The sequence below is a fragment of the Ischnura elegans genome, chromosome 7 (genome assembly GCF_921293095.1).
Source record: "Ischnura elegans chromosome 7, ioIscEleg1.1, whole genome shotgun sequence".
Taxonomy (NCBI): Eukaryota; Metazoa; Arthropoda; class Insecta; order Odonata; family Coenagrionidae; genus Ischnura; species Ischnura elegans.
In genome coordinates this window covers 106861553-107005731 of record NC_060252.1, presented here as the reverse complement: position 1 = coordinate 107005731, position 144179 = coordinate 106861553, and the positions used below count along the sequence as shown (strand labels likewise).

At 40.5% G+C, this 144179-nt stretch overlaps 1 protein-coding gene across 1 annotated transcript; it reads right to left on the bottom strand.

Moving 5' to 3' along the window:
- Positions 1-86452: 86452 nt before the first annotated feature.
- Positions 86453-140900, bottom strand: LOC124162540. Its single transcript, XM_046539115.1, has 2 exons — positions 138950-140900; positions 86453-87539 (listed from the first exon to the last, which is right to left on the bottom strand). The coding sequence occupies exon 1, from the start codon at positions 140162-140164 to the stop codon at positions 138971-138973; it is 1194 nt and encodes a 397-aa protein (XP_046395071.1). The 5' UTR covers positions 140165-140900; the 3' UTR covers positions 86453-87539; positions 138950-138970.
- Positions 140901-144179: the final 3279 nt, after the last annotated feature.

Genomic DNA, 144179 nt, shown 5'->3' with positions numbered 1-144179 from the left:
AGGTGAATAAAATTTCCTACCTTACCAGATTCCCTTGGGAAAGCGACCAGAATCGGTCAACTTTGGAAACGTTGGGGCCACTCGAACATAGACGCAGGGACATAGCACAAATAGTTTTTAACTACCATTTATCGTAATATGTTTAGTATTTGATTAGATAGGCATTGATTAAACTCATGGACTGATATATTTTCCATATAAATGTTAGCCATTATGCACTGATTCTTGGATCAATTTTCTCTTATGCAAGCAGAAGTTTTCAGGGTCAAATCCGATCTTTAATGCTAACATCCTTTTTAAAACCCGACGTATTTTCCCTAAAACACATAATCTTTTTTTACTAATACTAAGAATAATTATTTGAAAGGTATAGATCTGCTGAATCTTAGTAAAATAAGGCATTGCAATATTTCCACTGAGTTTTGTTATTACACAACGCGTTCAATAAGAACTTCCACCATATCGCGCCCAACATCATACATTTAGTATTCTTTATCATTAACATGCTAAGCTTTTCCCCTTAACAGAACGCATCGCTCCTGCTCGGCCGGTCTATTTTTAGTTCGCATTACTCCTCAAAAATTTACGCCATCATCTTGAAATATCTTGCTATTTTTAGGGTATGCAGATATTTATTGATGTATTGTGGATATTTAAATTTATTTTTACCAGATGCATTTTTTTATTTTTGAGAGAAAGGAATGCGTTGTGAATCCTTACTAAGGATCCGTGAAATTTTAAGAAGATAGTTAATTTAAAGTGAGTAATAGGCCACCAAAAAGAAACACAAAGTACGATTTGTGTACGAAAGCGGGAGTTTGGATTCCATCCATACGTCACCTGGCCACCACTAAAAGGAGAGTTGCATTGTGGACCAGAACACGCGTTCCAATTTTCTGGCAGTCTCCCATTCAATATCTTCCAACTTTTTTTCCCCATGAGTGCCTAACAAATTGAGAATCCGGTGGGCGATACCATTTCGTTCCCGCATTATTCACGCTACCGAGTCAATTTTTATTTACGGAACTTCAGTACTTGAATGCGACAAAACGAAATTATCTGCAATGTATACTTCCCGCCATCCGATAATTGTGAGATTTTACCAAATTAATGGCTTTTCTTACCGTTTATTCCATGATGGTCGAGGCTCTTAACCTAATACCTGCATTGCTCCACGGGTATCGTTTTAAATACTTCTTTTGTCTTCTGCTATTCTTAGAACTTCGCATTACTCACACGACCTATCCATTTGATCTTCATCGCTCCTCTACTGCACCGAATTTTGACAACCTTGATAAATCCGCAGCTGTCGTCGTCCATTCCTCACTAACATCATCTACAATGTAAACTAAGGTCTTCTATAAAGTACTTTTATTCGCGACATGTTTCACCTCATTGCGGTATTATCATAATCACAGTGGTGATAAAATTAATTCAAAGTTTCTGAATATGTAACTCACGAAAACTCGTCATCCTTTTTTTCCGAAATTCAACTCCTACTTTGCAAAGCCATTTGCGAAATTAAAATACCATTCACATTGGAATACTTTTCCTGTGTGGTTCAGCCCGTTTTCGGTATTCCTATCCGTAAGCTTCATGTCCCTTGTATTACGGACTATATTCTCTATCGCCTCCTCCTCAAGGTCTCAGTTCACAAATTCCGGTACACAATGTATGAATCTTTAAAATTACTGTTTATATAAGAACCTTGGGTGGGTCAATAAATTGAAAGAAGGACATTACGTGGTTCCCCATGATCACAACATTCACACACTAATGAGCTTAGCAGCAAATTTTTTCCGTCAATATACATGTTAATGGATATTCTCAAGAAAATAAGTGCAGATTGGAGGGGTAGGCGACTGATTCGTAATCCGTATATGGCACAGACTGCGCAAGTGAGGGTAGTGGACGGAGAATCTGGGTGGGCAAGAATGGGACGAGGAGTGGGACAAGGCTGTCCTCTATCGCCGCTGCTCTTTAACGTGTACGCTGAAGAGATGGTAAGGGAAGCTTGGGATGAGTTAGAAGCTGGAATAAAAGTGGGAGGAATGATGTTCAAATCAGTGAGATTCGCGGATGATCAGGCGTTGATTAGCAAGTCAGCGAAGGGGCTTCAGGCTCTAGTGTATGCGTTATACGAGCGGTGCGAGGAGTGTGGGATGAGGATTAATCACAAGAAAACTAAGGCCATGCGGTTTTGTAAAGCATCACGAGCGAGGAATGTGAGACTTAAGATAAAGGTGGGTGGTGAAAAACTTGAGCAGGTTGAGCAGTTCAAATATTTAGTCAGTACGTTAGAGGAAAACGGATACAGTAGTAAGGTCATAAGGCAGAGAATTGCATTAGCAAAGGAGGCGTTCATGAACAGGAAGGAGCTTCTGAGAGGATCGTTATGTAAGAGTTTTAAGAAAAGGTCAGTGAAGAGTTTGATCTGGAGTGTAGCTCTCTACGGTGGAGAAACGTGGACATTGAGGAAAGAAGACGAGAGAAGGTTGGAGGCATTCGAGATGTGGGAATGGAGAAGAATGGAGAGGGTGAAATGGACGGAGAGGAAAAGGAACGACGAAGTGTTGGACATGGTGGGTGAGGAGAGGCAGCTTTTAGATGTGATACGGAGGAGACAGAAGATATGGATGGAGTTAGAGCTTAGCGGAGAGGGGATGTTGAAAATGGTGTTAGAAGGTAGAATGTTTGGGAAACGAGGGAGGGGAAGGAAAATAATAGGATTTTTAGGTAGATTGAAAGGGAGTAGGCTTTACAGTGAACTGAAGAAGGCAGCGCTGGAAGGAAAGGGAGGCTCCCAAATCACTTCTTTAATACTCCATGGAAACCTACCTCAATCGGTAGAATACTATGATTAAAAAATACATGCATGTATTTGACATATTTACTGTCGAAAAGTTTGCAAGCAGTGTTCAAGCAAAGAAATGTTAAATGAAAAGGAATTTGAAATAAAACTAAAGATATTTTATGAACAAATAAATTCATTAGAAAAGAAAAGAATGAGAGGCCAGTATGAATTTGGATCAAGGGCTAGTGGTGCGGTGAATCTCAACTCTTTATTAAGTTAATTCATTGGGCGACAGTGGGGACATGTTGAGAATGACTGCAGAATATATCACAGAGGTTATTTGAGCGCTTGCTCATTTCTGCTTGCTCAAATTCATCCATTTATAGGCTCTAAGGAAGGAATTCCACTAGTGAATTTGAGTCACTCATATGATAGTTTTCTCATAAATATTTTTATTCGAAGAAAATATTATTATTTAAAAATTTTGGAGTATTTTATCGCGAGAGGATACGTTTTAATTGGTCTAGTCGATATAAGTGACACCATAAAAAATGCAATTCATTTATTACATTACAATCATATTTTAGACGATTTTAATCCATTGTAAACAACAAACAATCGGATTTGATCCTGAGAAATTCTGCTTGCATAAGAGCAAATTTATCCAGGAATCAATGCCGAATGACTAACATTTATATGGAAAATATGTCAGTCCATGAGTTTAATCAATGCCTATCTAAGCATATAATAAACATATTACGATAAATGGTAATTCACTTGAATTCAATTTAATTTGGATTTTAATCCAGATCTTTGCCCTCTATTAAAATTATGACTATCGCAATGAGAGTGCTAAGGATGGCTTTAAAGGAGCCCTTGAGGCGATTAAGAATTTTGCTAGTATTTCACTTTCAAATAGGAGAGTTTGCCACTAAAAATGTGTTCCTCCGTCACTTTAAGCGAAGGAAAAGTGCATGATAGCCTAAAAGTTTTCCTTGTCCTTATTTTTATTTTCTTGACGAGGAAATTTAAAAGCAGTTGACATAGAGAGTAAGTTCAAATGCGTCGCGTAAAACGGCGTATAATGTAAACATGTGTTTACTGATCAGCTAAGCATCAAAAGAAAGTAATTCGCAAATCATTACCTATGAGTAGCAAGAAGTATAATTGTATCTCCTGATTTTCACTCAGGCATGCCACCAATTCATCATATCCGGAAGGACATTTCTAATAATGGCTCCATGCGTAATAATGGCGTCACTGGCAGAATGTCTGACTTTTGATGACTAGAGATGAGAAATCTGTAATCCGCTGGAATGATATTTCGCCTGCAAGTTCCTTCGTTAGGCGTACACATCTTAAGACATGTTGCTACAGATGTAGGTTTATCTGTTCCGGCAGCAATTACAAAAATCTCTTTCCGTTGAAAATTTAACATTGCCCTCTTATAGCATTATTTTTATTTTTCCCCTTTCTTGTATATTTCACTATAATTTTGCGCTTCTACTGTCTGTAAAGTATGCTTTTTCACAAATAAATATAGTTACCATACTATTGATGACTGGAGATGGGGAAATTGTAATTCGTTCAAATGATATTTTTTCTGCAAATTCCTTCCTTTGGCGTTCACATCTTAAAACTTGTTGCTACAGCTGAAGGTTTTTCTGTTTCCACAACAATTACAAAAATCTCTTTCCGTTGAAAATTGAACATTATAGCATAGCATTTTGATTTTTCCTCTTTCGTGTTTATTTCACTACAATTTTGCGCTTCTACTGTGTGTAAAATATATTTTTAAATAAATAAAAAGTAGTAAATTTTCGATCGTTTTATTTACCGCCAAGGCTAATGTAGCCAACTTGATTTCCAACGGATTTTCAGATTTGTTTCAAAAGAGGGAGGCTTTATTTTTTTCATCGGTGGGCCCCAACATCTGCTGCCCCACAATGATTTCAACGAACGTCCAACAAGTGCGCGAGCCAACCATCTGTTGTGCCTCCCCGGATGGCCGTCCGTGGATTTGAGAGTGCAAGGTGCAACGAAAACCCTCCCTATGTTATCCTCAAGGTGCTGCTCCCCACTGGCCAAGGGCAGATCCCACGACCGTCTACGTGTCGTGCCATATGTGCCACCCTCCCATGTCCATCACCGCAAACTCCACTCACGCTAAGCGACCAAATCGAAATGATTCAGAAAACTTGGTATTTACTAACTTTTTTACAAAATTGAGAGCATATTTAATTAACAATAGGGTGGTTTCCTATTATTTTTTATTGCCTAATTCGAAAGATTATTACTCGTGGCGTACGTATTTTACGCTCTTAGATTTTCGAATGACGATATCTAGTTTTCGCGATTAAATGAAAAGTGAAAATTTTCAAGCGCGCGAAAACGCGACGGCTTAGTAGGAATTATGGGAAAAGTCCGTGTGACGTATTTCTGGTTCCCGCTGCTGCCCTGTGTGGTGACCCTGAGGCGAGGCTTGAGCGCTGATACGACGCAGGATGCTAGCAGGTAGCAGCGTACCCTGGTAGCAGGTATGACTTGGCTTAAATATGGATTATTACTACCTTATCAAACGAGGCAAACTTTCTGGCCTTAGCCAGTTTTAATAAGTGATTGTTAAGAGATGTTTCCCTGAGCTCTGTGCCTCATGCTGTGCTCATTGGTAATATCAGACGATGTAAAACTCCTATCCTCTCGTGTAGAAACTAGGTCCCTGTGATGTCACGTGGAGTGGCATCGCATGGGCGCCAATCTGGCCTTTTTCAAATGAGATTAAAATTGACCTTTGCCATTCGTCTAATCCGGTATTTCTAAAACCAAATAATTTGTATATTATGAATACACTAATGGTGGGTAACGAATCGCAATCTTGGTATGACTTGGCTTAAATATGGATTATTACTACCTTATCAAACGAGGCAAACTTTCTGGCCTTAGCCAGTTTTAATAAGTGATTGTTAAGAGATGTTTCCCTGAGCTCTGTGCCTCATGCTGTGCTCATTGGTAATATCAGACGATGTAAAACTCCTATCCTCTCGTGTAGAAACTAGGTCCCTGTGATGTCACGTGGAGTGGCATCGCATGGGCGCCAATCTGGCCTTTTTCAAATGAGATTAAAATTGACCTTTGCCATTCGTCTAATCCGGTATTTCTAAAACCAAATAATTTGTATATTATGAAGACACTAATGGTGGGTAACGAATCGCAATCAATGCCTTTCGTTTTCTTTGATGAAGGAAACTACCTTATTGGCATAAATGTAATAATTGCCTGCTTAGAAATAAGAAAATAGTTAACAAGAACACCAGTTCATATTTTAATCGGAAGTTTTACTTCATATGCGGCTTCAATACCTTAAAATTGCAATATTTCAGGGACGCTGAATGCAGTCTGATAAATATTTTGCTGGGATATATATTCTTAGCTAATATTTTCAAGCCACTCAATATCGTCCAATAAAACAAATAGGCTACATCGATTAGATTTATTATAAATTACTCAATTCCCGACCACTTTTCCAACAGAGCAGGATTTCAAATCATTGATCCATAAGTCATTGTTTCCAATTCCCCAAACATTTTATAGTAACTAAGAGCCAACTATCGAAGTAGAAAACCTATTCCATTGATAATCTGAGGCAAATACATTATTTTTAGGGAAACAAGTCGTTGTCAACGCAGAATTATTAGCGCAGTCAATATCATGAGTTGAAAACTCTTAGAAATATTTAGAAATATAATAACAATATTTCCAAACCGTTGAAAACATTTTGCAGTACTAGGAAGAACTTCATTATCACAAATAAATTACAACTCAAATTTAACCATTGATTCCTAACTAAATAATATAAGACTCAATTTTTGAATACTCAATTAGGAAGCACATTTTTAGATAAATTTTATATCATTGAATATGGAATATTTATACCATCAATCATAACATGAATCAAAGACATTTAATGTAACGTACGGGTCATCTGGAAAATTTGGGAGCTGGAATTAAGTTCATTAGTGAAAAAGTCATATTTTATCCTCCAGCAGCATAAACTACTTATGTCAAATTTAGCAGAAAATATGTTCTGTACTGTGATACGTTTCTTCGTTTATCTGCTGAAAAGTGAATACAGATATGAGTCTCATCTTACTGATAGGTGTCAACATTTTTCGTAAAACGCCTCCAGCAATTCAGTTCTTCAAACCTAATTTCGATACTCATTAATTATATTTTAATTGCGATACACCGTTAGCGGATCGATAAATACATTTTGGCCGCATTGTTCCTTGCAACGGATAACTGTCCCCACACCGAACATGGAGAGAGAAGCTCGCTTTGCTTGTTAGTCGCGAGCACTCCCATTGCGTGATCGCCATCGTAAACACGAAGCCTTCCAACGACCGTTGGCGAAATGACGCCGCGACGAGACACGAGAGCTCCAAGGCATAAACGCAGGCGGAGATGATGGCGAACATCGGGGTGGGAGATGTGCTTTGGGGAAACGGACAGGACAGGGGGGTGGATGAGGGGTTCTAATCGCAGCGGCGGTCAAACATGTAACGAGCCCCTTGCGAGCGGAGGGAGGTTGGCTGGATGTGTCGGTGGCGATCGAGTTGGGGGAGAAGAGGGTGCGATAGTCATCGTGGGAAGATGGGCTGACAACTGGACAGTTGCGGGAGGACCTCTCGGAGACTTTTGAACACGAAGAAGGCTTATCTGTTTCCACAGCAATTATGCGAACCTCAGACCGTTGAGACTTAAAAACTCACCTCCACGTTGAAACATAAATGAAGTGAAACATAAAAGTTACATAAATGAAGATAGGGCAGGTAACCAGGAGTTGTCGCTGTGTTTTCAATAATTAAGTTTCAGAGTTTGTTGCACAAAGGACTGGAGGGAGCTGTGAGGGATTTCAAATTTAACCAAGAGAGCATAAGGCATGAGCAACTATGAAGCCCTCAAAATCGATCTGCATAGCGTGAGAATAACTTCTTTGTGGGCGAGAAACTATTTTCAGTTTTACGCCCTAAGACATAGCAGAGTAGACATCTATCCAGGCGTAACAATTACTTCGGCAAGTTAATTCAAGCCTACCGAAAACGATTAGGATAATTTAAAAGTCTTATTCTCAAGCATCAGGCTGAATTGGCACTGATAAATTTTAAAAAAAAGGTCAACTTTTGCAAGCGAAATTCATTGCCATGAATGTTGAAATAAGTTTCAATAAATGACTAGCCCTTGAAATACTTTCCAGCTTCTTGTTTATGTCATTAGGGTCAAATTCTTGCGCCAAAGTTCCCTCAGTAAATTTCTCACAATGGGAAAAAGAAGGAACTTTTTGTCATTACCTTTTCATTGTTTTAATCATTTGAATAAAATGATTGATTGGGCTAAGTAACCGTTCGCTGCTAATTTCATTCTGACATGTATTTCAAATATAATACAGAAATATTTGCCCCATTGTTTTCCATTACTAACAAAATTAAGGATAAAAGATTTGTAACGTAGGTTTCAAAGTATTTTGTTTTGGTCGTGAGAAGCAAATTAAGATACTTAAATTGATGTTCATGAGTGTTCCAGAATGGCCAAGATATTGTGCATAGCTGGAGTTATTTAAATGAAGATAGGGCAGGTAACCAGGAGTTGTCGCCGTGTTTTCAATAAGGAAGTTTCAGAGTTTGTTGCACAAAGAACTAGAGGAAGGTAGGAGACAGCCATGAAAAACCAATTTCACACCGAAATTCCTTGGCTTGAGATAGTAATAAACCTCCCGTTCATTATTTTCCGCGTTACGAAGCTATACAAGAGGTCAAACGCCATGGGGTACCCTAGGGGACAAGAAGCGAGGGAATCAATCGAAAAAGGGTGCATAGAGAAAGGCTGTATACCCTTGAAGCGAGACAAAAGAGGTATCAGGCAGAAAGATAAAAGGCTTTTCATGAGGGAAAAAGGAAAATGGATAGCGAGCGGTTGGATTAGGGTGGAGATTGAAAAAATACCGAAGAAATTCAGTTTGCCAACCGTGTAAAATGGATGTGCGATGATTTTTCCCCGCTTCAAAAAGAGGGTAGTCGATTCTCAGGAGGACCTCACTCCGCCACCCATTTTATCCCTTCACGAGCACATTCACCAAGTCTTTATCGTTTCACAGAGAGGGAGCCTAATAACTAAAATATGAGTTTTACTAGAATAATGTATTTTGTACCATTAACAAAATACCAAATACATCAAAATCAAAGTGCAACGATAGACGCACGTTTCATTTTTTATCCAAATTCCATCGATTAAGCATTCTTGTCAATTGAAGCAACAAGTGATGGATAAAGTTGATGAACGATACGATTCTTGTCCGTAATTCTTCGTTAAATCTTTTGCGGGTACTCGTCGTGTTAGTTAAAAACTTTTGGGCAATGCCGCCGCGCCAATTTTTGGGTGGCCACAACCGATTTTGGGTTTCCCAACCGATGCTGGTTGGGGCTACCAGAAAATTGACGCGGCGACGTAGCCCATACGATTTTATTCAACATTCCTGTCTGTGTCAGAAATTTAGCGCAATATTGTTAAATGATGAAGAAAACGCCATTCAGGTCTCATTTTTTTCCATAAATTTCGAGTTATTGAGGAACTTCCTTCGAAATATGCAAAGTTCGTCGAAAAAGTAGCATAAAAGAGGATATTAAACTTCAAGTCCCGTCACATGGTCAGGTCTTCTTGATTCTCACTCTTGGTTAAAATGTATGGTATATTCACGATTTTTATTGACAAAAGAAAAAGCGAAGCCTAATTGGTGGTGATAGTAGAACTCATTTATATACCTGTTCGTAGGTATTAATAATGTGAGAAGAAAATGTTTTAAAATTAAGAAATTGTTTACATGGTAATACATACCTACATAAGTGCCAGCCGACAAAACCATCATAACCGTATTTTTTATGAAATAATGTAATGCTACTTGTTACATTTTTATAAAACCTTCTTTTCTTTCTCGTGGTGACCACCCACAACAATATAGAGGCCAGTCTGCGCGTCGATGTTCCCCTATTCCCGCACGCATATTATTCCATAAAACAGTTGAGGGTAGAGAATGCGCAGAAAATCGCGCGGGACAAGAGAGTAAATTGAAAAAAAAGGGTCACGTTATAATCACGTGTGAGAGGGCCCCTGAAAAGGGTTCCCCTTTTCCCCCCACGATTTTTTTTCGCCCGAACCTCACGTGGGAGGCTCGGGATAGGATAACAGACAAAAGACAGCCCTTTTTCTATTGTGCGTCGTCGCTTTGCTTCCGGATTATAGTTCCAGGTGTAATATGACGAGGAGGATTGGCCGGAGAGGGGAGAAGAGAGACCTTTATATGCACACGTATCGAAGGGGGGAGGAATTGAATTCTGAGTTGAAGGGGGATGGGGTGAAAGGGGTGGGTATGGGTTGGCGTGGATTCGTGAAAAGGTCGAGAGGCGAGAAGAGCGGTGTGTGATATGAGGTGTTGGCCAGCGAGGAAGTCCCCCACCCTCTTCTCGACCTCCGTCCACTCTCATTTTCACTGCCTCAATAAAAGAGCGTGGTGCCACACATTGGGCAGCGCACTTGGCTGCTGGTCGGAGGGGTCTGGAGTTCAAGCCCCGATTTGACAATCAGTTCATTTTTACCAAATGAACTCTTATGTATTATTGAGGTTACAGGTTAACCCATTAGTGCATAGCGTCTGATATATCGGACACTCGTAAGATATAATTTTTTCTGGGCTCCAGTTAAATTGCACCACATTTTGACACTATATTAAGTTCAAATGGATGTCTGTCTTCACCGCCCTGCTAATATTTTAGCTGGCTCCTTGAATTTATCGACTTGAGAAGCATTTATGTGAGACAAGGCATTGAAAGAATTTTCAGTCACCCACACGGGGTAAGTAAATTATTTTTTATTGTAATATTTTGCTCAATATGTTGATAATTTTTATCTCATTCTAAAGGTTGATCTTCTTATTTTCTATATTATCAAGCTTTTCTATATTATTTCAACATGCAATAAACACTGGAAAATGACCGTCTGATGGGCTGTATTATTTAAACTATTGGTTGTAAAAATTTTAGAATTGCAGATATAAGTTAAAATGAAACTTATTACGCAGAATAATTACTTTCTAGATGAATATTCGGCAAAAATAACTTTATGCACTAATGGGTTAGGACAAGTTTGATGCATGATTATTCTCAATTTTAATCAACAGATGGAGGGTGCCATGGTAGCTTCATGGCTTCCAAATTTGTTTCCAATGATTTCTAGGCCATTGCTGTTCTCATAAGTATTTAGTCGTCACGTAATAGTAGTAGTAGTTTTGGCGTTACGGGTGCGTCGACAGCTAAGGTCATTAGTACCACGCGCAATCGAATTCCGACATAAGAATAGACTATAATATAATATAGTACTATAATTTCAGTTCAGTGCGGCACTGTTGACATTATTAATGTACACGTCAAGCCAATCAAATCGAATTCACAAGACAAGTTTTCTTAACGAATTCTATGACACGGCATAGGCGGCCAGGGTCATCGCCCAGAATACATTCTAGGTTGCCCCTGACGCCTGTCCTGTCTCGCGTGAGCTGATACTCTTCACACTCCGTCAAGAGGTGTCTCACAGTCAGAAGGCAGTCACGTAATAGCTATGTGCCCTAGTACCCACACCGTGAAGATGTCTTCCAGGTGTCTCGAGAAACACAAGAATGTCCACGGGACAGAAACGGACTCTCTACGTATCCTGTTGCCTCGGAGGATCACCTAAGGAAACGTTCGATATTAATTTTAAATAATTACTTCGCAATTTACCCCATAAAATTTTTTAAGCGTGAATTTTGCTCCGTCCTTTGCTGTCTGGATGAGCGAGTGGCCCACGGTCCGTATGTATCTGTTAGTATGCGTGACGTTTTTTAGACGGTGTGGTGTGCATGTGGGAGTCAAAATGCATGCTGCATGCTGGTGATTGATCACCCCCTGCCAAACACCCTACATCTACATAATACCCCGCAAGCCGCCTGAGAGTCGTTAGGCGGGGGGTGTTAGGACAACGGCCGTCTACGCATAAAAAAATGAAGTGCCCTACGAAGTTGGGACTAGCATTTATTAAAGTCCTTTATGGTTCGGGGGAAAAACGAATTCTCATATCTATCCGTTCGGCAAAATATCTCTCTTAATTTATCTCTTCTACCGGACCTGGAAATATAGTGTGGCTCTAATATTATATTGTCCGTGTCGCTCTTAAAGATATCCATTCTCAATTGTTCAAGCAATCTAAGCCTATCGCGCAGCCTCCGAGTCTCCAGCGGCTCCCAGCCTAATTAGCTTAACATCTGCGTGACACTGTCTGTACGCCCGTAGTAGTTTTTGACGACACGCGCAGCCTTCCTTTGCATTTTATTCAGTTCGCGGATTAAGTCTTTCTGCACCGGATCCCATACGCTCGCTGCATATTCAAGGTGCGGTCGGACGAGTGCGAAATAGCACCTTTCTTTCACTTTCTCATCCGAAAATCTTCCCACATTACGCTGGACGAATCATAATTTCTTCAGGGCCTTGCCACAGATATTCCTTATATGTGTTCCCCACGAGAGGTTCGAGGTTATCGTAACCCCCAAGTACTTCACTTCGTCTGTTGTTTTTATGTTAATACCATCCACTGCATAAACATGGTTATAGTTGGACGAATACCGCAAGAAATATACCGTCATGCATTTGCACAGATTAAGTTCGAGTCCCCACTCGAGGCTCCACAAATAAACATTGTTTAAATCCGATTATAGAATTTCATAGTCAGTGTGATCACTAATTTCGCGATAGATGACAGCGTCGTCAGCAAATGAACGTATTTTACTGCTAATGCGGGAGCAAAGATCATTAATGTATATAATGAACAACATTTTGAAGACTCACCCAAAGAAAAAGAAGTGGCGCGGGGAACGACCCTGCCCCCTTAACCCGGTAAAAGAGAAATTCACTCACCTGCAATCTATTCCGAGGTGAGCTCTAATTTTCATTACCACCAATCCAAACTGACCTTTGTATTGAAAAACTGAGAAAGTATATCCCCCTTGCTGGCTCCAAAGATCATATACACAATGTAGCCCGCTTGGAGGACGAAAGGTCATGAAGGTAATGCAGGTAGTAGCAACAGAGCACTAAGAGAACCAAAAAAATGCTTGAAGTTTCAGCCGTGACTAGGGTTACTGTATCTGCTTTTATTTTAGGAAATCATACTTGAATCTCCAGAGTGGGACGATATTTCGACGATTAGATATATAAATAGGCTTCAAATTAATCATTAAGCTTTCACTCCAAATTAACATTGCACCTACGTGAAGATGCCACAAAACGGTGTGACATCTCACACAGTTAGTGATTCAATCCGAAAGTTGGCATGGATAGGTGAGGGTAGAGCTCCGCAAGGCTAATCCACAGGCGTGAAAAAGTCACACCCAGAATAAGGGTTCCTTTATTTGGACCACTCCGCATTTCGAAAGATTTTGGTTGGAAATGCCGTTTCACCTGGGATTCGAACACGATACCCTGCGTTCGGTAGCCTGGTGTTCTATCCATTAGGCCAAAACACTTCTCATAAGTTATCTTGAGCATTAAATAACATTTTACCCTTCATAATAGGGTAAAATACGTTAATTAAAAGTAAATTTCGCCAAGGTGAACATATGAAGCTTAACCTTTTCGTGCCGAGCTCCTTCGCGGGAAGTTGCTTTTGGCTCTACGAAGGGTTTGAGATTTTCTTTTTCGCCCCGTACGGAGTTTTTTTTCCGGCTTGGGACTGACCAGGTAGTCGCTTCCTCCCCTTAATGACCTTTCCTAGCGGGTTCCTCGGCAACTGGGCAAATATAATCCTCGACCCTTTTCCCCGTAGGCAGCCCATCCCGGCGTACTTTTGCGGTCAGTTTTTTGTTGCCAGTGCAATTTTAATTTTTTAAATTGTTATTGTTGCACTAAATGTCAGTTCATCAATGTATTCCTTTCATTTTGCAATGCCTGTAGAACTTTTAAACGAAGTTCTACAGTTATTTTTAGGGTTTTCAGCAAAACGGCACTATATCATAGCCAAATGAGCTTTTCCGAGAAGAGTGAGGCTATCATCTTCCACGTACATATTTCAGTAGGAGAATACTTACACCAATGAGAGTACTTACAATATGAGAGTAATTATCTGGGTAGAGCAGTTCTTATTCCTGCAATGGTATGGAATGCTTCTCACAACATGTGTCTACGTAAAACATTCCCTATTGGTACATTAAATTTACGAATTTTTAGGATATGCATTAATCAGTATTTATAGCGAAATTTGTTTATAATACTTTGTACTCAAAGGTTGGTAAGAGGTTATTAAATATAGTCGCTGTAATTTTGGCTCACGACAAAGAACTGAGAGAATCAAATTTTATTACATTACAAGGGCTTTTTTTCAAATAAGTTAAATCGGATATTCTATCGAATTTCACCACAAATGTACACTTAGAATGTAGCTAACAGAGTAACGTATATTTTTAGATGTAAATCATTACAATATCGCTCCTATAAACTTGCTAGTAAGTTATAAAAATATCAATTAAGCATCTAACCTTAGTGTCTCAAATAATTATTCTAGGTGATGATCAACTCCGTTAATATAAACGCTAGAATTCCGTTTAAAATTTGGAACCAATCAGCAGAACATACAGAATGTAATAACTTGCATTGATTTTCAAAAAATGCAACATTTACGTTTTTAGTTATTCCACCTTATAAACAAATAAGTGACCATGGGCACCTTCCTTGAGTGGGACACTGAGAGCCGGAATGGGCTGAGGTAATCCCCACACGGACAATAGGAAAGGGTCGAACCTCTCGCGCCGAGGGACCCTAATGGCGGTTGGGACCCACTTGGCTTGACCACGAAACCGTGAAAACACGGCCTTTGGCCTTTTGCTTCGAAAAATTCAAGCCGTGAAAAGCCGGCCTTCCTTCTTTAGCATCAGAAAATTCAGGCCGTGAAATCACGCCCTCCGTAGGGAAGAGGTTAAAAAAGTCTTGCTTTAAAAATTCAAGCACTAAAATTTCCAGCCTACGGGTAGCCTTACTTTTCTTTTTTTTAAACAATACGTTAAGTTCACGTCTATGAAAACTAAAATGTATCAATATAATATTCTAATAGTACCTGCTTGGGTATTTGAGTCATTAAATAGCCATCGAGCTTCCTAAGGTTACATAAAACGTAAACAAGTGACAATTTTTCGGGTTGATTTTTTCGAGCATTTCTGAAATGTTGAAAACTGATCATAATGACTCCGATTCATATATTTATAATAATTAAACTCTAATAGCGTGCATGTTAAACAGTTTTAAAGACACGAGTTTTCATTTGCTTCGGAAAAAGCAAAGATAGCAAGCTAAAGATGTATAGTATACATTGTATACCCTAACAGTTGTTGCATTCTTCAAATGGGCGTGACGATACTTTGTCATAGATGACAATTACGGACTTATGAATATGATTTGCAGAAGTTTGGCGGATTCTGCATCATGGCCACGATTTTCGCTTGTTTTCCCTTCTCTCCCGCCGTCAATCACTGTGAGCGGTACGCCAGAAACTCCAGGCGTAAACAACTGAAACTGAAAAGGAATTTCATCGATGTTTTCTGATACAAATACATCATTGCTATACTTTTTAACGAACTCCATCTGGCCAACTAAAATTTTACTTCAATGCCCACAGAAAAGGCATTGCATACGTCTCGTAAAAATTGAAGTTATTTGTCACACAAAATTTGACCTATTCCTATATCTTTGGTACAAAGTACCTACACTATGAATCCCTATTAAATAGTTTACCCACCGATCGTGGGAAAAATAATTGGTACCCATGATTCGTTACTTTAAACCGCGTAGGGTTGATAGCTGCAGCGCTCGGAATAACACTTCAAGTCGTGACAGTGCGGTTAAAGGTCTGAAGCCGGTCGTACGATGACAATTTAAGGTCAGAAGCCTCACACGCGATGAGGCTCCAATGCGATGGCTTTCGCTAGTGGCGGGTACGCCCTCTGGGACTGTGGAATGAGAAAACAAACGAAGCCTGAGGTTGCGCACACTGGACTCGTCAGCGGGCCATCCCCCAGCCCGAATAGCGTCTAGGATGACTAGCGAATTTCTCTATTATGGGCGGGCGATCCCAGGAACACTCCCCAGTGGGTTACGTCAGTCAATCTGCGTTGAGAGCAATATTCCCAGCAAGAATTCGCTCTTTTTTTTCTAAACCGACCGCGGAACTAATCTTAAAAGAAACAGAACCACCACAATGCTCAATCTAAATTTCTTTGTGGAAGGTGGAAGGAGACAGACCACGCTCGACCACGGCGGCGCGTGGATTTTTCAGTAAGGCGAAGCAGAAAAAAATGAGGCTATCCCTGCATGATAGACCACCCTTCTCTTCCTCAGCCGCACTCGTTAATGCGAGCATCAGCTGCGATTACATTGGAGTTCCACTGGAAGTTGATTATTTCACTTTTATATACGCATTACTTAATTAAAAATTGCACTAACATTAGAAACGTATAATGTCAACCCCAAATTATTTTTATCCTAAGTCGATGAAGAAAAAACATAAGAGCAATGTTTGGTAACTTCATAAAAGTGATATTTCCTTCGTTTATCATAGGAATATACTCAATAATATGAATGCGTATATCGCAGAGGTTAGGACTCGCAGGGGTTGGTTGAGTGTCCCTCTTCGCCCAAGTGTTAAGAGGCTGCAATGTGGATATAGACGAGTAGGACGTTAACAGGAGTGAGGGCAATCGACTGCTGAAGAAGCGAAATGGGTGCTAATGGAGGAACCAGCATATCCCACCCCCCATTGCCAGGGAAGAAAGAAAGAAAGATAGCAGCCTCAAGAGGATGCTGCACTGACGGCTCGAGTGGTGTGACTTTCTGACGGACGCATGCCCTGACAAGAAGGTTACGACAAAAAGTTTGGTTACGACAAGAAGTGCAGCGTTTCCAGTATGTTACACGAGTTAGGATGGGAATCTTTACAGGAGCGTAGATCGAAATATAGGCTTAACTTACTTAGGAAATTCGAATAAGATATTTTCGCAGAACACGTGAATCATATCCTTCGTTTACCATTGTACTATAGTAGACGCGATCATAAGAATAAAATGAAAGATATAGACTGCAAAACAGAGAGATTTAAAATGTCATTTTTCCCTCGTACTATTAAGGATAGCAACGTTGTCTCAATTGATAGGATTAACGGCATCGCTCGCTAGGATCACTCATTGCATGTTTTTTCATAGGTCTAACCTTTCATGTATTTGCTCAAGGAATTACAAACCATTACCAATTTTTTTATGAATAAGCATGTATATTTTACCAGTGTGCGTAATACTTCTATGACCGTGAGGTGTGCATGTGGCGGTCCTCTTGCATCATGTTGGTGATTTGTCACTCCCTGCCAAACACCCTAGAGGTGGCTCGCAGGGTATTATGTAGATGCAGAAGGCATTTGGAGGAGATGACCGAGAGCGCATGTCCTTCACAGCATGAGGGACGGGAAAAAAGGGTGGAGAGAAACGCGCGTCAGCATTTGCACGCTATTGACGAAAGGTGCCACGGGTGCAGTTGCTTAACGTCCCAACCAACGGACAGAGTGTCTGCCGAGCTTGAAAACTTATTTTGCCTCCTCAAACCACACAAGTATTCTCCGGGAAATCTCCGCCACCCCAGGGACTTGAAACCGGATAGTGAAGCCAGCATTCTATCCACCACATCAATGTTATCCGCTCTCTGACGTTATCAGTTGTTTCCAACTTACGCAATCAAATTGAAAATTTCCTAGACATCAGGAGACCACCAACTTTCACATTTGAATAATACAATGAATTTATAATAAAGAGGTAATTTTGGTTTGAACACCCACTGAGAGGAAACAGTTGGTGTTTTTACTCACGTAACTTCCCACATTTTTCTTGGCCAAGGACTAGAAATTTGAACACTATGATTATCGATGGATTTACAATTTATCATACTCTAGGGTTATCAAAACGATTTTAATTACAATCTTATCTGGATATTAAATGAGAATTGTTAGCACTACGAGTAGGATTTTTACCCTGCGAAAATTTAACCGTAATTAGCTGCAAGGACACAAAGATACAACCATTACCACTTCCCCTGCTTACTTCCTCTCTACGAGTTAATCTGCCTAGTAATTAATGCGTTAATGTAGATTGTAGATAGAGTCATAATTTGTATTCTCTCATGGGTAAAATATTGAAAGTTCAGAGGCAGATTAATGTATTCCATAGTAAATTCTATTTACCGATCCAAATACTTCTAGTGTACTGTGTAAATTCTACAGAAGTAATTCCCTGGATGAAACAAAATACGAAGGAGGAATGATACGTCCTCTTAAGGGGACCTCGGCGAAATAACCGAAAAGTAAAAACGGCAATTGTATCCCTATCGTTGAAAGAAAACACTGCGTATTTAAAAAGGGAGCATAAATACCAAATAATATCCTAAAATATTCGAACGCACTTCGTCATAAACGCCGAGGGAGATATTGGAGAGAAACTTCGAAAGGTGTGTTGATATATTCCATGCTCCAAGTATAGCATACTATGGTCATACAAATATACCGGAGCAATCTTCGTAACAATAACGAGATACTCTTCAACTTTGCATCACAACCTGGATGAATCAACTATAAGGCTGATTCGGATAGGCGAGGATAGAGCTCACCCGAGACAAAGAAGACTGAGGCCTGCAAAACCAAATGCTCAGGGACATCGTCCTTATCGTGGGGTCCACTGGGACCCTATGCTCCCTAATTCCTCAATATAATGGCTAAAATGAGGAATTCATTGAAATGGCTATAACGATATATCTCTCCTTATTACTATAAACTGAAGCCACACTAGCGCCAATATTAAGTCACCAAATAGGACTGAATTAGATTTTCTCGGGTCAAACCGGGTGAGCGTGTATGTTTTCTTCGACGTTTCGATTCCCGACACGTCTCTCGTCATCAGGGATGCTAGTGCAATGACTGTGGCCTGAAATTTATGCTCGTATCATCGCAGTTGTGGCCTCTTCCCAAATAGCTACGGCATCAGCATCATTCCCTCATGACTAGGAACGTGTCGGACCACGAAAAGTTGGAGAAAATAAACCCTCAATCCGGTTGAGAACCCGAGAAAGCCTTATTCAGTGCATTCGGCGTGAAAGCGCCAGATCTTTCTTCTTCAGCAAAAGGGAAGTTTCGATGGACGGCAGCGTAAGCTCCGCCGAATAGGGTGCTAACAACGCTAGAGGTTCACATCTACATCTACATAATACCCTGCGAGCCACCTTTAGGGTGTCTGGCAGGGGGTGACAAATCACCAACATGCAGCATGCAAGAGGACCGCCACATGCACACCGCTTGGTCATAGAAATAATACGCACACTAGAAAAATATCAATGCTTATTCATAAAAAATTCTAATGGTTAGTAATTCCTAGAGCAAATACATGCAAGGTTAGAACTATGAAAAAACATGCAATGAGTGATCCTAGCGAGCGACGCCATTAATCCTATCAATTGAGACAACGTGGCTATCCTTAATAGTTCGAGGGGAGATTGACATTTTTAATCTCTCGGTTTTACAGTCTATTTCTTTTATTTTATTCTCATGATCGCGTCTACTATAGTACGATGGCAAACGAAGGATGTGATTCACGTCGTCTGAGAAAATATTATCTTCGAATTTCCTAAATAAGTTAAGCCTATACTTCGATCTACGCTCTGTAAAGATTCGCATCCTAACTCGTGTAACATACTGGAAACGCTTCACTTTTTGTCGTAACAACTCATTTCAAATCTGGCCGCCCTGCGCTGTACTCGATTGATTTCAGCTATTAGTCCGACCTCGTCCCACACGCTAGCAGCATATTCCAAGTGAGGCCTCACTAGAGTCAGTTTATCATCGCTAGGGACAGCCATCCGCCCGGACCACTCCCTGGCCTTCCTCAACTCCTTCTGTTAAGAGCGTATCCACTCTCTCCCCTCGCTAACACTTCCTTCCCTTCCCCAAATAAACTTTGACCCCCATCAACTGACGAAAAGGGCTTCTTCCTCCGCTGACGGCGTGGGTGGCGGCGAAATGTTTACGCCACACTCCTCTCCTGAGCCCTTGCGTGCGTATGCTTCGGGTTTATTATTCCAATGGACCTCTCCCACCAACTTAAAGGGTGCGTGTAGCACGTAGAATGAAGAGCAGTGTTGATGGAGTGTTTTTAACGACCCTATGTTGGAGTGTCGAGATCAAGTTTCTCCTCGTTTGAGAGACGAGGGCCGTCCCACTCCCGTGCTAAAGCAATCGAATTTATTATTGCGCGAAAAAGGCCTTTCCTAATGTAAAGCAAACTCACTTACTATGCCTTCCGAGGTGTTTTTTTAATGCTCCATCACTCCTGGGTGTTAATTTTTTTCATATTTCACAGCATAAAGGAGTTGGTTCTGTACATAGGATGCTTATTTCACATCTCCCCGATAAAATTGTTCGTAACACTTTGCGATATAGAGGAGAATAAGGGGAAATTCACTTTCAATCCTGATTTCTAAAGGATGCTGCCGGAAAAATGTACCAGTAGGTTTTTGTGATATTTGGTGTTTTCTAGGCGTATTCTACCGAAGAAGATTTTCGGGTTTACCACCGAATAGATTCTTCTATGCTCGGTATGTAGGCTTCTATGGTAGGTATGTGAAAGATCGTTACGATAGTCTTGTTAGTGTAACTGACCTCTTAGATAAACTCGGATGGGAATCTCTGTCGGACCGTAGATTGAAAAATAGACTAAACCTTTTAGATAAATTCAAGAGCAGTGTCTTTTCTAACGAAGTTAAGCCTATTTCACGGACGCCAACATACTACGGAAGATCTGATCATATAAATAAAATAAGATAGATAGACTGTAGAACAGACAGATTCAGAATGTCATTTTTTCCACATACAATAAGAGATTATAACGGCAGCGATGGAACTCATAGATAGATTGCATGACTTGTAGTGTAGCCAACTAACCTATGTAAAACTTATTGCATGTTTCTCAATTTTATTATTATTTCCTACAGCATATAGTAGTATAATTTGTTAGTATACGTGACGGTTTTTGTACCGTGTGGTGTGCATGTGGGAGTCCAAATGGATGCTGCATGCTGGTGAATGATCACCCTCTGCCAAACACCCAAGAGGTGGCTCGCAGGGTATTATGTAGATGTAGATGTAGTCACGTCAAAGGTAGCTAATGCTAGCGTCCAAACCTGGATAGGAGAAATTTTTTTAAAGATTAAAAGTAACCTTTAATGCCAATCGATGGAGTTCCACAATAATTTGCACATCAACATCAGGAATATACTTTGAGCATAATTAGAGAACTTCAAGAGGACTCCCGCTAGATCGGTATTCTTTTGTGACATAGCTCTTGTTTACAACGTACAATTACGTATTGATTTCTTCACGGCACATTGAGTAGTGCCTTGAAAATTTTTATCAATATCTCAAGCATGGAAATTTTACCGCAACGTTTTCTCAGAATTTTTTAAAATTTTAATTACAGTTAATAAGGTTCGAGTCTATATACCCTGATATTTCAATATCTGACCACAAACTGTTAAATACGACGTATTAAACATGAATATTAAGAGTAAGGGGTGCAGTTTTACAACCTGGTACTCCTTTGATTTATTTATAGTGTCCAAAGGCTTTCGTTCGGGATTTGTGACCAGATGCGGTAATAGGGTGGTTTCCTATTATTTTTTATTGCTTAAATCGAAATATTATTACTCCTGGAGTACACATGTCACGCTTTAAGAGTTTTAAATGACGATATCTATTTTTTGCGATTAAACGAAAAGTGAAAATTATCGAACGCGCGGAAACGCGACGGCTAAGTATGAATGCTGTGAAAAGCCCGTGTGACGTCATTCTGGTTCCCACTGTCGCCATATGAGGTGACCTTGGGCCGGGGGTATGTGCTTTGCTGCGATGCAGGATGCTAGCAGGTAGCTGAGTGCCCTGTTAGCAGGTAGCGCTTGCCTTAAATAAGGATTATTAATACCTTTTCAAACGAAGGAAACTTTCCAACCATAGGCAGTTTTAATATGTGATTATTAATACATGTTTCCCTGAGCTCTGTGCCTCATGCATGCATTGGTGATCTCAAGCCATGTAAAACTTCTATCCACTCGTATAGCATTTAGGCCCCTGTGACGTCACGTGGAGTGGCATCGCATGGGCGCCAATCTGGACTTTTTCAAATGCGGTTAAAATTGATCATTGCCATTCGTCTGAAATGGGCTTTCTAAAACCAAGTAATTTGTATATTATGAATACACTGATGGTGGGTAACGAATCGCAATCAATGCCTTTCGTTTTCTTTTATGAAGGAAACTACCCTATTCAGGCTGCACTTTATCCAGCCATTGCTATCACAGCACTCCTTAGCTCTTTATACTAGAGCTCTCTTCAGGTTATCGCTAGCTGTCTCGAGGTAACCATCTACAGTGGCTTTAATCTCTAAGATGGCTATTTGCACGGCCCATCAGTACTTTGAGGCTATATATCCATCGATAAAATGAATGCCAAAATGCTTAGGGAAGCAGCTGTCAAGTAAATTTAACCCATGAGACTTTCTTCGGGTTGTCCTTCGCATCGAGGACCTTGTACAGTATACTGGAGGAGGCGGGTAGGATGTCTTCGTCAGCAACTGGTCTTCCGTCTTTCAGTGGTGGATTTGCACTCGAAATCCACGGGTCAAGATCCCAAGCTTTCCTCTAAAAAAGCAGTCCGAAATATCTGGACATCATTCCCGGCTTTGGAAGTGAGTAGCCTTCCGTAGATCGGGCAGCCAAAGAATGCCATTTGTTTCTGCGTTGGAGGCATCGCGTGCCACGGAGTCGTAGCGCCGCCCGTTCACATCGAATATTCCCTTTCAAAATTGTTCGTAACGTCCATCGCTCGGGTTGAATGGCTGCTCACAATGGCTCAAAGAGGAGAAGAAACTCTCTCGCACCGGCGAGCACGTAATTCGATTTGTCTTGTAGCCCGTCTTCACAAATGTCACTTCCTGCCTCGCACGCACCCCCTGCCCTCGACCTCCACTGCACGGAAGCGACCCTCAATCCCGCCCTTCTTCATCACTTTCTCACCCCACCCTCTCCATTGCCTCCACCCCGTCAATCCGCGCATAGCACACTTCCATTCTCGTCTTCATACGCTCCCGAAACGACGGCAAAACGAATTCAGAGATAATGATCCTCTTCCTTTTCGGCTCGCGAGAAAAAAACAACTTAATTCGGATCGGGCCTCTTGACCACAGCGAATCGGTTCCTTGTTTTCCCCCTCCCAACGAAACCCATACCGTGGAAAACGATACCGGCCTCACCGACCACCTTTCTAATTGCGTACGAAAAAGGAACTACAGCGCATAGCACGTAGACGAGTCTATTTCTCATTCTAGAATACTAGAAGGGGACATACCGCTTCCTCTCAACTAGTCGATTTTTTTCTTTTTGGTACCGTATAAATTGCGCACGATGACCTCGAGAAAACAAAATCATTGAGGGAAATTTGTAAGGGAAGAACAGTAAAAGGAGTCCTAGAATTTACAGCAGGTAGTGAAGGAGGTATTTATTATTGTGAAAATTTTATTCGATAGGAAAATTAAATGTGGATCTGTGTAAAACCAATCATCGGATTGATAGCTCATGTTTAATGGTGATTTCTACTTTAAAAAACTTAGTCCTTCTTGAAATAATAGGTGTACCTAATGGAGCCCTGTCAGTATTTTCCTGTAACTCAAATTTAAAACATTTACATATGAGAAAATACCGAAGTAATATTTTCAAATATGAGACATGGACGTCCTCAGCGAGAGGCAGGAGGGAGCAGCGCCCCCCCCCCCCCCCCCCCCCTAAAAGCAAAAATCACAAATTTATTTAAGGAAAATACTATTTTTTTCAAGTAAATAATTCTAAAAACTAATAAAGAGGTGTTACAGTTTCCTTTAAAATGTTGATTTCATTCACCTTTTCCATGCTTAAATCTTACCTACAACTTGAACAACCATAGCTTGCCCCCCCCCCCCCTAGTTTTGATCCTGGGTACGCCCTTGGAGGCACATGAAAATGTTTAAAAGGGCCTTCTTAAACATAAAAGATTATGATTTACGTTTTAACAAAAACAGAAAATAGACATTTTGAAAAAATCCTTCCTACATAGAGGAATAAAGGAGTGGAACGACCTATCTGAAGTCATTTTTAAGATCTTTCCCGCAAATACGAAAATCTTTAGGAAGAAGTGTGCATCACTTATTGATTAATTACATAGTGGTTTAAAAGGGAGAGTGTGAAATTGGGTCTATGTTCATTTTTTAGTTGTATTATATTGGAATTAATATATTTAATCGATTGCTTGAAATTGGTTTGTTGGGACAATGTTAAATTTTTAGTACTATGAGATTAGAATTAATGTATTATTTTTTTACCATGGGCGTCTTTTCTGTTTCTAAACTTTGTATTAGATAGATACATTTGTTATTCAATTGGATATATCTAATGCTGCCACAAGGCAATGTGTAATGCAGCAATTTGTAAAAAAAAACAATAATAATAATACATTCTGTGTGTCGAAGGTGCATTAAAAGTAAAAAGTAACGAGCAGAACTTAACCAAAAATAACTCCTCTGTCGGGAGTGATGATGTGCGCTTAAGTGAAATAGTTACAGGCTTATATTTATGCTCTAAAAGTATAGCTATTGATATGAGTCTTCATAGGACACATCGCTCCCACACGACTCGTCCTTTTTGTTGAAGTATTGCAATGAAAACTTACGCCTCTACATTGTATGAGGTGAACCCTTACTAATTATATTAGCTAAATTTCTAATGTGAATTTAAGTCCTAAAAATTTGAGATAAACTGCACGAATGAAAGTTGACAAAAGTATAAACTTAATACCTACTCTGAAAATTTCTATATGAAGGCGTAATTTCAATGGAGCTCTCGTCTTTAAACGATCAGGATATGTTATTAAATTAATATAGTACATTAATCACCTATATCCTAAATTCAAAACTTCTATCCAGGCCTTATATCTCCCACTACTTCACGGGCTGTTGTGCTGAGTTAATTCGCGTAAAGTACAACATGTGAGGTTTCGCCAGAAATGTATACAATCGGACGCTGGTCACGGAAATAGGGGTGGCAATAACACCATGACTCCGGGAGTCTATCTCTACTTTTACTTACTTAACTCTTAACCCGTGACGTGCGGTCTGAGAGACCGCTGCGTTTCTAAAATTATGTATATTTTCATAGTTGCTATTTCAAAATACCTATAATCCTCGTGAGCGTTACCATTTTGTATAAAAAGGACATAGCACTCTTAAAATTTAACTTTCTTATTGTTTATTTCTGAAAATTTGCAACCGAATTTTAGTAGCGGTCTGTGAGACCTCACGTCACTAAATTGAAAAACCAATAAACGTAATGCTGGTGGAAATAATAAAAAAACTGTAAAAAAAACAATTCCTAGTGTTTTTTCAAGATTAATAATAATAATAATTAGTAATTTGTAAGGATGCATTTTTAGTTTCATAACGTGGATAATTAAGTATTTAATCACGAAAAGTACGATAGTAATAACAACTCAAGTGTTTTTGATATCTGTTTTTTGATCCTGTTTCAAATAACAATTTTCACTGAAAAAGTTGGTTCGTATTGGGAATGCATAATATTAAATATAAGTTTTACAATGGTTGAGAAGTCAAAGAAACATTAAAACTAAGCAATAAAAATGACTTTGCAACGTTTTATGAATTTTTGTTTTATTGCGGTCTCCCAAACCGCACGTCACTGGTAGTGTAACAAGAATGGTCACTGGTTAAGGGTTAAACACGTTTACCCACCTTCAAATACACTCGTACACTTTTATGGGAACTTAATTATTTAAAACGTTCATCTGACTCATTCCAGCGAATACAGGAGAAAAGCATTGAAATCATAACAACAGCTAGTGAGTGATTAATGCTTTGTTCCACGGTGGATAAAGGTGAGTAGACATTGGAAGAGTCTTTCTTATTGCGTGAAAAAAACCAGAAGGATTTTGTATTGACGGTCATTTGAATTAAAATACCATATTTGACTAACATATCACTTATTGATGCCATAAAGTATTGTAAAAATAATTAAAAGAGTCTTGGAAAGCCTTGCCTCATTCCTTTTGCTTTAATGACAACGGTCATAACTAGCAAATGACACGAGAATACTATTTTGATTATCAGGAGCGTAAGCTAATTGTAATGTAAATGAATATATAAAGTTTTTGTGGTGTAAAAAAAAACTGGATAAATTTAAAAAGGGGACACCTGAAATAAGGCTTTAATTGAGAACTGAGGAAAAACCCCCAGCTCTCTCAGTATCTTTCAGGGCCCTGGTAAATAGCTGGGGAGCCGCTCGAGCGAGGTAAATCACTGCCGGAATTTATTTACATTCCATAATTAAATTGGGCGTAATCGGAACGAAATGAGATAATTAACTCGCTTCTCAAGAAACGCTCTGAACTGACCACCCAGATGGACGTTGACGATTTATCTTCCACCGCTGTCTCGCACGAATTACAACAACATATTCAATTTGTTTCGATCATCAACGGGGGCAGGATTGTCAAAACGATTCTCCCACCCACCGCAAAAATATTAAGGTCGGTTTTAAGGGCTCACGGGAGGGCAGTGGTGGACAACTGGCCGGCCCTTAATCAAGCTGACGCCCGTGAATCCTGTCCCTTTTGCCATGGAAGGGGAGGGACGGGGGAAAATACTTTGGAAGCAGCACAAACCAAGCAGAGTATAAGAGTTTCCTTCCTCCTACTTCCCATTCACTTAACTACTTCCTCCCTTCCTTCCTAGGGAAGAGCATTTGTCCGGAATCAATGACGAGAGTACACCGTGACCATGCGACGAAATTTGTCATGATCACAACCGTCATTTAGAAAATATGTTTGCTTTATGTTTCCACATTCCCAAATATAAAACCTGTTTCGTCAAATCTGGTAAAATGCAGTCAACTAAAGAACAAATAGTAACTAAGGAACAAAAATAGACTTTCTTGGGGTAAAATTTCACAAAGACACGCACAATGTAGAAATTGAGTCAAAGCAAAGGATCCCTTCCACAGATAGAAAGGAGTCGTGATGACATTCCTTCAAGCTATATTCAGCTGGAGTGTGATCATATGAAAAGTAAGACGTAAAAGAAGATGCAGTAATGCTATTTTCAGGAAAAAAGTTACTTCAATACTATAGTAAGTACCTACTAATAAGGAGAGTCCTTTGTTTTTCATAAGCTCCAATTTTCGGTTTTCGGAGAGCGAATTCGTGGTTGCTTGAATTTATGAACGTGGGTGAACGTAGGAACGAACAAACACCATCCTAAATCATGGAAAAATCGTAATTAACGCCAACAATACATGAAATCGTGTGATATAGCAAAAAACATAATGCCGCAAACATTTGTTCGTCGAAAATCAAGAAGACCTACTTAGAAGGCAATTAAATTATTTTTTGACGGATAATAATGCAGAAATTCGAGTTGGTGAGAGAGGAGATTTCAACGATTGCAACGTTTCTTTTTTCACTCGAAGGGGACGCCCCCTGTCGAATCCCATTCCGCAGCTCAACTGCACCTGAATGTCACCGATAGACCTGTTCTCAATCCCCAGAAATCCCTGTGCTGAGACAAATATTAACAGGGTTGTGAGAGTGTGGTGTGCTGCTTCCGCCGTACCGAGAATCCCAATTACTCCACCCAACACGAGAGAAACTGATTTCCGATTGATTCTCAACGATGAATTGGTTTTCCACTTTTGATTTTTGGAAACATTGAAAATATGACGTGCCTTCAATACGAACTTTTCATTTATTGACCATATATTTTTAATGATACAAATTTTACTTTACGTTTGATGAATAATGTTAGCATATATTGTTACATAATCGAACAAATAAAAAAATTTTCTCCTTTAAATTAATTTTAGAAATTTCCATAATATTACCCACGTCTAGAAGAAATGTAAAATTTATAATAAACACGATTGGAATAAACTCATAACGAAATTATAATCATCGATAATTCACTATTATCTCCGCACAACTTTAACATTCAGTGTACCACATGAGAGTTTTATACTGATTCTCCATTCGTACAACATGAACTGATGTAATAATCTGATGTCATAAAAAATATAAAAAAGTGTAGTAATATTTTTCATTTATGGAATCTGTCGGATGGATGTTTCTCTAAAACAGCAGATTAAATAAAAACAATAATGCATTATTTTGAAGCGCTTACTTTATCAACGCAAGCAGTTTTAAATAATGGATTTTAGAATGAAATGAACGGATGTTCGACGGCCCTTTATCGAATAGCCCGGCCATAAGTAGGATACATGCATATATACATTTTCTAATACTGTACAGACTCCGAACAAAAGGACTCAGTTTCTAACAACACTGTTTCGTGGCAACGATATGACGCTAATGATATTAAGGTAGACTGATCTTGAAGCAGCATAGGACGAGAGGGAAACAGTAAGTAGTGTGGGAGTCAGATGCTTTATGGCCTGGTACCATATGAGCTCGTATCAAGCCATCGAAAAGAACACTGCTGTCGACGGTTTTATTTCAACTTCGCTGAGCCGTCTCCAGGCAGAAGGCGAACTTAAGTTGCGACTATTCTCCCATGACAATCCAACAAACGGCTAGCCATACCTGCAGCATTCCCATACACAAGAGTCACCATAAGGTGTCCTACGGAGGGAATATAGCACCTGTTTTCGTTACTTCCCCTGACGCTTGAAATCGGAACATCGCCGCCTGATGAAACTCACCATGGCAAACCATGTCTCTACTGATTTAAAAATATATAATTTACCCGTTATTTCCTTTGATGTGAACCAACCGTGAATGTTGAAACTCATTCTCGTTACTGACCTTCTGTTGCTTTTTCGATTCAAATGGGGCTTATTCGTCTTGGGATACGTAGTGGTTCAGTGTAAGCTCCAGCGTTGGCGTGCCGAGCGAGGGGTTCAAACATTGGATGGAACCTTCGGACACGCCGAAAGTGCGAAGCGGTCCCGGGATATAAATACTATCTCTCTAACCATTAATATTTTAAATAACACTAATACAGGGTGTTTATAAATGAACATCGGAGTATTCACGCTTTACAATATTTATTACACTAAACTTGCAGCTATAAATGATGCATCAAATAAAAGAGCAACTCAAACAGTTTTGTTTGTTGGCAACAATGTGAATGTGCACTCACTTTTCCTGCCGCCATCCGTTAGAAAGCGCTAGTAGCGAAGATGGCGACCATTGAACAGTAAGATTTTTGTCTTTTACAGTTTGCAAAGATGGAATCTGTAGTTGTTGTGCAACGTGTGTTCCATACAAAGTTCGGTTTTGATTTTCCAGGGGATAATAAAATCCGTGCCTCCACTGCAAGCTGACCATTCCAAATTAATGCAACATGCAACGAGAAGCAGCTGTCGCAACAATTACTCGAGAGACGTTTGGGAGGAACTCGCATTTCGTCTTGATGTGTGACATATAGAGCACATATTTAACATTAGTAGGCTATCGTAGAAAATTGCTTGAGTGGCTCTTTCATTTGCTGTACGATTTATAGCTGTAAGTTTAGTTTAATAAATGTTAAAAAACTTTAAAACCCCGATATTCATTTAGAAACATCCGGCATAATAAAATATAATAAATTAGGAACTGAAATTATTGCAGCTGTTCTCTTTAAAAAAAATGAGTTCTCGTCTTTTGACCTTGCGATACTTATTTTGTTTTTTCTCTATTCTCAATATGGCAAAGGCGTCCGAGTTGAATAGCATCAGGCATCAAGGGTAGTAATGTAGAGAGGACGATTTTGCGATATTCCCACAAAATCGAGAAATGTTTATCAATTGATAAGTAGGCGATAAGATAGGTGCATAATTATTTACTCGTAATTCAGAATTAACCTTGTCTTTATGAATTCCTTTGCCTTCAAATATTAAGGAAGTTGTACTAATTTACTCATGGGTAATGTTGATTATGATTAATTATATGATACTCAATGTATAGAGATATCTACGTGAAAATAGCACTTTCAATTTAATTTTATTGCATTTTCAATTACAGTTTATCGCATTTTGTAGCATCTATTTTTTTCATTATTTTCATAATGTATCATAAGTAGATGACAACAAAGTGTGGTGAAACACAGTTATTTGACAAAATACGGAATAGTTTAAATTATTATGGGGTTGAATAGTAATAAATTAACGAATCATCAATCAATTAATCTCTGCTGCATCTAATGCTAACTGGTGCCCATATTGTGTGGAGTGCAGTAATTCCAAACTCAGTTTTTTCTTGGCCGATGGCAAGAAATTTTTGCTTAAATCGCAGAGGCTACCGGGGTTCTCTCTCAACCTCTCTAGTAGCTGCTGATGAAAAAACATGTACCGATGTATGAAACAGTAAGGCCCTTGCGTCCATTGGTTTAGCGAGGGGGGCCCGGACCCAATTTCCCCTCAATAATAGAAAAACACAATTACTCTGCTTCATCATGAAAGACAAAAAAAGATTGAAAAGTGATGAATTTACAAAATATTTCTTTGAAAAATCAAGTTTTTTCAATTGTGAACATCGCATTTATCGCAAATGCGATTTTCACGTATCTCTATCAATGTATAAGTTAGATGCTCATGTTATCCGAATCATCGGTCTCCACATGCTCCTTGAGTGGCATTCATAGTAAAGACAGACTGGGGAATCATCGGGCGAGCGTCCAGACGTCAAGAAATCGTCACTACTCTTCCACTTCCGCATATTGTCCGCCACTTTTCAACGCAAGCCACACATAATTGAGACTGCGCGTTCTGAAAACAAAACACTTTCTTTGCGGTCGGGTCTCCCACTGCGCACGCGAGCACGCTTCGGACGGCACGAGATGGTCGAAAGAGATTTCCTGCGTGACCCCTTCGAGGTCTGGAAACAAAAACGGCACGTATTTATCGCGCGAAGCAGACTGACCGCAGCGGATAGCATATGGCCGAGAGAATGTGTGTGTGTGTTGTACGTTGAGCGGCTGAGATCAAATTTGCCATGCACCGCGTAACTCACAAACAGTCCGTTCCGCCGCCCTCCAATTACGCGCCCCCCTCTCCCCTTTACAAAAGATACCGAACTCCTTTTTTCCCGCCGAAGAGGATTTTCCGCTCGAGAAAATCTCAAACTGACCCCTGGCCTCTCGCCATCGCCCAACTTCCTTCCTTCACCACGTACGTCTAGCTAGGCCTCGTGAATTTTAAACTCGATTTTTCCGATAAGATACGTCGGCGAATCCTTTTCAATGACCGTCTCTTTAACCCTTACCTTTTTCAAACGCAGCATCCCTTCGTTCCTCTCGATCGGATCTCGCATTCAGTCCGTTTTGACAACGTATCGATCGATTAAAAAAACTTGCACGATATTTATGAAATTTTCAGAGCCTTGAGATTCGACATTTTTTAACATTTGCCTGAGTCTCAAGTATGAAAAAATGAAAATGAGATATACTACTCGTACTAAGGTAGAGTTTTAAAATTCAGATGCAGAAAATTTTTTTCTAAGGGCATACTTAATGCTCCCTGAAAATATCAAGATGATTGTTTGGTCGAGTAAACAGTGACCACAAGAGTCCGCTCTGGCGAGATTCATACTTCCTATCAGAGAGATTCCATCAAGTAACGAAGGAAATTGAATGCTCTTCTTCATCTGTTTAACATCTCGAAATCCTCTTCAATCGGCGTGTGACGGGAAGTGTAAGGAGAGCAGCCCTTGACCAGAACGAGGATTCATTTAAAAATTAGACATGCGCCTATTTGGTTTTGTTTTTTTTAGTAGCGCATGTACTACTCAATTTACCGTCATATCCATTTTGCTCCATTCTAATTCCCCTTTAAAATCTTTAATACATTACCGAATAATAAATGTCTCAATGGTAATGTATTTAGCTGTTTAATAAAGGGAAAGAAATGTTTAGATTCCCCTTCATAGAGAATTATTCTAACAATCCTCTTAAATGTGACATGCAATGACTGAATATTAGAAAAATATATGCCACCTCAATGAGTTATGCCATGTTTCAGTTTGGAATAGACTAAAGCACAATAAATGGGGTGAAATAGGGGACATAGATATCGTAATAGAAAGAAATTTCTTGCAATTAAAGTCATCTCCTATTTTAGCTTTGTAGTGTGGGATTTCCAATTAGCAGTATCAATTTTTTAATTCCTCATTTTTTCGACGGAAAAACGAATTCTTATGCCCATTATTTTTTATAAATATCTCTCTTCTTTTATGGTTCCTGTCGAACCTGCTAATATACTGCGGTTCTAGGATGACGGTCCCCTTGTCAGACAGATAAGTATTCGTCTTTATTTGCTCAAGCAAGCAATCGTTTAAATAGTAAATATTAATCAAATAATTAAACAATAACTGTTGAAAACTATCCGAGAGTCAATTATTTGAAAACAGGGCCCTACAATTACCGATGATGCAAACAGTAGTAGTATGCGACTGGAATTACTATTTAGAGGAGAACTTAAGTTTTTTTCATACTAAATTGCACCACTTGGAATGAATAAAACTTTCGCCTGATGGAATGCCCAACTTTTCCGGCCAAAAGCTCGTAATTTATTAAATCGTGTTTAAAAACGTATCCAGTAATTTTAATATGGTTAACGTGAGATTACTTTAGGGAAGGAAATCAATAAATTTCATTGTAAGCAATAAAACCATATTTCTCGTAATGGTGGCTGAACAAATGAAATACTTATTCACACCGAATTTTAGGCTACCAATCATAAGTCCGCGCGGGCAGACATTGAAGTCCTTATTGAAGTCCTCATTGAAGACGGTATTACTTCAGAAGCATAGACATTTTACACATTTTGCAATCATTACTATAATAGTACTTTGTGTAGTGGCGTATTGAGTGATGTAGCATCAAATGAGACTCCTTTACGGCAATCAGAAGTCCGCCCTTACAGACATAGATGCCCTTGCTTTAAATGATGATGATTTATGATATGAAATAACTGTAGATTTTCGGCTTCGTTTACTTTGAATGACGGCGGCCTACTAATCAAAATCCAGAAAGGATCAATAAATAAACTTTTCTTTAGAATCACCCCCTGTGCAGTGCGACTGCAACGCCATCGGCGACGGTCTGAACTAACCGAGGTGAATATTAAAATCTAATTTTAGACAGCCAACGTGACAGTCCCCTCCCATCCGCGAAATCCACTTTCGTGCGCATTTCGTGATGAAAGAGAGGACCATCTTCGTTGGGTTTCGACGCAGTCGTTTTGCAGCCATTGGACGCCCACCCAAATTGCTCCCTGCATCCATGACGGACGGCCGCGACTAATCTAGACCTCCCTCAGCGAGGAAACAGTTCCGGGGACCACGAACACAAAAAAATGGCAATAAATCAACAAATTTTCACAAGGCCACGACTGAATGACTTTGATTCTAAATATCTTTTCTGGATGACCTAAATTTTTAGGGGATAGAGGAAATGCCATAGTGGGGACTGTTACTACAGATAAATTTAAATACCACTGAAAGAAAGCCTTGATCAGATAAAGATATACCATCGGATTTTTCGCAGCTTCTTGCTTAAAGAAATGGTTTTATTGAGCCCGGTAACCTAGTAGATAAAATTACTGAAACAAAACTTATCAGACTGTATAATACGACTTCTCTCAAATTCAGTTGCTGTAGACTGAGCGGATTGCTATTCCTCAAGTCCGCCTGTTGACGCAAATGTTGACAGTATGACGACTCGGATCATAAAGCGTTAGTCCAGCGGTTAACGTATAGGGCTGTATGAATTGGGTAGTTTCCTTCGTCAAAGAAAACGAAAGGCATTGATTGCGATTCGTTACCCACCATTAGTGTATTCATAATATACAAATTATTTGATTTTACAAATCTCAGTTTGGACGAATGGCAATGGTCAATTTTAACGTAGTATTTGAAAAAGGCCAGATTAGCGCCCATTCAATGCCGCTCCACGTGACGTCACAGGGACCTAGTTTCAATACGAGTAGATAGGAGTTTTACATCGTCTGGGATTACCAATGCATGCATGAAGCACAGCTCAGAGAAACATGTCTTAATAATCACCTATTAAAACTGGCTAAAGTCGTAAAGTTTTCTTCGTTTGATAAGGTATTAATAATCCTTATTTAAGCCAAGCGCTACCTGCTAGCAGGGTACTCTGCTACCTGCTAGCAGCTTGCATCGCAGCGAAGCACATACCCTCGCCCCAAGGTCACCTCACTTGCGGCAGTGGGAACCAGAACGACGTCACACGGAGTTTTCCCAGCATTCATACTTAGCCGTCGCGTTTTCGCGCGCTTGAAAATTTTCAGTTTTTATTTAATCGCGAAGAATAGATATCGTCATTTAAAAATCTAAAAGCGTGAAATACGTACTGTAGGAGTAATAATCTTTCGATTTAGGCAATAAATATAATAGGAAACCTCCCTATTGGCAGGTGACCTTTGTCCAAGGGTCAAACCTCTGCCGCGAATACGAAAATTTCCAAAGACAATGATTAGCTTTTTGCAAGCACTACCCTCAGTTATCATTTACAACTAATCACCATTTCGTCGATTCGAAACAGTCGATATTTCCACATCTTTATACAACTAGTGTAATGCATCATAGGACCACTATTTACTGTGAATGATAAGATTAGCACCTGAAGAAAATTCTGGCAGAAAACGCTGCCTTCAGGCAATACGCCCGAGGGTACCTATTTGATAATGGTGTAATAGCCGAAACCGGTAATAAAATAGAGAAAAATTATAAACATGTAAATGAAACAAAATGTCTTTCATTATTATTAAGACCAAGTATTTTAAATATTTATAGAGGTTTGGGAAATTATTTCAGTAAAGTATTGTACACATTTAAAATAATTAAATTAAACAGCAGTACTCAGCAAGTTTGGTTTATATTTTATCTTACTTGACGCCATTGAAAGCTCCACCATGATTTTTAACGAAAAAGGCTAATATTTTTCTGCCTTATCAAGGTTTGCATTTTGTGAATGTTGGGTAGGACTAGCAATCTGGGGCAATAGTGTCTGGGGCACCATGCCACACGTCTTATTTCCCGGAGAATTCAATCTATGACAGATTGAATGGTCACTATCAAAAACATGTACGGCATCGAGTAAATGGGTTCAGGCTCAGAAAATATCACTGAGGAGGCCAAACATGGCCTTTCATCCGGAAGCCGCCAATAACTCTCCCGGTAACCATTCCAAGTTCGTGGAGCGATACCAACCCACGAAAAAACTATGGCCAGTATCGCGAATATAGGCTGATGTAGTCGTGAGGTTTCTCAAGTCGGCCACAATTAAAACTGAAACTCGGTATTTCAATCCCTGCCTTCTCCCTTTTCCCTGCGTAAAATAAGTGTGCCCTTACCACAACCAAATATGACTTTGTTTAAAAGATGTTTTTTGTACGTAGGACCAAAGGTTTTTAATTTGTTACCCCAGTCATGCTTTATTTCAAAGTCTTTGAAAAAGTTTTTGCAAAATGCACATTCTTGGCTTCTCACTAAAGAAAGTGTAGAACAAATATTGTTATAGAATATTGATGTAAATGAATTATAAATACTACTTTAGTTGTTTTTTTAATGTACGCACTTAATCTTTGTTAATAGTGATTACAAAGGTAACAACAAATGAGCTACACTATATGTAAAGCATAATGTATTATAATTTTGGATGGTAGCCTCAAACAGGTTATCCTTCGCGGCTACCTAAAAATACTCAATTTTGCTATTGTCATGTAATTTGTGTGTGGAGCAATAAAATTATTTATTATTATTATACGCATGCAAAGCATACGCACGCAATTATCGCTATTCACTGACGGTAGAGCGATGCGAAATTCACACCTGCATGAACTGTTATTAGGGCTGAAAACCGAAACTTACATTCATAATTATGTTAAAAATGGAATTTATATCGGTTCAATACTAGGGATTGTCGGATCGGAATTCCTAGGATCCAAACATCCGCGGATATTGTCCTTCATCGGATACATCGGATCCAAAGTCGCGGAAGACATCGGATCTGGATCCGAAATTTTGAATAATAGCTTCAGTGAATGCAACGCGCAATAAGGGTGGAAAGAGTTCCGATTCTATCTTCGAATGCGCCGTCGCATGCTATTCTTGTCCTACTCATGAACCGTTTTGTTTGAAAGCTCTCGCTGAAGTTACTTAGGAGAATTTCAGCCGTGGAAAATAAAAATAGCAAAATACGATTGGCACATAGTGTGACTCTTCCCAAGAGATTGAACAATCATCGGGGGAATCTCAGCGTCAGGAATTTGAAAATGCATTTGGATCCCAAAATATCCGATCCGAAAGATCCGGCTCTGATAATCAAGGATCCGATCCGAATCCGGATCCGATAAAAATCCTGCATCCGTCCATCCCTATTCAATTCTATTCCTCGCGAGTGCGAACTCAAATTGTAAAATTGAGATTGAACGGACCGCACTGGACCCATCACCGTCCTGCGGACATTTCTGGAAACCGATTAAAGGTCGCGATGTGGCGGCATAGATCAAGTTTCGGGCTGGGGCCTCCACTTACTCGGTCTAGTTCGTTTGCGCAGCGGGGAAAATCGGAAGAAAATCAAGAAGCGACGAACAGCCGCAGCTGCAGCCGCACTCAATTTGGGGTGAATTATAAGAGGACTACGCCCTCTCGAAGGACACAGCATGGAAAAACACTTGAAGCGTAAAAATTTCTACCCTGTCGCAATTATGTGCACTTTATAAGTGGCGGAGAGTAGAGGGGCGGCGAGCTAGGAATTGGAATTAGTGAACAAGGAGAAGAGGGTTTCAAGAGAAATCCAATGCACGCACGCGGCACGGAGAATAATGAAATTTGAAATAGCATTCGCCACAGTCATCGGCGAGGTCCCTTCCGGCAGTTGCGACTCTCAAAAGGGCACTGAAGCTACCCCCCCCCCCCCCCATGCAACAAAAACAGGAGTCTGTTCAAATGGACGAATGCGAAGTCCACCACTGGCGTAAATGTAACATCACCCTACCTTTAGAAATGGTTTCCAAATTAAGCCTTAACCGGTGACGTGCGGTCTGAGAGACCGCTGCGTTTCTAAAATTATGAATATTTTCAAAATTGCTATTTCAGAATATCTATAATCCTCGTGAGCGTCTTAATTTTGTATAATAAGGACGTAGCACTCTTAAAATTCAACGTTCTTATCATTTATTTCTGAAAATTTGCGAATGAATTTGATTAGCGGTCTGTGAGGCCTCAAGTCACTAAATTGGAAAAACCGATAAAATTAATGGTGGTGGTAATGATTCAAAAAGTTGTTAAAAACAATTTCTAGTGTTTTTTCAAGAATAATAATAATAATAATAGATAATTTTTAAGGAAGTGTTTTTAGTTGCATAACGTGGATAATTAAGGACTTCATTAAAAAAGTATGATAATAATAACTCAAGTGTTTTTATATCAGTTTTTTGATCCTGTTGCAAATTTTTACTGAAATTTGGACTAATTCTTACCAAAAACAATTTTTACTGAAAATTTTGGTTCGTACTTGGAATGCATAATATTATATATAAGTTTTATAATATTTGAGAAGTCGATGAATCTTGAAATTAAGCAATGACTTTGCAACGATTTATGAATTTTTTTTTATTACGGTCTCCAAGACCTCACGTCACTGGTAGTGTAACAACAATTGAATGTCACTGGTTAAGGGTTAAAGCCACGTATTTCGAATCTCACTCGCCTAACTGAATTCCCAACTTCAAATAAATTGAATGCAGTTGCGCTATGTCATACATCGGGCAGACCGGGAGAGCTGTGAAGTGCCGCATACAAGAATATAAAAGAGCGGTGAAAAATAAACAATTCCAGCAGTTGGCTGTGGCTGAGCATACTCGAGTGAACCTGGACACGACATCAATTGGGAAGAACAAAAGCCCTCGCCAGAGAATCCCGATATTTTCCGAGGATCATCCGAGAGGCGATTGAAATATCTAAACATCCTCATAATTTCAATCGAGAGGATAGCTACCAACTCCACAGTACGTGGAAGAGACTCTTCGCCCCATACCACTATGCTATTGGTCGCAAGGCGACCAATCAGCGAGAACATAACACTGGGCTGCCTATATAACGGCGGCAAAAACGCGGCATAAGCACTTCGACCTGATGATGCCTGCTGGAATGCAGGAGAAACTGTTGTCTCCAACACAACCACGACGCGGTGAAACCCGGAAAATGCAGCCTCCATTACCAGCGCACCGCGGAAGCCTTCGCACCAACTTCAAATAAAGCCAGTTGATTCCCTAAACCTTCCTCTCATTGAGTTTTAAATATGTACTTTTTAAAGTTTACCCAAGGTCTACTTCAGCATGTCTTCGGCTATAATTTCCAACCGTGGTATCTGTCGTGGTCAATTCTCCACTTCATAACATTTCTCAGGGCAGTTCTAGTCAATGTAGAAAAGTATAAACATTTAAAAATTTTAATTGGTTTCGTGATAATTTCATTGTGATTAATTCTTTATTATTTTATTTCCAAAGTATTAGTACGATGTAACTTTTTGTGCATGGAGCCACATGCATGAAAGTAGGACTGCATAATTCCATGATTTAATTGTATTTCTGTAGTAGTTTCTGATATTTATGAATCCATATGAAAATGACATCATTCATTTTTGGCATTTTTATTTTTCCGAGATATGTATGGGGATTTATTTTTATGATGTAAATGCGGATTTTATATTTTTGCGATAAATTGATAAAATGTTTTACCTATTTGCCATTTATTCTAGGAAAAAATGAAAGTCGTCTTTTTAATATATTAAGATGTATCCACCCAGAAACGTCTCCGTAACTATTATTCAGGAAAGTATAGGTGATTCTTTATCATGTTTTCTAGTTTCATAATTCTAATTGTTGCAAACGCAATGATAGCACTAACATTCTTTTATTTTCGAAAAATGGATTAAACATTATTTTATTAATTCTAAGGAAATACCAAAACTGTACTGGGAATTTATGCCGCTTTGTGAGTAGTTCACCGTTTATGAAAGTTGCTGCGTCCTAAATATTTTTTATTTGTAGTCCTGAGGATCCAACACAGTATATTCCGAAAACTTGCCTGGAATGAGTTATTTTCATGTGCTACAACACTCGCGATCCGGGCCGATGCTTGAATTTTACTCTCTTACTCATAATTTCAAACAAAAACATTTGAATTAGCATTCTTCCATTTATTAATCTCGATTTATTCATGGTTTACAATCTCCTTGATGGTTTGTCAAAGTCATTGGACTGGTAGTGATTTGAATTGTTTCAAAGTAGCATGAGTTCATTATGACCAATAAAATCAATTTAAACTTTTCCAAATATTGGCTACTGAATCATTGAATATCTTACGTTTTAATAATATCGTTTTGAATTTAAATTTTCTCCTATATGTGACGCAGAGCGATGAAACTTGTTTGACGAAAAAATTGTTCTGGAGGATCGTAAGTCGTTATCATGAATGAAAAATATTTCTACGAATTCACGCCGACTGTGTTGCTGAACACAAAGCATAATCAGTGATTATATTGGTGATAAAGAAGAGTCAACTCATATTCTAAAAATAAACTTACAACAGTCACTTCGTATCCTATGATGATCTAATGACTAGTTTCGTTGAAGAACTAAATAACAAGGAAGGCCGTCGAGGGTAGGCTTCGGGCTCATATGAAAATTCATTTAGTAGGTAGTATACATCTACATACTACTCCGCAAGCCGCCTAAAAAAAGGCGTATGGCAGGGGGTGGTAGGACACCAGCTGTCAACAAATAAAAAGCAAATGCTCAAAAATATTACGACTAGTATTTATGAAAATCCTTTATGGTTCGGGGGAAAAACGATTACGCGTATAAGTGAGAACACAAGTAAATACGGAATAATAGGCCGAAAGGAGAGTTGTGTGGAGACATGTGTCGGAGAAATCCAAGGAATAACGTTTAATTATGATTGCGATGCTCAAAAAACACAAAATTCTAACCACTAACACTCTGTATCCCAGTAAGGAAAATGGCAAACTGTTCAAGGGTTAAGAGGTCGCATTTGTCTTTTTTAATCCTTTTTGAAATCATACGCAATTGATTTTCGAAATTTCCAACCAAACCTTCGCATTTCTTCTGCTCATTCGGACACCCTCCTCAACTTCGCCTCAAATTCAAAATGTTTTCCTCCTAGAAAATACCGCCATGAAATGTTCCTTTTCTAGATACATCAGATTTTCATGAGGGACTACTGTAAACTCACTTAATATATCAACGTAAAAGCGTGAGTTTAAAACACGTTGCAAGTCACGAGAGATGTGAACTCAATGGAGAAGGGGTCTTGATATTCTTTGGGTCAGGGGTTGCGACTGTCGGTCGCTTCCTTAGGTTGATTGGTGGGGGCATTGCCGAAAGGGGCGTAATAGGGTAGTTTCCTTCACCATAGAAAACGAAAGGCATTGATTGCGATTCGTTACCCACCATTAGTGTATTCATAATATATAAATTATTTGGTTTCAGAAATACCGGTTTAGACGAATGGCAATGGTCAATTTTATCCTCATTTGAAAAAGGCCAGATTGGCGCCCATGCGATGCCACTCCACGTGACGTCACAGGGACCTAGTTTCTATACGAATAGATAGGAGTTTTACATCGTCTGAGATTACCAATGCATACCTGAGGCACAGAGCTCAGGGAAACATCTCTTAATAATCACCTATTAAAACTGGCTAATGTCGGAAAGTTTTCTTCGTTTGATAAGGTATTAATAATCCTTATTTAAGCCAAGCGCTACCAGCTAGCATGGTAATCTGCCACCTGCTAGCATCCTGCGTCATATCAGCGCTCAAAGCCTCGTCCCAATGTCACCTCACTTGCGGCAGCGGGAACCAGAACGACGTCACACGTAGTTTTCCCGGCATTCATACTTAGCCGTCGCGTTTCCGCGCGCTTGAAAATGTTCACTTTTCATTTAATCGCGAAAAATAGATATCGTCATTTAAAAATCTGAAAGCGTGAAATACGTGCTCTAGGAATAATAATCTTTCGATTTTGGAAATAAAAAACATAACAGGAAACCACCCTATTGCCGAGAGGGGTGCTATTGACAGTAGCAGTCAGCCGCCATATGGCACGCGCCTTCGCGACGGAACGCAGTCGCCCAAGGATATATAATGCAGCGGCAGAGAGTGAGAGAGAGGCCATCGAAATCACGATGGTCAGCTCCGTATGAGTCGAATTCTAAAATGATTACTTCCATCCCAGTTGAGCAAACAAAAATTTGAATATTGCCCGCCATGCGCGCTGCCGATTTTTTCTAAGTGCTTTTGATATTTAGTCGTAGTAAACCTGCTTATCAATTACCTCAAATTGGCCAACGCATTTGCATGCCGGGATTCTAACGGATTATCTATGGAAATATTGTTTCAATAATTATTTATTTGAAAAATAATCTCGAAGAGCTTATGACATAATAAGTAGTCATTATTATTAGCATGCGGCTCTCAGACAATAAAGGGTTGTTAACCGCTGATTTATTACACTGCTACCGTATTAATCTTTCCTTTACTTAAATGTTTTTCCCTTCAATCACTTTATATAATTTGCTACTCTTTTCCAATGAAAGTGGAGTTTCGATGGGGTCATTTTTTATTCGTCAAAGCGTCTGTTCAACCAAACATTTTCATTTTCATAAATCATAATAATGGCAATAGAATGCTACAATCATAATCCGCATTAAAACCCATTGACCGCATATTTACTTTATTTTATCTGTCTGTTCTCCAAAACCCAGGATTTTTTATTCGATCAGCGTTCTTGATGACAATAGCTTAAGCCATGGTCGGTATCATGGAATAAATTACTTGGCTTGCTTAACACATGATTGACTTCATATTTGGGTTTTAAAAAAGTGCACATCAATGGAATATTCCCCTAAATCTTACTTACTGCCACTCAAACATACTTAGAATTGCAGTTTTTCTACAAATTTGACGCAAATCATTTGTCTAGAAATTATTTTGGCCGAGAGAAACTATTTTTCTTCTTCATCTAGAGGGAATTATGCTTGAACCATTGCAACTAGCGTGAACATTTGATTTACTACGTGAGCGGAAAAAATTACCGTCTAGCAAAGAGGTTGTCTGGATGTGAAACCGGCTGAGGGTCGCGAATGCTTTCTAAAAGTCGTATTCGCTCCTAAATCACTACTTTGGAAGGTTTAGGACGCAATCGCTCGAGTTATCAAAGAACTGACACTAAGGTTTTATCTTAGCAAGGTCTATTAAATGTCAAACCAAATTGATTTTCAATTGAAAAAAACTCAATTTTTTGTGAGATGTACTTTTACCTTGGTCCACTTTTGTACACTCTCTTTGTATAAAGAAACACGAATTTCATTTCTTATTCTACAAAATTTTTAGTTTTTTCTTGTTACTTGTCACATAAAAGAAGAAAAAATATTTATTCGACATAAGTTTTTGCGTATTTCAGTAAGAATTGAAAGAGAAAAATTTTTGGTAAAGAAACGGGCGTAGATAAAAACTTATTTTACTGGTTTTTATAACTTTTTTTTAAGTTCACATCAAATTCAGTGAACATACAGCATCCTTGTAAAATTAAATATTCCTGTGCAACTCCTCGTTGTTTTTCGATTAATGAATGTTACGGTTTCACAATTCTGTTGGTTAATGTAATATGTTTTAATATAAACATAAAAACCCGTAAATAATGCAGTTTTTCAACAGATTTGACGCAAATCATTTCTCTAGAAATTATTTTGGCCGAGAGAAACTATTTTTCTTCTTCATCTAGAGGGAATTATGCTTGAACCATTGCAACTAGCGTGAATATTTGATTTATTGCTTGAGCGGAAAAAATTACCATCTAGCAAAGAGGTTGTCCGGATGTGAAACCGGCTGAGGGTCGCGGCGGGCCCTTGACGAAGACCCGAGACCCTTTTAAGGGTCAGCCGTGCGCAGCTCCCCTCTCCCGAGTCCCCTGCTATCCTCAAAACCCCATGCCCTGGTTCGGCCATAACTCAAGGCAGAGTGTTTGTGCCCGCGGACGCGCGTTAGAGATAGCCGGGGTCCTGAAGTCCGAAGGGGTGGATATCATGTTAGGCCACAAGCAGACGATCCTTGGCCGCGCACTAATCCAATGGTGATCGTACTATAGCTATAACTTAACTTGACCTCCATATTCCAAAACATCGCACGCCTCATATGAACAAATCATTCACAGTAACCGCCTCACGAATATGGAAATCTCTCCCAGCCCAAATAAGAAGCATTACATATATCAATAGATTTAAACATAGCACATATGGTTTTCTGAAAAATGCCTCATTGACCTCAAGTTGAATTTTTTTTTGTTTATATTCATGTTTAGCCTAATTCTTATTATTTTTTTATTAATACACCTGTGAATAAATGGTCAACTAAATTTTGAATTGTGCTAAATCACAGTGTTATCCTAATGTGTTGATTTCTATAAAAAAATTGTTTGTTTGACATAATTGTCATAACGAATTATCACCTTAAATTCTTGTAATTAGTCTGTTATATCTAAGTGCGATTATTTATTTTTTTGTTGAAAATATAGTTTCGCTGATTTTTTTTCATGCTCTTGGCGATCTGCACTGGTTGCATTTGTCTGTAATTCTATTTATTTACCTATTTTCTTCTATTTATCTACCAATTCTGGAAATGTAGAAAGCCGAACATTTATTTTCTCATGGGCCCCAGTGCCAACGAAAATAAACGACATTATTTTTATTATTATTATTATCATCATTCTCATTCTCATTATCATTACTATTATCATTATTATTATTATAAAGCACTAAATTTACAGTGTTGAGGGATTCAGAGCTAATATACTAGAAATCCTGCATCATCACTGGCATCCTACACTGGATCTCGGCGTTAGTGTCGGCTTGGTAATCATTCTTGCTCCCGGTAGGACCAAGAGCCCGTCCAACAATCTAGTTAGACCTTAATAAAGGTCGCATTGCGATCGCCCGTCATTCGTATCCATGAGTAAAATAAGCATTATCGTGACTTAATGCGTATTTATTAATTTAATTTGTGAGTAATCTTGACATCTGATGAAAACTTTCTCGGGATTCCCACCCGGTGTGGTATTGGGTTAATTCTCCCAACGTTTCAATGGCTAAGTCTGCCATCATATTCAGGGGTTTATTCTTAATGGTACCTTTTCACGGCACTAAAGTACCGTACAAGTACCGTAAAAAGTACCATTAAGAGTTAACCCCTGAAGACGATGGCAGACTCAGCCATTGAAACGTTGGGAGAATTAACCCAATACCACACCCGGTGGGAATCCCGAGAAATTTTTCATCAATCTATACGCCGGGAAAACCTAACTTTTTTAATCTTGACATCTCTTTCCAACCCCTTCGAATACTTCCCTTGGTAAATTAGCAACTAACTCAAGCAATCCAACTGGAAGTCCTAAGGATCGTGTGATATCCAGGCAAGGACGTTTCTGAGCACTAGTCCTGGAGATCCCCTCTTCACCAGCAGCCTTGGATTTGTGCATCGATCGAGTATTTTCAGGCCAAAGAGGAAATCCACCCATCTTTTTTCATAGCGTGCTAAATGTTTAAAACTTAAAATATCGCCTTAAAATTTTAGAGCACATAGATTTCCCAACATAATTTATAAATTCAGGCCATATTTTGTGGCAGCTTGTCACATTCAAACACAAACGATGGGATTACTACTTCCTTGAAACCCAGATCGATTCATGAATTCCACGACGAAACAAAGCGAAATTGTTTTTCATTGTGAACTCTTACCAATATTTGTCTGAATCTCATGCATTTAAGTTTCATCTTAGTATTTTTGAAAATTTTTCTATCTTGGGGTTCTGGACAATTTTGACAAAGGATTTAATTTTTTTAAACAAACCGTACGACACTAAAAAAAAGACGAAATTCGACCAGTTTGAACGGCAGTGGTGCGTCCTTTTAAGAGTCACCGCTCCTTCCCCGCCAAGTGTGTGCATACATTGTATATATCAGTGGTTGGGGTACGAGGAGAGAAATCGGGGAGAAGCACTATCTACTACGGTGGGATGTGTGCGCTATGATCCCGTCGTCCGCTTGCTGATCCAGTCGCACTACATCGGGGCCGGTCCAGTCCCTTTTAGCAGGCAAACCACTGAGGAAGATTGGGGGCAGGGAGCTTGCTTAAAGGTCCGAATCCGAAAAAAAAATAAAGAAGAGGAATGGGTGAGCAGAGTGAATTATGGGACGGGTTTTTGAGCGAGGGGAGTGTGTTGCAGCTCGGCGTGGCCCGTCGCGGATCGGACGTGAAGAATCGTCCTCAGGACAAACTTTACCAGTTTTATGATTTCCCTTTCGTTCTACCGACACCCCTTAACCCCCCCCCCTGATTTTCACGCACCCCTCTTTTTCTCTCCCACCCACCTCAGCTTCCCCTCCCCCTCGTTTGTGAATCAACAGTGGTTGACCCGCAACTCTGAAACGTTGAGCTGAGCCAAAACTCTCTAGCCCTGGCTTGACTCATCGAAATTCGTAATAGAACCAAGCAACAACGAATTCCAGCTTAGGATTTTTAATTCTAGACTAGAAGGGGTGAAGACTTTATTTTATAATAATAATAATAATAAATAATAATTTTATTACTCCACATACAAATTACATGACAATAGCAAAATAGAGTCATTTTATGTAGCCGCCAAGGATAACCTGTTTGAGGCTACCACCCAAAATAATAATGCATTATGCTTTACATATAGTGTAGCTCATTTTGTGTTACCTTGATAATCTATACTAACAAAGCTTAAGTGCGTACATGAAAAAAAAACAACTAAAGTAGTATTTATAATTCATTTACATCAATATTTTATACAATATTTGTTCTACACTTTCTTAAGTGAGAAGCCAAGAATGTGCATTTTGCAAAGATTTTTTATAAAAAATATATTCTATTGCATTCCGTTTTTAATAATTAATCCCGTTCACTCAGTGGATCAAAACCGATGGATGGTTTAGACAGGTGAGGGTAGAATTCACCACGGACTAAGCTTCAGGCGTCCAAAGAACATATTGCCAATCCCTTTCTCAGTACTGCATCTTACTTTGAGGATTTATTTCAGTAAGTCCAAAGGCTCCGCCGAGGATTCGAACCCGGGACACTCCAGTCGGCAGTCAAGCCTTTACAAACTAGGTTATCTCATTTACCTCTAATGAACAATGGAATTTAAAATGGGCAATCCGAAACTCTGCTATATATGAGCCTCCCGAACCGAAGCGAGGCTTGGCAATAAGCCAAGGGTAATCTCTAGCCATGCCTTCCCATTCATTAAATCCATATATCAATCAAGCAATAGCAAAGTTTTCGTAAGCGTATTCCTGCAATCTGTTTTTCATTCAAGTGGACAAGAGGTGATTGTGTTTAATTTTTATGAATGCCAATAATTGTTCTCAATACTTTAACTAATATAATATCTGCATCGGTTACTTAAAGCTCTGCAAAATTCGAACGAACGAATTCGAAATTCGAAGGATAATTACTCCTGGAGTACGCATTTCACACTTTTAGATTTTTAAATGACGATATCTATTTTTCGCGATCAAATCTAAAGTGAAAATTTTCAAGCGCGCGAAAACGCTAATGTGTGCTATGTAAGCGAAAATGCTATTGAAAATGGCTAAGTATGAATGCCGGTAAAAGCCCGTGTGACGTCGTTCTGGCTCCCGCTGACGCAAGTGAGGTGCCCTTGGGGCGAGGCTTTGAACGCTGATACGACGCAGGATGCTAGCAGGTAGCAGAGTACTCTGCTAGCAGGTAGCGCTTGGCTTAGATAAGGAATATTATTTCCCTATCAAACGAAGAAAACTTTCCGACCATAGGCAGATTCAATAGGTGATTTTTAAGAGATGTTTCCCTGAGCTCTGTGCCTCATGCATGTATTGATAACCTAAGACGATGTAAAACTCCTATCTACACGAATAGAAACTAGGTCCCTGTGACGTCACGCGGAAAGGCATCGCATGGGCGCCAATTTGGCCTTTTTCAAATGAGGTTTAAAATTGACCATTGCCATTCGCTTAAACTGGGATTTCTAAAACCAAATATTTTTTATATTATGAATACACTAGTGGTGGGTAACGAATCGCAATTAATGCCTTTCGTTTTCTTTGAGGAAGGAAACTACCCTATTCGCCATTGGTCACTCATATATAGGCCTCGAAGCAGCAAGCACAGTTACCAGCAAGAACAGAGGTTTCTTAAACTCTCCGTTTGAGCGGGGAGTCTTAAGGCATTCGCCGTTAGGCGTACCTTTTACGGGCAGGTGTGGTCCTTGATTGCCCAGGGAAATGAATCTTCTTATTTTATTTCACGACTCTCAAAAGTCCTTCGTACGTCGCTTAGGTCTCTAAGTCAGATGGGATGAGATAAGGATTTCTTTTGGAATAGAAACGGGACGCGGAGGCGCCATGTGATCATATCACTCGGCATCGACCCTCGCAAAGGCTAGGAGCATATATTACTGGGTGCGGTGATGCGCAGTCGGTTGTTTTTGGCAAAAGAATGACGGAGAGTGAACTAAGTATTTATGGGCTTCCTGTTCTCTTGTTGGGGGATACGTCCGATACGGTAACAAACGGAGTATATTTACATTTTATTCTGCAAAAATGAAAACACATAGTATCACTTGTTCCTTATCACCAACACTCAGGATTCCTTCGGCAATCAACAGTCAGCAAGGAAAGGAAGCTATGTTTCACTAAAACATTTTATTGCTCCTTTCCAAATACTTTTAAACATTTACCGCAGTCAAATTTAATCGCTTTGAAAAATGCATGGCTGTGGTGCTCGACTCCATACACAAACTCCTGGATTAACACAATCGTTTTGGAATTAGTTACTCACAATAAATCTTTTAAATCGTTTCTATTAAGAAATAGCCTAACACATTAATTTTAATCCACGCATTTATTAACTATCCAAGCATTAAAACATATTCCAGTGTACAGGATAATTTGACGGTGATTTAATTATAGAGTTCACCTTCACCATTTTGAAAAGCCAACAGCATCAGAGAATTATAACAAGCATCAAGCTCAAATAAAATAGCAGAACACAGCTTATAATCATTCAGAGACTTCAGTTAGTTTTGCCATGCAGCTAACAGAAGTTGACTTTCTAATTAAAATTTCTAGAAATTCAGCGTTATATCGCAATGGCACTAAAGCAAACTTTTAATAAGATACCAAGCATATTTCTCTGAAAATTTATTTTGCAGAAAAAAACCTGCTTACAAGGGTATGAAAAATGCGTAAAAACAGCAATACATAGAGACAAAGAGTGAGAAAAATACAAAAGTATGTGGTAGTTCCGCTTGAGTCAAACTAAAAATATATAGTATGCTCTAAACATAAAAAAGTGCCCAAAAACTCGCTAAAAAAGATACTAATTTTATTAAATTTATTTTAAAAAAACAGATTTTATAAAAATTGATTCATGAAATACGGTGTTAATGGTGACCAATAAATTTCAATAATATACGGTATTGTTTTCATGACACGTCATCCTCATAAGCCAACAATCCCAGGATTGGATTAACGCAGCTCTATATTCATTCATTTTTTTCACCACATTCCCCCCTCCTATCTGCTAGTCTTCTCATAGCGACGTATTCTTCTCTTTTTCAAGTCACGAATCTACAGTTGAAGAGTTTCCATGAAGCTCTTTCGCAAAAGACGTGAAGACTTCGGATTTTTTCGAGTAATTAACCTAGTAGAACCCTCGCATTGCAGTTCGCATTCATTTATTCGTTGTTGAGGGTTGTTCAGCGTAGCTTATTTTTGCTTCAAGGTCCTTCGATTTATTAGTAATCATAATGGACTTTTTGTACAAGTTGTATAGTTTCCTCTGTTTCCTATGGTCCCTTCTGACATCATTATTGTACCAATGTGGCTCTTTATTATTCACATTTAAAGTTTTGCGGAAAATGTTCTTTGATTCCTTTGCGTTAAGATCGTCTTTTCGTCGACGTTTGATCGAGAGTCGAGATTCCGTCTCGTGGAGATCGATGATATCTTTAATGATTTAACCTTTTGCCACTACCCATTCCATGTGTGATTCAACTCGTCTTTCTAGGCATAAATATTTCTAATAGTTATATGCGGAGTGTATGAGCCTGCAAAATAAACATAAAATCTAAGTTTAGGTATGTTTTTGGAATTTTCCTAAAATATTTGTTAAACTTAGTCATCTAGATTTGTGACATTTTTTAAAATTGACTTCGAGAGGAATTCGGTATAAAAAAATAAATCTCGGAATTGGAACTCTCGGTGAAGTCATCGAGATGTATGGCACCTAACAGTTTTGCAGGCAGTGAATCTGCTCATTATCATCATAAATCAACAACCTAAACATTGGTTTTATGCAGTCCTTCATTTCACTTTTCCATCCGCTAACCTTTTCATAGCGACGTATTTCTTGCCTTTTACATCCTTTATAACCCTTTGTCCTATGTAACTCATTCGGGGCCGTCCCTTGCCCTTCTTCCCTTCCACCTGTCCTCCTACGATTGTCTTAATCAGGCAAAGGTAATTGTGACTGAAAAATTGCTGGGGGTAAATTGTTGCTAGAGGTGAATCATGACAAGGAAAAGAGAAACGCTATTAAGAAGATGTTACTCATTTCAGTACTCCGGAAAACTTGTACTTCGAACTCAATGGAATGCGAGTGACCTAATGTCGTCCCACCTAAGTAGCCTGATGTGGCAATGTAGGAATGTAATCGCGCTAAGGGAGAACATATGTTTCAAACGCTTAAACGATACCACGCATACCGGAAGTAATCTTCTACATTCACGCCATGTGGTGGGTGAGTTTTGATCTGAGAAAGGAAAGGAATATGCATAAGTATCTAGATTAAAACTAGATAATATCATCGCATGTAGTACGTGAAAACCATCTGCTACCATTCGCAGAAAGACCGTTGACAAGGTCATTACTATGAGAGTCCGGGTTAATGACCGCGTGGAATCAACGTATTGGCGCCAAAAATCATAGCTCTACCTAAAAAAAACATGCGATACGGATGTCTGAGTAGCACTTTTTGATCTCGAGTCGAGTATCGAGTCGAGTTGAAAACTACTCGCAATATCGAGTCGAATCGAGTTGAGTAGGGACCAGGCAATATAACAATGCATGCTTCAATATGTTCTCATTTTTCCAATTCCATTATGAATTTTCTATTCTAAATGCTTAGCTTGATTTAAAAAGGACAGCATAATGAGGAACTTTGATGGTAATTGTGTCAGAATTAGGAGATGAATGGAAATGAATACGTCTTAAACAGTTCCATAGCCACAGTTGAAATGCATTAACCTCTGGTAATATGCCGACAATTTAAATAATATATTTATCCAAACTGCTCGGAAGACCCCTGAGTAAAAGCATTTGCAGAATTGTAATAAAGATTATGAATTTAAATTAAAAATTTAATATTTGATCCTCTCATATTCTCATGCAGAAAAACCAATTGCTTTATATGCTCAGGCAGTAGGTATGTAGGTTTTGACGTTTGTGTATATTTGATACTTACTAACTTAACCTTTGTTGCTGCTTTATTTCCTTGAACGATCCACTAATTGCAATTTTTGTGGCAAAAATTTCATATTCTGAGAGATGGGTGTGAATGGAAGGAACGCCAATAGTGTACTAGTAGCAGTATTTGAATTTAGAGTGCGTCGATGGCTTGGTCATTTCGCACCACTACTATATCATTTAATTCCAAAACTTACATAAAAAGGAAACCACTGTACATGTTGACTCCGTAAAATGAGTGAGCATAATTAAATTTTATTAAAAATACTTATTTCCTTAAGGCACCAAAATTTATGTTGGCAGGGTGGTCTCTTAGAAGGGATTCTAGGTCTCTCCCTAGATTAATTCGTCTCCGCACGTCGCGGAACTTATCACAATCTATCAGGATATATCTAATATTTAACGGGCACTTATAATCATCACATTGGGGAGGTTCTTTTTCTTTTCATTGAAAATATACGCAGGGGTCAAAGGGCAGCGCCCTATCCTCAACCGTGTGAGTACTACCTCCTATCCCGATTGCTGCGGGAAGAGGAGGGCCACGCTGCTATAACGCCCTTGATGTCACGGAGTTGGTTATTATTTAGAGTCCTCCACGACTCCCTCCACTGTTCCAGCGCCGCATTTCTGAGTTAAGCTCTCAGGTCCTCGTAGGGAACCAGCGTTGAGGCAAAACCTTCGTCACACAGAGCTTCCTTGGCCATAGCATCTGCTTTCTCATTCCCGGCTATCACTTCATGTCTCGGGACCCACAGAAAAAGGATATTAAAACCCTTTATCATAAGGGTCAACAGAAGGTAGTGTATTTCTTGTGTGATCGGGTGCACGGGTGAGAAGCCACAGATGGATTGCAGCGAGCTCATGGAGTCAGTGCATATGTCGAAGGAACCACCGTCGTCACCTAGGGCTTCTAGAGCTATCTTTCTAGCATAAAGCTCCGCCGTGTAAACACTACACATCGGATATAATTTCGCCCTGATGTCCCCGTGGAGAGGGGAGAAAGCTGCACATGCACAAGCAGAGTTACCCTTCGAACCGTCTGTGTAAACGGGGGTAAGGTTGGGGTGATTCCATCGAAACATAGCAAACAGACGCTGGTACTCCGAAGGAGTAGCGGAGGACTTCGATCGAGACCGTAAAAACATATTAACCACCGGAGTGGGGGTCATTCAAGGGGGTGTTCCGAGTACGAAACAGGACACACTTCTAGCAGCTTGAAATCGCACCCGAGAATAAAATCGTTAAAACGGACGCTTACTGGTCTGGTTGCTCTAGTCCTTCGGTTAAAAACATTTATAAAACGGGGTTTAAAAACTATGCTATAACATGGATGACTCGTCATTGCTAAAATTTTTGAGACATAACTAAAAAGCAGCCAGGTCCCACGGTAGCGTAGAGGGGGCTCACCTGCATCGGAATAGATGCTAGGGATCGGGCTGGTCCTAAACGCCCCAGTGCACAATCGCAGTGCTGCGTTGTGCACTGAGTTTAGTGCTCTCAAGTATGTCTCGCGAGCGGACGCATACACGAATGAGCCGTAATCCAATTTTGACCGCACCCATGTGCGGTAAAGTAAAATTAAGGTGGTGCGATCTGCTCCCCAATATGCGTGGCTTAAAAACTTTCAACGACTTAAGGTACGTTTTCATGAACGCGTTTCAGGCGAACCGACGCGAAAGCGAAATTTTCAGCCAATCAGAAGCCCGGATTTCTTCGTGTGATATCGCGTACGTTCGCCTAGCTTCGCGTCTTCCGAGATGAAATATGTTCAACTTTCGACGCGTGGGACGCGTAGAATCTCAAACATGGCCGACCAGCGAGGTTTCGTTGATGAAGTTATCATTTCGGAAATCCGGGTAATTTGGTAGAAATGATTTTGTTTTTATTATTTGTGATGGCGATAAAGTTTTAATTTTATTTACGCTCATTTTTCTGTTTATTTCTGCTTTACATTGCAATGTTATCCGTAAGCCGGTGCATCAAAGACAATGATTGAACAGCGTATTATCATGGATATTAAAGCTGTTAGGAGATGTTTGTGTATTTCGACACATAAAAACCTTAATTGGAGGTATTCCTGAGGCATAATCATTCGCGATCATGTTGAATGACGTGATTAAAGTCGTCATACTAGACGCAATCCATGCTAAGGATATCACCCAGCACGTTAAAATCACCTCTAGATCGATGTAAAAAGCGTACAAACAAAGTTTTCTTGCGCATATGCACTAGATATGGATATGGCAACCGATTTAGCCCAGTGGTTAGCGTCCAACACTACCATACGAAGGGCCCACGATCGACGCTGCTAGCAGGTGTATTTGTTTTTTACTTTTTTATGTATATTTTTGGTATAAACTTACGTTAAACTATTAATTTTATGATTTTAGATCATAAGAGTGTTTTATGGATTGAAAATATTTCACATGTGCACTCTACGTATGTTTTATTATCTTTTGATTTTGATAGTTTTTATCGAACTACTGTGGCCATTTTGGTATCAATTACCAAACCAGTTTGATATAATTTATCAAATTGGTTTGGTAATTGTTACTAAATTTTTCAATCAGCCATATGACGACCGAAAATTTTGATAAATTTCATCAGAATTCGATAGTTCTAACTAAACCATTTCTGGGGACATTCTTAAGTAATTAAAAAATGACTCGCGGTCGTTAAGCCTCATCTCTTGGAGGAGATGATGGTAGTCTCCCTGCCTTCTGCGTTCCTCAAATATTAGGCGAACCCGCCACCTTTTTCTTGCATATCGCCGTCTTCTTAGTAAAACAAGGCCCATTAAGGCATTAAACCTCCATTCCATTTGTACAGGATTCAATGGCAGTTCTGCATCCATTTCTTCCTTTCAAATATGTTCGCAGAAATACACTCCAACTCATATATCTGAAAGTTAGTTTGCAACAATCACACACGGTCGTGTCGTTTCTTTTTTTTATAATTTCTTCTTTGCCGTAGATGTCGCGCAAGCACATCCTACGCGCAGGTTCGCTTTCGCTTGCATGTGAACGGTTCACGCGAATACGTGACGCGTATTGTCGCGCGCGTGCGCCTCTGACGCGCCTATGAAAACGTACCTTTATACAGTTCACCTTCACGGAATTAATATGCTATCTCCAGTTGAGTCTGTGGTCGAGGGTCATCACCAGGAAACGGACAGATTCCACAAATGGGAGGTTTCTTCCACCAAGTGTAACGTAGGATTTACATGGACGCCGCGAGTACGATAAAAGTGAATGCATTTAGTTTTCTCCGAAGAGAAAAGGAAGCTATTTCTTAGGGTCCATTTGTGGAGTACGTTAAGAGTGTACTCATATGGGAAAAAACGCCTAAGAATGCATTCCTTTCCTTCAGTTATTATTATTATATTGTACAAGTTACAAGTTTGCTATTTGCCAGGTGGTAACAGTTTATACAAAATAAAAAGAAAAACAAAAATAATGCAAATGAGAAAATACATCACCAAAATGAAACTAGATAGTTAATATTGAAAATGCAATGATATTAATTTTCCAATATTAATCCTCTACACCTCTTATTGAAAATCCTTACGTTGTTAGGGTAGGGCTTAAACAGTTCTGCAGGGAGTCTATTCCATTCCGTAATCGTCTTGTTGGTGGAGTCGGAGTGTCCGTGTACACATGAAATATGGAAGTACCGTGTTCCATCCTTCATCCACAACAGCATGGCTTTGCTCAGCGATATCCACACGTGGAACACGCGACATGGAGGAAACAAATTTCTCGTCCCAATCCATAGGTCCTCGCGTATGGCGGGATCATTTCTATGCACTTTTGCCCGCTCAGTTAATGCCCTGTCGGATAACCAGGGACGCGGCTGGTCAAGGACGAAGATGATCCGACAGCTGGAAAAAAAATACAATGCGGCCTAGCTACATTATAATATAAATTATCTATCATCATATTAATTTTTTTACTGATGACTGTATTCCTTCATTTCCGTATCTATAACCTTATAAAGAGAGCCCTGGTCCAGAGGAAGAGGGGACCGGATTGTGGCCTCATCTGGGCCAGGTAAAAGAAATAAATTAAATCAAATCAAATGAGGTTCGATGTAAAAACTCAAGGTTATCCTTCTTCCAGGGAATTTAAAAAGGTCCCCAAGTCAGAGATGTGTGCTATGGAGAGGCATTCGCAAGCAGAAGTTTCACTTATTGATGAGTATTGGTTGTGGGGGCCGATTAGGGTGCGGGGGACGGCATTCAGGCACCCCTGCCCTATCTCGTCGGGTGAAATGCAGATGCGAGTTATCTCCATCGCTACTTATGATTGAGGGCTGTCCTTGCCGTTCCAGTTTCACATCGTCGTCCTTTGAGTGCACGCATCCACGTGGGGAGGGTGGGACGCAGGGTAATAGCACAATGCAGAGGAGGATGCCTCTGCATGCGTGCCCGATCATAATGGGAGCACCAGGGGTCTCTCTCTAGCACGTGCTCCGGGGGAAAAGGGGTCAAGGGGTCGGACGGTCGAGGCAGGGGTGCTCAGGAGGTGGGGGGCCTTGCGCGCACTTCTCACTCTGCAAGCTGAGGGACGAAGCAGAAACAGCAGCGTTTGCAGTTCTTTAGTTCTATATAAGTGATGTGCTATTCTATTATCTATAGTAATCAGTGGACTGTAATTGGAGTGTTACCTCCTCCTAAATGTGAAGCCAACCTCAAAGAATAATTGGTGATATATTCGAGGCAGATAGTATGCGTAAGGCGTCGAGAAAACATTTCTTGTTTTCCTGCCTCCTCAAGCCATTCCCAACGACTCTACAACGGTGCTGTAATTCTCCTCAAGTCGTGGATGAGCCAGTGCGCGCAGTGTCATTGTTTTTCTAGCGACTCACCTGTAACCTTAGCGTCTATAGTGTAATGAGTAAAATGAAATCAAATTAACCGATTCCGGGTTAGTTGCTGGAGCGGAGAAATACTCATGGTAGACACAACCAGTGGCGCAGTGAGGGGGAGTTTTGGGGGATAACCCCCTCCCCCCCCCAGAGCTCAGAGAAATTTTTAAGTTTAATCCATTTTACTTAATTGGATTAATATTACTTATAGAATAATGTAAAAAAGTAATAAAGTATCCGTCCAAAAGCCGTAAAACTCACCATTTTGAACCATTCATCTGTAAAAACAAATTATGGGGGAGGACCCCCGCCCCCCCCACTTCCTCTGGAGGGTATTCCATACCCCCAAACTCCCCAGAATTAGTTGCGCCTAGAATCCCCCCTAGACTTAATTCCTAGCTGCGCCCCTGGACACCACAAAGAAAGTTACGCGAACTTTTTCTTTCTGTCGAATGGTTTCGAGGAATATTGCGAAATTGCGTCATATGTCAACTAACTTCACCTTGAAAATTGCGAAGGAGTGAACAGTAATAAACAGTTCGGGGAACCGTATTTTGCTGTGTTTGCTGTTAACAATAGATTATAGCACCATAATGAACCTGGGATGTCCATAATTTCTCTGGACTCACGATGGCAATTCAAAAAGGAGAACACAATGTTAATTATTTATAACGACGGGTTTTCTTAGGCTTGAGAAGAACTCGAATAAGTTTATCTCTTTAAAATTCGCATGCTCTATAGTTGAAATTGTCCTTCACTAAAAATGGCGATTTCCTTACTTATCCTTTTGAGATGAGGTTTTGAAATAATTTTGGCCAGCACCATTTCACAGAAACCGCTAGACGGATATACTGAACGAAGGAAAACATGTGACAGCATTAGTAAGTAATCTTCTAGAGGCTATTACTAAGAAAATGTTATCTTTATTTTACTTGGAGTTGGCAAGAGTGAGTACCAGAGAGTATGATATTCCACATAGTTTATTAGCTTAAATTATATTACTGTAAAAAAAACTCTATCGTAACATTTATTTATGTAAAAATATTATATATCATTGTATTTTATATTTTTATCATGTTTTCCTTCATAGCCCTGATGATAGTTTAAAATAAACTGAAACTTTGGCTAAAACTTTTTTGCATCACACACATTTGACCTATACTCCGAGAACTATTTTACCATAATTTATATATAAATACAACCTTGGCCTGCCCCTCATTTCCATCGTCGCATGCAGCGAAGCCCGTCGCGTCCTCACGAAACCACTTTTTATAATCCGAATCCACTCGCTTCCATTTGCGACCCTCTCATCCACACCGTAGGAAGTTGCTCCTCATTGTGTCGTCGGCATTGGTTAGGACCAGGAATATATATATCCAAGTGCCTCTGCCCTTCCGAGCGGCCCAAACCACCCTATGGCATGAATTAGAGGGGCAAAAAGGACTTACCTACGCTCTCTTTCGAATACGAAGTACCCAAAAGATGCAAGGACCGGTGGAATAGTGAAGAAGGCCTTGCGCCCTTACCTTTTTCTGAACGCAAACGGTTCACGTGTGCTAGGAGCGGAATAGATTAAGGGCGTTGAGGGTTGAGTGAAGGGCGGATATGAGCGCCTCCCACAGGAATCGCACGCACAAGCCAAAGCAATGACTGAGCATACACATAAAATCTAGAGTTACCATCGCAAAACCGGTATTAGGACCCTCAAATCAGCAATGCAGCTGGCAGTGGAAATTTAAGGAGATTAATTCAAATGTACTCCCATCGCAGCGTCCCTGTGAAACGATTTACAAAACACTTACACTGAAAACTACTTTCCCTTCAGCGAATTGGCTGGAAAAAAATGCTACCTAGTTTGACCTGCCTCGTCCCATTGAGTGACTAAATTCAATCAATTTCTTGTTTTTTTAATTTATCAAAAATGTTCGTTTTTTCGTTCAGGCAAATCAACCAATGAAGAAGAAGTTGCTAAATTAACCTTAAATTCAGCGTACCAATAATTAATATCATTTCTAAGAAAATATTCATCATGAATATAAATGCATATTATTCTGATACGAGAAAGTATCTTTGACATCTGGAAATCAATAAAGGCAAAATGGAATGGCTAATGAAAAACGTACGCAGAATTTTCCTAAAATCTAGCATAGTGTACATGAGGCCCGCTATGAATTCGTTCAAAATTCTTAAATTTTTTAAACTTGTTTCACTTCTATAAAAGGTATCCATTTGACACAAAAATCCTGTTGATAAAAAATAGCATCGTAACGGTCAGTCGTTCGTCTTATCAAATTATATACTTCATTTTTACTAAAACCCCCTAATTAATGTAATACAGCTTATTCCATCCAAGTCAATTACCACAATTACAAAACAGAAATGGAGGGGAATTGAGCATTTCAAGGAAAATAGTTTCTTCTCGTTGGATTATAGTTCCCTGAATGCGTTTTATATTCCGTGTAAATAATTATTTTTTTTCTTATCTTGACCTTCTTTAATTAATGGTTAAATAGTTCTTGGAGTATAGGTCTAGTACATATGATGCAAAAAGTTTTAGCCAACGTTTCAGTTTATTTTAAACTATCATCAGGGCTATGAATGAAAACATCAGAACAATATAAAATACAATGATATACAATATTTTTACAAAAATAAATGCTACGATAGTTTTTTTTACAATAATGCAATTTTAAAAATATGTATGAATAAGAACAGAATACACAAAAAATTTTGACATACATTAGCTTTGCACATATTTACTGATATTACGTTACTAAGCTATTACCAAACCTAGTTACCATTAATTTTGATTAAATTTAATTAATTTTTTGATTAAGATTTTGATTTTTTTAATTTTTTCTGCGTAAATGTGCATTAGGTATTGAATCAACAATTCAGGCTAGCAACATAGGGATACGCGCTTTGCGACGGGAAGGGATTACAACGGTGGGAGGTATTAAACATAATGCACAGGGTGGGGCTGGGAGGGAAGGCCTGAGAGGAAAGAGTGGAATTTGGTGACGCGTGCCCCTGCCGTGGGGATGTGAGAGCGGCCCTGACTAGAATATCCGTCCTCTCCAATGACCCCGCTTCCTTTGAATAATCCCATCAAAGTGCAATTGGGGCGCAGCCGGAGACTTGAACAGGAGAGGGAGCGACTGGTCAGCGGGTGTGGAGGACGGGAGGGAAGGGGCGGATTTTGAACTGGGGGAGCCGCAGTGGCGTAGCCAGGAATTTCGTTCGGAGAGAGTCCAAAACCAGGGGGGGATATTTATGAAAAATTGGGCAATAAGTTATGGGTTTTAAACTAATTTCAACACTTTTCACAATCGAAAAAACTTCATTTAAAAAAAAATTACTTTGTAAATTCATGATTTTTCAATAATTTGTTTTCTTTTATTAAGGAAAATAATTGTGGTCCGGACCCCCTCCCCGGGCGATGCCACTAGGGAAGGGGGCGTTATTCACGGAGTAGGGGGGTGGAAGTTTGCCACAGAAAGAGAGGGATATTAGCAGTAATTTATTTTGAAATAAATACTTGCAGTTTTCCACGATTATAAAATGTTTCAATGTTAGCACATCATCTTAGAGGTACAAATGGCGAGTAATTATTACATTGTGTACAATGTGTACAAATCGTATAAAATTGAATGCACTACGCACCATTTGTACTTTGAAGATGTAGTAGAAATGAAACTTAGGTCGAAATAAATTTTATAATCGTGGAAAATTGCAAGCGTGTCTTTCATTACGGAAAATTTTCCACTCCATCACATTTGAATCTTCGGATTCATTGATCGCTCTGAACAAGTCTATACAAGCCAGCAAAAAAATGAATGAAACTTCAATATCAAGCTTCATATACGACATTTTCCTAGTTTCCAGCATTTCATACTCGATAATTTCTTCTTAAATATACTGCACCAATCCGAACACAACAAAGAGTAATAGATAAATTAATCGCTGCGTATACTACCAAGTGTACTTGTTACTACCAATATCGGCAGGATCTTGTGCGCCTCATCGTGACAATTATGGCTTATTTTTTACGGAAATTCGAATTCAATTCTGCAATTTTTATGAGTGCCCCGAACTCATTGAAGCTTCGCATAAACATGTTGTAAATGTATTGCAGCATAATTGGGGAGTGACGATTCAAAAGTTTTTAGTTAAAAAATAAAGTGCAATAAAAAATTAAATCACATTCATTTACCAGTATGATAATAGCATGCCAAAAATTGATATTAAAATCAAAAAATATTTTTCAAGTCGGCACACGACAGCAGTGGTTCCAACACAAAGTTAGAAAATAAAACTGATAGTTTCCGCTTTGGAAAAAGAAGTCAGTTTTCTGTATTAAAATTGGAATGAATACGAGTTCCATAACTCGATTGTTTCTGGCTTTACCTTGTGAAAATCCATTCTGAACAATAAAAAGTTATGAAAAAATAAAAAATAAATAATAAATATTCAATAACTCGTGTGAAAGGGTACCATAACTTTTTATTGTTCAGAGTTCCATAACACTGAAAATCAAAACTCTTCCCACCCTACACAGTAAATAATGGGAGAAACTACAACTAAAAGAAAAACAACGCTCCAAAATATTTGCAACCTTTGGTGCACCATTTTGTAATGAAAACGTCGGGTAACTATCAGCATTTTCGCAAATTCCCTAGAAAAATCAGTGAAAATAGAAACACCTTTTAGCAGTGTCAATGATTTTGCTTTTAATAAAAAATATAGTAATATTCAAAAAGTTTAAATTCGAAGAACGAGGATTAACTTTTGCAGCTATAACATGAAATATTTATTTTTGTAAATCATGCTGATTAGACCCAAAATGTGGTCGAAACAATGATGAAAAACATTAACTTTAGGTCAATATTGCCTCAACATCCTTGTCTTATAATATTCCTATCCTCACCTTAAAATATCTTGAAAATTGTAAGTGTGCAATGACCTAGAGTAATCCAAGCCATGTTTACACGAAGAATTTTCCCGTGCAAGAACGTAGGCGGACAAATGTTCGAATAGATGTCAGAACAAAATCAGAACGGGGGCAATTTCCTGGATATGCATTTGTGCATTTGCACAATATTCGGCGCTTATTTTAAAGTAGAATATGTTCACGCTTGAACCCGCGCTTGTTTATACAGGGTACGCCTCAACGAAATGAGAGATCGGGATAGTAAAATGCTGAAGCCAAAAGAGTAAATCTTTGTCTATATTTTTCCGGGAACCAACGGCAAAAATCATACATCCGAGGTAAAATTTCCGAATTACAGATACATTCGAATGTTTAATAAGGTCCACTATATATACTCTGAAAACTCCAATTTGAAAGAGGAAGGATTAATCTGCTATTGGTCAAGAGAAAAGATTGGTCGAGTCGGAGGCGCCCTCAAGTCGTCGGATTTCGTAACGGTAAAACGACAGTAAGTCCACATTTCCTAAATATCAGCACTTATATAAAAATTATACCTCATAATGACAGGACAAGTTCCTCTTTATGCTAGAGCAGGGGTTTCCAAAATACGTCCCGCGGGCCGGATCCAGCCCGCGCGATTCTCGCTCGTTTAACTCTGTGAGACGCCGCTAGGAGCATTGCAGCGCTGTACTACACGTTAAAGTCGCCTTCAACTGTTCGTAAATAAGAAATACGCCACCGGATACTTCAGTAGACGTTGGTATCGGATACTTCCGTCATCGGAAAATTTGCTATCCGACCCGCGGGGTGATTCGTAACTTGGAATGTTGTCCTCGCGGCCTAGTAAATTGGAGACCCCTGTGCTAGAGAATACTGAAAATTTTTAAAATCGCCATGCCCAAGCAATTTTTTTTCTATTCAAAAAGGTTTATTTACATACTGCAAGTTTTACATGGATATTTACAGAGTGAGGTAGAGTATTTATAAAACATATATTCTGTAGGTCCCAGTTATAGGAATATTTCCTCTTCAGGGCATGTCATAATTGTAATTATTTATACATTGTTTGTGAGCATGTAGCAGATATGGCAAAAATCAAAAATCTGGAACTCTTTTCTTCCTGGATGGCTATTGGTCCGACATTCGTCCGAGACGTGAGGGAAACCGGCAAAACCCCATGTAGACCGCCGTGTAATATTGGTGTTGTTGCTGGTGATGGTGATGTTCTCGCGGTGCTGTTAGTCGCTGTTATCTCGGTGTCCTTGGTTTGCTGGTGCGTCCGGTATTGGAGTCATGGCTGTAGTGCCGTAGTGTAAAATGATTATTGAGCCCAAGCAACGAAACGCGAGATTTAAATAGAATGCAGGTACGCTTTTCACCGCGATATGGAGCCTCCTTGATGACCTATCGGCACCCCGATTTCTGTTGGACCCGAGGCGGAAGAAAGATCAACACTGCCTTCCGCTCCAAAACCTTAGCTAAGGCTCTGGGCTGGAATGGCGGGTGGGGGGGGGGGTCAGACTGAAGGCTTAGGGAGAGAGAGAGACAGGTAAGCCATGGTAGGAGGGAGGAGAAGCACGAGCCGTTGGAAGGAAGAGAGAGTGGTGGAGAGAGGGGAAGGTGAGTGGCGTAGAACTGGCAGCCATTGAGTCGAAGGGGTTGACCACAATGGATCGCAGGGGAGGAGGGAACATCTGGCACCAGAACCCTCTTTCCTTACCCCCTCCTCCCCACCAGATATCCACACGCGGCGGCGTGGAGTCGTGTGCTATGACGCGCGCGCAAGATGTCTGAAAGCGTGCCGGAGCGTCGGACTGGCCCCGCGTCCGCGCGACCATTGTTGGAGCCGGGAGTGGAGGGTGGGGAGGGATCTAGGAACTTTCGCAGGTCCTTGGCGACGAAAACTTCGCGTCTCTACCAGTCCGGTGGACCAGAGGCGTCTCAATGAGGCTAATTCTCGATTTTCAGGCTTGCCTCATTTTCTAGCCATCCCCTCCTCCTTTCGAAAGCTAGACATCGCCCGAGCGATGAAATGTCATTCAAACCAGACTCAGACCAGGTTTTCTCTATGCTCGATTAACGATATTTTCTAGATAGCAGCAACGAAAAATGTCGATAGACTAACCGGGTGCTTGAGAGCACGTCTTAAGCTTATCGACGCCCGCCATAATGTTTTTCGGCATCGGTTGCTCATGACGTGGTGAAGTTTTAATTCTGCTACATAAAAGCGATAAGGGTATTTTACATGGAAAATTACAGGAACACTTTTTCAAATGGGGTGGAAAGCATTTAAATGTTTTGCAGTAATCGATGATTATAAAAAGTGGCAACAGAGACATTAGTTTTTGCGGGGAAGCAAACATTTTGTTTTGAAGTAGATTTTAGAAAGTTATTTATCTTGTGAAAATTGGAATGAAGATAATATTTACACATTCCAATTATGGTGCTTCGGTGCTATGGTGCTTTTACAATCGGTAGTTTCTTTCGGCTCGATTGATGGCTCTTCACTTTTTAGGTACGCTGCTAATCACTCTTAAGGAAAGATCATTTGTAATCGAGCGTCTAGTGAGGAGAAGACGACTTAGTAATGCTCACATTCCTAATTTTTGCCGGAAACTTGGAACTTGGAATCCATGGACAAATGGTAGGCTTTTTAGGCAAAAGAACAAAGCAGGTCTGTTGATTTTATACATATGTAACACCAAAAAATGGAAAAAAAAATATCTCCGTATTATCGACCACGGCATCAGCGTATACCTTGCTCTACAACATTGATCGTTATGTGTGTCCGTACGTGCGTAGACGAAAAACGTCGTGTGAACGCATACAAAAGCAAAAAGGTTTGCACCAAGAGTATTAACAAGTACGAATAGAATCCTTTCAGTTATTTTCTACCTTAGCGGTTCAAGGGTTGTGTCTACTCAGCAGAATTACCAACCACAGAATAGGGTAGTTTTCTTCATCAAAGAAAGCTAAAGGCATTGATTTCGTTTCGTTACCCACCATTAATGTATTCATAATGTACAAATTATTTGCTTTCAGAAATCCCAGTTTAGACGAATGGCAATGGTCAATTATGACCGCATTTGAAAAAGGCCAGATTGGCGCCCATGCGATTCCACTCCACGTGACGTCACAGGGACCTAGTTTCTATACGAGTAGATAGGAGTTTTACATCGTATGAGATTACCAATGCATGCATGAGGAACAGAGCTCAGGGAAACATGTCTTAATACTCACCTATTAAAACTGCCTATGGTCGGAAAGTTTCCTTCGTTTGATAGGGTAATAATAATCCTAATTCAAGCCAAGCGCTACCCGCTAGCAGGGTACTCTACTATCTACTAGCAGTCTGCATCGCATCAGTGCTCAAATCCTCGCACCAAGGTCACCTCACACGGCGACAGCCGGAACCAGAATGACGTTACACGGGCTTTTCCCAGCATTCCTACTTAGCTGTCGCGTTTTCGCGCTGTTGAAATTTTTCACTTTTAATTTAATAGCGAAAAATAGATATCGTCATTTAAAAATCTAAAAGCGTGAAATACGTACTCCAGGAGTAATAATCTTTCGATTTAGGCAATAAAAAAATAATAGGAAACCACCCTATTGTATGACGTGTCGTAACTAATGGCAACGAAATAAGGACGCAAAAGACCCGTCGGAAGCAACTAGAAGTAGCACTACGGGCTTTAGCAGCATGAGATGCACCTACGTACTAAGTTTGGTTGACAAACAGATATCCTCTTTTATACATATAGAAGATAATTAAATTACAGTGACTTTAAAAAATGAATGTTAAGTGTTTTGTTCGACAAATGTATAGGCATAGAGTAAGTATAAATAAAGGTAAGAGATAAAGGTACAATTCTTTCACCAAAAATAAATTTGTAGTTTAATCCAAATTTCATACGCAGCATATATGCATATATATCGTAGGATACGGAAGTTAGCAGGCGATTAATTTTAACCCTGCAATATTCCAGATTTTTGGTCCAAAAGATATATAAACAAGCATAGCAACATTGAAACTCAATTATGAACAAATTAAAGTTTACCAGTATGGAAAAATATGCACCATTAACGTTTCCTGCAAGTTTCAACTTAATACTAAGATTAGTCTGCCGGAAAATGGATTAGGAATATAAACTCGGAAAAGTCAAGTAACTAGCCGAAATTCGAGAAAATATTTTTATAAAAATTGTTTTAAACAAAATCGAATAATTAATGTCTCCACTAAACGTAGCAACCCTTTCTGCTTCAGAATATATTTTTAGACTTATGGAACGAGCACATAAAACAAATCGCAAAAAAATGTTCCTCGCCATCTAATTAATTGTTCCAGAACTACATCAAAAACGTGCGGTGAGCCCTCTATATACACTTACTCTATGGTATAGGTAGAGATACGTGAAAATCGCACTTTCATTTTTATTTTATCGCACTTTCTATAACAGTTTATCGCATTTTGTAGCGTCTATTTTTTTATTTTCATAATGAGGTGGATGAAGATAAAATGTAGTGAATCACAGTTATATGGCAAAATACAGAATATTTTTAATAATTATGCTATAGAACTATAATAAATTAAGGAATAAGACACATAGTGGCGGAGGTGTCGCTTGTCCGTACCCACTTGTAATTTGCGACCACGTAGAGTCTCAGCCAACTAGCAGCTTGCCAGTCGCTCACATGCTTTAAGCGGTGAGTGTCGGCGGAGCATTTAAACTGCGCTCGGCACAAAATGTACGAATTTTGCCGTCGAAAAGGCAAATTTGCGTTAAAATATCATAAAAATCCAGTCGTCGCATTTATTGACGCACATCGCATTTATCGCATTTGCGATTTTCACGCATCTCTAGGTATAGGTCATCATCGCTCACAGCGCGCCGTTCCCCTTTCAATCATAAACCACATCCCAACACACAATAGAACTACACTAGAAATTATTTATATGGCAAAACAACGTTTTCCGGGTCAGCTAGCAAAATTATATAATAGTTATACCATTGAATAAAAAGCATGACAACGACAAAATTTCGGCACTTCACCTGACTATTATTTGGAACATTCATTCTTTTACGATTAATAATATCTAATTCCATGTGGCTTTGTGTTTCTTTTGGAGATCTTACGATACCGCTGCTTTCTAAACAATATATGAAGTGCTTTTTGAATGACAAAATGTTATTTTTATAATTCATAATCATGGCTTCCCCTCAACAGAATAATTTCACAGTTTGTCTACCAATGAGTCAATAAAATGCTTCCATCACATCTCTTGGTTTAACGCAGGAGCTTTTTGGCCCTCAACCTCAAAGCCACGAGAAAAAGAAAATGAAATTGAACTTCCATTTACTCTGTGGAACACTTGGTTTCACAAATGTGGGTTAAAATGAGTTACAATAAACATGTATACTATTTCCACCCTGATTCTTTTAATTTCATAGGAACGACTACAATTATGATGCCTAGTAGGCATTTGATCAATTTTACCTTCGCCAGGTCGATTTTGAATACATATATATTTAAGACAATTTTTGATGCCGTGCGAAATTTTTCTCGTAGAAAATGAGGATCGACAGATTTAGCAATATAAAATAGCACTGATTCTTCAATTGTACATTTTAGCTATATACCCACAAAATTGACTTATTTTCCGCGCTGAAAATGTACCCCGCTAAGTATTTAAACGCAAATTGAGGTGAGGAAAATTACGAGCGGATATTCTATACAACCACTTTTGTTATATTAACCAGTTTTCTGGCTGTTATTTTCTAAACAGTTAAATTTTCCAATCGAAATGCTTTCGATCGTAAAGAGGAATACACATTATCAAGGTGGCAGCGAGAACTCTCACTCTAGCGAAGCACAGCATAATGATCTAGCTCTACTCCCCTCCTGTATGTGCAGACGAATGGCATTTGGAATATGCCTCTCCGGGTTGCCATTGAGATGTGTCCCGGGGAATATATGAATACCAAAATAACGATGAGGGCACCGCAATTGAATGACGCAAGTCGAAGGATCCGATCGGGGAAAGGGAATTATCGAAAAGGGATTGTGAATGAGGTAGGGTAGACCCTGGAAAAGATGGGCTCTAATAGTGGCTGAATAAAGATTAGCGTATGAGGGAGGACGGGTTGCGACTAGTGTTGTTCGAGAGTCTCGTCTCGGCGGTCGAGACGAGAATTTCATTTTTCCGCATTGTCGGGACAAGACTCTCGGCGCGGCGAGAGTCTTGCCTGAGTCTTGACGAGAGTCGATAAGTCTCGCCCCTTCGAGATTTCTCGACACCGGTCGAGACTCCCGGGAAAGGCCAGAATTCCCGATGAATACCGCAATCAGTCGATAATAGAGTTTACTAAGGTATCCCTTACGACTTTTATGGATTTATTCACATTTAAAAAATATTTTATATCATGATTTACCCTCTGCATCCAATTTTTTAAAGATAACACGATGCTAATAGAGTTACCAGCTAGGGAATTTGGAAAAAAAATTATTTCCTTTTCCTGACCTCAATGTTTGATATAAAATTTGAATATTGGAGTGTAGGTCTTTAAATTGAAATGCAAATTTTGCCAACGTTTCCGTTTATTTACAAACCATTATCAGGGCTTAAATGAAATTGATCATGTAATTTTGATACATAGGCATGTTATAGGATTACATCAATGTTTCTTATTATAGTATTATAATAAAAAAGAAACATTCATTTGTAAATTAACAAAAAAGAGATCATAGTCTAATTCTATAGAATTTTATATACTTCTTTGCAATGTTTATTTATGGTAACTAAGGTTCATGGTTACCTGTCAATTTTGGCTATTTAAATAATAAAATATGCTTAAGTTGTCAATGTCGATCTTACATTACAACTATTATGGTTTTGGAAGTATATAACATGTATTAAAATACTTTTTTTATTATTTTCAATGTCTAAAATAGAAATGGTTTTATTTTTTCGAGGAGTCGGGAGTCTCGGCGGGTGTCGCGAAATCTCGAAGGGGCGAGACTTCTCGAGTCTTGTCGAGACTCTCGACCCAGGCGAGACTCTCGCCGCGCCGAGAGTCTCGTCCCGACAATGCCGAGAAATGAAATCCTCGTCTCGACCGTCGAGACTCTCGGGTGGTCGAGAGTCTCGCACAGATAGTTGCGATCCCCGGGAACAGTGGCGAAAGGGTGATGGTCGGATGCCACCCGCGAGAGTCTCTTGGAAAGGGCAATCGCCCCGGGCACAATAATCCATTGGATAGACTCCGTCGGGCCCCAGGTAGTTGGAACCGCGAGGGACTGCCGGTGTGTCGTGCCGTCATAAATATGGAAATGATGAGTGTGCTTCTCTAAAGGGAGCAAATGCTTCCGTCGATTACGACGAAGAGAGGCGAGGGTTAGACGTAATCTGGTTTCGCCCTCATCCCTCGGAGCTATTCACATCGATCACAGGAGAAGCCATGTGCCTCGCGTATCGAGAAAAAGTGTGCTACCACGCCTCGGTTTCTTTATTAAGCATACGGAGAGTGATTTTATGAGTGCAGTTGGCGTATCTGGTGGACTTGATCGTGTAAATCATGGGTGAAATGAATTATTCAGTTTTGCCACTACAGTCATCAGAATACAGAACATAGTGCTGGATAAATTTAGTGAAATGAAATACCGAAAAGATTGATTTTTACACACGATTGAAATTATTTGTGGTACAAATTTAAGATAGGAAGGCGCGAAAATAACTGAGAGCTCTCTTTAAGAAATTGAGTCTCAATTTAGGCCCAGGTGATATTGCCATGAGCAGGCCATACATTTTAAAGCAATGTGAAGGCTTTGACATTACATCGACTTGATAATTATCGAACAAAATTATTTCTTTGATGCAATCTTAGGCAGGAAAATTATACCACGTATTTTTTTCAATTACTAGTGATTTTCGATATCTTTCCATGTTTTGTAGTGTGTCGTTACAACCTTGATTAGATTCCTAACGAAAAAACTCACTTTGTACAAATTTTTAATCTTACATGGACAAATAGGTCTGAGGTGTGTATCAACTTAACACGATAGGTAAAACGATTGATTATACTGTTTTAGTACATTTTTAAGAAAAAGTACTATTTAGTGGATTAAATTTATATATTCCAATTTGCTCACTGTGGGGGCTCCGACCTCAGACCCCAATCATTATGGAAGGTCTTGAACTTTTTGTCTACCGTTTGTTACTTATCGATCGTTACTTTTCAATTGGCTAGTTTATATATGAGCAATATTTCCACTTTCAAGTAAAACGAGCGCATGGTACGCAGGTTACCACGTGAAAATAATTTTTACAGAAGAGCAACGTCTTTCTAGCTAAAAGAACAAAATAGTCTGATAGGGTCTCTGAATTATTCAATTCAAACACAAATAAAAGGCCGAGAGCATGTTCCACTGTAACACTCAATTTATACTTAATATAATATCATAACGAATTTACTAAATACAACGAACTACAGTTAACTTCATTTTAATTGATAAAGCATTACATAAAGCGAGTGATTCTGCAAAAAGTAGAGTTAGAAATACAAGTTTCTAATCGAGCTCATCGCAATTAGGATTCATATAGAGCATTATATATTTCTGTTACTTCGACAAAACAATTATCGTATATGTAGTTCGATAAATACTGTTAGCATGGCACCCATCAATTCGATAAAACAATGAAGATCAAACGCGTAATAAATCCAACGTAGCGTGAGCAAGTGAACGATTTTCCGCCCAGAATTACGTTGTTCTGATTGAAAATCATAAATTTAGGAGTTAAATGTTGGTTTCCTCAGAATAAATACAAAAAAGCGGAGTAGAAATGTGCCTGCATACGGTTTTGAATACGGGCCCCCCAAGTGTAATTACAGTCTCTATCGACCAGGCTAATTGATTGCCGTGTTAACTATTAAAAACAAGTTTATTAATTATTTTTCACATTACTCAACCAAATTCTGGAAATTTGAATAAGGTGTGACTGCGGTTTCCCTTCGTAAGCTTAAGGGAGGATGATACAAACAACAGAATTGCGTAGGAAGTGAATATCAATATCTAGTGCAAATACGCATAGTGTAGATCCTTAGCATGAATTGGGCCTAGTATCACGACTTTTATCGAAAGATTATTTATCATGATCGCTAATGATACCACTTTAAGAATACCTCTCTATAAAGTTTTAATGAGTCGGGATACGCAAAAATTTCCCTACAGATTTAATATCCAATATAATGCGCAGTAAAATCATCTGGAGAGCTTATAAATGCCATGATTTTGATAATGTTAACAGGTAAATAACTTAATCACTCAATTAAGCGTGATTTTCGGAAGACAAATAGTTGAATAAGAAATATCTAAAATTGCACTTAGCCTCCATATTTTATTATTCCCTGCCTTTGATGTACCAACTCACGGATAACTTTGCACATTAAAAAGGATATTACCAGAAAACAGAACGTAATAAAAAATAAAACGTTATCGCCATTACAAACAATGAAAAGAAAATCATTTTTACCTACCTCTCATTTAAGGAAGGTTTGTTCAGATATCGTTCTACTGCAATCGTATATCGGCAGCAAGACACGAACTACAGGCAACAGCACGAATCATCTTTTAAAAATGGCATTATGTGCACTTGTTAACTATGGAATTAATAACAACAACACTTTCAATTTTAGTAAAACCGAAATTTTATAAACAGAATGTAATTTAATAAATATAATAGGTATTTTCCTAACTTATTCTCCTCTTTTGCTTTGAATACGCTTTGATGCTAACAAATTTTCGTTCATGTGGAAATAAGCTGTTAAGATATTGACATTTCAAAAATTACTAAGTAAATTTCCCACATTTTCTTTATCATCTTTTCGTTATAATTCCATTATCTTCTTTATCAATTTTTCCCACTTTTTTGCATAAACAATAATGTTGCTATGTTCTTTTGTTTTTATCTTCCTTCCAATGATTGCCGCGCCGCCATTGGATATTGATGGTCATTTTTTGAACTAATCTCCATAATCAATTTTTAATGAATAGACGAATAAATAATGGGAATTTTGGTGTTTTTATAATTTTTCCTGGAGGTTCAAACTATTTTAGAGAGAGTCGCCATAAGACTTTTTGCCGTATCTCGTCTCGTTCACCGCAAAAATTTGTATGAGTGAGGGAGTGAGTGAGTGAGTAAGTGAGTGAGTCAGTGGTCGTTAAGGGGCTTTATAGCAAAATATTTTTAAATATCACATATTAAATATTACCAATCCACTATTTCCTTACGCTGCCTCTTCCTCTACGTGATTAATTCAATTTTCAGTCGGTTTCAATCTCTTAAGTTTTGTCTACAAGATCATTCTTATTAAATGACTCCAAAAATCTCCTAAAGACTAAGGCGTTGCAATCCAAAACCACCAGCCTCAATAACAATCAGCCCTTAATCCTAAAGTCGTTTCTGTTGCTTGCGAAGTTACTGCGTTTGTTAATTATTATTCTGGGTATTCCGGTAGATCCGGAAAATAATATTTTTCATCTGGAATTTATTTATATTTTTTTACTCCCAATATTTTCATTATTACAATGGAATGTCACAGTTGACAAGAAAATATTCCAAGAGTATAATTATAAGTATTATAAATCTTTCCTCGGACGATTCTGCTAGCAAATAATCACTGCTATATACATGAATATATTCATAGGTTACATCAACATGACCACTTCTTTTGAGCCCACCGAAGCGATTCGAGATTCTCATTATCGCGGTATGCAACGCTAGCTTAGATGATATTTACTCTAGTGCAGACTCATTCTGCAGCCTCATTGAGAATATTTCTAGTGGGTACATCTATATCTACATAACACCCTGCGAGACAACTCTAGGGTGTTTGGCAGGGGGTGATCAATCACCAGCATGCAGCATGCAATTGGACTCCCACATGCAAACCACACGGTCCAAAAAACGTCACGCATGCTAAAAAAATTATACTACCATATGCTGTTAGGAATAATAATAAAATTAAGAAACATGCATTAAGTTTTACATAGGTTAGTTGGATTCACTACTAGTCATGCAATCTATTTATGAGTTGTAACGGTGCGTTATAATCTCTTATTGATGGTGGAAAAAAAGACATTCTGAATCTGCTTGATCTACAATCTCTCTCTCTTATTTTATTTATATGATCTGATCTTCCATAGTATAATTCACAGTGTCCGGCGATATCTGGTATAAATTTTTTATATCCATGAGAATAAACTAAAATGGTAACCTTCCACTCAATTTTATTTACTAAAGTACCGACCCGGTTTCGACACGTAGTGTCATTATCAAGGTACCAATTTGGCTTCCCAAGTTCTTTATATACCGTCCAGCAAGAGAAAGATGGGGTGGAAAGGATAGCAAGGGAGGGGGAGACAGTTTGACTAAAAAGATGGGTAATAGGGAAGGTCTTTGAAGGAGGGGGGGACTAGGGATTATGTTAAGGCAGTGATTGGGGAGGTAGGAAGAGGAGTCATAGCAACCAGGAGAAGAGCGGTTTGTGAAGGTCAGAAATTAAAAACAATTATGTATTCACAGAGCGGGGAGGAATGTTCAGGGTTAAAAGAGACGATTGGGTAGAATACACTTCATCGTTACAAAGATTATGCGGGCTGTTAACAATTTCAAATGTCCCGTAAAAGTCCAGCTTTTGCCCTTTATCTATGCAATGTAAAATATCAAAATCAAAGTTAATAAAATGTTTACAATAGTTCTTGAAAGGATAAGAAATGGCTAACTTCGTTAGAAAAAACACTGGGTAATGGACTTTGGTGCGTCTTTTGAGAGCGTCACCCTGAGTAAATATCCTCGCATAAACCCCCAACGCAAAGGCGGTTCCCTGCCTCCCATGCCCTAATGATACCCCTGCCTCTGATGCCCAGCCCATGATCTTTTTCCCTTCCTTTCAAAACGCCGACAACAGAGGCCGTCCAAGAGTGTCGTTCCATACGTCACACCCCCTGCCACTCACCAATCAAACTCCCCCCCCTTGCCCCGTCATCTGAGGAACCCCTAATGGAGCTGTCCGGTGGCTTTCTCCTCGTCCCACCCCTCTCCACTCTCTCCTTTCTCCAGACCCCCATATTTTTTTCTTTCTCTAAATTTCTCCAGCGGCTCCAAAACTTTTTTTTTATTCGACACAATCCACGTGCAGGGACATCAGTGCAGGCACACGCCGTCCATCGCGTCGCGTGCCACCTGGAACGACCCCACCGTGTCTGCCTACCGCGAGCATACATGACAAACAGGAACGAGGTTCATGTACAACCACAATTACAATGCCATCGCGAAATTTGGCAAGAAGCCAGTCACAAGAGTAATATTTTAATCAGCCAAAAACCAAACAATAGGGTAGTTTCCTTCGTCAAATAAAACGAAAGGCATTGATTGCGATTCGTTACCCACCATTAGTGTATTCACAATATACAAAGTATTTGGTTTTAGAAATCCCAGTTTAGACGAATGGCAATGGTCTCTCTATTAGAGTATGTGCACATTTTTGGGAAGTGATCTTAAAAAAGAATTTACACCTCAATTAGGCTAAATTCCGAGTCTGAGAATAGAGAGGTACTTTTTAAGCGAGATATTAATTATTAAAATTTGCAAAATTAATGATGCGCTGAAACACCAGTCGGCCATATTCTCAAGGCTGTGACGTCATTTTGTTCGACGTGTTCTCAGGCATTCCTTGTTCTTTAGGGTGAGCCCCTCTACAGCGTATACTGAGTTTGGAAAGAAGCCATGGAATGCCTTATGAACTAGATTTAAAGTGTGTACATGCCATCATCTACATCTTTTAATTCATTTGTTTCTCGGTTACGCTGACGACAAGACTCTATCAACTTTTCTACCTCGAACTACCTAATCGTATTTCTTACTCCTCGGTTCTCGCATTTGCGTTCGTTTGCAGATTTATAGTGACATTAAAATTAAGAGACACTTAAACAGTGATGATCCTTGAAAATAGTACGACTTAATTCGTGAAAACTAAGTCACCAATTAGTAACTAACTTAGTAACTGTACCCGTACTACTAACTAAAAAACGGAAAATTAATTTTCGATAAAAAGGGATAGTTTAGGTATTCAAAATGTTTGTAATTTAATTCCAAACACAGTGATGCTACTATTTTCTAAATCGAATGTGAAATAAGCTCATTATTACGTATCACAATTCGGGACTACTTTTTGGAAATGCACCGCGCGCAGGGATTCCTCGCTTAATGGATAGCATAACCGGTCATAACAAGACACTTGTACCTTGAAAACCAATAAACTTATGCTGTGAAGAAATATAAAATTAACCAATTATTAAATTATGCTAACAAATGCTTCGAGAAGCATATTGAAACCGAATGAATGAAAAGTAATCGTCTGATCTAACTATCAAACATTTGATTTCCAGCCCGAGAGATTTCCGTCATTCATCCGGACCAAGTTTTCAATAACCAATTTTTAGACATACCTCACAAATGCTATTCATAAACCTCAACCAAGCAAATGTACATCTGACTGACATATCTATGTTAGCGAACTGAAAATAACTTGTAGAAACATTGAGATAATCAGAACTCTGCTTTTGAATACATTAATTATACGAAAGAACAAATACGTCGACTAAAAGTGCGTTTTTTTAGAAATTAAGATCAGATTACTGCTGAAACTGGACCAAAATGTAACTTCAGTTATTTGTGCTTACGTTTAAAACCTTAAATAGCCCAGAAAAAGAAGAACCCAGCTCAGTTACGGCAATTTAATAATTAACTATGGATATTCATGCAGTCACCACGGGCCATAACTGAATATGAAAAATTATTTTTTGCGAGTCAGTAGGTTAAATAATAATAGAATAGAAAATAGTTAAATAGATAAATTAAATTATGATCGGTATTTGAAATGACAATAATACAAATATCGATAGTTATCTACCTATCGGCACTTTTACTTCCGTAAACCTTCGAATCGTGCTAACAAACTTTTGGCCAATTACCTACTGTAAACAATCTTACTTAATTCACTTATGTTAGACCTAATTTCCGATGAGGTTTCCCGTCCATTTCTCTTTATTATGAATGAGAAAAGACAACAAAAAAGCTCCAGTTCAACATTAAAACTTCGTGCCGAGGCATGTAGGTATAGTCCAACATAATCAGCACGGTCAATCATTGAAGCATCCACCTTCGGGATATTATTTGAAGAAACCCTCACGAAACCTGATTCCATGATAAGCACTTAAACGTATTTCCCATTACACAGATCAGATCCACCAACTTTTTCCAATGCACACGTAGTTTATTGAATCATAAACACGATCATAACACGATAAACACCTTGCACGCTGATTAGATAGACCATAATGACGTCACATACCGAGGAGCCAATAGATGAGCGTTTTCGTCTGCCTAATATCGTTGCGAAAACAATGCATATTAAATAGTAATTATTAAACAAACTAAGCAACAATTAATGCTGTTAATCGAAAGTAATGATATTTACGATACACTTTATCAAATAAACTGCATTTCAGCCGTATTCCTCCCGAGTGCACATACTCTATTTAATCCTCATTTGAAAAAGGTCAGATTGGCGCCCATGCGATGCCACTCCACGTGACGTCACAGGGACCTCTATACGAGAGGATAGGAGTTTTACATCGTCGGAGATTACCAATGCATGCATAAGGCACTGACTTCAGGGAAATATCTCTTAATAATCACCTATTAAAACTGCCTATGGTCGGAAAGATTCCTTCGTTTGATAAGGTATTACTAATCCTTTTTTAAGCCAAGCGCTACCTGCTAGCAGCCTGCATCGCAACGGTGCACAATATCCTCGCCCCAAGGTCACCTCACTTTGCGGCAGCGGGATCCAGAATGACGTCACAGGGACTTTTTCCAGCATTCATTCTTAGCCGTCGCGTTTTCGTGCTCTTGGAAATTTTCACTTTTCAATTAATCGCAAAAAATAGAATAGATATCGTCATTTAAAAATTTGAAAGCGTGAAATACGTACTCAAGGAGTAAATATCGCTCGATTTAGGCAATAGAAAATAATAGGAAACCACCACATTGAATGGGTTGGAAGCCAAGGGATACAAGTGATTTTTTCTCAACAGTGTTAGGTAAAGTTAATTGTTAGAAGAAATACACAAAAACCTGGTTGCCAAGGGAAACGAGTGAGTCTCTGTTCTGTGCTCAAATTTAGTGTAAAATCAAATGCACTGCTAAGTATCTAATTGATCTCGTTTGTTTTCTACACCTAATTTCTGTACCTAACTCTGTATAGAAAAGAGAAATCACTTGTACCCCTTGGCTTCCAACCCACTCAATTGAGTTATCGCACAGGTTGCTCTTGGTATGATATTTTCAGAGTCTGTATCACCATTTATACCGACAGCTGAGGAAACCACACATCTATGTACCGTCCGAGGGACGGAGTGCTATACTTGAAGCGTCCTCCAGAAAGCATTCAAGATAGGACAGGGAAGTGTCTAAAATATCTCACCTATCACCAGGATTGGAACCCGGAATCACAGGATAAGGAGCCACTAGATCAACCCAATTCCCTATAGGCTCCATAAACAATACATGACATAAATAATACAGTTTTCAACATCATACATATTCCTACAATAGTTAAATTTCCAACTTGCACTTCAAATAATATACGGAAAAAACATTCTCAATCGACCATAATGGATGACCTCTTAATGCCACCAATTTTTACATTTTTCTTTACAATAATGAATACATTTCTTTCTCCCACCTTCTTCAAAAGATCATTTTGAGATTTGACTTGAATGCTTTAGGCGAGGGTAATTTCACAACCAATAGTTTCATACCCATTGGAGTTCGTGGTTTTGGTTCGTTGCACTGCATCACGATTTGCAACACTATCGCACGTAATAACGATTTGAAGACTCGAATCATTTCCACTCCAAGTAACAGGGACCGAATCATCGAAGTGAGCCGAAATCCCTGCCTCTGCCAGTAACCATGCTCTTGAAGCATTAGTTGCAGAACCTGTGGATAAGTATTTACCCATCAAGGCGACAACACAAGCTATGGGCACAAAGTTCATCGTGGAAATCTTAAGAATTTATCCCGTGGCTGAGCATTATGTATTTAAGTAAATAATGCACTAAAAGAATTGCATGACTGTAACATCACAATAGATTCATTTATTAAATCATTTGAAAACAGCCGATTCGGCCTTTAAATGGAATATGAAAATTAAAATCTGAAGCTTTAACAAATATAAACTATAAAAAAGAATCAATAATTCAAATTGAAGAGTAAAAGGCTTTGCGAAACTGCATCTTGAATTTTCCGAGATCCAAAGAAGGGGAGGTAGGCAGACGGAAAGGTGATGAAGAAGCTAGGAAGTGGGTTTAAAATTGATTTCCGTGTGAGAGAAAGACGGAATTTAGGTTATAGGAATCGGTAGTCGCTAGGAACAGAGCGGGTGGGGATGTGAAGTGAAAAGTATAGGAGTTTTTCAGAGGATTGGTATTTAAGTCAGTTTCAAGGAAAGAAAGATCATAAATATTCCTATTATTATATTACGGGTAAAGTTAATTATTATTCTCTGTATTTTATATTGTTTCACACTTTTTCTAACATAGCCCTGAAGATGATTTAAGAAAATAAATCGAAACGTTGGCTGCTAACTTTTGTATAAATGACCTATACTCCAGGAAATACCATATTATATTACGGGTAGCTAGACGGGGAAAAAAGCCAAAAAAGCGAAAGGGCAGATAAATAGTTTCTGATATAGGTTTTCGCGGCGCTCAGTAGGGTAGACTCTCGGATTTCATCGGCGTTGTCATTTCGATGGCGTCGTTTCACCCGCACACCACACCTAAGTTTCACAGGTGGTGAAACGTCGCCATCAAAATGACAACGCGGATGTAACCCGTAAATCCACCCTACTGCGAAGCAGAAAAATGGTGTTGTACTAGATAGCGACGTGATGGTACAAATATATAACTGCTTCCGTGCATTTTTGGAGTCAACTTGTATTAAAAGGAAATTTCACCTTTAATCATGATCACGATTGCAATGTAGAGTCGAGCATTAATTATTAATCATGGTTAATTGTGTGTGATGAGTAAGTAGTGAGAATCTTAGAGGATGTCTCCTTTTTTTGTGGAAATTCCTCCATATCGGAATAAGTAATTAACAACTGGGTCGCCTGTAGATGATTTCATTCCAGCCAGGGTTTTCGGAGAATTAGTTGGATGGGTGATGTGTGATGACAGCAACGTACTTAGTGACGTTGCGATGTTTGCATCAAGACGTTGGACTAATCTGCAATCCCTTCCTAAAATCATCTCGTCACTACTGCTACATCTTCTTAATTTCACACTTTTTATAATGCGGTGTAGGTATGCGTTTTGTCTTATATGCTTCTGCTGTATACTTAATGACACTCGTTAAATCACTTCTTTGCCCTTGTATCCATTGATTTGATCACGTATATCATTATATCTAAACTATACATAAACCTCGATTTTGTCATATAATTCGGAGTTTTGACCAATTCCAGCACTCTAAAGTACCCGTTTAGACTGCTCAAATGGTTGCTGCGTACGACGTCAGATCAAAGGCAGGAGTGTTTGCGCAAAGGGCACCGATATTAGGACACATTTTGGGTGCTTTCGGAAACAAATGAAGGGTTCCATGCGTGCTCCGCGCCGCATTCTCATGACTGGCAGTTAAAAATGGTTTGAAGATGGCGCCCAGGTGAGCAAGCGCGACCGACCGCACCGCCGAGATTGAATCCTATGTCCCGAGGGTCGGGCCATGACGGCCGGCTGACATCTGGCGAGCATTGCCTCAACCTCAAAGAGAAATGAGCGCTGTCGTTCGGAAAAACTTGTTTTGCAGCCTTCTTCACTAATTGCAAATTTATTAGTAGTGAGGTTACTTCACGTTTCACGCAGTTATCAATCATTATATGGCCACACTATATATGTACATCCAGGTCCAACAGAATCGATAATTAAAGAAGTAACATAGGGATATTTAAATAGGCCGTGGGAATTGGTTTTTAAGTTAAAAGATTATATAATATGAATTATTTTGGAAAGATATGAAGCATTCACCTTCACAAAAAAATTATTTAGACGAATATTTGATTGGAAAATTATAAAGGTCACGTGAATGTTCCTACATTCTTTCCAAATGAGAAGCAAATCAAAATTTGCTCCTGTAAATCAATCGTGACAAAGTGAAAACTATGTTATCAACGAGAAGCTCTTTTTGAAAAATTGTCACCTAAATGTTCATTCCCTGCAGTTTTATGGTAACTATTTACACAAAAATAGCCAGTGTTTGATATATTATTCAGGCTTTCTGGAAGATAAGACTTAGTACTAAGTGTGAATCATTTTAATTGGCAGTCATCGAACAAGTTACTCGGGCGCCATAGATTAAAATGGACGCAAATAGTAATCTCAAATATTGCTAGAAACTAATAAAGACTCCGATGAGGAACATTTGCATCGATGCGGTATTTTTTTAAGATCCCACTGAAATGAAGGGCATGAATTATGAGTGCGAGCTATAAACATGATGTCTGGTACTATTGAGAAACACTTGGAAATTATTTTTATTAATTGTAAATGGGAACCATAGCCGTCCATCCACATAAATATAAACATATCACCAAATCTTCAAATACTGATTCAATGCCATATGAATTAAAATCAGCCTAACACCACTTACTCAGTGAATCAACCGGATGCTTTGTTCGGTTAGGTGAGGGTAGAGCTCGACCCGGACTAGGTCACAGGCGTATGAACTTCACACATTCGGGGTAGGGAGGGACACCTCGCACTTAAAGAGGATTTCATTTATTTTGTTCGAAGGACTCTGTCATCTGTAATTTGAACCTTAATCAGCCCCAAAGTGTTCCCACTATGCAACGATGCGTATTATTTATCGCATCCGTTGAACTTAATCTCATTGTTGGATTTGGTACCTTAATTTATCAGGGCCGGGTTATCATGCCATATCAAAAATTAAGATTTACTAATCAATAGCATAGTTTAAATTATAAATTCAATAAGCATATCGTTATTACTGTACAAGCACTCCTATAAAAATCTAGCAAAACGATTCATGAAAATGTTAGCTTTTGAATGTGAGTGACGATGACTAATGAAGAACACTAGAACGGATGAAATGCCTCACAAGAGGTTCAACATTTCCTTAATAATACCATTTTAAGAGTAGAATCCACATTTGTTATTATATAATTAAGCCCTTCACGTTATTCCACGTCGTTTAGAATATGCAGCCAGTGTTTGGGACCCTCATGAAAAAGGCTTAAGTAATAACAGAGTTAGAACGCGTACAAAGAAGAGCTGCCAGGTATGAGGTCGCCTTGTTAGTGTAACTGACCTCTTAGATAAACTCGGATGGGAATCTCTGTCGCAGCATATTTTGAAAAATAGATTAAACCTTTTAGATAAATTCAAACGCAGTGTCTTTTCTAACGAAGTTAACCATATCTCACGGACGCCAACATACTACGGAAGATCAGATCATATAAATAAAATAAGAGAGATAGATTGTAGAACAGGCAGGTTCAGAATGTCTTTTTTTCCACGATCAATAAGAGATTATAACGGCAGCGATAGAACTCATAAATAGACTGCATGACTTGTAGTGTAGCCTGCTAACCTATTTAAAACTTAATGCATGTTTCTTAATTTTATTATTATTTCTAACAGGATAAGGTAGTATAAATTGATAGTATGCGTGACGTTTTTTGTACTGTGAGGTGTGTATGTGGGAATCATATCGCAATCTGCATGCTGGTGATTCATCACCCCCTGCCAAACACCCTAGAGGTGGCTCGCAGGTTATTATGTAGATGTAGATGTTATTTATCTTTTTGCGGGTGAACATGAACATTCCCATTCAATCGTATTGTTGTCTCGACTGAACACAGGTTCAGGTGAGGATAATGTAATTAGGTACCATTTCAGAGAAATCCACTCAAGAGCCTACCATACCAATAAACTTAGACCCAAACGAGTCGTGAACCTACTCTTCCAAATGCTCGTAAGTGTAATTATATCGACTATGCACAGATTACATAAATCTACTTAACGCATACCTTGAAAACTATTACTTGGCTCACACCAAAGATCCATATTGGATTAATTTATTGACATAATGAAACTTATCTGGGTTTCCCATGTTTTTCTTTTCAAATACTAATATCCATACAGAGATATCGAGCCCAGTGGCGTGGCAAGGAAATTCGTTCGGGGGGGGTCCAAAATCAGGGGGGAAAATCTTTGAGAAAAGGGGTACTAAATAATGGGTTTTAAACTAATTTTAACCATTTTTATAATCGAAAAACTTCATTGGTTAAGGAATAATTTTTAAATTTACGATTTCTCAATATTTTTGTTCTTTAATGAAGGAAAATAATTGCGTTTTTTTATATTTCGGGAGGTTCGGACCCACCGGACACCCCCCCTGCCTATGCCACTGGTCGAGCCTCTTCAATCTGAGTTATCCAATAGGGTAGTTTCCTTCATCAAAGAAAACGAAAGGCTTTTATTCCGATTCGTTACCCACCATTAGTGTAGTCATAATATACAAATTATTTGGTTGTAGAAATCCCAGTTTAGGCGAATGGCAATGGTCAATTTTAACCTCATTTGAAAAAGGCCATATTGGCGCCCATGCGATGCCACTCCACGTGACGCCACAGGGACCTAGTTTCTATACGAGTACATAGGAGTTTTACATCGTCTGATATTACCAATGCATGCATGAGGCACAGAGCTCCATAATTGAGCCAAGCGCTACCTGCTAGCAGGGTATTATGCTACCTGCTAGCAGCCTGTATCAGCAGCCTCCGCCTGGCGGCACACACGTCCTCTCCCCAAGGTCACCTCACTTTGCGGCAGCGGGAACCAGAATGACGTCACACAGGCTTTTCCCGGCATTCATTCTTGGCCGTCGCGTTTTCGCGCGCTTGAAAATTTTCACTTTCCATTTCATCGCGAAAATAGATATCGTCATTTAAAAATCTAAAAGCGTGAAATACGTACTCCAGTAGTAATAATCTTTCGATTTAGGCAATAAAAAAATAAAAGGAAAGCACTATATTCATAGACAGTTTTCAGTTGAACATCAGCCTCATACTAAAGGGACGGCGGGAATTTCAGCCTCGATCACAAAGAACACGTTCCCATTAGGAGATGCTGGCATCACCTATCGTTGGGAAAGTGAACCTGGCGATCTAAAAACAGAGGAGGGATACAGAATGGATTGAGGAGAAAGGAAGGAAGACGTGAGGAAGGTGGCGAGAGAAATGAGAATGGGGAGAAAGAGAGGAGGAAGGATAAGTGGATAGTGCTCGCGCATTCCCACCATCTCATCAACGAAATAGATATTTAAAAATTTTAAAAGACGCTTTCTACAAAATAGTATAAGAAGCACTGAAATGGTAAAAAATAAACTTTTCGAATATTATGCGAGCACTGATTAAGTTTATTAGAAAATAGTTTAGCAGAAGGACGTTATTGCAGAGTAATGATTGGATTTAAATACCGCATTCACGTAATCAGTACCCACGCATCAACCTCATAGTGATGAAAAAAATATTTTTCACTTTTTAGTGTTGTTAAAACTGTTTTGGGAAAAAGACTTTTTATATTCTTTATTTGACCTTTATTTCCATTTTTAATTGGTGAATCATATCATCGATTAAACCAGAGCTGTTAAAGATATTTCTTGCAAAAAATTTAAAACTATTAAAAAAAATTTAAATGAAGTTTATTATTTAGAGCAGAATAGAACAAAATTTCAAATGTATGTTTATTAATATTGTAATGTAACCAGAAGCAAGCAGTTATGCAAAATTCCCAGTCGATCTGGCGATGTGAAGTGGGCTAATTACAAGATTCCATCGATGAAACAGACAAAGAGACGAACCAAGTTAAGAAAAGGCGCCCAGTAAAAAGAATAAGTGTGCGAGTGTAATTGCGAGGAGAACGCATTTAGGGAGAGGAGAGAGGAAAGGCATGGGAAGTGAGGAGGAATTTCTAAAGACTTCGGCACGCAGGTCGTCGCCGCAGACGTCGATATTAACCTTTAACATAAAATTGTGCATCACCAAATAAACCAATGGCATAATTAGAAGGCAAATTGATTTTACAAAAAATAATTAAACGATCTTCTGGTTTAAACTCTTAGATGTTAACAGTAGGGATGTATGGATCCTGGATTTTTTTCAGATCCGGATTCGGATCGGATCCTTGATTTTCGGAGCCGGATCTGTCGGATCGGATATTTTCGGATGCAAATGCATTTTCAAATTCCTAACGCAGAGATTCCCCCGATGATTGTTCAATCTCTTGGCAAGAGTCACACTATGTGCCAGTCGTATTTGCCTTTTTTATTTTCCACGACTTCAGGGAAATATCTCTTAATAATCACCTATTAAAACTGTCTATGGTCGGAAAGTTTCCTTCGTTTGATAAGGTATTAATAATCCTTATTTAAGCCAAGCGCTACCTGCTAGCGGGGTACTCTGCTACCTGCTAGCATCGTGCATCGTATCACCGCTCAAAGCCTCGCCCAAAGGTCACCTCACAATGCGGCAGCGGGAAGCAAACTGACGTCACACGGACTTTTCCCATCATTCCTACTTAGCCGTCGCGTATTCGCGCGCTTGAAATTTTTCACTTTTCGTTTAATCGCGAAAAATAGATATCGTCATAAGAAAATCTAAGAGCGTGAAATGCCTACTCCGGGAGCCATAATTTTTCGATTTAGGAAATAAAAAAATAATAGGAAACCACCCTATTTAAGGCAGATTTATTTCAGTTTCAGTGCAGTGTTCTTCGGTTATTATGGACCAACACCAAGGCGGATGAAAACCCGAAAGAATTTAAAACCAATACGCAATAAAAAAAGATTAATTGATTTGAAACTGCTCACTACAACCCCATTTGCAATAAAAATTTTAATCTGCATTAGTTGTTTAATTAATGGCATACTCGAGGCAAATAAGGTGTGACTAGCATAAAAATACGTTCATAAGCCATCAGATAACAGAGAACGATTGTTTTTCATGTGGCTCCAATTTCACATCAGCGATTTATCACATAGACTTGAACCTTCGACCATAAGGCCATTAAAATCGTTATGAAGCAGATGTTGCGAGCTGACTTCCCATCAGTTAGTCAATACCCGTGTGCATCTAATAATCGGTGATGATAAGCCTTATCCTTACCTAATGTAATAGCGGATACATGTAACAATGACTTAACATGGAAACATAAGCATAAATCATAAAGTTTGACACTAGAATAAATGAAATCCCAGAAATTTCCATTTATAGTATAGATGTTTGGCCATGCACTTACGTTATAAAATTCTAGCAATGAGTACTGATTAGATACAGAAAACAAAATCTGGCGACTGTACCAAACTAATTTCGGTGAATCGTTCTTTTCTGTCTTAAAATCATAAATGTAACAAATCCCTTCGACGATAACAAATGTTGTCATTTCCGACGCATGAAAGAAATGATGCTGTGATATCCTTTTGACTTACAACTTGTTAAACGCGTGCAAAGAAGAGCTGCCAGGTATGTGAAAGGTCGTTACGACAGTCTTGTTAGTGTAACTGACCTCTTAGATAAACTCAGATGGAATCTCTGTCGGACCGTAGATTGAAAAATAGACAAAACCTTCTAGATAAATTCAAGAGCAGTGTCTTTTCTAACGAAGTTAACCATATCTCACGGACGCCAACATATTACGGAAGATCAGATCATATAAATAAAAAAGAGGGATAGATTGTAGAACAGGCAGGTTCAGAATGTCTTTTTTTTCCACGATCAATAAGAGATTATAACGGCAGCGATAGAACTCATAAATAGATTAGATGACTTGTAGTGTAGCCTACTAACCTATGTAAAACTTAATGCATGTTTCTTAATTTTATAATTATTTCTAACAGCATATGGTAGTATAATTTGTTTGTATGCGTGACGTTTTTTGGACCGTGTGGTGTGCATGTGGGAGTCCAAATGCATGCTGGTTGTTGATCACCCTCTGCCAAATACCCTAGAGCTGGCTCGCAGGGTATTTTGTAGATGTATGTAGATGTAAAGTGATACAGCGTGGGGTTGGATTTGTCTCTTTATTCGGACTCCTACCATAACCACTATCTACTACTACCTATTCCTCACGGGCAACGCACTTCGCCTTGCGCACCTCAACTGTCTGTCGCAGCGGGAGGAGGGCCATTGTGTATTGGAGAAAGAGAGTGAGGCGGCCCAGGTGTTCGGGGCCCTCAAAAACCGGACAGGCGTGAGTGGAGGGGGGCCCCGAAGCGTGCTGAGGGCCCGCCACTGCTCCACAATGGCCCCAAGGGGTAGGAGGGGGGTGGGGGTGGCGGGGTGAGGGGGAGAGGGTCGCGCGCCCATCACAGCCAATGCAATTCACCCCACACCACCTTCCCATAAAGGAAAAACCAAAGTACACAGCATGTGTCATTTCCAGAAAAAAATGCGAACTATATGCAATCAAACCAATGCAGGAAAAGTGACTTCGTACGCAGTCACGCGCACGGGTGCAAAGTTAAATACGCCAAAGAATGAAGTTCGCCATGAAAAAATATTTAATCCCGGCTAATATTATATCCCGGATAAGTCAAATATTTTTTCATGGCGAACTTCATCCTTTAGCGTATTAAACTTTGCACCCGTGCGCGTGAGTGCGTACAAAGTCACTTGTTCCTGCAGTGCTTTGAAATTCGTCATCGCAGACCAGCGACAAAATAGGCCATGAAAGAAGTAACTGAAGTCAATTCACAGTAGTTAATATGAAAATGGCGCTAGAATCGACAAAAATAAATGAAAAAGGTAATCTATCACCTTTAAATATAATATTCCATCAATCCTTATTCTTTGCACCACAATTATAACTTTTAACCTCGATGGATGTTACTAACCGTAGTATAACTTTCTTTTAACGCGAAAATTATTTTCTTCGAATAACGTGCATTTACTCCTGGGAGTTTCCGCCAGAACAATGCGAAGCAAAACAAATATCTATTATATCAAATCTTAGCGAAATATGCATACGTATAAATCTTTCACCGTAGACGTCCCTCGGTGTTTAATGGAAAAATCTTAACTGTTCGAAATGAAAGACGCGAAACCTTGATTGCTCAAACTACCAAAGCCTATCACGTACCCTCTGTTCCCTATGATAGTCTATGCATAAGTTGGAAAGCCAAAGCGAATTAACAATTTTTGCGTTTAATATTTTATCCTTCACACAATCGCTTTATAATTACACCATTATCATTTAGAAATGACGACGAAAAATATCTCCGACCCTTTTCGGCAAACGGAGGTATATTTACGTCAATGAAGAATAAAATATAAATAGGAAAAATTCACTATTTAAGTTCAAATTAGTTCATATAACCCTGGATTAAACAATGAATAAACGAAAACAAGGAATAAAAGTTTGTTGGTATTAATATTTGAATTATTAATGACATCCATCCAAGTTGGTCAATAACAATGAATTTATTGTTAACATTTAAATGCCAACAACATTCCAGTGCTTTCAAATTGTATTGAGACTTGGAAGCCTATTTCAATCGAATTAAATGGAATGTTCGTTTCCGAGCGAGGAATAATATTGCATCGAGAATATTACCGTCTCACCAAATAATCGTCCTGTTATTCCACATTTCAGCAGGCGAAAATATAAATGTATTATTTGGTGTGAGGCGTGTGGGATAGCATGCAATATATTGACCGTTTGATAACTGATAAAATAGCCTCCATACGTTATTTCGTTTTAGCGCAATTATTCCTTGTATAAGATAAAGGGATATACCATTTCGGTGAGAACAGAACAAGGTACCTACATTGGTAAAATAAAATTTCATTCAAATTAGGAATAATCTTGTATTTTTCTCAAGAATAATAAGATTAATGCAAAAATTATTTACAAAAGATATATCAGGCACCTTACTAAGCACCGAGATTCAATAATCTCCAATAAGTTAACATTCAACGAACCTCCAGCATATTCACTTTTCATTTTAAAAACGCCTTCATCTCCACCAAACAGTTGACGGGAATGGCGCGAAACAGCTTGTTAAATAACATTCGAACAATTTCATCATATATAAAAATACATTGGTATAAAAATTTACTGACTCTTTCTTTCAAGAAGGATACCTTGTGATTCCGTAGGTATTACCGAGGCATTGCTTAAAAATTACGCCTCAAGAAATCGACTTGGATTTGTTATTGGTCAAAACACTTTTTTAAATAAACCTCAAAACAGTAATCTATAAATATAATGAACATATTTTCGTAAAATGTTGATCTATATATGCGTTCGTCAAACATATCGACAAAATTGTAAATATTAAGAATATAAATCTCCAAATGGAGTGACCACGTTTTTTTCGAACACCATAGATTCATTGGCAGTGACAGGCCATAAAAAGCAATATAAAGAATGATTATATAAAAAGCTTCTCACTGTATAGTCACAATCATAAAAGGGAAATTATCATGTAATGGATAAAAAATTATTCTCGTGCCCGAACATGTCTTCACAGACATAGAATTTTTCACTGGCAGGGTGGAAGCTATAAAGTCATTCAGAATACCATAATATTCTGTTTTATCGACGCCTCCGTATAATATAAATATTTCCTGCATCACTTTCAACCACAGTCACTGGAAAGTATGTAACAAGCATCAAAAGTCTTCACAAGAAACTCCCACACATTCAAATAAATTATTTAGTATCAAAATTCCGATTCCATGGAATGTAAAATAGTATAACAGCAAAAACTTCAAGTGCAACAATTAATTTCCAAAGGCACAATTCAGGATCACAAATATCACGAATCACGACAGTCTTTTATTTTACAGTTGTATGGATGAACTTCCAAGTTGCGGAACCGAACAACTTTATTCTGTTCTGTTGAAGTTTATTCTTCTTTGGACGGGAAAAGGTGAACCTGCAAAGAAAGAAAAGAAAAGTTAAAAAGTTATCGATTTAAGCTCTTTGAAAAATGGCTCCACAAATACAAAGGAGTTGAAAATGACTGTGAAGTACTCTACTAGAACACAAAGATAACACACCGATAAATCCTGTGATCAACAGATAAGAACAACGCTATTCAAGATATCTATATTATTTCACATATCTATTAGACCAATGCAACTGATAACAAAACACAACATACACTCACGTCAATAAATTATATGAAGTAAGTGATAAAAGTGAAATGCATCAAATTACCTCAAAAAAAAGTTTCTTGCATCCTCTCATGATAAGTCGAACTCATTCAAAAGCACACACCATGCGATGATCATCGTGCTCAATCATCAAATATTTGATCAGGCATCATGCACCCATCACACCATCACCTCACATGACAATTATAATAAGGCTGGAATACATCAAAACACCCAAAGCAAAATATCATATCTTATATCGTCATGTGTGACATGCAGGGACATTTTTAAGGCATGCTTGAAAAATAGGGCAGACATATCGTCACCACATTGTAGAACAAGAGCAGATCTATGATAATCAATTTCAAAAATATTCCGTGACGCTGTCCTCACGTCATGCGAAAAATATCAATTAATTTAAGCAACAATGCAGCAAAATCAATTAAATAAATATATCAATTATATTATTTTAAGGGAAAGGTTTTCCCTTGTGTCAGCATCGCGGTCGTCTATTCAGACTAGGCATTGCAAATCTTAGAAAGTATTCGGTTGATTTGGAGGAGAAAAATAAGTTTAGACGAAAGGCTAAGGAGTGGATGATCTTCATCAACTTATCTAAGAAAGGTTTAAGTCCTTCGATTTTTCATCTTAAATAGCTCGAGAGAAGTAGCCGACGGATCGAAAAACGGAAATAATAAGCGTCTCTTTATTATGCAAACTATATCGCAACAGTACGCAAAGTATGCAGAAAGCTAAAAGTTAGCAGAAGTATGCAAAGTTGATTTCCTCTTCAATTTCATCAAAGTATCCAAAAATATAAATACGAAATCTTCCCGCATCCTCAACAGATCAATGAAAACTTATCGACCGTAGCGGCCAAGCGATCTAACTCCATGGTGTGACTATAGTTGCTTCGATCCACGGACACGATTTCTTGTCCTAAGTAAGAATCCTGACGTAGGTAGCAGTTAGGATTCGTCTCGTTGATGACACATTTTTCTCTCCGAAGAGCGCAAAGGGGAAGGAAAGCGCCAGAAAAATGTTAATTGTCATTAATTAACAGCTGCAGCAGCAGCGGTGCAGTAGTAATGACGTAACTTTGTTCTCGCCGCCCGGTCTCTCAATGAGAAAAGTTGAATTTGGAGAATTCTTCTCGGTGAATTCCGCAGACAGCGAAGAATGCTAAGAAAATGCACAGTGCGGATCGGGGGGAGTTTTTCGATGCACCGCATTCATCAACCACAAATATCTTTCGACTTCCGGTAGGATTCAATGGAAAAACCGAGAATTAAAAATGCAAAAAGTGACTACGTTTCGATTTTGTCTTACTTTGGCCGTTTCCCAGTCTCGAAGTTTGACATGAAGGCAAAAAATATCCACAATAACGCAAAGGGAAAAATATAAAAGAATCCAAAAGAATGAGGCAATTTTGGTCAATTTGAAAAGTAGAATACTTTTAAATTTCAGTTCTGAATCGATAATGGTAAACGATACCTTTAGATAATATAGGACATGTTATATTTATTACACTACAACAATATTTTATTACGTGGTAATTGTTTCATTTTAGCAACGATAAAATGTGGTTTTCAGATAGATCTGACGCTTTCAAGTTTCCTGTATACACGATTACCAATAAACAATCAGGATAGTAGTGATAAATTACCAGTATGTTGGAAAGTTTCCGGGACAGCGATTCAAAATTTTATGTATTTGTTTTTATTTTATTCTCAAACCACCTGATAGAGTTCTTATTGGCCATTTTATCACGTGGTATTCAACAGATGTAACAAGTAAACGTACACGAACAACCGTGCCGTGGACCGGGGAAACCTTCCCAGGCGGGACTCGAACCCGCGACCTCTTGTTTGGCATGCGAGAACGTTACCCCGCCGCCACCGAGGCCGGCAAGATTTCGTAGGTACTAAATTTTATCGACGAAATAGATATCATTATGAAACAGACATTTGATTACAGCATTCAAAATTCAGTGGAGATTCAGGAAGCTTGGAAACGATTGGGGAAGGAGAAAATATTTTTTTTATTTCGCGATTGCATCATATCACTTATAACATGCGATGACATTTGCATCATTCTGGTCAAGATCATTCACTCCTTTTTTAAATAAATTTTTTCCTTTCTAAAATTTTCGGATTTAAGATGGCGCATCACTCCCAATCGACCGCGCATTTTAGTAACTTAAAACCTACTTTAAACAATTCTGATAACGTTTTTGAAATTTTCAGAGTATGTAAATGGATCCTGGCCGACCTACCTATATCACTATCTCAAAGGTGTAAACTTTGCCTCAAAAGTTTACAAAAGTAATTACTTGTACAAAATAAGAGGAAAAACACGGTTGATCGTAAGAGAAGTATACGTCTTTTAGGTGAAGTTTTCATGGAAATGTCTCATATCCATGATAGCTCTCTACGCGCTTGACCTATGGTCGCTATTATTTAACACTATTCGTGTTATCCCTTTATATCCAATCTCTTACTCCAGTGCTGGGCATTTTTCCAAAATTTTAGAAATGTTTAGTAATTTTATTGCATTACTTAGAATGTTGAAATAAAAACTGCAATACATAATACTCTACCATCTAGTGAATTTTCTATGCACCTACTCATCTAAAGAACAATTCTCAGGTAGATATCCGCCCGTAATATTACGGTGGCAATATACAATATGATCAAATTCAAACAGAAGTAATTTTACGATTCCCGCAGTTCTTTGAAGTTTCCCCGGAACGTAATATTACGTCATTGACACTCAAAGTGTTAAGCTGTTAGGCATAAAATATTGTGTAGGAGTTAACTTTTATATTTCAATATGTAGGTGAAGAATTTCCACAATATCTAACCCAAACGCTTTCCGACGACCTGAGGCCATGGGAAGGATGGTATGCGAGATGGAGAAAATTCCATTCAAGGGCACCAATGCGCGTGGCTGATTCCCTTCTGCTCCCCAACAATGCTCTTAAGTCACGACGTCACGCGTTGGCAACACGTGAACAACTGAATACATCCCCACCCCCGCTATAACCCTCACCCCGAAGAAGAAGAACCAAAACAAGAATGCGACGCAAGGCGTCGCTAGTGTCGCTCCAGGGAGACCCACGCGCCCTCAACATTGGACGCATCGATCGCCTAGAGCGGTGGTCTCCAATTTACAAGGCCACGAGGGCCACATTCCAAGTTCCGAATCGCCCCGCGGGCCGGATAGCAAATTTTCCAATGGCTGAATTATGCGATACCAACGTCTACTGAAGTACCCGGTGGCGTATTTCTTATTTACGAACAGTTGAAAGCGACTTTGACGTGCAGCACAGCGCTGCAATGCTCCAAGCGGCGTCTCACAGAGTTAAACGAGCAAGAATCGCGCGCTACCTGAAACGAGTGCGCGGGCCGGATGAAAGCCCTCCGCGGGCCGTATTTTGGAGACCCCTGCTCTAAATCATGACTCCGGCGACACTCGTTGGCAACACGTGAACAACTGAATACATCCCCACCCCCGCTATAATCCTCCCCCCGAAGAAGAGGAACCAAAACGAGAATGCGACGCAAGACTTCGCTAGCAGTGGAGCAGCGAGGGGGGGGGGGGGGGGGTTTAGGGGATAAAACCCCCCCAAGAGCTCAGAGAATTTTTTAAAAGTTTAATCCATTTTACTTATTTGGATCAGTATTACTAATAGAATAGTGTTAGGATCAATCAAATATCCCTCCGGAAGCCGTAAAACCCGCCCTTTTGAACCATTATTCTTAAAAATTTTCTGGAGGAGGACCCCGCAACTCCTGCTTACCCTGGTGGGTATGCAATACCCCCACAGCCGTAAGTATTAGTTGCGCCTAAAACCCCCCCTCGCCTTAATTCCTGGCTCCGCCCCTGGTCGCTAGTGTCGCTCCAGGGAGACCAACGCGCCTTCAACATTGGACACATCTATCGCCTAGAGAACGTCGCATCGGATCGACGCCTCCGCGGAGATAAAGGAGGCCTCCTTCACAGCGCAACACCTCGGATGCGAAAAAATGTACCTAAAATCTTTCATCGGGTGAGGAACCCTTCGACAACGTTTTCAACCGAAAAAAAAGGTCCACGGGGTGCAGGAGGAGGCCCTTTTGCAACGCAGCACGCACTTTTACACACATTTTTCCCAATTTTGTCTCCCTAGACGTCTCTCCCATCTCCTTTCCTTTCCACTTCGAAACTCACGTTCGCTTCGTTGCTTCGGCCTCCGACCCAACGGTCACCAACACACCATCACGGCCACCAAAACCTCTCCTCCCTCGAATTCGGATACATTTTTCCTTTTTGAAGGTTTTTCCCCCTCACAAATGGAAATGTGAACGAGGAGGAACACACGTGAGGGTATCCCAACGGCCCCTCTCGACTCGACGCACTCTGAATGGGATTTCCCGAAGAAGGAACGAACCCCTCCTCAAAAAAGGTAACTTTCCCACATCCTGCCGACGGCGGCCAATATCGCGGAAGCGCATATTCCGTTTCCTCGATCTTTCCCCATTTGCGGAAACCTTTTTGCTGCGACGCCTATCCCCATCCCTCAAACCGTCGCTTTTCCCGAAATTCCCTTCAGCGGACCGAGTCGAGAAAATACGTGGGGGTTGGATGGGGGGGGGGCAGGTAAAGTAGAGGAGCCGTTCATTCATCCCCACCGCCAACATATCGTCGCGCTCGAATGAATCTCCCTGCACATTACATTCCCGTTCCTACTAACAAACCTACCTCCCTTCGCCCTCACCCCCCCCCCCAACTTCATTTCCCAGACTCCTGCATCGATCATACACGTAGCAAATACAAGTGCACCCAATGAGGTACTTTCCTTCATCAAAGAAAACGAAAGGCATTGATTACGATTCGTTACTCACCATTAGTGTATTCATAATGTACAAATTATTTGGTTTTTTAAATCCCAGTTTAGATGAATGGCAATGGTCAATTTTATCCTCATTTCAAAAAGGTTAGATTGGCGCTCATGCGAATCCACTCCACGTGACGTCACAGGGACCTAGTTTCTATACGAGTAGATAGTAAAATAACAGGGTGGTTCCATACCCGTCGTACATTTACTATTTATTCGGGAGATTGTTGTGCGGTAAACAAGTGAAGGGAAGACCATGATTCGTGTACAAATCAATTTCCCAAGCTGCTCATGACGTTTACCTCCTCACTCTGAGAGTTGGGGTAAATATTTCGACAAAGCGACGCGATACATCCGGCATTGATGGTCGAGGCCCACGTCGACGAGCGGTGATTTTAACGCCTCGCGATTGTCCAGCGAGAGACGAATGCGGATGGCCAATAAGGTGGTTTCCTGTTATTTTTTATTACCTAATTCGAAAGATTATTATTCCTGGAGTACGCAATCCACGCTCTTAGATTTTCGAATGACGATATCTATTTTTTGCGATTAAATGAAAAGTGAAAATTTTCAAGCGCGCGAAAACGCGACGGCTAAGTATGTATGCTGGGAAAAGCCTGTCTGACGTCATTCTGGATTCCGCTTTCGCCATGTGAGGTGATCTTGGGGCGAGGATATTGTGCGCCGCTGCGATGCTGGCTGCTAGCAGATAGCGCTTGGCTTAAATAAGAATTATTAATACCTTATCAAACGAAGGAAACTTTCCGACCACAGGCACTTTTAATAGGTAATTATTAAGAGATGTTTCCCTGAGCTCTGTGCCTCATGCGTGCATTGGTAATTTGACGATGTAAAACTCCTATCTACTCGTATAGAAACTAGGTCCCTGTGACGTCACGTGGAGTGGATTCGCATGGGCGCCAATCTGACCTTTTTCAAATGAGGTTAAAATTGACCATTGCCATTCGTCTAAACTGGGATTTCTAAAACCAAATACTTTGTGTATTGTGAATACACCAATGGTGGGTAACGAATCGCAATCAATGCCTTTCGTTTTCTCTGATGAAGGAAACTACCCTATTGAGCTCACATTAACTGAGCCGTCAGTGAAGAACCATTTAATCGTGAATCCTTGCGTGAGTTCAAATTACACTCGATTAAATGAATAAAAAGTCATATTTGTGTAAATTTTGAAAAACGCCCGAATATAATTTTATGGGGCTATCGAATTCATTATCACTAAAGCTAAGAAACTCTAAGTTAAGAAACTGAATTTGGTATAAACAAATTTCTAGACTAATTCAATTGAATGATACACTTGACATGTTGGGACAATTAAGTATGTAATAACTATTTCTGCACAATTAACTCTGGAGCGATGGGTATATAAACTATCAGATGTGTGGTTTATACGATAAAAAATTAATTGACGTCAGTATAGACTTTAAGGAGTACTTTTTACATCTTTTCCCGTAGGTCTACAGTCTAAGAAGGAAAACCATAATACGGAAAGATATCGGGAGCATAAAATCAAGGACGGTCTGCCGCATGGATGATGGATAAAATGACATATTACCTTTTTTCCTCAGAACAAGGATAACACATTCGTGGGTTTACCCGGTGGCAAAGTCATAATTCACGCAACAATTATGAAAGATTCCGGCCACAGCGGGTGGAATATAAATCAATGTTTTGAGCAAAGCGCCTAGCACACAGAAAGGAGAAACGTCCGCTGCACAGCGACTGCGCTTCTGCCGACCCCGATGCACAATGCACAAAAACTCAATGCACAGAGACACGCATGGCGCGCGGAGGAGAGGACTGACTACCGCTCGACGTACGCGCGAACCCTTCCGAAGAGCGGGATGAAAAAATAAAAACCTTTATCATAATTGCGCGCTTCAGCGGACAATATAGGTAAGTTGCCCGCAGGCCGAAGGGCCTCATCCATCATGCCAGTGCGCGGAGAGGAGGACGGGCAAGAGAGGTAGAGAGATATATATATAGAGAGAGAAGAGGCCTTCTTCTTATCATGCAAAAACGAAGTGAGGGTCCATCCATCCGACCAGAGTGGAGGCCTTTGAGGGGACGAGGGAAAAGGCGGTTTCCCAAAGGCGAGAACTGTGCGTGGAGGAAAAAATTAAAAGTGGGAAATGACAATGGAGGAAGGTTTGGGAGAAGGACCCTTTAAAAGGTTGGAGGAACAGCGGCCGTAAGGTCCGAAAGAGGGACCCTTTTGGCTCAAGGAAAGGCGCATAATGAAGTGCCGTGGAAGAGCAGCGGAGGAGGGATGGCATCAACACAGATAAGGCGATTTTTTTCGCTGGAAAGGGACAATGACCCATCTACCCTTTCCATTTTCTTCTCCTCTCTGCCAAAAGCTCCTGAGGAGTTATGCTAATGAGGGGACCTCAGGAAGGACAATGCACACGAGAAGTGTAGGCTGGAATGGGGTCAAACCACGAGAGAAAGAAGGTAAATTGTTTAAATTTTCGTGTGCATATGAAATGGACGGAGAGGAAAAGGAACGACGAAGTGCTGGACATGGTGGGTGAGGAGAGGCAGCTTTTAGATGAGATACGGAGGAGACAGAATGTATGGATGGAGTTAGTGCTTAGCGGGGAGGGGATGTTTAAATGGTGTTAAAGGGTAGAATGTTAGGGAAACGAGGGAGGGGATGGAAGAGGATAGGATTTTTAGATAGATTGAAAGGGATTAGGCCTTAGAGTGAATTAAAGAAGGCAGTGCTGGAAGGAAAGGGAGGCTTCCAGATCACTTTTTGAACACTCCATGGAAACCTACTCTAATCGGTAGAATACTATAATTATTATAATAATAATATTAAGGGTGTTTTCTTAACTTATAAATTCGTCACAACATTCCTTACCGACAAACTTAGGGTATCCATCAAAGGATAGCTAAGTACTATCATATAAGCAATTTAGTAAATTTCCTGAGCATTTTTGTGGGGTCGACTAAGATTTCTGCGAATCAAGGACGTTATCGGAAAAAATAATTTTCTGATACCAAGAAGGGTCCGATTAAATTTTTACTGAAATTTAAAAAATTGCTTCTGCGATATATCTCGAGAGATATTTTCAAATAGCTTGATAGTAAAAAAAAAGAAACTAAAATAAATGTTTGAATAGAAATAACGCATTTAACGCAGTGACGCAGTCTGAATAGTTTCTTGAAGCGTGCCCGACAAGAGTTTGTCACCATCACCACAGAGTAAAACCTCAGGAATCAACCTGATTATCTCTGCTTCTCGTTCTTCGGGATAAACCGCAGATTAAAGGTAATTTAAAAATGAGGTTATTTAAAAAATAATATTTTCTTTCGATATGTCGACAAATTAATATTCGGAGTATCACATGTGAAATTTCAATGGCATTGGTGCAGAAAAGCCGACTTACAAAAAATATTGGGGGGGGCCCAAACGGGGGATCTTGCCCCGGGAAATTTTATACGTAGTGAGTTTTAAGTATTTTAAGCATTTTAGAAGAGTCATATGATCAATATTAGAACCCTGATAAATCGAATCTCGATATATGGACACACCAGGGAAAATCGACAAGCCTGACACATTTTTTCCTCGCACCCATAACGAATTTTTGAGGGGGCTCGGGCCCCCTCAGGCTCCATGGAGTCGGCGCCAATGCATTGGTGTAACTATGAATCTGCACAGAAGGAGAAAAAAGGACCACGCTTGCCAAACCCTCGGAAGAGATGGACTGTACGTTTTCGCCGTCCATAAGGAGTGATTCCCTCAACAAGTCAAAAGATAATCCGGCCAACCCCATGGACTAGGAATGGTTTAAATTCAGACGGTGAACGAAGATTGGCGAAAGAAAAAAAGGCTTGAAGGGAAAAGGACCTTCCTTTCCCTCATGTTCGCACCCTACCCCGGAAGGAGGGCCTCCCTTTCGGCGACTTCGGTAATGATAATTCGATTGTTAGTATCTATTCGTCCGGGGGAGAATGCATTTACCGCGGACGGACTTTGCAGGGGATGACAATTCTCTCTGGCCGTCACCGGAGTCCCCCTCTGTCGGGTGAGGATGGCAACATCCATGGCGACCCGTTCGTCATGGTGGGGTGGTCGGACCACCGAAGGATTTACGAGCATTTAATTGATTAAGACCGGAGAGGAAGGAAATAAATCTTGGGACGCGCGCATGTCACCCGGCAGCCTACACAGGGACACTGGGGTTCGATCCTGAGGCTTGAGGAGAGAAACGTTTAAAGACAGTTAAGTGACCGTACGCCCATTGGTCAACCCCAGCCAAATCTTTGACGCAATACTTCAAATAGAAAAATTCCAATAGGTACCTTTCTCTAATCCCGCAGAATGTTATCTAAAATTACTATTTTATTTAACATTTCGTTTTACACTTCCAAAAATTTGTGAAACCAAGGGCTGATCGAGATACGTAGACTTCAATGAAGGATAAGACATTAGAAAAATAATTCATATTTCCGCTAATTAAAATAATTATTGCGCACAACTTTCTATTAAGCTTCCAGTCGGCAAATCCATGGCTTGAAAAATATTTACTTTTGGAAAATCAAATGAAAATAGTATTGGAATTGAATAATTCTGATAACGGAATCTGTATTTTTAAGAACAAATGCAAATAATGAATAATTTTTAAGCGTTATACGAAGGTTTTATACTTATTTTTAAATGCTTGAAATATTTTGATTAATTTAACACGGAATACACTTCAAGTTAAATAATTACGTTTGGAGGAGGTAGGAGACGACTTTGCTAAATTTTGAGGACTGGTTTAAAAATCATAAATATTTCATATTATATGACATGCCGACTGGTATTTCCGGTGCATAATAACACTAATGCAATGTCAATATTTTGACGTTGTGTGTTCACGGCATTGCATTAGCCCAAAGGGGAACTTTAATACTCTAATACGTTAATACTAATAATAAGGGTAAAAATTTAGCATATCTACTTTCTACTTGAAAATAAACTCTTACATAATTGTTTACGGTATCATCTTACGTACACAACTTTTCGAGAGCAAATGGCAAGGTATATTTTGCTAAACGGATCTAGAGAAAAATACGCTTGCTTTCCTTGCTTCGACATCCGCTGTATTTTTACGTTTGAAGCTTTGAATTCCTGTGTATGACGAAAGGAGACTAGTAAAATAGTCCGCCATACAATTTAGCGTCTTCCTTAATGGGGTTTGAAACCTCAGGGACTCCCACTTCCTGGATTTTTCGTGCTAACACATCGCCAAGGCACCCATTGCCTCATCCATTTTCGCCCGGGATTAAAATCAGTCAACAGAAACAGAGTTCAGCGGTTTTTTTTGCCTGAAAACTTGAGCTTGAAGAGAGCAGGAACCACGTTCGGCTCATAAAATGGATAACGACGAAACCAGGCTGGAAACTATATGGCGAGGCGTCTCGTCAAACTCAAGCAAGGAATGCGGCCCTGGGTGATTTAGAGTTGTGCCCTGACGCAGTCAGCTTGCTCAACGAGTGCGCGAAATGAAAGAATATAATAAAAAAACAACATATTCTGCTCGACATCTACAAAGGGAGCTCATAAAACACAAAGGAGTCTTCAAAACCCAAAACCCACAGAGGAGGCTTAAAACCCTCTGGAAGAGGACATTGGTATGGAGAGAGGAACACAGCGCCTAAGCCTCAACCTGGAATCTGAAAACGACTTAGGAATTAATGTGCTCTTAGGGAGGAAGAGAAAAAAAAAGTTTCGGTCTTCGTACATAAGCAAGCGGCTTCCTCCTCCTGCTCCTGGGTCTCTTCCGGGGAAGAAATTCAACAGGTAAATAAACCCCATTTTGGCAGACTTTTGACCCTTTTTCAATCCACGTGGAGGGCATTCGAGGGAAAAGCGACCCCTGCATGGCAACCCCTCCCACAGCACACAAGGCGAAAAAAATGATGAAGAGGAAACCATGGCAACAGGACCTCCGCTGCACGTGCAAACGCGACAGTGCTACCAACTATTAAGGCCGTTTTACACGGTACACGGAATTGCGCAGTCTGACGCACGTGTGAAGGCGCAATCAAAATTGCGTCGTGTAAAGCGGTGAATTGCTAGAACACATGCGGGAATGCGTGGATGCGAGACGGCAAAATAGCCCCTGTTCTAATTTCGTTCATGCATTCGCGCAATTCCACGCCATTTTAGAAATTAATGCAGCTCGAACCTGCGCAATTCCGTGTACCGTGTAAAACGGCCTTTAGATATTCCGGTTAGATTCCGGTACCTCGAACTACCAGTTTGATACTACAACGGTAGTACATAGATCGTAGCGCGTGTTTTGACGTAATTTAAATCTAATATCTAAATAAAAACGTCCTGCAGATGGGCGTCAAACCCCCTACATAAAACAAGAATAGACATGATCCCGGGTCGGCAGATGTGTTTACTCTATGAACAGAAATATTAACGTTACAATCCTCTTCAGTTCAATTTGGAATAATCCACTGTATTCCTCCCGAGTTCAGTAAAATTTACTCAACGAAAATTCAAACGCAAATAACAGCGTTTCCTCTTTCTACTGCCTGTGATCACCAACTGACGTCAAAATGAGGGATATGAAGACATGTTACTTTCTCCGTCACCGGTCCTATCGACTTCATGTTGCAGTACGCAATCTTACAAGTATTCTCAATTTTTCCCAAAGCAAAGTACACCGAGAAAACAAGAAAATTCCATTTTTGGGAAAATTACAAAAATACTGAAAAAAAATTAGGGATGGACGGATCCGGGATTTTTTTCGGTTCCGGATTCGGATCGGATCCTTCATTTTCGGAGCCGGATCTTTCGGATCGGATATTTTCGAATCCAAATGCATTTTGAAATTCCTACTATTAAACGAAGTAATTATGCAAGTTTATTCTGGGTACGTACAATCGAAGGAATGCTTTTCAGATTTTCATACACATTTTAATATTTTTATAATTAAAAATCATTTTTATAGGTTTTAAGTTGTTTTTTAAACATCTTTACATGCTCAGGACCTAAACTGTTACGCTTGGGTATGGAAATGAAAATAGGAAAAATCTTCGGATAAACCACTGACCAGTGGCGTAGGACAAGAATCGCATGCGACGGCACATTCGAAGAGACAATCGGAACTCTTTCCACCCTTATGGGGCGTTGCATTCACTGAAGCTATCGTTTAAAATTTCGGATCCAGATCCGATGTCTTCCGCGACTTTGGATCCGATGTATCCGATGAAGGGCAATATCCGCGGATATTTGGATCCGAGGTATCCGATCCGACCATCCGTAAAAAAATGGATCAATCATGACATATTTTTCTGTACATTTCACCTTTAACATTTAATGTTCCGCTAGTCAATTTGAGAAAAGCCCTGCAATGACCACTTTCTAAGCAGCATATCTTACTTCCAAAAAAAATATATAAATATCACCTGGGATCAAGCGATAGCCCATACTTGCGGTCGGAGATTTAGGAGGACAAAAGCATTAACTTTACGCATTTTAATATTTGCACACAGTCACACCCTCACTTTGCATGTTCTCACTGTCCTCGCTTAACGGCAATACTAGAGGCAAACACGCAAGAAAAAGACCCTTCCAAAAATGTTTCAAGCGATAAACGGACCCACAAGTCACAACGTGACAGGCTGACCTCGGCGATTCCATTCGAAACGGACTTGAATCGCCTGGAGAAACGGAAAAGTATAATCTATAATATGATAATAATATAAGTATAAAAGAAAAATATGCCCATCGGAAGTTGAACATAAATACACGGGGATGAGGTTAACGTATGAGAAAACGTGCCAAGTTATGCAATCTCTCGTCTTTGCACACAAGCATACGCTTCAATACGAATGTATGTGCAGAGGGTAAACATGTGAAGAGGGAGGAAATCTCAGTCTGGGAATACAAAGAAAGAAAACCACGTCCGACGTAAAAAAAGGAGGGGAGGTTGGGTTTGGATTTTTCAGGGCCATAACTCTCGTGTCGGAAGGGACAAGCAGGTATTGAGCCAGGCGCAGGGCCTCGCGGGCGACTGCAGCGAAGAAAAGAAGCACGAAGGCAGCGACATAAATCAAACGCCAACTAACACTCGCACACCAATTCATACGAACAAATTCCCAGAGGCCAGCGATGAGATTTGCACGGCAGCTCGCGATATCGTAATAAGTACATATTCCCAATGCACACAATCCCCACGCCACACTTGCCTTTAATAAGGTCAGACGATAGTTTTGGTATCTATAGAAAGCAGCTTCACTATTCCCTGATTGATTTGATATGTGAGGGTAGAGCTCACCGCGAACCAAGCCACAGGCGTTTAAGTTTCACACATTCAAGGAGGTTCCTTTCGAAGTTTTCGTCCGAAGGCTCCACACGGGGTTTGAAGCCTGGACCCCGCGATTAGCAGCCAAGCGGACTACTCACTAGGCTACCATGGTCCCCACTTCCATCTGTATACAGGGTGTCCCATTTATCTTGACCACCCGAAATAACGATTTTCCAGATGCAAATTCAAAAATGTGTCAAGCAAATGTTCATTAGCCGTCAGGGGGACATTAACCAGCATGATTACCTTCCTTGTAGCTTTGTTAATTTACAAATATATGAACGGCGGTATGTCTTTTTTGAATGGCACCCTATATTTTTTATTCGGCAATTCATTACCTCTCCTAAAGACTTATTCAAAAATGTAGCACAGTGGACCATTAACATAAACACAACGTTATGAAAACATAAGTTAACCACTTAGTGTGGACGAGTTTCTTATGACTGGTGTGCATTTTACTATGTTTTCATTTGTTCACCGTCAACGTCAGCAAGTGGAGTAGTTCCAATACCCGCGTACCTGCACTAAGCGCTAGTGAGTCAGTCATGTTTCATAACACTGTGTTTATGTTAATGGTCAACTGTGCTACATTTTTGAATAGGTCATTAGGAGAGGTAATGAATTGCCGAATAAAAAATATAGGGTGCCATTCAAAAAAGACATACTGCTGTTCATATCTTTGTAAATAACAGAGCTACAAGGAAGGCAATCATGCTGATTAATGTCCCACTGACGGATAATGAACATTTGCTTGACACATTTTTGAATTTGCATCTGGACAAAAAGTTATTTCGGGTGGTCAAAATAAATGGGACACCCTGTACATGGTTACTAAAGACGTTTACCTAAAAGGGGAAATACTTCTTTAAAATGCGTTTATAAGATGGCAATACAATTAACAGTTGGAATAATGAGAATAATAAAATTTTCGGCCTGTTTGGTGATGGATTACGCAAGGGAATTTAAGAAATAATCGTCAAAGTTGACAATAATAGTAGACGGAATTTAATCAATTCGAACGATATTGAATATCTTGGGCAGTTGTAGTTTTTAAAGGTGACGAACATATTGCCTGCTGCAACAAATGGGAGGAAATACATAAATGAGGAGAGGGAAAATACACTATTTATGGCACGATTTTATTACTAAAATGTTAGAAGTTATGGTTGACATAAGTAGCACAGAAATTATTTTCGGGATTTGGTTATGGAGTATTTATTTTTAGTCGAGTCACCATCGATTTAGAACTTTTGACCAATACCAGGGGGCGGTAAGAGTCAAGTTGAATTGAGGTGCAATAACCTATGGATCATTCAAGTTCAATTCAAAAAACTTTTATCCCTGAAGGTCGTATATTTCGACGAAAATTTCTGTATGGGTCCACATCTACCTTAAATTAAATACCCTAATCCCATTTTACACCTTTAATTATCCATGAATGTATCATCTATCTCTTATAATTGTAACAAATATCTACACGGTGAAATGTAGCCAAAAAGATACGGATATTCTGAAACGCTCATTCCTCAATTGGAGAGCTGACCTGGAGATTCAGAAAAGACAATCGATGCTCGGCAAGAGCACTTAAAATCTGAAGTCGCTCAGTCGCAACTTACGCGGATCTATTGCAAACTGATACAATAAAAAACAAGGATAGATATCCAAATAGATAAGGGTTCGATAAGGATTCTTAAAATGCTATTTTCTTAATTCTTTCGATTTATTTTAATTTTATTTCCCTGAATACTTGTTTCCAATGCGCTGTATTATTTCATTTCACCTCTCCATCCAGTGGTGGCCTGCTTGTAAGGAACCATTTCAATTAGAAATAAATTAAAAATTGAAAAATATTCTTTGGAATAACAAACAATGCAAAGTGTTCAAAGGAGTATAAAAATAAATTTCCCTAGATTCAGTATTCCCTTTTAAATTATACTGCAATCCGCTCATGAACACTATTGCACCACTTGACGCACGTTTCTCATTGTTCGTTTTACTCACATTAGATATGCCAAAATAAGTTGCAGTTGGACAGCACTTCAACGAGAAAGAATTTTAAGACGTTGGATCAAAGCTTCTTCATATCCCGAGAGTAATTCTTCCGAGGGATTATAAAATCTCAGTGAGATGATACACCTAGTGCTTAGCGGTCAATGCGCCTCACATGCACCCAGTCGTAATCTCGTCCTCACATTACTTAAGATATATCTCGCTGAGCCCACAATCCTCTGAAGTCTGTTCCTCTGAAATCTCCCTCATTTTCAGCACCTATGAGTCCTTCGTAAGCACGGGGTTCTTCCGTCTGACCTTTGACCGCCTCTTGGGGAAAACAAGTGAGGGGAGCTAAAGGTAGCAATGCTCTAAGTAAGAGTTGGACTAATGAACGCGTACGCCCACATGCCTTCTTCTCATTGGGTGTTGCCTGGAAATGAGTGAAAACACACAAAGGTACCGCTTTGTGAATAAGATCCATCCATTACAGTGACATCTGTGACCGAAAAAAAATCCATACCATCCTCCTTGAACGATTAATGTCATTCATGGAAATATGAATATTAGCCCTCAAAAAAATAAATTTTTGACTACTCTTTGCCTTTCATTTGTTAAGGCATTCGCGCTCTACGGTTTCATTGAAACATAAGTGTAAATAATGGTTTTAAAAGTAAGGGCGAAATTCGTAAATTCAAAAAAGTAATAGTAAACATGTGTTCTTCATTGGAAGATTCCCGGAGTCCAGTGAAATCAAGGGAAAATAAGAAATTATTCCAGTCACGTGATAAGTTGCTCCGCTATGGACAAGTAGAGGCGCAATAATGATATACAGGTATGCAAATATTTGCTCTAGAAAAGGAGGGATTTTTTTGGAGTGGAGAATCGTTAACCCTCCTGGTGAAATATGATTTAATGCTTTCCCGGCGAATAATGTGGGTAAACTTTTCTCGGGATTCCCACCGGGTTAATTTTTTTTATAAAAACATTAACCCGGTGGGAATCCCGAGAAAAGTTTACCAACACTCCTGGTATTTTTCAAATTGAAACAAGAGTAGCTCACAAGGGATTTTTGTCTCTGCCATGACGGAGCTTAATAATATCTTCATTTGACTTCAAGTGTCCTTTATTTCCTACAAATACCTTCTATTTTACTGGTGAAATCATGTTTTTCTCAGTGAAAAATAGCAAAAAGGTGAGAAATATGGAAAATATTTGAATTTAGGATCACTTTTAGAAAACAAAGTAATGCATGTTAAACTCTTCACGAAAGAATATTTCATATCACTAATCACACAATAAAATCTTGAAAAATTATACACTGATTTTTACGAGATAATGCGATTTGGTAAAAGCCACTGACTGACGAGCAGGACCTGGGAATTTATTCCGGTAACTAACAGCGCGCACTAGCTCAAGGTAGAAGAAATATTACACTCTCTTCCTGCGATAATTATTCCATCTTCTCATTAAAACCTAATGTTAGCTGCAACCTAGGCGGAAGAACCGGATTCAATGCTCTTGGCGCTTATTCTGGCTCTTCCATCGCCATGGTTTAGCTACAGAAGCTACAGCTATCATAATTAACGAGTCATCAGGAGAAAAATACAACAATGGTTGCAACATTCGCTAATTTCTTGGCAGCCTTGAGTTAATGACCACTGACAATATCCACTAGAAGGAACGCTTAGGTAGAAGTTACACGTTGAGGATCGCGATGGCACCGGTCAGTGGAGTGGTCAGTGGAGTGGTCAGTAGTGGGGGTGGGGAGAACGTGGGAATGAGATGGTATAACGCTGTGAGGGAGGAGCTTAGAGGGAGATGGACCGATAAAGCCCTGAGGCAGGGATTGCTGTGTAGAATTGTGTTCCCTCAAGAGGTAGTTATTTTGTCTACTGGCTGTCTCCTGACCAAGAGAGTGAGAATTCAGACACTAATGCTAATATGGGACAGAAAACTAATTTGGAGGCGTTAATCGCCGCTTTCGAATAAAGGGAGTCATATTCGAACGAATAAAAGGATGTGATGGATCTCTGTAGAGTTCACCTGAAGATGACGTCTAACGTTGAAACCATGGTCGTGTAAATTTGTGAATAAATATCAATGTGAAAGCACAAAGTTCTTCTTTTTATTTTTAATTATGAACCGCTTTCACCAAGCTACGCCTCAAACAATCAATTTTACGAAGCACAGCGAACTTTTAGCTGAAAGAAACACGGAGAAGTGGAATTAGGTGCAAAATACAAACGTTATAACTCAAATAAGAATTATTTCCATTAATATGAATAATAAAATGAAAACCGCGTCTGAATTTCACCGAGGAGGAAGATGTATTGTTGGCACAACTGGTAAATGCATCACTGACCGGCATTTAGGAGAATCGGTTTTCGAATTCCGGATAAGGCAAATGATTTTTTATCGGAGAATTGTATCCCTTCGGTGATTAACCATGTACTTATGTTCGTGTTTTCGAACAAAATTATTTGCTATAAAATATATATTAATTGCTTTATACAGGCAATAATGTCGTACACCAATTGTGTTTCACAAACAGCGTGAAATGCGGATGGTCAAGCAGAACTGCCTTAAATGGCAAGTTCCGATCCTTAGAAATGCTGCCTTTCTTTTCACTCCACATTCCCACCCGCTCCTTCCGTAATAACCACCGACTACACCAAACTAAATTCGGTCTTTTTCTCTCTCAGAGATCTCTTTTTTACAGACTCCCTACCTCTTTCAATACCATTTCGACTTCTCACCCTTCCCTGGATCTTTCCATGCCCATCAGATCATTCAAGAGGCAGCTTCGAAAAGCCATCTTCTGAATACTTTTTTTTTCTTTTTTAATATCCTTTTTATAGCTTTTTTGTAGTTTATATTTGTAAAAGCTGCAGATTGAATGTTGTGTATTCAATTTAAAGGACATTTTGGCTGTTTTTGAAAATTTCAATAAATAAATAAAGAACTTCTGAGACAATTTACAGCGCTGGAAGGTTGAGGAATCAGCCCTTTAAAAAAAACGCCTTCCTCTGAAGAAGCTCCACGGTTTCATTCATGATTAATACGCGTCAACAAAAAATATATGCACGTACAGGTATTTGGCTCCGCGCTTAGTTACGCACTTGTTTGCCTTGCGTTATCGCGTTCCCACATGCCGGTGATTCACGGCCCATTCGGGGACTACACTCAATGGAGCAAAAGGCAGAAGACGGTGGTCCAGCCCTTTTGTCGCCCTGCTTGCTTTAAACGCTGCTGACCCCGTGACCCGATAGAGATGCACCCGATAGAGATTAGTGACACCATCCGTCACGCAGATGCACGCCGAGATAGCAGGGGCCGCTTCAACGGTTTCCGCAGGGAAGAAGTTGATTGCTACACCGTCTCAATGAAGTGTCAGCACTGGTTAATTCTAGCGACAACAGCGATTTCAGAAATGAGGCTATGCCCGCAAAACTTCCGTAGTTCCTCGTGCATTTAGTAATAGAACAGCCTCGGAGACACATTTCACGAGGTATCACACCCAAGTACATCCACTGGGAAGAAACTACCCAACTCGGAAGAACAAGAGGCTATTGGGACCGTATTACAAAAGAAGCCGTAGCGATCCGTCTTCACCCAAACAACATCAATAGAGATCGAGGACTGCAGCTAAGTAGCGCTTGGAACCTGGCAATAAATAGAACGAGAAAGGAGGAAAATCCCGGACCAATCAGAGACCACCTAGGTGAAGGAGGAGGGTATATGTATCAAAACACAGCGGCATCGGCATCATCAGCCCTAAGGATGTTGGGAAAGTCTCCCAACGAAACTTCGGCACACACAATGCAGACCCTGACCCGGTTGGAAACCCGAGAAGCTTTCATCCATGCTATTCACCGGGAAAAGCTCAGATTCTTAATCAATGCTTAGTTTGTTTTGAGATGTTCTGTGGAAATGGTACCTTCTAAACCAAGGTTAAGGAAACTCCACACTGAGGCAATTTAGACGGAAGGAGAAGGCTAACGCGGAAAGGCCATGCGAAAGACATGCGCGTGAATTTATAGAAGCGCGACTCGAGAAGGTTGTTAAGGTGAATATGGGAGGTGCTTACAAATGACACTCCTGGAAAAGATGGCGGGGGTAGAGTTAGGGGATGAAAAGGGTGGGATAAAAAAGACGAGAAGCAGAAGAGGGCTGGGAGAAGAAAGCCGCAGAAGGCCCCATGCAGTGACGGAGCGAGGCAACACAATTACACAGGTATTACTCGCACGAATATACAGACAACATTTCATTCAGCGCGTAGATGTGCAGCATAAACACTGACTGATGGAGTGCTTATGCACCCTGCAGAGTTTGTTTAAAGACTCTTGGTAATTTTTCCCTTCTCTCCCTCGGCGTATCTCTTCCCTCGTCCCGTTCTACGCGAGTAGCCGTGATATTTTTTTACGTCACCCGAAGGCAGTGCCTCTGAAAAGCGAGCGAGTATTGCTGAAGACCAAGTGTCAAGTGATGGATCGGGGCTTGCCGTGGGTTTGGGGTTATTCTCATTTTTCGGCCACGAGGTGATTATTCCTCTAAGAAACACCCGCGGGGAGATCTTCGCGGGACGCCTTATTGAATTTTTTCTCTCCCCCGCCGTCAAAAAAAAAAAAAAGTACATTAAAAGGACTGAGGTGCATCCTCTGCTGTGCGCCATTATTCACTCAGATCTCCCTTTGGTTGTGAGAGTGGCCGTGAAATATGGATTGAGAACGGGTATCACGGAGAAAATGAACTCCAGTAAGCCGTCTTGGCCGTTTGTACGTTATTTGTGACGCGTAGCAATGAAGATATCCTCTTCTGAGTGATAAAATCTAAGTAAAAGGCCGACTCGACCGCAACGAAAGAATAATGCGTAATCCGAGGACGTGATAAAGCAGATATACTCCCAAGCATTTGTATTCAAAGTTGCTGGAACCCAGTGAAATATCCTTTCAGGTGATATTAAAAATGAAGTAAATATTAATGCGACATTCAAGCACCAGAACAAAGAGGAATAGTTCCGCCGCTAAATAACCGAGAGATGTCTGAGGTATTAATGACTTCCATGCATTTACAACCGGCTTATACGTTTTAGTGCACGAGAGCAAAATGTTGATAATATATACCTCAAGCAATAAATGTTTTGAGAAATAAATGCCTTTAACTGAAGAGCATTCAGGGACGATTTGTGGGGGAAATAGCGCAACACTCCGTCCGTCGGATGGGACGTCAAGCCGTTTTCCCCTTGACGCCTTTCACTAATTGTAAGAGCAGGCTAATGAGGACGCCGGGTTTCTCTCCACCCCTAGCTCCCTACCCTTCCCACATTGTGCAAATGACGTTGGATTTCACTCGATTCCTCAAAATAACATACCATTCAACTGTTTCTAAGGTATATCGAAAAATGATCAAATTATCATTAAAAACTGTAAAGGCCGTTTTGAACGTGGCACGTACTTGCACAATCTGACTTACGTGCGAAGGCGCAATCAAAATTGCGTCGTGTAAAGCGGTGAATTGCCAGAACACATGCGAGAATGCGTGGACATGAGATGGCAAAATAGCCCGTTCTAATTTCGTTCATGCATTCGTGCAATTCCACGCCATTTTAGAAATAAATGCAGCTCTAACCTGCGCAATTCCAACCCCGTGTAAAACGGCCTTAAGACTGTAACGTCGTGTCCATGATGTTTGGCGTGATTCATTATGCATTGATGTTTGAATTGTATTTTTATTTGTATGCGTGTTTGTGTTTATATTGGTGTTTGGAGTTGAGGGCGCTATGGTGATGGGAGAGTAAACAGCGGATTGTTAGCAAGAGAGCCATTTTGGATGGAGGAGAGGGAATAAGCTCTAATGATTAAAATTATTATTATTGGTGCGAAGGCTTCCGCGGTGCGCTGGTAATGTAGGCTACATTTTTCGGGTTTCGCCACGCCGCGGCGTGCCGGTCGGTCAGAAACTGTTGTCCACGATGCAACCACGACGCGGTGAAACCCGAAAAATGCAGCCTACAATGATTATTATTGTCTGAGAAGGAAAAAAGGTTGCGACATCACAAGACCCATCGTTTGAAAACTTTCTCGTCACCGCTTAGCCTGGTGGCACTCCTCCTTTATCTTATTTCTGGAAGGCACACACAAATTTGAGTCTTCGGTGGATCGGATGCACTTCCTTCCTAAGGCCCCGTGCGGACGGATGGCATGCAGTGGGTGGGAGGCGTTGGAGATCTTCGGAGGGGAAGGGCGGCAGATGATTGATGAGTCTCTGTCCCACTGCGGAGGCGTCGAAGTGTGCGTGGCTCCTTGATGGACTCTGCCGAATTCCATCGCCACGTTCTGAAAGCGAGACTCCACCGTCATGCACTGCTGTTCCGCACGTCACGAACAATATGGATGAGGATGCATCCTCATTGTCGCGGCCGTGTCACAGAGTCACTTGACGCTACCTCCACACTCTGAGCCTACCTCTCTTTGGAAGTTGTTTGAGAGCCATGGGAAGCTGTTTTTGCTTTATGTCAGCCACTGGAATCCGAAATCTCGCACACTGTTTTGTGGTATTCTCTGTGAAAATTCTCTCCTCTATTATGCTTTAAACATTTTATGTCCCACACGAATTTCTGCAGGAAAATTTCTTATGGACCAAATATCGAGTCGCGAGTCTTTATTTTTTTGAGTCAATGCGCAAACTCCTGCGATATCTAGGTTTCTGGAATCCAATGGCAGTGTCTGAGTAAAATTTGTGATTCATCACAAGACGTCCCATTTGCTTTAATGGGTTTAGGTTCTGATATCACCCCAAAATCAGATCTACTTAGATTTCTGTAAGAGGTTAGACCGGCAAGCAACGCCAATGCGTTTTAGTTAAAAGTTCCTAAATACCCTCATTATATTGGACTTCATTCGTATGAGGTAAAATAATAGCTTCCATCTACGTAGTTTCTTTAGATTGCGTTTAAAAAAAAGAATCGCATAGAATAGATGCATAAATCACATGGATGGGAATATTTGTTTAAAGATAGGAAGGGGTTGATTACAGCTAGAATTAAAATTTATTTGTGACAAAAAAATGTGAAGAGGTTTTAAATATACCACATGAATCATGATTTAATTTGGAAGTCCATGCTCAGGTGGTAATAAATGCTATTATAACTATCCAATTGATAAACCAATTGTTTCGGGCTAGATTTAGTGGAAGAGCATTTTACACAATCAAATATATATGTCCGAAGACGAGTCAAATGTCATGAGATGGTCCGATCGCACCAATTGAAGATGCGCCAAAAAGAGGGCAGAGCGTGTAAATGAGGGACGTGATTGGGCGCTAAATTGTATAGACAGCGCAATTATCCCCTCAAACCCACGTCACATCCATTTCATGCACACCAGTCGACCGCTCGATAGCCATAACCACGAATATTACAAAAGAGGATCCTCAAGTCGGCCTCTATATGTGTTGTCACGTACCGCGCATTTAAATGGTTTTCAAAAGTCGCCACTCGCGTCGCTGACGGACAAATTAATCCGAGTTACACGGGGAAATAAGGTATAATAGGGTGGTTTCCTATTTTTTTAATTGTCAAAATCGAAAGATTAGTACTCCTGGAGCAGGTATTTAACGCTTTTAGATTTTTAATTGACGATATCTTTTTTTCGCTGTCAAATGAAAAGTAAAAATTTTCAAGCGCGCGAAAACGCGACGACCAAGTATGACTGATGAGAAAAGCCCGTGTGACTTCATTCTATTTCTGGCTGCCGCCGTGCGATTCCACCATGGTGCGTAGCTTTTTAATGCTATTCCTTTACTTTATAAAATAAAATATTGGAAAAAAGTGGATGCACTCATCACCGCGCCGTGGACATTTTTGAAGACCGATTAAAATGCGACCGAAGTGGCAACAGAAATCAGCCTTTTAAGGATTGAATTGGGCCTCCTCTATGCAGTCTCCTTGGCCATAGCAAATCCCTCTTCACCACAGATAACCTACGGAACACACTAGACATACATATATACATACGTGCATGCGTGTTTCAGAGCCTCCCACGACAAATCCACCATGACCCCTCTCTCCGCTTACTATTATTCCTTCAGCCGTTCCTCGCACTTTCTCATCCTCCACCTTCATTCATCTCTCCACCAACAGCAACAAAAGAAGGGCGATAAAAACAAGGCAGAAGATCCCGTCCACGCACTGACCATCGTAACCGACCGCTTCCCCGCCACTATCCATCTTGCGTGTTTTCCACTTCTGACTCAGGATGGATTGTTAAGAGGAGTCGGTTATCACCAGTTTTTGGAGTTATAAGAGTTCCGTCATCATGGTTCGACAACTTCTGGACTTACAAGTAGTCTACGACAGTCTGCGGAACGCTCTATTTCTTTATGCTGTCATTAAACAACTTGTATATTAAACATCATTATGTAATACACATGTATATTAAGCAGCAATTCTTTTAGAAAATAATGTCTCAGTTTCTTTAATTTTTTATGGTTTTTAGGACGTTAGTACCATTTTAGGGTTTTAACCATGATATCGGCAAAATTCGCCAGAGTGCGACGGGCCGAAAAACTGGGAAAATACTGGCCTAATTATTTTTAAAACTCCATCACAATCGACAGTTAATTGAAATTAGCGAACGAGTCCATTTTAAGGGACTCTGGTAATTCTAATGGCTCTGATTAATTCTGTAATGATGTGATGTCTCTTCGTGTTTCCCATCAGCCACCGTGATGCGAGCACCAAGTCGCGAGCAGCATGCCTAGCCGGAGGCACAATACAGTGGGAACTGACTACCAGCTCATATTACTCTGTCCTCCACCCTAACTCACTCATTCACTCACTCACCCCATGGCAAAAAGGAACCCCCCCCTCGACCGCATGGACGCATCTTGGAGGAGAAAAGTGACGAATGTCCGATTCCACCCCCACACAGACGCCGCGCCTCGTTCCCCCGACCCAGCGGAGACCATAACTCTTTTTCCACGCAAAACATTTGGCCGATTCGTCACGAGGCAGACCCAAAATGTCCTTCCGGTCCCTCCCTTTTCCCTCGTTTTCCACTACATGGCGCCACCATCGACTCACATCAACCATGGGGTGAGTAGGTAAAAATATGTAATCATTGCCCTTCTTCAACTATAACTAAAATAAATGAAACTGTTTTTTGTTTATCTTGACGTTTGCTCATTTAAAGTTTGCTTTCAATTCCTTGCCAACATTTCGACAGGTTTCATCATCACACAATCAACAATCCTAGGATTGGTTTGACGCAGCTCTCCACTTAGTTCTCCTATCAGCTAATCTTCTCACACCTACGTATTTCTTCTCTTTCACATCCTTCTTTACTTGTTCCGTATATTTTGTTTGAGGTCTTCCTTTTCCGTTCTTTCTGTCCTTCCACTTGTCCCTCGACGATTGTCTTCATCAGGCCATCATGTCTTAAAATGTGGCCTATGAGGTTGTTCCGTATTCTTGTTAAGGTTTTCATGAGGCTTCTCTTCTTTCCTACTCTTCTTAGGACTTCCTCGTTACTAACTCGGTCGATCCATTTGATGTTCATCATTCTTCTGTTGCACCACATTTCGAAGGCGTCTATCCTTGCTTTCTCCGCTGCGGTCATTGTCCATGCCTCACTTCCGTATTGGAGCATACTCCAAATATAGGTTCTTATAAATTGTTTCTTTACTTCCATATTTATGTTTCCCGCTGTAAGCAGGTCTTTCTTTTGGTACAATTCTCTCTTCGCGTGGGCTATTCTTCTGATGATTTCTTTCTTGCTTCTCCCGTCACTAGTTATCTTGCTTCCCAAATAACCGAATTCATCTACCGATTCATTTGTCGAAATTCAGGGCTTCCAATGCCAATGAACGTCTATTGAAGCCGGAACACAGACAAAACCATTGTGAAGTTTAAACGGATCAACGACCTGCCCATAAATGATGCCAAGTAAACAATAGTTTTTCTTTGGATGCTAGCATATTTCGTGTTACTTTTGGCAGTACCGTGTGCACACATATTAGGAACAATGCTGTCATTCCATAATCACAAACAATAATTTCTGGAAATGTGAATTTTGATGAATCAACAAATAAATCCATCAACGTTAAGTTAACAAATTTCACCTGTTTTCACGTAAAGGTAAAATAATCGCAAAAATAATGGCATCTAGTAGATTTTCTATGAGTAAACAAAAATGATAAAGAGAAAATTTAAATTTAAACTTAAAAATCGCGAAGAATTATGAAACATAGGATAAAACATAGGGCTGCTACCATTATGATTATGCACAAAGGGCAAGTTATTATTTTCAGCATTAATCCTCATAAAATCACTGGGCCTTTCCAAAATGCAATTTTGAAAGTATAATGGAACTGGGGGTTAAGGAGAATTCGAAGTTAAGATGCTCGTGTAAAGAAGCAATCCTTTCACTTGTGGTCCCACCTGGCAGACCTCACCGAATCAGAAAGAGATGGAGTGCGCACGAAAGAAGTAAAAAAACTCAAACGGTGAAATCGATCGATGTTCCAGCCGTGGCACCCATTGTTAAATTCAAACAGACTCTCTTAACCCACCCTGCTTTACTTTTTTACCTTTTTTGAGGGGAATACTGGAAATGTGACAGTGGTGGGGTGGGTCGAGGAGTGGGTATGCTGACAAGGTTTTTCCTCTCCTCGCACCGTTTTCAATCCGTTTCTCCTCCTTTTTGCCTCGCTCCCTCATTGCATTGTTTGTTCGGAAGGGGTTTCCGCGGGTTCCCACGCTCCTCAAGCCTTAGAGAACGACCCCTCTCCCACTGACCTATACTCTCTTCATTTTATCTCTGCGGGTGAGCTGGTGTGGCTAAAGCAAGTGGAGATGAGGGGAGGGAAATTTTCTCGACATGTGACTTTGCCTTTGCCAATCAGCAAACAGTAGACGTGGCCTCAGTGAGTCGCTCTCAGACCTCCGCCGAGTGAACATCGTGAATCTGCTTGTGGAGCAGTGTTGCCAAACCTCACGCCCTCTCCTTGTATGTAACTAAGTATGCCTTCTACTATCGGTGCCTCATTTGGCGCGGCACCTGACAATTTCATGGGCTACTGTGAAAGGATTATCCCTAATGACTTCCAAATGAGTAGGTATATTGTCTCGGCGCCGGGGCCAAAATACCTGTGGCCTGACTCACACGTTTTCAGTGACAAAGTGGGGCGGCTGTGTACATTTGGCAACGCTATATTCGCTCCTCCTCTTCCTCTCGGTACTACCCTTTCCCCATCAACGAAGCCGTCCGATAGTGTCCGGGCTCTCACAATAGCTCACCCGCAAGGATAAAGCGAATAGACTATAACAAGTGCGGTCAAACAGTCGTCTCAGGTACGCCGGCACCGATCTCAAAGTGAACGCCAACAAGTAAGTTTACCACGCCTCGCCGAAAAAATAATCGCAGTGAGCTCACCAGTCGTGCCCAAATCCCCAGATCCTCACCTATTCCTGGTTGACAATGGTATTAACTGGGAACTTTCAGAGTTTAAGGATAAGACGATTCGAAATGATCACCCATACCTAAAACACTTCTACTTTCCAAAATTGCAAATGTCAACTTCAGATCTCGCCAATTTACTCTCATGGCTATCAAAGGTAGTATAACCTGACAAATATAGATGGCATTGGCCTCGTGAAGACGCGTGCGACGACGGCGGCGACCTTGCGTGTTTTGTTTCGGCGTCCACGCCACAGTCGAATACTCGAATTGGTCGCAAACGATTTGATAATTCGTTGCAAGGATTAAAGAGTACAAAACCAAGTATTGAGCACGTAACCTAGTAGATACTAGCAGGTAATTAAAAACTTTTAGAATGAATTCTGGAAGATTGACGATTTGAAAGTCTGCAGTCGGCGTGAACAAGGGGATTGGGACTGGGCGGGCATTAAGGATAGGGGGGGTTTCAGGCACAACTAATACTGGGGTGTTTGGGGGTATGGCATACCTAGCAGGGTAAGTGGGAGGTGCGAGGGCCCTCCGCCAGAAAAAAATTAGGATAAATGGTTAAAAATTGTGAGTTTTACGGCCTTCTGTGGGATATTTTATTTATAATTACACTATTCTATAAGTAATATTAATCCAAATAAATAAAATAGAATAAACTTAAAAAACTGTCTGGCTCTGGGGGGGGGGGGGTTTATTCCCCAAAATCCCCCCCCTCGCTGCGCCATTGAGAAAGAATGAGGGCTCAAGGGGAGCCCTTCAGGGATACAACGCACCGGGGCCGGGAACAAAGTCAGAGACTTATACGCCCGATCACCCGGGGAGGGGGAGGAGAGGAAGGAATAAGGAAAGAGGCGCCGCCGCCATAGGAGCCCGACGACGCCTCTGGGGTAGGATAGGGAAGGAAGGGATGGGACGGGGAAAAACACCTTAACGCTATAGAAGCGAAAAGAGACCCACTAAATAGCGAAACCAGGCAAAGCCATTACTGTGCCAGCGATTTTAGAGGATTATCCTATGAGGAAGAATAATCCAACGATCAAATCGCTAGATTTATATTTTAGCATTTTATTTATAGCATTTATATTTTTGGTCTTCAATTTTGCACTATCTTAAAGAGTAAATGATTATTTTCCCTGCGTGACAAGAAGCGTGAGAAGAAAAGAACGAGAATAAAAGTTTCCCAATGAGGAGGGAAATCACTGCCCGCCACGGGCACCAAGGCAGTGGAGCGAATTTAAAATGCCCGCCCCATACAGCTCACGTCTTCCTCCCCGACCGCCATTGTACTCGCATCACAGAGCACGCAACGCTCGCCTCGAACATATATTCATTCTCTCCTGCTGGACATTGGAGTCGGAGGCTTCCCCGTGAAGTGTTAATTGAGGACCATAGAGAGAAACCTTCCGCGCGGAGATGGAATGAAAAATTCTCGTTGAAAGAGATGAAAAATCGGCACGTATGGGCTTCCCACGCGACGACGTCTGGGGAAAAAAGAAAAAAAAGGATGCCGAGACGCCGGCATCTCCGCTGAGATCGGGCGATCCGTGTCAGTGAATTAGCCAACCGCTCCCTCCCTTATTTATGGTCCCCCGAATATCAAAACTCAATAGCGAGAGATGTGAAAATATGTTTTTTCTTTGAGCACTGATTGCGTGCACTTCAGAACAGGGCTGCGCTGAAACTCAAGGAAGGTCGCTCGGAAGATGATGAGTGGCGCGGTTGTTTTTACGCGGACCAAATCAGCTAAGTCAACCTTCCATTTCTCCCATCGAATTTCCAAACACAGCAGCAAGGCTTGAGATGGAATGGGAAACTCGGTGTGGAATGCGGTGGCCTCATGGGAAGACTGCTGACCAAACGGTCCTGGGTTCACATCGGGGTGAAGATTGTGGCCAGTCTAACTCCTCGAAGGAGCGAAGAAGTGCTAGATGTGGTGGATCAGGAGAGGAAACTCGAAGTAGAATGGTACCTACTGCTAGGATCGGTTGAGGAAGTCGTTGGTGTGGGTGGCTGGTGTCCATGACGTCATTGACGATCTTCAAGATTAATTTGAATTTTCTTTTGCTCATATTTTACACATATTAGAGTACTTCGGCCGATTTCAAGAGATGCTCTGATCGTGCGAAAGATCCACAGAGAAATAATCATCCGCCTTGACCGGGATCCGAACCCGGATACCTTGATTTCCGGTCGAGTGCTTTAGCCAGTTAAGCTACCGAGGCGTCATTCTTCCCTTCGGATATATTTGGACACTACCGTCAAGGTGTTGCTGAACTGCTGAGCATATGATACCACAAGCAGTCCAATCGTGCGGGTGACTCCCGTATAAGTTATCACCGTGGCTATTCCCGGTATACTTTAAAAAGTTGCTCTGATGTCTAGATAATAAGATTTGCTCAATATTCCACTCTTCACCCCTGAAGACGGTAGCAAAGTGAGCTGCCGTAACGTTGGAGATTGATCCAATTACTCGTTTAACGACCCGGGAAGTATTTCAGTATAGAGAGAGAGATGTAGTCCAGAGAAACAAAATTAGCGCTCCTGCCATAAATGTGTGAACTGAACACGCCTGCAGCTAGGTCCGGTGTAAGCTTACACCTTACCTTTCACCTAACCAAGCTATTTTAGAGCCTATTCGCCCCGTTATGGTGTCATTAATTAAAATAGGCTTGTTGAATGAACTTACAATCAGCTCCAACTGCTGGAAAGAGATTCAATTTAAAAATATTTCCACTGACAACTGCAATGAATAATATGCCTAATCTGATTATGATATTTATCGGAAAAAGATTTAATCCATGAAAATAATTTTTTCACGTATCACTTCTAAAAATTGTGAATTATAAAAACTAAATTCCGAAATATTTATACACGTATGTGATCATAATTAATTGAATCGCTTTAGTTATCCATTTCAAAAAATAAAATCCAGTGGCGGTATAATCCTAAGTTAACCACTTCACCCAAGAAGGTTTTCGGAGCTGATGTCATTTTCAATAGGGTGGTTTCCTATTATTTTTTTATTTTATAAATCGAAAGATTATTACTCCTGGAGTACGCATCTCACGCTTTCAGATTTTTAAATGACGATATCTATTATTTGCGATTAAATTAAAAGTGAAAATTTTCAAGCGCGCGAAAACGCGACGGCTAAGTATGAATGCTGGGAAAAGCCCGTGTGATATCATTCTGGTTCCCGCTGCCGTCGTGTGAGGTGACCTTGGGGCGAGAATATGTGCGCCGCTGCGATGCATGCTGCTAGCAGGTATCAGAGTACCCTGCTAGCAGGTACCGCTTGGCTTAATAAGGATTATTAATACCTTACCCAACGAAGGAAAGTTTCCTTCGTTTGGTAAGGTATTAAGTTAAGTAAAAAACTTAAGTAATTTTAATGGGTGATTATTAAGAGATGTTTACCTGAGCTCTGTGCCTCATGCATGCATTAGTAATCTCTGACAATGTAAAACTCCTATCTACTCGTATAGAAACTAGGTCCCTGTGACGTCACGTGGAGTGGGATCGCGTGGGCTTCAATCTGGCCTTTTTCAAATGAGGTTAAAATTGACCATTACCATTCGTCTAAACTGGGATTTGTAAAGCCATTTAATTTGTACATTATGAATACACTAATGGTGGGTAACGAATCGCAATCAATGCCTTTCGTTTTCATTGATGAAGGAAACTACCCTATTACCTAGTTGCGGCAGAACCTGATAGAAGCGAGTTTAGCTTTGTCTAAATGGTGTCTGCTCAAGTCGAATTACGCCGTTACATTAAGTCATAGCAAATTATTTGAAGTTTCATCTCATGTTCTCAATCCCAAATCCGCAGTTAACCCTTTTTAACCCAGAGCTTTTCCTGGGAGAAATCAAATTTCAAGATTTTTCATTGAGAAAACTTGAAATTTTACACTCAATGATAATTATCCTGGCGGCTAAATATTTCCTCATTAAAATTTACACTACAAAATAATAGGTAATTAAGATATCTCCTGGGTAGAGCTGAAAGTTTAAAGTTTTTTTTATGTTTCTTAGAAGCAACATTGGGTTATAAAGGGTCAAGCCAAGTACAATGGCATTCCTCCAAATGCTTCGCTATTCCTCTACGATCTCTCGCCGAGAGAGCTGAGCGCGGAAATTTAAATTGAGGCGCAGCATCCTCTGGTCTGTGTGGCGCCCACCGCATTACAGCAAAGGCGGACGACACTCAAACGCTCTCATTGCACACACCACACTCTTCGCTCCAAACGGACCTAATCTTTAAGTTGGCATGTTTCCACATAAAGGAGGAATCATAAGATTTTTCAGCTAAAACTAGGTAAGAAATGGTAAGTACTCCAACCGAACATTTCTGATATCGCTAAAAAGAAATCGTTGAGCATTTTAAGCGTGGTAAACCAATTTTTTCATTATTGGCAAATCTATCATCGGCCTCGGTGGCGGTGGGGTAACATCCTCGCCTGCCAAACAAAAGATCGCGGGCTCGAGTCCCGCCTGAGTAGATTTCCTCTGTCCAGGGCATGGTTGTACGTGTACCTGCAATTGTTACATTTCTTGAATATCCCGGTATAAAATGGCAAATAAGAGCTGTATCCGGTGGTTGTAGAACAAAAAATTTAAAAAAAGGATGTAACCCTCAAAAGTTGGAGAATGAATCCCGAAAGTTCGGAGGCAAAGGAGCAGGTGGGAGGTGTTAGGATTAAAAAGCTATATTTATTTTGTTTCTATTGCCTTATGTTGATTGTAAAGCAATTAGAGGAATGTTAAGTTTTTTTTATAAATACTAATGCACTCTGTTATTATTTTGGAATGTGTGAATATATTGTATCTATTTTGCTCCAAAGAAAAAAAAATATTTTCTTTTGTTATCTCAGCCACAAATTATTTTCTTTAGATTTCGTATTTTTTTTTATCTAAGTTCATTGCCTCTGTATTTGGGAGGAATAAACTCAAATCCGATAGCCACGTACGTCAATAATCAAGTGTGTTTTGTTTTTTTTTATAAAGTTGTGTGCATGTATTTGAGGTTTGTGAGCACTCAGGACATCGGCGATCCACGGGTCCGCGGCAAAGGGACTGGTCACCCCTGGCCGTGGTCGGGGCGATACCCGCCTTCTTCTTCTGACGGCTGACCACCGCAAGAGAAAAGGTCAGGCTAACGCATGGCGCAGACTAACCAGAGCGCCCAGTTTGGATTCCCGCCGGCGAGGAGGCGCGCGCAGGTGTATGTGCCACCGGAATGAAGCGTCTGCTAGTGTGCGACGCTGCTGCTGCCCTCCGTGAGGGAAATGCTAGAGAGAAGAGCTCGCCACGAAAAAGCTCTCTTTGGCCTACGAACTTTCAGGAGTCAACATCTCTCCATTAAGTGTGCTTAAAAATTCAAACCAGTGTGTCTGTGTGGGTGTGAGTGAGGGATTGAGGTATGTGGCTAAAGGGCTTTGATGATTTCTAATGTTCAATTTTGCTTTTCGTGATTTTCTGTTACGTGCCCGTTATGGGGATCTAAATTCTTAGCGTTGATTTTGGTTTGTGTTCCTTGCTGTTTCCAATTCATGTGCATTTATGTCAGGTCTTCGGGACCACGTGCGCCTTATGCCAAACTTTACTTTGTGGTTGGGATTTCTGTAGGCCTCGATGAGGCGAGAATGTATTGTAAATTTGTCGTTCTTTCTGTGAGCTGCCAAATATTAAAATAGTTGGGGGAAAACATTATTTTGTGATTAGGATTGCTATATTAGCCGATGAGGCGAGAATGTATTTTAAAATTGTTGTTCTTTCTGTGTGCTGCCAAATATCCAAAAATAGTTGGAGAAATAAATATCTTACCTTGGCTTGTAACAGCTACTATTGAAACTTGTCGTTTTCTTCAAGGTCATTAGAAACCCTGGATAGTACCTTTAATTTTTTTTTCCGTTGCTTATTATCTTATTTGTTTTCTTGTTATTATTCACTCCACTGTTAGCTATCCGCGTGCTTACGTGGTGGACGGGCCTCTAGTCGAATTAGGCTGAATTTGCAAACCCGACGAGAGACCCCGTTACAAGGAAATCGGTATATTTTACATACGTCATTACGGGGGTGGTTGTCTTTTCACAGGAGATACTTTTTAGCAATGAAAATGCCAGCCGTTTTGAAAAAAGATTTATAAAAGTAGTGCTACTGTGTGCCATGTTGTAAATAAAATATAAGTCTACCGTTGAATAAGATGTAATATTCCACTTATTCATTATTCATCGAGACAATCGGTTTCAAATTCAGCACATCATCTTTGGACAATGCACTGTATTAGAATTGTAGAAGAAATAAATTAGATAATATAAAGTATTATATAAATAACTAACACAGTGGAATATTTCAGTTCTTCAACATTAGAAGACGAAACATTCCGTCAAATCGGCCGAATTACTCTATCATGTGTTAAATATAAGCAAAAGAAAATTCAATTCAATTTTGAAGATCATCAATGACGTCGTATACACCAATCACCCATCCTTCCCACACGGCCTGGCCGAACCATTTTACTTTGAGTTTCCTCTCCTGATCCACCATGTCCAGCACTTCTTGGCTCGATTGACTATTAATTGAAGAGGGGAGTCCATGGAGGGAAGAGAGACTGCCTGAATACTCCGTAAATACTCCATGCAAAACTACCGAAATCGTTAGAATACTTTAATAATAATCCACCAAAAACTGGCCTACCAACACAAATTCATAGATACCAAGACCTCGTACTATGAATACCACCCCGAAACAGTGCTTAAAAACAGTTCATTTAAACTTTACTACGATTTTCCGATCCAAGCAGATAAAACTATAGTCAATAATAGACCAGACATAATGTTGATTGAGAAGAAATATAGAACTTGTTACATAGCTAATATTGCTGCACCACTGTCGCATAACATCGAAAAGACAATAGCCGGAAAGATAAATAAGTACCATGAATTGGCAATAGAAATAAAATCGGTATCATCCAAAAACATATAAAAAATAGTTCCAAAATACTCAACGTCCACCCAAATACATTCATCAAATTGCAAAGGGCTGTAATAATTTCAACCTGTCATATCACGAGAAAATTTCTCAACGCAATAGAACAGTTAAGGGTTACTTTGGTGAAAACTTGCGTTCTTTAGACTAAAACGACTCAGCAAAAACTGAAGAAAATTTAAGAAAAAAGACGATGGTGATAAAAACAATAATAATAATATTAATGAAATAATAATAAATAAAAATAATGAAAGATGCAGGCAGTATATATATGTCCAATAGTGATAACAACAACAGGAATCACACCGTGCGAAGTTTTACACCAGCTAAAGAAGCTAAACTTGGAGAAAAATCAACCAAAAATACAAAAATCAGTTATCCTGGACACCACTCATATTGTCCGACGGTTCCTTTCTATAGAATAATAACTGCACTAATAACAAAACATACTTAGTTGAACTTGACCTGGTCCGTTCACCGTGAACAAACCTTGCAAGATAGCAAGAGGGAAAAATAAAATAAGGATGATAATAATAATGAAAGAGACCTGGTAAAGGAGAATCGCGAGAGTATTCGCATACGCGAAAACTCTCGCGATCGTCCTGCAGTTGGCAATGCCGGCCGTGTCTCTCTTTTCTGTGCTAGACGGTTCTCTCTCTTGTAGACGGAGACCTCTTACCCTGCTGTGCGTGTGTGTGAACTGCTGTTGATGGAGGGGGGGGGAGGGGAGAGGGCAGACAGAAGAAAGCGACGAGGAAGGAAGCATTGAAATGAGTGCGGAGAGCGGAGTGGGGGAAGGAGGGGTGAGAGGAGGAGGGGGGACGGATCTCCCAAGCACGGGGAGGGAGGGGGTAGATGAATTAGGGGTGGGGAGGAGTAGAGTGAGATCCAGTAGATAGCATTACAGCATCGCCCGCTCTCCACCACCTACTTCATCAAAATAGGCTGAAATACATCCCGGGTAGTTAAACAAGTAATAGGGGGGTTTCCTATTATTTTTTTATTGCCTCAATCGGAAGATTATTACTCCTGGAGTGCGTATTTCACGCTCTTAGATTTTCGAATGACGATATCTATTTTTCGCGATTAAAAGGAAAGTGAAAAATGTCAAGCGCGCGAAAACGCGACGGCTAAGCACGAATGATGGGAGAAGTCCGTGTGACGTATATCTGGTTCCAGCTGTCGGCGTGTGATGTGACCTTGGGGCGAGGCTTGAGCGCTGATACGACGCAGGCTGCTATCAGGTAGCAGAGTACCCTGCTAGCAGGTAGCGCTTGGCTTAAATAAGGATTATTAGTACATTATCAAACGAAGGAAACTTTCCGACCATAGCTAGTTTTAATAGGTGATTATTAAGACATGTTTCCCTGAGCTTTGTGCCTCATTCATGCATTGGTAATCTCAGACGATGTTAAACTCCTATCTATTCGTATAGAAACTAGGTCCCTGTGACGTCACGTGGAGTGGCATCGCATGGGAGTGGCATCGCATCGTGGAGTGGCATCGCATCGTGGAGTGGCATCGCATGGGCGCCAATCTGGCCTTTTTCAAATGCGGTTAAAATTGACCATTGCCATTCGTCTAAACTGGGATTTGTAAAACCAAATAATTTGTATATTATGAATACACTAAAGGTGGGTAACGAATCGCAAGCAATGCATTTCGTTTTCTTTGATGAAGGAAACTACCCGATGCGATGAACGGATCAACCATTTGAGATCGCCCGTCCCTTCAGTGGATCGAAGGAGGGGGGTAGTGAAAGGGAGGGGGAGCAAATAACAAGGGGAGTAGACAACCCCCGCCGTCCCTGACCCCACGCAGAGCTATTCGGAGAAAGCCACGGCCTTCGTTCCCTATGATCCCACCAAATCCAAACGCGGCCTACCCGCATCTTTGAGTTCCGCGATGTTAAGTGGGCTTTTCAAGGTTCCCTCGCACTTCGATGGAGTCAACGGGTTCGAGTGCGACACTCACTCGGAAATACCAACCCTCATCCAATCATAGAGTCATTATAAATTCCCATGCGCTATGCAGAACAATCATTCCCGCTTCAGAGCCAAAATATCATCGGCCGAAAATTATGCAGGTATACCTTCGAAAGGTCCGAGGCATTCACCACTGCTACCGTTTTTATGAGAGCCTTGTGTGCGGGAAGTTCGTTTTATTTCGAAGGTTGACATACTGCTTGCTCCCGGACTTCAAAATTCGGACTGTTCTAACTGAACATCACTTCCAGGAAGTTTTGTTCGAATAATTCATGAAAGCACTAACATTTCTTGGGCAATATCTTACCTCCGTAATTACGCGGATAGGAATCATAAAAAAATAGGAAACTTGAGAAGAAAGGCGGTTATTATTCACATTTGTAAATTTCATCCAATGGGATGAGAAAATGTATTTCCATAAGATATGGACAAATGTTTAAAATTTTAAAAAATCATCAATATTTGAAAAATTTACCTCTGCACCTTTTCTGATGTAAACTCATTATATTAGAAACAGGTGATCATTAATAAAGCTATCTCCTGATCACTTGAGTTATTTATATGCCTTGAGCACTTTAAGATAACGTCATCTTTTCATTCAATACATCCGTTAGATGACAAAGGTCAAACACGACCGGTGTAACAGAACTGATGCATCCTCAGAATAATACTGTCTCATGCTAGACCATCCATTCATTTCCGTGACGATTCACTAGTTCAAAATATAAGTCATCTCATTGAAATTTACTAGCAACACATAGATACATTTTCTAACATTTTCCTAAATTTAAAATATCATCCCTGGTGATTTCTCATGCATCAGAGGAAAAGGACATTCTTACCTGTATGGCCATTTGATACCGACATCCGACGGCATACATTACCTTCCGAATAAACAATCCTACGCAGGAGGCGACGCTGCCGCCACGGAGAAGGTGAGCGCTAGCCTAACCGTCCTACCCTAACGCGTGGTTCGAGACCTCTCCCACAGTTTTGAAGGAGAGTGGAGCAGAGTGAATGGATTCAACGAAGGGGAAGCATTCGACGAAGAAGAATATCCCAACGAAGGCCCGGAAAAGGAGACGCAGGGGGTGGGATATAACAGGAGACGGAGGAGGAAGCGTACCTCGGCGCGCTTTCAATGAAAGGAAGCGAAGGAGAGACCCTGGACCTGCCCCAGACGATCTGAAAGCATAGAGGTCACTAACTCACTCTCGCTAGACGCACAGAGCAGCGCACACAACCACCATTCGGAGATAGGGAAATAGACGAGGATAGAAGGGTGGAAGGGGCCCCAGTGAACTATGAAACCTGTCCGCCTCGAGCCCAAGGAATAGGGTGGTCTCCTATTATTTTTTTATTGCCTAAATCGAAAGATTATTACTCCTGGAGTACGTATTTCACGCTTTTAGGTTTTTAAATGACGATATCTATTTTTCGCGATTTAATGAAAAGTGAAAATTTTCAAGCACGCGAAAACGCGACGGCTAAGTATGTCATTCTGGTTCCCACTGTCGGCGTGTGAGGTGACCTTGAGGCGAGGGTATGTGCGCCGCTGCGATGCAGGCTGCTAGCAGGTAGCAGAGTACCCTGCTAGCAGGTAGCACTTGGCTTAAATAAGGATTATCAAACCAAGGAAACTTTCCGACAATAGGCAGTTTTAATAGGTGATAGACGGCAGCGATCCGATGCCCTCGATTCCACCCTGGTGAGGTGTTCCCGGGGGCTCTACCTCCTCACCAGTTGGGGTGGTCGGGGGTGCTCTCCCCTTGAGTGCTGAGGGGAGACGGAGGGAACTTCTGAGGAAGGTTAGCAGAGGGAGGGTGGGCTCAGCAATCTATGCTTCACCCCCTTCCGGGCCTGACTTCCACCCTTGTCAGTTGCTCATTCTCACGCACCCTCTTCCCATTTGGTGTGCTCAAGGATCTTCCGCCAAAAAGCCCCCTCCCTCTCCCCCCTCTCAGTATCCGCAGCAACCACCACTACTCCACATCTCGTCTCCGTCCCGTCTGTCGCCCGCCCCGCCCCTCTCCACCCGCAAGGCGCCCAACTGTTGCCCCGCGTACCACCTTCCCAACTCCCCGAGTACCACCTGTGCTCCCCACATACTTACATTGTACATTATTTCTCATTCCCATTCTCTTTATTTCTCTACCATTTTCCGACTACTTCTGGATAGATTATCGCAATAAAGCGCTCACGACCTTAACCTTAAGATAATCCTACGTAATTAGGTACTATAAAAGTATATGATGGTCTGGTAAAAAACCTCATAATTTCGAAAAATAAGGTTCCATTAATTTGTGAAAGTTTATTTGAACTCAACTCAAATTAATGAGAAGCAAATAAATATGTAGTTCCACTTAAAAATGTGGAATTCCGAGGTTTTTTTTAAGAAATTGGTGCAGCACATCTATCAAAATCCACCCAAAGCATCCCCAATTCGTGCGTGAAATCTTCCAGAATACCAAATTAATATTCAACCCTCTCAATTGGAAAATATGTTCCTTTCCACCCTGTGAAAAAAAATATATGTAGCCATAGTGATTGTGAAAAAAAATTTACTTTGAAAAACTCCTTTTTCTTTATCACTTCATCCTTTTTTCTAATATTTGTGCAGCTTTAGGCTCATAAAAAGAAATTTAATTTTATATACAGCAAACGTTATTTCTTTCTAACCGCAGGGAAAATAATATGCATCATTACAATCGAGATTTGATCGTAAAACTGCGGTCTAGATTGAACGAACGCATTTTTCGAGTTGTTACATTAAATAGTTCCAAGGCGCCAGAGAAAAATCTCAAGAAGTATGTTAGTACATGCTATATCTACTTGCATATTTGCATCATAAAGGCAGAATAATACAGTACCCTAATGGTCAGCCAGAGAGCGAATTGCTGTATTCATTTTTCGAGTGTTACCCTAGCCACAGATATATATTGACCTCAAATCTTAACCACACATTTAACTCGTTCAATTGTAATAGGTTCAACTATGTGGAAATTAATACTCTAAAATGAAAAGGAGACTTCGTTGATTTCCACTGATTTGTTTCGTCCGTACGACATGTTTCGAACCATAGAGGTCACTATATGTACTTACCACAAATTTGAATGGTAAGCCACATATGTACTCCTTGAAGGGGATTGGGGAGAGGGTGGAAGGAGTCGGTATAAGGAGGGGGAGGGGAAGGCAGGGAAGAGAAGGCAGGAACTCTCTACCCCATCCCCTTCAATAAGTATATATGTTGCTTACCATTCAAATTTGTGGTACTTGATAATCACCTCTATGGTTCGAAACATGTCGTACGGACGAAATAATTCAGTGGAAATCAACGAAGTCTCCTTTTCATTTTCCACACATTTAACCTTAAAAGATTGACAAAGGTTCTTAAGAGATTGCGAAAAGACGATGTGTTGTCCATTTTTTTCTCTTTCTCCTAGAATCTGGAGTTCCACGGTGGGTAGATGACTCAAGCGGCAGTCTAACTTCCTCACTCAGAGCCAAGCGAACATATTCTCCCAAGACGTTGTCCCCTCCCTTTCCCACCCCAATTCTGCCATCCCTCCAACAGAGCTTTCCACGCGTGTGACATCCTCCACCAAATGTCCACTGCTAGGCCATGGACCGCAGGAAACACCCTCCCCCCCCCCAAATTCCCACCGGCTGGGTGCAGAGCACACTGGGACGCCTCCACCCCCTGCCAACGGAAGCCACGCGAGTGGACATCCCCTCTGGGACAGTTGGCCACGGCCTCACAGAAACGTCTCCCGCACACTTGCTGCCACGCACTTCCGCCTTCCATCCCACAGACGAACCAAACCGACACAGGAGAACCACAGACGAGAGGAGAGGGACCACTCCGTCCCTCCCGTGGAAGATTCATCTGTTGTGACACTCAAAGGGCGTTTCAATCAGCTTCCGAAAATGCCCGCAACGCAGCGGTGCATCCAGAGCGATCCAGATTTCCTCAACCACTGCAAGAGAGCATTCAAATCGGAATGGCATTGAAAAGTCAAGAATTTCATAGATCACATCATCACGAAACTAAATTCCGGTTCTTCTTCTTCTTCCCTCCAGGATTAGGCTACCAAGCCTGTTCCGGCTTCACATTACCATCTTTTCCTTGGTCTTCCTATACTTCTCTTGCCAAATGGTTGATATTCCATTGCTTATTTTGGAATTCTTTCATATGGCATTCTAAGTAAATGTTCCTTCCATCTATGTTTGTAATCTTGTAGTTTGTCAGTGACTGCCTGGACACCCAGTTCATCTCTTATTTGAGTGTTTCTTATTTTATCCAATCTTGTGCAGCCCTTTACTGATCTTAAAAATTTCATTTCCGATGATTCTATCTGCCTTAATTCATTCTTTTTTGGTACCCAACATTCTGATCCGTAGAGTAGAGTAGGGACTGCCATCACTTCGTAAAATTTTATTTGTGTTTCTTTTCTTGTTTTGTTTTTTAGAGTTCTTCTAATTGTGCCACATATTCTCTGGAAAGTGTTGAACTTATTTATAATATCTTTTTCCTCGTCATATGCTATATCGCATCCTAAGTTCTGGAAGTGCGACAATTGCTCCAGGACTTCATCCTCAATAACAATTTTTGTTCGTATCGGGTTGCTTCCTAAAAATGCCATAGTCTTTATTTTGGTTTTTGAAATTCTCAGGTTGTATACTTTGCTCAACTGGTGTAGTCTGTGTACTGCCATCTGGAGTCTGTCCTATTTATCTTGTATTATAACCTGATCGTCAGCAAACAGCTTTCAACAAATTCCGGTTAACAGTACTAATTACTTTGACTCCGACTTTTGACTGCCTCCTCTCTCCGTTGGATTTTAGAATAGCGACTCGTTCCACCCGCTCGCTCTCCCTACTCCACCTTCCTATTCCCAGAATCTCCCTGACCAAGCGTTCACCCTTATATCGCCTCTCCTCACTTCTAAATTCGCTCCCTTCTTCCATAGATCCTTTTTACCTGTCACGCAAAAAATTCACCGCACAAGCTATGACCCATATGTCTGCCGATTGAATGTTATACTTTCCCTATTGGTTAATTCTTTGTTTTTTTATGTTGTTAATCTATTGTGTCTAACTCATGGCATTGTTAAAAATTTCACTGTAAATTGGCGTCAAGGCTGTATGTGAAAATTACTTAAATACATGAATAAATAAATAAATTACAGCATATTTTCGCGGGAAATACGGTTGCTTTGCCGTGAGATACTCGTGTGGCGACTTTCCTAAATGCATTTGAATTTTTACTGCACATCAAGTGGTTGATTGGAGAACCGAAAGGAAAATAAAGGTGGACCTGTGAATAGACCTTGAAAGCAATAATTGATGGAGCACCGCATACAAGTGCCTTTGAGCGCCGCCACGCGCACTGGCGCAAATATAAACACATCGATGAAATTCGTCATAAAAATTCATTCGATTGGTTTGGACACCGGCTAAGCCATACGATATTTTACGTAACGAATTACATCCGTGGAAACGTGTGCAATAGTTGGAGCTTTCTATTGCTGAAGCATAGGCAGCCGGTGAGGTCCTCAGGAGCTCAGGAAGCTCTGCTAGGGAAAGTATAAAGCACATTCTACATACTTTCATCGTTTGGATACAATGGAAAAGTTCTCCATGATATACCCACCGGTGATTTCGCCACAACCCCGCCTTTCGATATGTTTAACTTGCACTGTATTCGACGCACGATCTGAGCAGATTAGGGGCGCGCTTTTTCAAATTTCGCCTATTTTGCTACCACTCGCAAAATGTGTGATCTATAATCTAATTCTTCGCCCCATTTCTTGACGATACAAAGCTTAAATATTTCAACATTCGCACGCGCTACTGCTCTTTATAACTATTCCATCTGCGGAAATTATGACCATCCAACATAAGATTGAACTCGCTTTACGCTCAGTCCTCCAGATCAGATTAATATCGTAAAGCAAGTGCCCACAGTCATTTTATATGATACCACGTGCCGGAAATGAAAAAAGTTGCGGCGTTATAAAATTCGCCCACCACGCTAATGTGCGTTCGTGGGGATTGCAAACCAAGCTACTCAAGTTCTCCATCGATACTCCATTTTGAACGTAGAAATTATGTTATTCATTGCGATTCCTAGAGATAATTTTTGCGCCGAACTGATGAGTGATATTAGAACCCTACGCATCCATAAGTGCAATACATAGTTAAAAGATTTTCAGCAGCAATTTGTGATATTCTGTAAATTAATTATAGTTTTTCTACGACATATATAACTTAATTAATGCCCTATTATGTATTTCACACCTTTATATATGGATCAAGTATTTCAAGCTTAAACTCATAGCCTCTAAATAAAAAATAAACTGCTCAAATTTAGAAAAATCTGTATCACCCAGCAAACTCAGAAACGAAAGCGTTCCATGCCATTTATAGTACTCTTATGCGACATTGCTCAAGCGTTGAAAAGGGATAGAAATGAATAGAAAGAAACTGAGTCTTATTTATAGCTGTGATCTTACGATTGTGCGAACGATCGTTTTTTTTTCGTTTTTTTTGGAAGACGGAATCAAAGTCGAAATTTCCCGTGAAAAAGGCCCCTAGGAGAAAAGGACATTTTCGGTTAAAATGCAGCGCGTAAATCCATGTTAAGCGTAGAACTCGTCCGCGGAAAAGGCCGTTGGTAATAGGATATTCTGTTCACAAAAAAAAGAGACTTGGTGGAAAAAATTCGACGAAAATAATAATCCAGGGTGGCGAGATAGACGCAGGGATGCAGAAAAAAAGCAGCAGGCGAACAGAAAAGCGCAGAGAGTTGGGAGACATGGATTTAAACGGAACAAAAAATTAAAAGTACTCGCTCATACCCGACAAAATGTGCGGAACAAGTTCTCCCCAGCAGTCTATTGTTTTTCTCCCGATAGGAGCGGTTGTCGCGGTGGGACTGGTTCTAAAAATTCTTGGCTTCGCTCAGATATAGTGCTTGCTCCCTCCCGCCCATCACTTCTTAAAATTAAAAAAAGGAGGGAGAAAAAAAAACAGAATATAAAAGCCTCCCGAAGGTTAAAAAAGGAGCACCCATCGTGCCACCCTGACCTAAAAAGCATCCCTCTACTATTTTTTCCACCGTGGGTACACCCTCGTGCCTTAGGGTACGAGGATACGAAAAAAAACGCGAGGGATTAGGGGCACATCCTTTGTGTCCCCTTTCCTACCGAACTAGGCTCGCACCCAGGGGGCAAAAAAATAACCTCCCCCCTCCACAAGCTTCTGAGGGCACAAGCATCTTACCAAGGGGTCTCGCGAACCCTGACAGACGTGTCGCAATGAGGAAAGGTGGGAGAAGGAATACTTATGCCCACAAAAAAAGGTCACGGGAAACTATTTTTTATGCGTGTCTAGTTTTTTGATTTCGGCCCGCAACGTGGTCTATGGGTCGCTCCTGAAAAACATGCCTCTCTGAGGCGAAATGGGCAAAAAGTTGCAGTCGCATAAATTACGTTCATTAAGGATGCGTCCAAGTGAAGCGTGAGCATGCTAATGCACAGATCGCATCCATACAATGCACCTACTTTCTGCCTACCCTCACCTTGAGAAAAGTAATTTATTCGGCCGTATCTACACCTGTGGGTTATGCACGTAACATCCTTCGACGCATGATTTAGCGCCCAAAAGGGTTTTGCGCCACGGCTGGATTGTTTTCAACGAAATGCAATTTTATGCATTTCATCAGAGCGCGAGCGAATGGCATAAAAAACGACCGTTAAAAACGGGGGTGCTGCCGTGGGGTAGCTCTTACTTATGTTAGACGAGGGTTGGGGGACCTTGGTTCGTCTCGATATCGTAAGCTCACGTGAGACAACGTTAAAAAAATGTTCCCTCGCGAGCGAAGGGCGATAACGACCCCGAGTGATATAAATTCAAGGTCTTTGAGCTCGTCCTTCCGCCTTGGCAATATATAACTCGTTGAGTATCCTTGACAATGGGAAAAACTAATTTTTTTCATGCATAACGGCGTCTTATTTCAAATACTCCAAACAAAGATACTTTTATAGCCGTAATTTGACATCCGTGAGAAACACATAAATTCAGTCCTTGATGGTATTCAATCCCACATGAACTAGTCGAAACAAGGAAGTTATTCAATTTATTCCCTAGTCAAACAATTCAGCACAAAATATGTGATCAAAAGATATATATTGATATCATATAACATTTCTTAGCTTCAAGCAGTTGAATCTATCATGAAAATACAGTGAGCTTTAGTCACCATATCTATTTTCTCCTCATGCCAAAAAAATATGAATTCACTACCAACGGAACTACCCAAAACATGTATAGCATAGCGATCTCTTTGACTTACAGAAGACAACAAAATATATATGCCGAAAAACTGCTATTTTATATTACTTGCCAACCATTGTAAGCTTTACATCTTATAGACTGTATCCTAAAATGAAAATAGTTATTGTCTCGAAAAGCATTGTTTCATTTCTTTTTTTCACAAAAAAATTATCAACAGATTCGAGATTATCGACAAGAATGCTTAAAGCTCGGCAATCAATCAGTTTGACCGTTGGTTTCCCTTACTATATATATTCAAATAGTCCAAAGATCATATTGCAAGGTGAACAGTTTCTCAACGTCTTGTTCGATAAGTTCGGCATTGTGAATGTACTGCATGCATGTTAACAGATGAGCAGCATTCTCCGTGTACGTGGACAAATGACTCTATGAAATCGGATATTGCCAATACAATCAAATCCCGTAATAAACCTGGGTAGCTTCCGATGCCTAACTTTCATTTGGCTTCGAGAGAGGATGTTTTACCGTCTGAAAATGTATCTAACCGTGGGAAGCACCCCGCAAAAAAAATGCAAAAACTGATCGCACGGTAATGGGACACAATGGCGACTATTTTGAAATTTGTAGATACGAAATCAAGGATCGGTTTACGTTCTGTTGAATTATTCACGGCCATCGCAGGGTAAGGGGTGAGTCCGCTGCCGACGCCATTCGAATGGATGGGATGTCCCATTCAGGGTCCCGCCCTGTCACGCGCCGCGTCACACCAATCGAATTTGGAGCGGCAATCGAAGACGGGAGATAAGAATTGGGATTCCGGGTCGAAGTATCGAGTTCCGCACATCAATGTCGAGTTCCGCCTTCAGAGAGTACCCTCACCATGCATGTGTGTGGGAAACACGGTCCCCAGAATGAAAATACACAGCTTACTCACTCCCTCTCTGCTTCAATGCCAAGGTTGAGAACGATAGATGAGAGTAAATCTCACTCCAGACTAGATATGTGCGAAGACTGAACAAGAGAGTGGTTTCCTATTATTTTTTTTGCCTAAAATGAAAGATTACTACTCCTGAAGTACGCATTTCACGCTTTTAGATTTTTAAATGACGATATCTATTTTTCGCGATAAAATGAATAGTGAACATTTTCAATCGCGCGAAAACGCGACGGCTAAGTATGAATGCTGGGAAAAGTCCGTGTTACGTCATTATGGTTCCCGCTGTTGCCATCTGAGGTGACCTTGGGGCGAGGCTTTGAGCGCTGATACGATGCAGGCTGCTAGCAGGTAGCAGAGTACCCTGCTAGCTGGTAGCGCTTGGCTTAAATAAGGATTATTAATACCTAATCAAACGAAGAAAACTTTCCGAACTTAGGCAGTTTTAATAGGAGATTATTAAGACATGTTTCCCTGTGCTCTGTGCCTCATGAATGCTTTGGTAATCTCAGACAATGTAAAACCCCTATCCTCTCGTGAAGAAACTAGGTCCCTGTGACGTCACGTGGAGTGGAATCGCATGGGCGCCAATCTGGTCTTTTTTAAATGAGGTTAAAATTGACCATTGCCATCTGTTTAAACCGGGATTTCTAAAACCAAATAATTTGTATATTATGAATACACTAATGTTGGGTAAGGAATCGCAATCAATGCCTTTCGTTTTCTTTGGTGAAGGAAACTACCCTATTCCCCAATTGAGAACAAAGAAAAGAGTACCGTATAATTTTTAATGCCCACTTCTTCAATGTCATGCGCTAGCAAAAACGACAAACCAGGAATTAAAGTCAGTTATAAATTGGCTATTATTCTTTTAAAACGACTGCTGGTATTGATTTCAAATTTCGGGTGTGACGCAGTGGATCCTAAAGTTCCGAAAGATCTTAGCGAGCAGAAATTCTTATTTCACTGAAACAAATGAATGGTCATGATCGCAACGCCCGCGCTTTGAATTCTATCAAGTATTTCTTCGAAATCTGATCTCTTTTTTCCCCTAACATTTATTTTTAAATCTTAATTAGCCTTCGAAAACGATAGAACAGCAAATAATTATGCCCACCAAGCCGTAACCTATACCTTGACGGTGATGTTCAGATTATCTTATTGGTCACTCAAGTACTTGCGCTTTAATATAGGCATTGACTCCTTTAAAATTAAGTTAGTTAAGCAGGTCATGATGTATGCCACCCTATTACTTGTCTTCCGGATATTTCGAGTACAACAGAGGGAACTATATTAGGAGATGTTCGGTTATTATTTTTCAAAATAAAATTCTTTCCCTGGTGGAGTTATAGAAACATAGGAGGGCCTTCTTAGATTCGTGATAATACGGTCATTGTGGGATGCAAAGGAGAATGTGATGGAAGAGAACCGCGCGATATTCAACGAAGTCTAGAGTGGTATTGACAATAGGATTGTCGTAGCTAAGGACGGCCGTTGTCTAGGGATTTCGGTGCAAAAATGAGATCGCAAAATCAATTTACGCAACTAATGGAACCCTTCAAAGGACCATTTCGCGTAATAGGGTTTGTGGAGCACCATTCATTCATAGGATCAGGGAACCCCGTCATGATCCATTATGTATAGCTTGCATTCGTTCGTAAGGCGAAGGATTTGGAGTCCGCCGTGATGAGAGCGGAGGCCTAATTGTAAGCGGCGGGTGACATCAAGCTGTCGTGACGCCCTTTAGTCGGCTTCGTGGTCGCAATCGCATCGTAACTGGTGATGTCACCCGCCTCCGTCACCAAAAGCCGAGTGGGATGGTTAGATGGGGGGGGGGCGAACAGCAATAACGAGGCCCTGAGGCCTAAGCTAGGCGAGGGAAGGTGTCAATGTGTGTAAGTCCACGAAATGACGAAGCCATATCAATTTGGCAGGACTTCAGGCACTTTGCTAGGGTAAAACAAAATTGTAATTTTCACGAACCTTCTTTAGTTTCACCAAAAACGCTGCTAAGCCAAATCAGATCATATAAATAAAATAAGAGAGATAGACTGTCGAATAGACAGATTCAGAATGTCTTTTTTTCCACGATCAATAAGAGATTATAACGGCAGCGATAGAACTCATAAATAGATTGCATGACTTGTAGTGCAGCCTACTAACCTATGTAAAACTTAATGCATGTTTCTTAATTTTATTATTATTTCTAACAGCATATGTTAGTGTAATTTGCTAGTATACGTGACGTTTTTGGACCGTGTGGTGTGCATGTGGGAGTCCAATTGCATGCTGCATGTTGGTGATTGATCATCCCCTGCCAAACACCCTAGAGGTGGCTCGCAGGGTATCATGTAGATGTAGATACGATATATATTCTCAGACTCGGTGGTAGTAGGTGGGTAAATTCCAAGATACTTATACTTAATTCCACTAAGTACTACAATTGTTCGATTCGGTAAAATTTGTTCACTTCGCTTGGGTAAAATAGCATTTTCATTCCCAAAGATTTCCTTTAATGGGCGCAAAAATTAGCAACAAATTCCAAGACAGAGTATTGGTACAAGCAATTTTGTCTATTCCACGACAGGGGGATAGTGCAATTGGGTAGATGAATTTGTTTCAATTAAATAATAATTTTCAATTCTCAATAAATATACTTAGATAGCTTCAAGCAGGCATTGCTCGCGTATTGTTTCACTATTTAAGTGAAATGATCACGAATAACTTCCACAAGTAGAGCCGAGCACGATTAACTTCGTGTTTCTTGGACTTGTTACGAATCAGACTCGGGTATTTTTTTCACATTTGCCGTCATGTTAAAGGTACAAAAATTGTTGAGCTGTGAGCATTCAAATCGGAAGAATTACTCTTCCCGTAAACCGTTAACTTTTGTACATCGATAACTTCCAAAAAGTATACTTTATGCTTTAAAATGAGACACTATGAGCACAAAATCAATTAAATTTCCGAATATTCTTCCGATCGCACATTCCCGATGTTTCACAATCAAACAAATAGTATTATCCCTCTTCGATTTAAAGCACAGCTAAAAAAAAACACTAATGACCGAATGATGTTATAAGTTTTTTACGTAGTATTACGGATTCATGAGAATGAAAACGATCACCGATCAACGAGTTGAAAGATTTAATTAACGGGAAAGGTAAGTAACAACGCACATTACCACAGGAGTGGTAGGTATTATTAAGTTATCATTTATTTTCCACATCTAAGTCTTGAACACTTTTCGATGACTTAAGAGCGACATAGCCGACGGAACTAGCCAGCAATAAATCTTCCATTCCTGTGGTAAATTCGCCCGTAATTTATGTGTACATCCAATATTGGTAATACGTTTGACGATCGAAATTACGACAGCTGTCGCGTTAGTTAGCCGGTTACAACAACGGTTTTATAATCAATAATGAAAAACACTTTGTTACTTCCACAAAATTCACCGAGTTTCTATTTTATTACCGGTTTCGGCTATTACACCATTTTCAAATGCAAAGTGTTTTTCATTATTAATATGGAGCCCTTCCACCACGCAAAAGCTTCAAGTTTCGATTTAACGGTTTTGTAAGTTTGAACTGAGACGGAAATGAATGACGTACCATGAAGCAATTTACCTTGATACGTGAATCTCAGCGAAGGAAACAATGAAGACAAAATAAAACGTCGGAGAGGAAATGGGCTGGCATAAATGCACCGCACGGAAACACCCGTGGCGCTAGTGTCGGGCACAGCAAACGTCTTTACGGGGCAGACACTTGGTTTGGTGGAGCCCAAGGGTCGAAGTCTTATTCACGCACCATGCTGTAGCGTCCGTTTACGGCCGGATGACCGCTTTAAAACCTCCAAACGAAAGCATTTATTACTTTTAACGAGGTGAAATTCTCATTGATGAGGGACATAAAAACATGCCCGGACCTCTTGGCATGAGCCTACCGATGAAATTAAAGAACGCTGCCCGCAATAATGAAGAGACCCCGGCTAAAAAGAGAATGATGACAAGTACAAGCGATTTCGCTCCCATTAAGGGCAAGTTTGGTCGAGGCTAGGAGCGATGATTTATCTCAAGGAAGACCTTGCATCAATATAGATCGCTGATATAAGCGTTTGGGTCAGTTGAAGTACTTCTTATCCCCTCAAGTAAGGACATTTAAAAAAATATATGATCTTGTGTTCCTTCTTGCCATCATTTTGGGAAAGGTATAATAAAAATCAGTTTTTCTGCCTGGAAAGAGTCCTTAGTATACGAGAAACATATTCAAGGATGAAGGATCTAATATTTTCCCGGCGAATAGAGTGGAGGAAGAGTTCTCGGGTTTCCAGCCGGGTCAAAGGGTTTTTCTGCACAGACGTTTCGAAGGCTAAGTGTGCCATATTCATGTTCACCCTGAAGACGATGGCAGACTTAGCCTTCGAAACGTCGGTGCAGAAAAACCCTTGGAAACGGTTGGAAACCCGAGAACTCTTCCTCAATCTTCAAGGATTATTCTCCAATATATGTAAGAAAATGCCATACAGGCATTTAAAATCTCTGTGGTCAATCTATAACCCATAATTCGAACCATGTTCCCTTCTTGTGAATATGGTCTCAGAATACTTTCGCTGACATCTAATTATGCGTTCGTAGAATGCCACCGAGGGCGAATGAGGGTGAAATTTCACCCTAATATGAAAGAGCGAAAAATGAGGAAAAAAGCAATTCGCAAGAACGCACGGATTTAGCTTGTGCACATCATTCATGAGGAGACGAATGTGCTAAAGTGACGAAATCACCACGAAACTCTTCCAAATTCGACCGATCCATTTAACGACAGTTTTCCATACAACATGTAATATTCAAGCATGCAAGCCATGGGAACCGAGCCAAGGCGAAAGATATTTCTCACTGGAAAGAACTCTAATCTACTGCAATGGTTCTAAAAGCAATCTACATCAAGCAAGCGGACCCCATGCAATGCAAAAAACAGCACTATACGGCAGAGGAATGATAAAGGTTGAAGTAGGTAGATGTGTTAAATTATTATTATACGAAGTTTAAGCAATAATCAAATAGCAACAGAAAGAAAGCAGGATGTAAGGAATGGAGGCGTATTGCGGAGAGAATCATGCGGGAAAGGAAATGGCTTTTACGGAATGAGCCCTTCTCTCAAAGCGTGCATATATTTGAAGGATCATTAAGCAGATTCATAACAGTACCGTTCTGCGGAGCAGTGCACCGAAGCTTATGTTTTCAAGGCCTGGTCAATTTTGATGAGCAAAATACCAAGAGAGAGTACGGAACACAAAAAAGGAAGCAATGGATGCGTACGAGGATATTGCCTGAAGCACACGATTATTTTTCACTGACGAGTTCAAGGATAGCGGCAATGACAGCTCAAATGCTTGATAGCTTACGCCATTGAGTCCAGGATAATAATAGTGAACACATGTACACCCCTGACAATAATAATCACCTGCATCCCAGATACGAAAATGAAACTCAAACACGAATACTGAGGCAAAATCCCCTGGTTTGATACACAGGTATTTATTGATATCGGTATACTTTTTAAACTATGAAATCTGCAAGGTGATATCATTTGTTATAAATGGAAATTATGCCAGGGAATCCAGGCAAAATTTGGTCGGTGGAATTTTGTATTTTTTCGTGACGTATTACTTTGCTGAATACCACTCCATTATCTTGACTTTATTAAATATTTACAGAGAAACACTAGGTCTCTATTGAAATGAATTTGTAATACGAGCACTTCACTACATAAGAGGTACAATGATATATTTACATCAAAGAAAATGATTCCAAAAAATATTCATATTTTAAAGAAAAGAAAGAGTCTTCTTCACAAACTCTTAATTATCCAGATGACAGCGTAGGCTCCTAAACGAGCCATAATAAAAAGTCACGAGGGAAGTATGATGTTTCTCTAGCGGTAGTGAGTTACCCTTACGCTACTTATCTACCATTTCTCCCTACTTTGAAAAACATATCTTAGCAGCTCCTTGAATTTGCCAGCGAAAAATAATAGATCGTAAAGGCATGTTTGCACAATACATTAATACGTACGAGATAATGTCTGTTTGCGTGAATGATTTTGGTGGACCGGAACGGAACATGTACGAATGCATGAACCAAATTAGAACAGGTTCTATTTTCTGTGCATGCATTCGCACAAGTTGGGTGGTTACACGGTGCATTTTCAGAGTTCATTCTCGCGTTCATACATTAACCCGTACGTGTTAATGTACCGTGTAAACAGGACTTAAGATTCAGGCTGAATGGATACATTTTTGACTTACCGAAGCACTATAGACTCGCGGTCAGCACTGAGGCTCCTCCGTCCACCACGTCATCATGCCCGTGACGTCACCCTCGGTCACCAGGTCGACCTCGTCGCCCGGGTGTCGCTGCAGCAGGGCGCCAGGCGCCATCGCGAGGTAGGCGGTTGCCGAGGTGGAATAGCCGTGCGGGGGAGGGGAGCCGGTTGCCGGGTGCGGCTCAAGCATCAAGGGTGCGGCGCAGTCCACGTCGCCTTCACGTTTTATCCGCTCCGCGTGGTAGAACTGGAGGACCCCCGCGGCCGCCACCGCACCCTCGTACCCCTGCAGACGAGTGTAAGGGTCGATGTCCACGTACTCGAAGGGTTGGACCGGCTGCAGGGGAAGGTAGTGCCTGGCTCCGTCCTCCACTACCGTCATGGGGGCAGCGCTGGTCGGGGGCGGGGAGGCAGGCAGGAAGGAAGAGTCTGCAGAGGAGGAGACGGGCGAGGGGGCGGGAGAACAGCGGACCATCGGGGGCGGGGATTGATCCCGCGGCCCTGCCTCTGATGTCTCGCCTCCTCCTCCCGACACCTCCTCCTCGTTGTCATCGCGGTGCCTTGGGCTGCCGCCCCCGTCCGCTTCCCTCAGCATCTCCTGAAGGCTGCGGATGTACTCCACCGCGCACCTCAGTGTCTCCACCTTGCTCATCTTCTTGGATGCTGCGGAGCCGGAGCCGCTGCTCCTCCCAGAAGGCTTTTCCGATGGGGATGCGGCCCTCTCCGCGGCGGCCGCGGCGATCAGTGCCGCTGGGATGTGCTGCCTCAGCGTTGCGAAGCCGTTGTTGACCTGCTTGACCCGGTTCCGCTCCCTCGCGTTCCTCCTGGCCACGGAGGCGGGCTGGTGGTGCTGGTGATGGATGCGGAGGCCGGCCCTGATGGGGGCGGCGGTGAAGGGGACGAATGGGGCAGGGCCGGCCGAGGGTCCCCTCCGCAGCACGGACACGTGGGAGTCGTCGGAGGGGCCGGCCGAAGACGAGGAGGAGGACATTGTGGAGTCGGGAGACGCAGGGCACACCTCCGTCTTGATGGATCTGAGCACGCCGGGGCTGTTGCTCTGAGGACCCCCGTACGCGGATTCCATAGAGGTCTCCGCATGGGACTCCAGTCTGCCGTACTCATCTTCCAGCATCTTGGAACTGTCGTGCATGTTCCGATGGCCTATGTTCACAACTCCTCCAAGGGCTGTGGTCGCCATTTCTAGCACTTATTTCTTCACTATCTCACAAAATAATCAACCGCGGGGTGGTCGACTTGTAAGATTTGTTTCTTATAGTTCACTAAATTGAAGAGCTAGAGATTGTGACTTTGAAGATGATACATTTGCACTACTTCGGAGAAAAAAAATGCAAATCACAAATAATAAAAATATCCCCTTGGGTCACAATAGCGCCCTCTCCTCTTCAGTCGGTCGAACTGCTTCACCCATTCGAAAAGTCAAACGAGTTCGAACTCCGCAGCGCGTAAACGTTCTTAATGGGAGCGTTAACTCATCCAGGAACTTAGCCGTTGATCCACTGAAGCGAGAAAACAAATGCGTTTGTTTTTTTTTTCTTTTTGAACGTATCGCGGAAACAGGATAGAAGCCCGTTGAGTCCCTCGTCAGTATCACAAACACTAAAGGACAACCCGCGTCCACTCGCTATCTCTGACTCATTTTCCGTTCGTTCCCTTATCGTCTCGTCCTCGCCCACAGCCAAGGTAAGCGCGCACTCGCGAGGTTAACACGTGCTTTCGAAAAAATTACGCGCCAACTTTCGCTGAAAGAGTCGAGGGAATAATAGTTCCTCCCGCGCGATCGAGTCCAACTGGTATTGTCGCAGCGGAGGGAGTGTGCGAACCGTCTGCCTCACGGTCTGGCGATGTGTGTCGTCTGCCGAGGGCCCTGCACTCTTATTCCCATGATTCAGTTCGGGTGGGCCGAAACAACCCTCCCCCCCACTCCCCACTCCTCCCCTTCCCTCCGAACGACCAGTCGCGTGCCGCCGCCAATGAAGTTTGGCGCGGGAACGCACTCACACAAAAACACGGCTGCCTTTTGTCCGCGGCACGCTCTGGAAAAAAAATATATATAATGCGTGCTCCGTGTATAGCAGCACGCGCTAAGCGCACGATGATCGTGCACCGCCTCCGCCGTAGATCGCGATAAACTTCATTTACGCCCGCAAAATCTATTCGATCTGCGAAAGGAACACAAATACGGGAGACAAACTCCTGTCCGATTGCGTGGCGGGACGAAGACTTTCCTAAACGTGGTGAAAAAAGAGCTGGTCCTCTTGATAAACCCTCACTGTTGATCAAAAAGCGTGCACTTCCTTCACCAAATAGGAGTAATCCGGTACCATTCCCAAATCCAGGGTGAGGTAACGGCTCAGCAGGATCTCAAGGAAGAGGGAAAAAAAATGAAAAACGAAACCAGGTGTCCAATCTTCACAAAACGAATAAGGATTCCACTCCCATTCCGAAATTGAGAGCGAGGAGAGACGAACTGCTGTCCTCCAGCGTGGCGGGACGCAGAGACCTCGAGGGATGAAAATAAAAGGGTTCGGATCCCGTTCCTTTTCAGACTCTTCACTTCAGACTTCCTCTCGTCTTCCTCCACACTTTCCCTCTCGTCTGCTCTCGCGGCGAAGAAAACCGTTGGCCCAAACTAGTCGTGGCGTGCGGGGGAAAAAAGGACAAAATCCAGCCCGAGGGACACAGTGGGTAATCCACCCCGTCCACTTCAAAAGCCGTCTCTCGTCCAACGTCCAATGGAAATGTGTTGTGCTCTTTCCTTCGCTGTTGCTCCCGCTGCAGAATCTGAAGGCTGCGTTATCACTCTAAAAATTCTTCAATGTTCCCGGCGGGAAGTGATGGAACCCTTATTGCTTCCAGAAACCCTCAGTCTTGGAGAGACGGGAGAAAAAGGATTCGGAAAGTGGGTCAAATGGAGCAGTGTCCAAGAGCGGGTGCGACAGCTCATTCGGCGCGTTGAATCGGGCGCAATTGGAGCAGTGGAGGAAGGAACGGCCGTTTGATTCTCCGTCGCGTCGGCCGGAAGAAGAGTCCAAGGCGGAAAAAGTGCGGCCGGACGATGCGAGGCTGAAGACCCACTCTCTGACTGGGGCCCGATGACGCTGCTATGCCAATCTGTCGATGCTATCCCACCGAAGGAATGGAGAGCAATGCCAAGGAGGCCTTGTGCTGTGAGCTTCCGTGCGGAAGGTTTTTTGACAAGGGGCAGGAAGAAATGGAGAACCCCCACGGGAAAGAAATGGGCGCGGGAGGAGGAGGGGTGGGTCTTGGGGGAGGGGGGAAGGGAATTGGGGTAGGGGCGGGGGTTGGAGAGGCGGCGGGAAGGCAAGGGACGGGGGCAGCATGTGATAGCCACCCCCCGCACGACTGCTGAGGGTCTCTGCGATCGACACCACTTGGCACAACTTGGATGCTTGTGTGCCTGCGATTCGCGAGACGACGAAGTATGTTACACAAGTTAGGATGGGAATCTTAACAGGAGCGTAGACCGAAGTATAGGCTTAACTTACTTAGGAAATTCGAAGATGATATTTTCTCACACGACGTGAATCATATCCTTCGTTTACCATCGTACTATAGAAGACGCGATCATGAGAATAAAATAAAAGAAATAAACTGCAAAACAGAGATATTTAAGATGAAATTCTTCCCTCGTACTATTAAGGATAGCAACGTTGTCTCAATTGATCTGTGTATGGCGTCGCTCGCTAGGATCACTCGTTGAATGTTTTTTCATAGTTCTAACCTTGCATGTATTTGCTCTAGGAATTAATAACCATTAGCAATTTTTTTAATGAATAAGCATGTATAAATTGCTTGTGCACGTAATATTTCTATGACCGTGCGGTGTGCATGTGGCTGTCCTTTTGCATGCTGCATGTAGGTGATTTGTCACCCCCTGCCAAACATCCTAGAGGTGGCTCGCAGGGTATTATGTAGATGTAGAAGTGATAATGCTATGAAAGACGCTGAAGATAGAAATGCCTCCAACATAGAAATTACGAGAGTAGACCCAAAAAAACGTGACTCCCTTCTCAGATTGAATCGCTGTTTGAGTCCGAAAATTCGTGAATCAATTAGTTCAAAAAGCCATATTTGAATGAGTAGATACAATATGGAAATGACTGTTTGAGGCGTAACTTTGTGAAATCAATTCATTATTAAAATTAAAAAGAAGAACTTTGTGGTTTCACATGAATAAATGTTGATATTCATGTGAAAGCACATAGTTCTTCTTTTTAATTTTAATATGGAAACGCTTTAGATTGCCTTTGAACGTAGTTTGTGGTTTTTAGTACAGCTGTAGAAATAAATTGTAATGGACGGAACCGAATGCGTAATCACGGTTCACGAATAATAAGTCATATTCCGTATCTCGGATGACTCAGTGAATGGCGAATGAATTTCACACATTCAGGGTTGGGAGGCATGAGGGATTTTCCGATCAGCAGTCGAGCGCTATACCGATGACTTACACGTTCGACTCCGTTATCTGTATTTACGACTTGCACAATAAATGCGAATCACTTAATTACGGAACTCATGCTCGGTGCCAACCATGGAATTACAAAGTGCAAACTAATTTTGGCCATTCCTAAATTTGAAGTTGCAATTGGATCAACCATCAGTCAGATATGTTTTCGTTAAGAAATAGTGTTATGTTTCCTCAAGAAAAAAGAAAAGAGTTAAGAAGCTACCCATTATCAATAGCATTCACTTCGTCACATTAGACACAGTAGGTGTGGATCATGATTAAAGACCTATACCTTCAAAGATTTCACCGCTAAGATAAAGTAAATTTCCGCTAAAACATTAATCAGTATTTTCGTTGTGCCCCCTTCTTGCCCGCGCGTGGTAATCCACACTCCTCCCACACCCATGTCAGCAGCGAGAGAATATCTTCCCGCCCTCCTCACTTTTATATTGAGGGGCCGGCGAGAGGAAGAAGGTGGGGGGGGGCAAGCAGTTGGGATGGGCCCCACCGGTGGCAACGGCGGCGCGTGGCTCTGAGCGTGCTCAAACCTTTTGGCTAGCGACCATTCCCCCTCCCCCTCCCCTGCGCACAAATTGTTGGGGAGGGATAGGGTGAGCGGGCGAGGGTCCCTTTCGAGCATTGGGGTGGAGGGTGGGAAGGCATCTGTTGGTCTCCCTCGCGCGGCTTAGGTGGGAAAGAGAAAGAGGCGAGCAAAAGGAGT

Bases quoted from the DNA above. Each gene is read 5' to 3' on its own strand.
- LOC124162540 (XM_046539115.1), bottom strand. From the start codon at position 140,164: ATGGCGACCACAGCCCTTGGAGGAGTTGTGAACATAGGCCATCGGAAC.